Source organism: Pelobates fuscus, chromosome 2, assembly GCF_036172605.1.
Source record: "Pelobates fuscus isolate aPelFus1 chromosome 2, aPelFus1.pri, whole genome shotgun sequence".
NCBI classification, from domain to species: domain Eukaryota; kingdom Metazoa; phylum Chordata; class Amphibia; order Anura; family Pelobatidae; genus Pelobates; species Pelobates fuscus.
In genome coordinates, this window is record NC_086318.1 from 131,182,634 (window position 1) to 131,326,812 (window position 144,179).

Here is a 144,179-nt window from a genome sequence, read left to right on the forward strand (position 1 = left end):
GTCGAGAAAACACCTGACCTCTCCAAGATACCCTCCAAGTGTAGGCTGCTACTACCACTGAGACAATTGCAAACTAAGCAGACTAATCCTGAAGATTGCTGCAAACCCCGTAGTACTGGCCGCATCTGTCCAAATGACAGGGGAGTTATCTGAGATGGGCAGAATGAACATAGACTTGCAATTCCATGATGACAGAAATAATTGCCACATAGAAATAGCCGCTTTGCTTGGGAGTCCATGTCAATTACGTTATCTTCATCAGGTAAACCATACATCATGCAAATAGACTAGAGAAAAAGGACCTGCCTTGGAGAATTATTCTCGTGGCAAAATTCAATGTCCCTAAAGGGATTGCAATTGTTTACATGTATAAATATATCTATTTAAACAAGCTGATAAACATTCCAATATTCTGAAGACTTCCCCTTCAGGTAAGCTAGCTTCCAGGGTTTGAAAATCGAGTCCAATACCAAGAAAAGGTGATTCTAGTACCAGGCCTTCTGGTCTTGGCTTCAGAGATTGGTACACCCAGAGTGTGAAATAGGTTCACCATCCATGATAGACTAACTGGAGGGGAATTAGGATCCTTGATGGTCAAGAAATCATCCAGGAAATATATTACTCTTGGGCATCTGCAGTTGTCAAGCAGGAGCCAGCACAAAGTTCCTACGAAGATGACAAATAACATGGGGCTTTTAGCCCCGAAAGTAAGCTTCGCAGTGAAATAGTACTGGTCTACCCACCTAACCCTGTGCAGGTGCCAAAGAGAGGGATGGAAAGGTAAGAGCTTGAATGCATCAGCTATGTTGGTTTTACACAGCCATACACCCCTGTCAGCGTTGATGATGGCAGCTGTCACGAATGAAAAACCCTAACAGGCAGAGTTTAGGATAGCAAGGAACGGACAAAGGAAAATAAACGGATAACCGGGCTTTATATTTGCCAGACTTGAAGTTAGACAGAGTAAAGAGTAGTTGAAATACAAGCTGGGTAACAGAGAGACAGCAAAAACTAGCTAAAGTCGGGTGCACAGTAATAGTCAGATAGGCAAACAAGATGGGCAAGGGTTAAAGAAAAACTCAGAGTCAGGAAACAAAGCCAAGATCAATACCAGAATAGAATACAAAAACTCAAGGAATGCAATAAAGGGTACTGGGAACAGAAACCATAATAGGACACAGTATCGAGGGTCAGGTAAATTTAAATAATCCTAGGTTTCATTTGATTGGTCTACGTTATACCTGTGCTCCAAAAAGTGAGTGAATGGAGGGTGCTGCAATGACATGGGCCAATGGGAGCCGACTGCAAGGTTAGGCTCCCATTTCCCCTTTAATAACGTGCTTGTGACGCGAGCAGCGCACTTAATGCTGTATAGGCCACGTGCCCGATCAGAACATTCGGCGTGCACAGCTCGCCAGGTGTGTTTAAGCTGCACGTGGCTCGTCTGGAAGCAGGAGTGACCCTGGCCGGCACGAGGACCGGGTAAGTACCGCTACAGTTACTAATGTAACCCATTTTTTTGCGAGTCTCCTTATATAGAGTTGTATGTCATCTATGCAACTTTTACCCTGTACTGGGCACCGCCACTCTGCAGATACATCCTCATATAGTAATTCACACTTGATCTCTACCCATTTTGAATCAGTAAATTTTTGGGGTTTCCATGACTACCATCTGTTTGTTTCTTGGGGTTTTCCACTGCATGATGACATCACTCATGGTTATGAGACAACTGTTTGGCAGTTTTTATGAGTACCTAAGGAATTTAAATGCTGTGTTTGAACATAATTAAGGCTTCAGGGCTGAAACGTTGTATACGGGTTGTTGTTGTTTTTTTGTCCTTATGGGTTTATTAAACCTTCTCAATTTTGCACTACTCTGTGATGCCTGTGGACCTCTGTGTATAGGGTTAAAAACCTGCTCTCACTCTCCGGATTCCAGCATCAAGGAATGTGTTCCAGCACATCTCACAGATGTTCAATTGTCAAAAATAAAAAAACACAATTTTGCTACAGTATTTACAATTGATTGGCAGTAAAATGGCTATGAAAAAAGTGTCAAAATAGCCTTAGATATACAGTTTCTTTATATAAATATATACGTTTGTTTGGCAATTTTGTTAACTGTGATGGCTATGAAGCTTAGGAGACAGAAATACCACATTCTAATATTGTTCCATATTAAAATTGCATTTCACTCCTTGTATTTTGTGACCTGTAACTACCAAAAATAAACTAAAATTCTAGACAGATGAAAATTATTTTGAAAAACTTACTCTTTACTAATGATGCACACATTATTACTACCAAAACTGTAAAAATATGTGGTGGGGGGTTATTTGCATAATAAACGAGAATTTATATATGTATATGTCAAGTAAAATGTAGGCTTTTTTTTTTTTTGTCCATCTAAAAAATGATATATAATATGTGTTGGTGCAATAAATGAAATGGAAATTGTGTTTTAACACACAAATATCAAAAATTCCAAAATTGCTTGTGTCCTTAAATAATTACTTCAACCAAAATCAGGATTTCATAAACATTGGACGGACTCAAGGGAGGAAACGGTCGGCACCTCCCTTAGTAAAGGGGTTAAAGGATTACTATAGGGTCAGGAACACAAACATGTATTCCTGACCATAAAGTGTTAACACCACCACCTAGGCCCCTCATGCCTCCATAAATATAGTAAAAATCTTACTGTATTCAAGCCTGAAGCTGTAAATCTGCATGCTGTTAGACTCAGAAAAACAAGCAGTCTGCTGACATGTGGTAGCCTGATCCAATCACAGTGCTTCCCCATATAATTGGCTGAGACTGACAAAGATGCAGATCAGGAGCAGAGCCAGCATGATTCAAACACAGCCCTGGCCAATAAGCATCTCCTCATAGAGATGAATTGAATCAATTAATCTCTATGAGGAAAGTTCAGTGTCTGCATGCAGCGGGAGGAGATACTGAATCATAGGATGCTGTGCACAGTGCTGCCCTGTGCTCTGCTGACAGCAGATCTGAGTGGGTGGAGGCATATTATGCCTCCATCAACTCAGAAGTCCCTCTGGTTCACTGTGAATGACTGGAACTGGAGGTGTTCCTAGCTTTCAATGTAAACACTGTATTTTATCAGATAATAGAGTGTTTACATGAGAAAGGCTGCAGGGAGCGATAGTTCTCACCTGAACAAACTCATTAAGCAGAAGTTGTTCAGGTGACTATAGTGTCCCTTTAACCTCAGTATTTGCAGAGACGCAAAACGCTGCACATACTGACTCCAGGTATTATGATAGTTTCAAATCATTGAAGTGGACATGGTTCTTGGAGTTACCCTATAAGCCGAAAACGATTTAACCATGTTATGGTCTTAATAGCACTATGCAGAGTTGAGAAAGAGATACTCATAGAATAAAATTGTACAGATACAATTATTTTATTATATAAAACAGTAAGTACCACTCACACATTAAAAAGCACCAATAAAATTAAGTGCCAATTCAGCTTTTTTTTTTTTTTTTTTAACCCCTTAAGGACACATGACATGTGTGACATGTCATGATTCCCTTTTATTCCAGAAGTTTGGTCCTTAAGGGGTTAAACACACCATTCACCAGTCTTTTGGCTGATCAAATGGCAAAGCAGGTTAAGCTCACCGCTGTTTCTGGTGTCCTTATCAACATGTTTGTCACCTGCAGTGATCTCGTCAGGAGATGAATACCTAGAAAAGATTCTCCTTCTCAGTTTGACTTCTTACCTGGGGTGCAGTGACGGAACTAACATACAGAGGGCCTGGTACAGAACTTTTTTGCCGCCCCTATCGCAAGGGTGGCCAAGGGTAGATCCCCATCTGTCATACATCTCCCACAGTGCTGGGGATCTAACATTTTCCCATGCTTTCAAGTTTGTATTTCGCACTGAACAGGGTTTGTGTTTTTGAATGTAAGCATGTTTTTATATGGTGTGTGTGTGCTTGTGTATGACTGTAGGACTGTGTTGGTGTTTGAATGCAAGCATGCACTTATGTGTAGTCAGATACACATACAAACATACAGATAAACACTGACAAAATACAGATACATATATAATCTTGTAAGGGGACAAGCCATGCTTTGGGGTCCACAAGTGGTCCTGTAATGCTACATGGATGGGAACCGGACCGCATTGTGAAATCCAGTAATGGCACGAACCCCTGACAATATACAGCTTCTCCACATGCATGGCTGCACTGAGAGGAAATGATGTCCGATCTAGTACCCCCAGTGCTCAGAGGAGGACATGTGGGAAAACAGAAACTGCCTATTACAGCCCCTTGAGTACAGCCCACAGTCAGTGCTGTATCCTCACTGGATCCTCAATATCTGAGGAAAGGGATTTAGGGGTGATTATTTCTGATTACTTAAATAGAGCAGCAGGAAACGCTAGCAGAATGCTTGGTAGTATAGGGAGAGGTATTAGCAGTAGAAAGAGGGAAGTGCTCATGCCATTGTACAGAACTCTGATGAGACCTAACTTGGAGTATTGCACGCAGTACTGGAGACCGTATCTCCAGAAGGACATTGATACTTTAGAGAGAGTTCAGAGAAGGGTTACTAAACTGGTTCATGGATTGCAGGATAAAACTTACAAGGAAAGGTTAAAGGATCTTAACATGTATAGCTTGGAGGAAAGACGAGACAGGGGGGATATGATAGAAACATTTTTAAATACATAAAGGGAATCAACAAGAGGAGACTATATTTAAAAGAAGGGGAACTACCACAACAAGAGGACATATTCTTAAATTATAGGGGCAAAGGATTAAAAATAATTTCAGGAAGTATTACTTCACAGAGAGGGTAGTGGACGCATGGCATAGCCTTCCAGCTGAAGTGGTAGAAGTTAACACAGTGAGGGAGTTTAAGCAGGGACGTGTTAGCCGCGAGGCAAACAAGGCATTTGCCTTGGGCGGCATTTTCCAGAGGGCGGCAAAAAAAGCCGCCCCAAATGCCCAGGGCAAATGTCTTTTTAGCCTCGCAGCTAACTAAAAATCCGGGCGGGCGACGCTGGTGAGGGAGCACTTTCCCCTGAGCTCTTTGCTCAGCTCCCTCGCTCGCCGCACGCAGTGGTGTATCCTGGTTTTGTGCTGCCCTAGGCATGACAAAACTCATGTGTGTGTTAGTGAGTGTGTGTGTGTGTGTGTGTGTGTGTCTGTTAGTGAGTGAGTGTGTGTCTGTTAGTGAGTGAGTGTGTGTGTCTGTTAGTGTGTGTGTCTGTTAGTGTGTGTGTGTGTGTCTGTTAGTGTGTGTGTCAGTGAGTGAGTGAGTGTGTGTCTGTTAGTGAGTGAGTGTGTTTGTCTGTTAGTGAGTGTGTGTGTGTCAGGGAGTGTATCTGTTAGGGAGTGTGTTACTATGTGTGTGTCTGTTAGTGAGTGAGTGTGTGTCTGTTAGTGAGTGTGTGTGTGTGTGTGTGTGTGTGTGTATGTTAGTGAGTGTGTGTATGTCATGGAGTGTGTCTGTTAGGGAGTGTGTTACTATATGTGTGTCTGTTAACTAGTGTATGCATGTCTGTCAGTGAATGTGTGTGTATTTAGAAGGCTGGACAGGGGGGAAGGGTGGGGTGGCGCAGGGGGGGTGGGGGAGGTTGCTTGAGTTTTGTCATGCCTAGGGCAGCACAAAACCAGGATACACCACTGAGTTTAAGCATGCGTGGGATGGGCATAAGGCTATCCTAGACTTAAGATAAGGCCAGGGACTAAAGAAAGTATTTAGAAAATTGGGCAGACTAGATGGAGATGGGCCAAACGGTTCTTAACGTCACATTCTATGTTTCTATCTCAGGGAAACCACCCTCATGACAAAAGGTAGGCAAAGAGTAGGATGACTAAAACATCTTACATTTCAATATTGGTGTCTGCATGTGTTTCTGACAGTGGTTGTGTATTTTTGTCTGTCAGCGTCTGTGTCTGTTAGTATTTGTATGTGTAAGTCTGTTAGGAATTGTGTACGTAGTAGTGGGTGTGTGTTGCCTGTGCATGGCTGTGAGGCATGTGTGTGCATGTTTGTCAGTGTATCTGGCATTTAGAATGAATGAGTGTATATTTATCTGGCAGTTTGCATCTTGGTATGTATGTGTATCCCAATTAGTGTGTCTGGAATATATATATATATATATATATATATATTTGTGTGTGTGTGTGTGTGTGTGTGCGTGCCTGTGTGCGTGTGTATTTATGTGTGTAAGTATGTGTGCAAATATGTGTCATTTGTTGGGGGCTCAAGGACTATACGTGTTATGATGGCAGCCCTGCAGAATGAACCAAGAGTCGAGGAAGTGGGTGCGGAGTAATATGCTGGTACCCTCAGGCTGTGCTACATGCAGAGGGCAAACAGGAAGAAGTCCTCATCACTAGACATCAAGGACCCTACCCAATTAGTTTTATTATCGCTAGTTTAATTATGGTTGTCAGTGTAGGCCTCATATTCAAGTTCTGCCTATGGCCTCACAAAGTTTACAGCTGCCTTTGCAAACGACAGCTAGGAAGTCAACCCATTCTAAAACTGTTTAACTACTTGTAATGGGGAGGCACCAGGGTTCTGTAGTGGTTATGCTGCTTGGAGTGTTCCTTAAATAATAGAGCACGGTGTGGGGGTACATTCAAAAATGGACACAAAAGAACCAGCAGGCAAAGAAACAAAACAGTTTAAATAAATTGAAACAGAAAATAACAAGTAAAGTGCAAAACTGTCTGCAACACATCAATAAATCTCCTCCAGTGTCCAATGTGTCTACAAAATAAATATTCTTAAGGGAACACTGCAGTGAAAATGCAGTACCTTTCAACGGATGACTTTTTTTTGTCTATGATTTGTTGCTAATTTCATTTTTCCTTCTCATTCTGTTGTGGGGTATCACTTTTCGTTTAATGTGTGGATGGACATGTTAGGCTCTCTCAAGATTTTAATATATTTTGGTGTTTATTTGTTTTATTTTGCTTTGTTTTTTCTTGTTTTTTTTTGTCAATCTTTGTTTTATTGAGATGACAGCAATGTACAGTCATAGAATAAAACAGTACCAGGTTATAATAGCATGTTGAGCAAGAGCAATACACAGTGCAAGTCACATATAAACCTGGATGATGGATACCTCTCATTAGTAGATTTTAGTAGAATTCAGACTAGTACAAGAATACAGGCTGAAGCAGGAGGTATAAACGCATTTCACATACATTGATAACCGGTGAGAACCATACAGCCTAAGAGGTCCAATATGCCAATAGTGAGGAGATAAAGAGAAACAGAACCTTGTTAATGCAGCAAGAGAGTAATGCCACTGAGAAGAACATGAATAAAAACTGAAAATATAAAACGTAAAGCGTAGAACTTCAAGTGTGTAGATAGTGGTGCAGAGTGTGGCAAAAGTAACCTCGCCACTGGTTCTTGGAGGGGCCTGTTTGCCAGCCTCCTACCCTGTGACTATGGCCCCTGTGATACAACTTGGTTAAAACCACCGGTTGGGCCTTTTGGACTTCTGACATAATTTATTCAGTGACACTTCGAACTCCTGAAGCGGTTCGAAGTGGCACTTCGAAACTCCTGAACGGTCGAAGTTGTTCAAAGCGGCACTTCGCACACGTGGCGGCGGCCATCTTAAGCCGTGAGTACAATGAGCGGTGTTTGGTCGTCGAGTTCATGGAACTCAAATCGGACACTCAACTGCACAAACACCGCTAACTATTTACCTTCCGTGGATGTTCGGCTATTGGAGCGGGAGTCAAACGGCGTTCGGTATTTTGTGTGCACTTCGAATCCCCGAAGTAGACCGGCCGCACAGCCTAATTTTCCGGAACTGTTTTTAGCATGGAACCATGCGTGCGGTCGGTCAAAATGTAACTTCCAGGAAATTCCTGAACCCCTGATCTGATCTAGGTGATTTTTGGATATGTTGGTCACCTAGATCAGAGCTATCGGGGGATGTGTGGGGATATTATGTGTTTTGGGGTACTTTGGGGACTTTATAGAAATGTGTGTTTTTTTTCTGCCTGGAGATAATTGGGTTAATACAGTATCTGACTCAATTATCTCCCAGGCAGAGGGAAGGGATTGTATGCTATGTGTGGGAGTGTCGCGCATTGGAATACTGTTCTTATTGGTCTGTGAATATTGTCACTCAGTTCCCCACAAGTTCCATGTGGGCGTACCCATTGCATGGTGATTGTCATATAAGGTCAAGTGTAGCACCATTAAATATAGTTCCCCTTCACCCTCAACATAGAGTCTCATCTCATGTGTGGAGCGGACAGCTATATTCACTCTGGGGATTGCTATACTACTTATATTCCCCTGGGTTCTAATCACTAGCTCTTATAAGAGCTGTTCCTGCTACGCTCTCTGGAGTAGGAGAGGTTCACCTACTGGAAGCTGGATCCTGGTCTTGGGTCCAGGGTGGGTTCCTGTGGCAGAACGTGGGTTCTACGGTGCTTAAGGTTCTGGTGGAGTGCTTGGAGTCCTCAGTGAGCACTAAGAGCATCGAATGACAGTGGCACCCGGTCAGGATGCCAGGCGGTCCGTCACACAGTGATATAAACACTGCTCTGTATGAGCCTTGAGGCCTAATGAAGGAAGGGTACCGGGCCCTATAACAAGGGGTGTGCTCAACCTATGCCCACTGACCCATATATCCTGCCTAGTGATAGTATAAGAAACTGGCTCCCCTCCCATACCACCCCACCAGCCCCAGGCTCTAACACAGCCCAGCACTTGTTCGGTTCTGGCTATCCGGACAGGGTCTCAGGATCTCACATGTAGCTGGCTTTGTCCCTGAGTAGGTATTACGCAAGGGCGTAAGCTGTGCCAAGGGAGACTTCCCCATGTGGACTGATGCCCAAGTGAGTGAAGGCAGATCTTGGAGCGGCTACTTGGTACTTTCAAAATTCTCCTTCTATGCCACTTTCCTTGTAGCACTGCGGCGTTGCAGATCAGTGCAGGTCAGGGTTTGAAAGCTCATCTCTCAGTGGATTGTAGAGGTAGGTTTATTGATATGTGCCTCTGCACTAGTTGGTGACTTTAGCCCAGAACTGAGGTCATATATTTGCAAAGGCCCTTAATGTGTTCCACGTGGTGGGCCCAGAACTCGGATGCTGTGACAGAGGCCATCTTAACTTGATAACCCTTAGTATTCTGCCCTGTAGATTTCTTCACTGTAACCAGGCTGTTTTCAGGTGAGCACTCAGTGGGGGCCAGGATATCCCCCATTGGTCCAAGTGGGGTAAACGAGGCTGAAGGCAACTCACTGTGTGAGCACAGAAACGGTGCAGCGGCCGCCTCACCCAGCTACTAGGCCTTCAGTTTCAGGATGAATTTTGCCTGTAAGCACTCTGCATTAACAGTCCAGGACACCTTGACTGATTCGAAAGACCAATAAGCCTCAATTAATGTTGGATTGGCGTGCTGAGAGTCCAATTGAATAACCATATCGGGGCGATGAGCTCTTGTGAAGTGCGTCCAGCCACTATGAGGCTTCAGCCCCGCCCCCAATATATTTCGATTGTCACCTCAAAACTATTTTTTACAAATAAAATGAAAGGAAATCCAGTATATTTTTGAAAATTATGTTAAAAAGAAAAGAGAAAAACTCATCCTTACTTTTAGTATATGGCATATAAATGCACCTTGGGTCAGAGAGTGTTTTAAAACTGACAGTCTTAGTGGTCTTCCTGCTTCAAACTCTGCAGGTAAGATCATAGATAGAGACTGTTGGTTTTCAAATACTTTTTTTAGTTTTGAGGTGATAGCTGTCCTTTATTGTTAATAAAGCTTACATTTTAACATTCCAATATTATGATTAGAATCCTATAGGACATGGCTATTTAGGTTTTGTTGCCCTAATTTTCCTTTTAAAATGTCTCTGTCAGGGGGCGGAGCCTGACCGTCAATGGCGCCAGACGTGTGAAGACTGAGCTCCCTCGCCCCTGGGCTACCATCCGCTTTCATTCGCCTACACACCACTGACACTCGACGTTAAAATACCCCCTTACTCGCAGACATTCTCCCCACGACACCCGAGATGGGCGGCACAAAGAAAAAGAGGGACCAAACACCCTCGGTCGCCACGCTCTTCCAAACTCCCAGAGAACGCCAGCGGCCATCTTCCCCACGAGGCCACACGGACTCCGACTCCGATAGCGGGAGAGAAGACGGGCACACAAACCCCCACACCCCACTCACCAAAGGAGACCTCTGCCAAATGTTGCAAGAAGCAACAAATGAGATCAAAGCATACACAGCGGCGGAATTAGACACATTACCGGCCTGAAAACAGACATAGAGGCGCTGGCAGCCAGGACTCACAAAACAGAGACCGGTTTAGCAGAAATCACCTCCAGGTCTCGATTCCATGACCAGGAAATGTCCCACCTACACGACAAAATTCAACAGTTGGAGGACGGCGTGGAAGATTTGAATAACCGGTCCCGCCGGAATAACATACGGCTGCGCGGCCAACCAGAAGCTATAACGGCGGAGGCCCTACGCCCGACCATACAGGATCTCTTTGTGACCATGTTACCAGAGGCCTCAGAATTTGAGCTCACAATCGAACGCATTCACAGAGCACTGCGTCCCCCCGCCTTTAACCCCCAAGCCCCTAGAGATGTCATCCTCAAAATGTTGCACTTCAACATCAAAGAGCAACTCATGGGAAAAGCGAGGACAAGTCCCCCCCAAGTACAAGGACAAACGGTCCAATTCAACCAGGACCTAGCCCCCTCTACCCTACGAAAACGCAGGGAACTGAAACCGCTAACCGCAGCCCTCACCCAACAGGGCTGGAAGCACATGTGGGGGCACCCCTTCAGATTAACGTCAAAAAAAGGCAACCACACCTGCACGCTGTTTCGAGTCGCCGACATGATCGATTTCGCCAAAGACCTGGGACTCACCCTCCTCTCCGAAGAGGACACAGAAGACACCATCCCCGGGCACACTCACACGTGGGACTCTAACCCACTACCACTACGCCAACAGGGCAGGAAACGCCAAACATCAAACAACAGGGCTCAACTACAACAGACAACCTGAAGACCCAAAACCTCAGACACAGGTACCCTCTGCATCCACCTATTCCCCCGACAACTAGGCCCGAAACCCAAGATGCTCCCCCTGCCACAGAAAGACCCCCACTCCAGGTCAGAACCCCGGGTCCCCCACTACGAGACCTGAGTATAAACCCGAAACCACCAGGGGCAACCCAGGGCACCACGACAAGGGGCTCCGCAACAGCCCACAGACCCCCCACTATGTGTACCTCTCTGCTCCACTCTCTCGGCGGGTCTGCCCTCAGTGCTTCCACCCCATCTATAGCATGCTAGACTGACACAAAGCACCCGGCAGCGGCAGACAGCGGGAAAGGGCCACACAGAAAGAGCCTCTCTAAGAAACACACAGCAATGATACCATACCTACCCATCCTTAAGGGGCCAACCCACGGATTCCAATCTAGGAAGCAAGATCCATCGCACCCCCTTCTCGGAAGCCACAACCAAGACTACATAGAAGAACACAGGGAGGCCATGAAGATCCCAACCGGGCATGGACTTGGAACTGACCACTCAAAAAATATCGGACTGCTGACCCCGTCCCACCCCCCCGCAGCCTTCCCCAGGCAACCCAATTCGCACAAAGGCATCCCAATTGGCCCGGTCAGCGAGGAACAGGGATGTAAAGACATTAATCGCAAGTACCAGGCTCTGTTTTCCTCTTTGTTTTCTTTTATTACTGTGAGACCACAGGCTCGTATCTAAAATGGTCACAGCCGTTAAAGATCATCCTCTAAGCAAGGAACCTACCCACTGGTAGGACTGAGACAGATAAATAGTGGGGTCCGGGAGGGCGGGGGGGAGGAGACGGAAGACTAGGGACAGCCAAGACACCTTTATGACAGCAGCCAGACCGTCCCCACACCCCTTTAACCTGAGCCCAAATACGGCCCCGAACCACCTAGCAGGGGACACACCAGTTTCCAACAGATGGTCCACACCACCAAGGACAGTTAGGGGGAGACTTAGGGAGAAAATTGATAAACCTGGACCCACCCCACCCAGGCCCAAGGCAAACTGACGGACCTAAGCCAAATAAACCACCAGACAGGGCGCCAAAAGCTCACCACACGAATTACTGACAGGTTAGGCACCCCCACGCCCACCCCGACCACCAGCACCCCATGCCACAACTAGCCCAATGGACAACACCAGACCAGGGGAACAAGGTAGATACCTACTAAGTCATACGCAAGGCCTACTAAGGCAACTAAAGTTCAAGAATCCTGTATGTAGTTCAAATGTTTAATAAATGTTGAATTGTATGGTATGCTTCTCTACGAACTCTTCAAAGATAAACAACGCGGAGGCGACATAAGCCCTCGCCCCATGACGTCACACTGACATCCTTACAAGACCACGGACATACCTCTCCAACAACCCCTACACATACGAAAGGGGACAATACAGACATGTCCCTCCTCACAACACACACCAACACGTACTAGACGACCACACAACAAACACAACCATACCAACCTGACACTAAACCCAACCCAACCGGCTAAACGCCGCCCAACAGCAATATACCATCTAACACGAACGCAAAGCCCAGGGGGAGGGGCCCCGACTCACATGGAGGCCCAACTCCCCTTTGAACCAGCTACCACCATAACCCAATCGAATACACACTTTACAGTCATAACCTACCCCCCCATAACACCCGGACACACAGTTCCTCACACAACGAGTCCACCCCTACAACACCTGGCACACCACAATTAAGACCAGGTAATTCCGACAGACACTTGGTCTTCCTCACCCTCCCTAAAACCAAACACCCCCCTCCTCTCTTTTTTTTTTTTTTTTTCGCTTCTCTCCCTTCCCCTTCCCCACCGCCCCACGCAATGGCCACAGGGGCCACCCGCCCCGAACCACCACACTTAGGACCAAAGGGTCAACCCAAATCTAGCCTTCTGACATGCACGTCCATAAACTGCAAAGGCCTTAATAGCCCCACTAAACGCCACCAAGTTCTCTGCTGGGCCAACAGATCCAAGGCAGACATATTGTTCCTCCAGGAAACCCACTTTCCCCAATCCAAACCGCTCCCTCTCCTGAGCCGACACTACAGCAAATACTACACAGCAAGCACCCCGACGGGCAAGCAAGGCGGAGTCGCTATCATGATTCGCAAATCATGCCCCCTAGTGATCCAACAAACACACCAGGACCCACAGGGTCGTTACCTTACGATAGCGGGACACATAGGTCCGCAAAAATATGCCTTTACCTCCCTCTACGCACCAAATGGCCCAACCACTACATTTTGGAGTTCCATACAGGCCCACCTTAAACTATTCCCATCACATCACCTAATCATTGGCGGAGACTTCAACGCCACTCTCCACCCAACTGAAGATAGACATAGAGCAGGCCCGACAACCCGCGATCTACCCCCTACAACTAAAACGGACAAACTCCTACTCTCATTCGTTACCAACTACCGCTTAATAGACATTTGGAGGACCCAACACCCCACAACGAAGGACTATACATTTTTTTCACACCCCCACCGATCACACTCAAGAATAGACATGTTCCTGGTATCCCCTTCCCTCCTCCCACATACAAAAACCACCAACATCGGATCAATAACTTGGTCGGACCATGCCGACATCACTCTCACTATTGAACTACCACACATAACAAAACCATGGTCGTGGCGTTTGAACCCTACACTCCTCCATGACCCTGGTACCGTGGAGGCCGTCCAGATGGCACTCTCCGAATACTTTGAAATCAACACACCCTCAGCCACAACGGAGGGGGTCCTCTGGGCGGCACACAAAACGGTTATTCGAGGTACGCTCATCAACCTCGCCTCCATTCGGAAAAAACAACAACTACGTAGCCTAGAACAAACACTTACCCGATTACGAACACTAGAATACAAATTCAAACAAGACCCAACCACGGAAACACAAAAACAAATCACAACATGCCAAACCGAGCTGAAAAGCTTCATGGCAAAAGACGCAACCAAGGCCCTACAATGGACCAAGCAACTATTTTATGAAAAGTCTAATAAAGCTGACACCCTACTAGCACGCAGACTACGCCAACGCACCGCACATAACCAAATCCACCAAATCCTCACCCCCGACGGACAACTGCGAACACTCCCACAGCAAATAGCAGAAGTTTTCCATACGTACTTCACCAAGTTATACGATCATAACCCACAAGCACGCTTAGAACCACAAGCCCTCAGGGACCTGATAGATAGATACCTACACTCGACTACACTGCCATCTCTCTCACAAACAGCAGCTAACCAAATCGCATCCCCAATCACGGAGGAGGAAGTAGCGAAAGCGATCAAAGGTCATAAACCAAATAAATGCCCAGGCCCAGACGGCTACACAGGCTTATATTATAAAACATTCGCTAACACATTGACCCCCCACCTCTGCAATCTATACAACAAGATTATGCAGGGAGACCCGCTACCGCCAGAAATGTTACAAGCTAACATATGCCTACTCCCGAAACCACAGAAATCCCATCTCGAACCAGGCCACTTCCGCCCGATCTCCCTCTTGAACGTGGATATCAAACTATTCACCAAAATCCTCGCCAACCGTCTGAACCCACACCTACACAAGTTAATCCACCCAGACCAAGTTGGTTTTATACCCAACAGACAAGCATGCGATAACATTAGACGAACATATGACTTAATTTGGACGGTGACAGCACGACAGATTCCCACCCTAATTTTATCACTCGACGCCGAAAAGGCGTTCGACCGCTTGCTATGGCCATTCCTATTCGCCACGCTACATAAATTCGGTTTCCCACGCCCCTTCTTCAACGCCTTACAATCTATGTACGCAACCCCAACGGCCAATCTCCTCCTACCACTCACCCCTCCCCATTAGTTAAAATTCAAAACGGAACCAGACAGGGTTGTCCACTCTCCCCCATACTATTCGCCCTCTCCCTAGAACCTCTCCTACAAACGCTAAGACAAAACCCCCAAATAACTGGAATTTCGATCCGCACGGAAGAATTCAAAACAGCCGCATACGCTGACGACATCCTCTTAACAATCACCAATCCAACCGAATCCTTACCACCTTTACTGACTGCACTAGACGACTACGCAAGAGTATCGGGATATAAGCTCAACATAGACAAAACCGAAACCCTGCCAATTCACATAAAACCCCAGCATCTTCAACACTTAACAAACACCTACCCATTCGACCTTTCTAGCACAACCATAAAATACCTAGGCACCCGCCTACCCAAGGACCTATCCCTAACATACCACCTGAACTACACTCCGCTACTACAGACAGCCACTCAAGACCTAGGTTCCTGGGCAAACCTATCTATCTCCTGGCTGGGTAGACTAGCTTCCGTAAAAATGAACTTACTCCCCAGATTTCTATATCTCTTCCAGGCACTACCTATTCCACTCATCACCAAAGACTTCAAAACTCTGCAAACTAAAATAGATCGATTCATATGGGCCAATAAGAGGGCCAGGATTAAACGGGCAACGATGTACGTCCCGAATAGGGCTGGGGGACTCGGCCTCCCTCACTTCATGCACTACTACAATGCAACCCAAATAGCTCAGGTGCAACACCTACACGCCCCTTACGGTATAAAACACTGGGTAGACCTAGAGCACACGATCTTTGGAAGGGACTTCCCCTCACTACACATTTGGCTACCCAAACAAGCCAGGCCTCAAATCCGGAACACCTCCCCAGCGATCACGAACTCCATCAAAATCTGGGACAAAATCACGACCAAATGCTCGCTTATAACAAACCCCTCCCCGTTAACACCAATCCTACGAAACACGCAATTCGCCCCAGGCATGACACCCCAACACTTCTCCAGATATGAAGACAACAACCTCACCCGCTACTACAACTTCTACCAAGGCCGAACACTGCTTCAGTTCTCCGAGCTCCCACAAAACACGCCACTAAACACATTCGACCAATTCCGCTACCTACAAATCCGTAGCTTCCTGGAGACACCGATAAACAAAAAAGCAGGCACCACACAGCTGACTGCACTTGAGAAAACCTGTATGACAAACCCAATCCATAAAAGCCAAATTTCTACCCTGTACACGACCATAATTACAAACCAAAAAGAACACTCTCTAACATATGTGTCGGCTTGGGAGAGGGACCTCGGGCCCCCGGACTCACCTTCCGACTGGGGGGCAATATGGGAGGCCACTGCTACGGTATCCATCTGTGTAAATCACAAAGAACAGGCATATAAGACCCTCATGAGATGGTACCTCACCCCCCTCAGACTCAAACAAATGGGGATCATAAACTCGGACCACTGCTGGAAACAGTGTGGAGTCAAAGGCACCTACCTCCACGTATGGTGGGAGTGCCCCAAAATTACACCACTGTGGGACCTCATGGCCCAAATCACCTCCCGAGTCCTACACACCGCAATCACGCTAGACCCATGGACCTGGCTGCTATCCAGGCCACTACAGCACACCCCCCGATGCCAGAACAAGCTGATCGCCCGCATCGCTCTGGCGACGAGAAGGGCGATTGCGGAAGTATGGAACAAACCCGAGGTACCAACACCGCAAACGGTCCTACGCAAAATCGAAGAAGCCAGACACATGGACAAACTATCTGCCATAGTACACGACTCCATCACGAATTTCAACAAAATATGGGACCCTTGGCTATATGAATTCCCCACACCAAGATAAGACACTCCAGCACCCCAAGAAGGCCGTAGACAGCCCACCCCTCACCTACTTCGGGGCAACGACCCCCCCCCCCCGCAAAAAAAAAACCACCTTCCTCCCCCCCCTTTTTTTTTTTTTTCTCTTTCTCTTTCTTGTCACCCAGCCCATTCACTCCTCCCTCCTCCACCAAGCCTAAACCCCCTATAACCACTCCCAAAGAAAGAATACAACCAAAGATATAAACCCCTCCTACCCCAGGCGACCGACCACGATCACTAGCACTCAAACACCTTAACTCCAACACCAAACCACAAACCCCCGACGAAGACCACCAAGCGCTACAGCTCCTTCACCACCGACCCCTGAAAGGGGGAAAGGAACCTCCACCCTACACCCCCACACTCCGCTACCCTACACCAACAGCGCCCACAGACCACCACAAAGACTCACCAGAACATCACAAGGTAACAGACGCAGAAACTAGGCCAAATGAGACACAAGATAGAGGACTAGCACACTAAGGCCTCCTGTACCCAATCCCTTTGAGTTCTGTACCCTCCCCCCCCCCCCCTAGTCCTGGAGCAGCAAAATAGTATAATACAAGACGATAAAAGAAGTGAGACTGCCAGCTCCGACACCCACCCAACCCAGACTTACAAAGAAGCCTACCATGAGCACATCAGTATGTGTTTGCACATGTTATATGCAATATGTAACAGGAATGTTAACCCCCTGTTTTTTCTTCTGTACCCTTCCCCCTTTAAAAACAAAAATATTTCAAAAATAAAGAATTAAAAAAAAAAAAAATGTCTCTGTCAGCTACTGGATTCTTTGAATATTTTGCAAAGATGCCTTATAATGACTGCTCTGCTTGCATTGCTGTGGCCTGTGGGTGCAGAAGAAGGTAGTTTTTACTGGCCTGAACCTGTTCCTTGACGGCATCACCATCTTCTCCCTCAAAGTACTCTTCAGCTCCTGGCACTTCATCTACCAGAAGCCGACATCAGCACTCTACTCTCATGCGTGCATAAGAGCCTTTTTACCCTCAGTCGTCATTAAGGGAGGCTTGACAAAAGTTAGCTCTGCCTTTTGTCAAGTATTGTCACTTGTAAAAAAAAAACATAAGACATAAGTCCCTGCTTTTCAAAAAGATTTTATCATGAAGATATGCACCAATTTGTTTTTCGGGGGGTGGGAGGGCGGGGTACAGAGACACTTTAATAATCAGTGCGGCTGAAGAGAGCGAGGTCTATAAGTGTCAAGGAGAGACTTGTTTTTTGCCAATCCCCTTCAATATGGTTTGACAAAAACAATGAAAACACAGCTCTCATCTTCTACAATGACCTGCTAGAAAGCCCTCTGGGAAAGATGTTTACACTCAGAAGTGGTAGCTGACCCATCACACCATCTGCTATGACTATGTACACTTTAAAAAGACATTAGCTTCATGGAAGGCAAGTGTCTCTCATAGGGTTATTCACTAAACTGTACATTGTTGGAAATTCTCCATGGAACTGAAACATTTCAGGGCAGAATAGATTAACATTGTCAAGGTACCTGCTCCATCTCAACATCATTCTGCTCTGCATATTACAGTTGCAGATTACTCCACGTTGGCTGTGTATTTTACTCTCTAAAGCTTGTGTCAGTTTATGACATTAATGAAAGCAGTGTCAACCTGGCTTTGTTGGCCTTGTACATTCTGACATTGCATACGAAATGTCAGGCAATAGTACTTCATTAGTGGATATTTGATTACACTGGTTCCACGCCATAATATGGTTCCTGAGAGGGCTTTACTTGTGTTTATTGTCTTATCTGGTTTTGACTTTGGCTTGTTAAACTACTCCTAATTTCTGTAATCCTGACCTCAGGCCTTTCTATACGCCTGTGACCTTAGCTGGTTGTTGTTGATTCTCTGTCTGCTTTCAGACATTCTTCCTATCTTAGCTTTGCACTAAGGACCAGCATGGGCTTCTGCCCTCTGCTCTGATCTTGATTTGAGTGTTAGGGTAAAGCTAGCCTTGACAAGCTTTAAACATAACTGACCTGGATGTTTTCCAGTTCTGTTTTTTTTATTAAAATGTGCAATTCTCTAGTGAATTTCCAACAATTTACAGTCTGAATAATCCTGCAAGTATCTCTTGTTCAAAACATTTAATGGGACACTATAGTCACCAGAACAACTACAGCTGAATGTAGTTGTTCACGTGAGTATAGTCTGTCTTTGCAGGCTTTTTGCTGTAAACACTGGCTTATCAGAGAAAAGGCAGTATTTACATTACAGCCTAGGGACACCTCCAGTTGCCACTCCTCAGATTGCTACTAGAGGTGATTCCTGGGGCAGTGCTGCACACTGTGCAGCACTGTTATTCAGTGTATTCACCCTTTGCGTGGAGACACTGAACTTTCCTCATAGTGATGTATTGATTCAGTGCATCTCTATGAGGAGATGCTGATTAGTCAGGGTGGAAGAGCATTGTGATTGGCTGAGACCATCACTTCTAATGATGTCAGCCAAGGAGGCAGGTCAGGTGCAGAGCCAGCATCAGTAGACTGGAATAAAGTTAAAAAGAGCAGTTCTGGTGTACCTAATGTACCACACAGGGGAGAGGGAGATAGACTGGCACTAAGCTGCTCGGTAACTGGAACAAATAGGGATTAACTAAAAACCTATGAAAGAAATGGGTAAAAAACCACTTGAGTGGAATAAAGTTAAGATTGTACTATATTTAGGGGGGCAAAAGCGAGCCAGGGGGTCTAGATAGTTTTTTTTTAAACTACAGTGTCAGGAATACATCTTTGTGTTCCTGATCCTTTAGTATTCCTTTAAGTTGATTTTTACACAGTGTTTTAAAAGCACTAAAGCTTTAATCTCTGACCATTTTACCAAATATCTCCAATATAAATGTACGTATAAGGTAGTTCAGGTCCAAACTGCATTTAAATCTTTTGGTGCCTTTTATATATGCTAAAGAACAAAATAACAATTCACCATTGCACTAAAATCGGCCTAATTACACTCCTTATTAGCCTACATACTGTACCACAATAATGTGCTGAAACATAAAAAGTACACATATTAATGTTAAAACCCTTCCTTTCCTTGACAAAATAGCAAGTATAATTTAATCAGTGATATGTATATATTGCGACAATACATCTTGACAATTTGCAAGTTCATCATATAATTAAGCTGTGCTGTTTTATTTCATTAACATCTGAAATGTTCTGCTTTGTGGTTTGTGAATATGAGAAAGGAGACATTTGTCCTTAACCGCCTTTTTCTTGGTAACAAGAATTGAGAGACATGTCTAGATACACATAAATCAAAGTTAACTGTCATTAACATCAATACGTTTAACCAGAATAAAAAATAGAAGGGGTTGCATGGAATTGACTTGAGGTAGGCTGTGAGCCATGAAAGCCTTTTTAATGGTTCCAGATAATCATGAAACAATTGTAGATCCATGTGGAGGTGATCAGGAGAGAGAATTTTCTGTAGACCATCTTCTGTCCCAGTGATGCAAGAGTGTATCACATACGAAGGTATATATTTAATGCTCTAAAGAAAACACTGATACATTGAAAACTAAAATAAAGCATGCCTTCTCTTAATTCACTGGCCAAAGTCCCACAATATAGTTATCCTTATAGCTTTTGGAGCTGAATGTCTCTTGGTGGCTCCAAGAAGAGCATAAGGAATGAAGTGCAGAAGAACTCAATTATTTGGAAGAGGGAAAAAACAACTAATTAGCATTGTACATCAATTGATTTAATGCCCACAGAGCAAAAAAAAATAATCTGATAATGTCTTTTGGCAAACACAGTGATGAGCTGTTGAGCTTTTCAGTGGCATCACCTATTTTAAATCCTATTTCATACCTGTTGGACCACACAACATATTTGTGCAGTTCTTCAGAATTCCAATGTCCAAGTGTTGCAAGAGTCACATAGGTCACACTACCCGAACAGTATGTGGTCAACGAGACTGTCCTATCATTTCCAAAAGAAGATTCTTTGGAGCGACAGCTACTTCACACGTAGTCCATTGCACAGTGTGCTGCATAACGCAGCTAGAAGAAATATATGTTTAACAAGGCAAGTCAAGTAAAAAGGTTCACTAATAGCAATCACTGTGTTTTTACACGTGAAGAACATATTTTACTTATGATTGTGTGTTTTATGTCTCTTGCTGTGCAAATGTTATGATCTCAAAAGGCATCCTTGAAAGATATGTAGCAATGGAGAATCTACAACTCAAATACTGGGAATGCACAGTGGTAATGTATGAAAAGGCCAATAATCTGTGAAATGTTGAAAGGTTTAGAGGCAATGATTGAAAACTCAACCAAACAACAAAGTGTACACAAATAACTTGTCACAGGCAATTTCACTACATGTATCCCAAGTTCTCCATCTCGCTGCGGTAGCGCTGCTCAGAAACCTTGCTTTTGTGTAATTTTGTTTCCAGATGCTGCCGAAATTCAAGCTCCTCGCTGGCTCCTGCATTGCACATTGAACAGTAGAATTGCCCACTGGGTGTCACGCACATCGCCAGGTCTCTGGGAATTCTCTGACGAGAGCGAGGATTGAAATATGGACCTGTGGCAGCAATCAAGAAAAAATATTCACAAATCAGAAATGACAGGCAGATCATTTTAACCCTTGGCTCTAAAATTTGGAAACTAAACCACTAAACACTAAATCAGGGGTGCTCAAAAGGTAGATCCCCAGATGTACTAGAACTACAACTCCATGATGATTTGCATGCCTTTAGAGTGGCTTTATGGGAGTTGTAGTTTTAAAGCATCTGGCAATCTACCTTTTGGGTACCCCTTTACTAAATTCAGGGCTGGACTCGGAATGAAAAACAGCTCTGGAAAAAAATTCTATACCAGCCCCAAAATGCATCGCGCCAGCATAGTGTGTAGATCTGAAAGCGGGGAAAAAAAACTTAAAACTAAAACTATCACTCAAACGTGAAAGAAAGCACTCATAGGGCTTCAAAATAAACAAAAGAGCGTATTTGTTGTAAGCAGACGTGCATTTGCATATAATCAATGTTTCAGTCCAACTACCTTGACATAATAAGGTAAGTTTCGTAATTGGACTGAAATTATGAATGTATGCTATTGCACGGCAGTACAAAATGATGTTATCTTGCTCATTTTGACGTAACAAGGGTGTGCTCTTCACTTTGACTGACAACTGGATGATCTCAGTCAACGACAATTCAATTCCCATAGGAAAGCATTGGGAGGCTATTGCGCATGTGTGGCAAAATGCTGTGCTTCACCGCACCAATCAGCATCTCCTCATAGAGGAGTGAATGTCACTAGAGATGCTCCTAGGCAGCAATGTAAACCCTGCCTTTTCTCTGAAAAGGTAGCATTTACAGTGCTCAGCCTACAGGCACAGGCTATATACACCAGAACCCCTACATTAAACTGTAGTAGTTCTGGTGACTATAGTGTCCCTTTAATACGAAGTCTTTCTCTCGCCGGTCAACTCTAAATTAAAGGGAGAGCAGGAGACACAAGTAAAGATGCACTTTGCTTGTGTCTTTCTCCCCTAAGCCCCTTTTATGTGTCTCTTAGTCCCAGCCCCTTTGTCTCCTTCTCCCCTTCCCCAGCCCTTCTGTGAGTCTCTTTCCCAGGCCGCAGTACCTCTGTGTGTCTCTTTCCCCACAGCTGCTCTGTGTGTTTCATTCTCCCCTTCCCCAACCTTTCTGTGAGTTTCTTTCCCAGGCCCCAGCCCTCATGTGTGTCTCTTTCCCCTCAGTTCCTGTGTGTGTTTCATTCTTCCCTTCCCCAGTCCCTCTGTGTGTCTTTTGTACATCTTTCTCAGCCCCTCTGTCTCTTTCTCCCCAGACCCCTTCGTGTCTTTTTTCCCCACAGACTCTCTGTTTGTCTTTTTACTCCCTTGCCCCTCCATGCATCTCATTAGCACCCCATTTGTCCCATTAGCTCCCTCCCAGTCTTGTATGTGTCTCATTAGCCCTCCCATGTGCCTCAGTAGCCCCCCCATGTATCCCATTAGCCCCCCAGCCCTCAATGTGTCTTATTAGCCATCCCTCCCAGCCCTCCGTGTGTCCCTATACCTCCTCCCAGCCCTCCATGCATCCCATTAGCCCCCTCTCTTTTTTTTTTATAAATCCTTTTTATTGATTTTATAAACAATATAAATACACAGCAGAGAGTGGTTCTAACATAGAACTCCCAACTCTCAGATCACCCATACAGTGGTATGACAATTTAACAAGTCATACAGAAGTAAAAAAACACATACTCTAATGCCAGAGGGTTCTGCAATTTGCTAAATTAAGTCTGCATACCCATTCCAACATACTTCTAAAAGCCTACATAGACAATACAATACCAAATAAACATTACTGGTCAATCGATTCTTCAATATAATACATAGTCAAAAAGACCTAGTCTGTAGCACATAACAAAAATATACTTTTTAGTTCATGGTTTGATTAGCATTAATCTAGCCGTTAATATCGAAACAGTTAAATGGTCTGATCACCCTCTGGTAGACAGTAGACATGATTTCAAAGGATATTATATAATAAGAGAAATTGTATGGTCAAAGCGTCTGAATATAACTGAACCCTATACTAAAGTTCAGCTACCTCAGAGAAAGCCCTCTTAGCAAAAACACATTAAACCCCTTTAATATTATCAATAAGGTTTGAATACAGCTCCAAAATTCTGTGATTGGAATAAACATTCATAAGAGTCAAGCCTTTTTCCATCTCTAATTGTTGTAACATTTGAGCTTTAAGGTGTTCTTTAGATAGTATCTCTATGTTTTTCCAATATCTAGCAATTAAGGTCTTACTTGCCATAAAACAGTGTATAATCAGAATATCTATTTTCTTATTGTGGGCCTGCGAGCCCGAGAGCATACCCACAAGTCATGCTTCCTACACTGCTGAATGATGCCCATGCTATTGTAGATCGTGATATGTCTCTTGGGACCTGCGAGTCCTATTTTGCCTTGACTTTGCTGACACAAATAAAACAGATTTACAAAAAAAAAAAAAGAATATCTATTTTCTCATTAGTTTCCCTTCCTAGTAGATGTAATAGGGCAATTTCCTCCTTTTGTTCAAGATGTATACCTCCTATCGAGTTAATAAGATTGAATGATATATTCCAAAGGGGCTTAATTCTAGGACAAGTCCACCAGATATGTAACATAGAGCCATCTGGATGGAAACAACGCCAACAATTTGAAGGGTTTGCCTGAGATATGTGTCTTAGTAGCCCACCCTCCCAACCCTCCATGTGTCCCTATACCTCCTCCCAGCCCTCCATGCATCCCATAAGCCCCCTCCCAGCCCTGTATTTCTTTTTAGCCCTCTCATGTGTCTCAGCAGCATTCACACATGTGTCCCTTGAGCCCCCCCGTGTGTACAATTAGCACCCAGCCATCCATGTGTCCTGTTAGCCCTCTCTCCCAGCCCTCCATGTGTCCCACCAGCAACCCTCCCAGCCCTTCATGTGTCTCTATACCCCCCTCCCAGCCTTTCATGTGTCCCTATGCCTCCCTTCCAGCCCTCTATGGGTCCCTATACCTCCCTTCCAGCCCTCTATGGGTCCCTATACCCCCCTCCCAGCCCTCCATGAGTCCCTATACTCTCTCCAAGCACTTCATGTGTCCATATACCCCCTCCATGTGCAATTCTATGATACTTCTGAATGTCCGAATAGCTGAATTGCCGAAGTTCCGAAAGTGCCGAAGTGCAAAAGTTCCGAAGTGCGAAGATCCGAAGCACAGAATTGCCGAAGTACTAATATAACCAGTGGAAGAATGAAGAATGTTACAATGTATACCTGATTTAAAAAAAAGTATACAAACATAGCCAGGATTCAGCTGTAAGCATTTGCAACACTTACAACAAACAAGTAACAGATTCGTATAAAATTTAAGTTACTTAGTCAGTCAATGGATGGGAATGAGTAAGTAGATAACTCCCTAATTCCCATGGTATTAGGAAGTTATCTACTAAAAGGCTGAAAGGCCTAAATTGGTCTTTCAGCCAAATTTACTAATACTATTGTCCCCCTCCCTGGCCCCCCAATAGACAATACCTAGACAATAGGTCCCCCCCCCCCCTTATTTTACTTTAGGGCCTCCACCCCCGCTCAGGGGTGGAGGAAGGGGAAGGACAATAGGTCCCCCCCCCTTATTTTACTTTAGGGCCCCCACCCATTGCTCAGGGGTGGGGACCAGGGTGGGCAATAGCCCCCCCCCCCTTCAGGTTAAAAGCCCCCACTCATGCGGCACAGGTAGGGGCTCAGGAGGGAGGACACAGTGTTTTTTTGTTTTTTTACAGTGAGCAGCCACAGCCTGCTCACTGTTTAACAGACATGCGGTATAGCGAGTGGGGGCAGAATTGACTAATACTAAGTAATTTTTACTTAGTATTAGTAAATTTGTCTGAAAGACCAATTTAGGTCTTTTAGCCTTTTGGTAGATAGCTACCTAATACCGTGGGAATTAGGGAGTTATCTACTAAGCAGCTGCAAGAGAACATCCGAAGTGCCGAAGTCCCAAAATTCCGAAATGCAGAAGTTCCGAAGTTGCCGAAGTTCCGAAGTGTCGAAGTGCCGAGCCGAGCTGAAGTGCTGAAGTTCCAAATTGCTGAAGTCCCAATTTTGGAATGCCGAACCGAATATTTTTCCCATGCACATCCCTAGTCCCTATAGCCCCCCCACCTCTATTTGTCCCACTATAGCCTCCTCCCTAGCCCCCATGTGTCCAATTATAGACCCGCTCTCCCTGTAGGTCTGTAACTTGCTGTAGTGTGGCCAAGCAGGCAGACCGCGGTAGAGGAGTTTCTGTTCCCCTACCCGGTCTAACAGGAAGCCTTCATGTGCTCTCTGTGAGCACTTCCTCTCATACCGGGTAGGGGAACAGAAACTCCTCTACCCTTACTGTGTAATTGCACCATGCAACCCACAGGCCGGAGCGCACTAGGTGCCCCCCCCCCCCCCGCCCCCCCACTCCCCCCCTCCCCTCTCACGGCCCGATGGTAAAAAAATGTATTGCAAACTTTGAAGCAACAAGTGCTGATTTAGAAAAAATTGCCAACATAGCTATAGTCTCATCTTCACTATTGTAACATACATTTTGTAGTCAAGATTTTAAATCATGAAAGCTTGGAGTTCAGTGAATAATCCCCATAATCATAAAGCTTTAAGCTATAGGCAATTTGAGCTGTAATGATAACACTTTGTTCTTATCGACACCATGGTACACATCACTTCCAACACATGAAACACAGCACCCATTTTAAAGATTCCAGAACTTGAGTAATATTTTAAGACATCATCATTATCTAAATGTAGTAGCATAGTTAATAATGATTAGCTTTAAATATCATTTTCTTTAAAGTGGTTCTATCAATAGAAATGTGTTTTCCAAATCTACTGATATTTATCTGGTCAGCATGTATTTAGCTCCTTGTCGCTGTACAGCTGAATGCAGGAAAATTATCAGGTGTGCTAAAGCTATCTGCTGCTGACAATCCCATGCTATTAGCAGCCTTCTTTCTCAAGATTAAAATTGTAATTCAATTCAATGTTCTGCACACAAACAAAATAAAATGTTAGATTTTAAAGTAGTGATTACTGAAAAAATTACATCTTGTTGAAAATAATAAAATAACTGGTAATTATATTGTTTTATAGCTGAGTGAATTTTCAATTTTAGGTAAAAAATATCCCCCCAAAAAGCTACAAGTCCAGTATGTTTCATTTGAGCTATTTTAGCTCAAAATCTGACAATCATATTTAGTTCCAAACAATTCAGAAGCACTGCTTTTATACCTGCTTAAGATACACGGTGGTTAGTGCCAGATTACCCATAAGTAATCTTATCTCAATAAATATTGTTTCGAACAACTAAGCATATTCTAGTGACTATCATTAAAGGGATAACCTTAAAGAGTTTGGTAAGCAAGCCCAGCATTGCTGGATATTACTTGTTAAAGGTACTGCACTGAACAAAAAATAATGTATTATTCTTCAACCATATCAATCAGTGGTGTACCTCACAACAGCCATACATAACACACAAAACAATGCTGGAGTATTCAAATTAGAAGAAATTTACCAATATAAAGTGTGCAAAAATATCAGGTTACTCACAATCTATCTGGCAGACTGTTTGTACGATGTCACCTTGCTAAATAAAGTATATGGAATAAATAAATATATAAATGCATAACAGCATTAGTGATCCTCCAGGTACTTGACTACAAGATCAGGCTGAAAGAGAAGCAATGCCCACCATGGAGACTGCAACTGGAAGACAAGAAAAAGACAAAACGGAAGGAGGTTAGTAAGCTGGATCAACTTCACAGAGGTGAAAAGCTCACAGATAGATCCAGGCTGCTGCGGAAATAAGCACACATGAAGAGTTGGTCAGCCGCAGGACCTGACATGATCCACACCTACTGGATAAAGAAGTTAACAACGCTGCATGAAAGCCTAGCAGCACAAATGAACCAGCTACTAGCAACAGGCTCCCACCCTGACTGGCTAACACTGATCATGAAAGACCCTTACAAGGGAAAAACACTATCCAACTACCAATCATTAACATGGAAGCTCTTGTAAGGCATTGTAGCCTCCAAGCTTGATGGACATATGAATCAATATATGAGCAATACTCAGAAGGGGATAGGAAACAACACCTGAGGACCAAAACACAAACTACTGGTAGACCAAGCAGTCACAAGGGATTCTAAGACCAGACAGACCAATCTGTGCATGGCCTGGAATGACTACAAGAAAGCCTATGACACAATGCCACACACATGGATACTGGAATGCTTGGCTCTCTACAAGGTCAACAAGACAATAGGAGCCTTCATCAAGAACTCGATGGACTAATGGAAAACAACTCTAGAAGCCAATTCCAGGACAATAACACATGAAAATCAGATGTGGCATATGCCAAGGTGATGCACTATCTTCAATGCTGTTCTGCATAGGACTAAACCCCGTTAGTCAGATCATCAAGAGTGGATACAGATACAGGTTCAAGAGTGGAGCTACCATCAGCCACTTACTCTACATAGACCATATCAAGCTGTATGACAAGAATAGGTGGGACATTGACTCACTGATCCACCTAACTAGGATATACAGCAAAGACATCAGAATGTCATTCGGACTAGAGAAGTGTTGGCGAATGATAGCAAAAAGAGTAAAGATGATCAGAACAGAAGGAGTACCAGAAGGCCAAATAGAAGATGTAGAGAACAGCTACAAATACCTGGGAGTACCACAAACACATGGCAACAATGATGAAGAGGCAATGAGGATAGCAACATCCAAGTACCTCCAAAATGTCAAACAGGTCCTGAGGTTCCAACTCAATGGCAAGAACAAGATATAAACAATCGACACATATGCTCTGCCAGTCATCAGGTACCCAGCTGGTATAATAACTTGGCCAAGAGAAGACCTGGTCACCATGGATGCCAAGACCCAAATACTACTCACTATGAATGGAGGATTCCATCCGAAATCCAGCACCCAAAGAGTGTACACCAGCCAGAAGGAAGAAGGTTGGGGCCATCCTGGATGACACACAGAGCATCCACAAGTACATCACGAAGATGACTCCCAAAGATGAACTGCAAGGGAATGCTTGAGACAACAACAGATAGCGGATGCAGAAAAAAATGAGGTTCCATGGCAAGACAAACCTCTCCATGGGGTAAACCACCAGCAGACAAAATCCTACCAGTGATTTGAAAAGGTAGGACTGAAAGACAGCACTGAGGCACTAATCCTAGCAGCACAGGAACAGGCACTCAGCACCAGATCAATAAAAGCTGGAGTCTACCACGCTAGGCAAGACCCAAGGTGCACACTGTGCAAAGAGGCCTCTGAGACAGTCCAGCATCTAGTAGCCGGATGCAAGATGTTAGCAGGAACAGCATACATGGATAAACACAACTAAGTTGCTGGGACAGTGTACCAAAACATCTGCACAGAATATTGATTGGAGCTGCCTATGTCTAGATGGGAGGTACCACAAAGGGTAGTTGAGAATGACAGCGCTAAGATCCTGTGGGACTTCAAGATCCAGACAGACAAGCAAGTGATGGCTAACAAACCCGTGGTGGTAGACAAGGAACAGAAAACTGCAGTCATGGTGGATATGGCAAAACCAAGTTACTTTAAAGTCAGGAAGAAAGAACATGAAAAGGTGGAGGATTACCAAGGACTGAAAGAAGAGCTAGAAAGGATATGGAAAGTGAAGGCAGTAATAGTCCAAGTTGTGATAGGAGCACTCGGGCCTGTGACTCTCAAGTAGGGAGAGTAGCTTGAACAGATTCCATATAAGACATCTGAGATCTCTGTCCAGAAAAGTGCAGTTCTACACTGTGCAGATCCCTCAAACTCCCAGTCCTTGGAACATTTTTATTTAGTTTTAGTCATAGTCTTTTGACTAAAAGGTCATTAATTGTTGTTATAGTTGTCGTCATAATGACTTTTTTTTTTATTTAGTTATAGTGTTGTTTTCATCACTGAAAACATAGTTATGGTGAAAACTACGCCGAAAATGTATTGTCAATTAAATAAACACTGGCAAGCACATAATAAATAAGAACTATGCATTAACCCCTTAACAATGTTTCATGCCGTCTTCCACAGAGTTGGCTTTAACCCTGTTATGCCGGCATGAAACATCCTAACAATTTAGTGTGAGCATGGTTAAATCCATAAAGGAACACTGTAGCATTTCATATCTGTATTCCTAAATCTATAGTCCTGATGCCCCTAGTCTTGTCAGCTCCCCCATGAGTAAAAGTTAAATAAACTGAAAAAATAAATCAAACTGATAACTCACCTTGTCTTATGAACAGAGTCTCCCTCTCCCTACAGTGAATCAATGCATCTTTATGAGGAAGGTTCAGTGTCTCCATGCAGAGGGTGAAGACACTGAACGTCAGTGCTGCACGGTGTGCAGCACTTCCCATGGAAGCACCTCTAGGGGCCATCTGAGGAGTGGCAACTGGAGTGGTCCCTAGGTTATAATGTAAACACTGCTTTTTCCCTGAAAAGGCATTGTTTACATCAAAATGTCTACAGGGAATGATTATATTCACCAGAACAACTACATTAAGCTGTAGTTGTTCTGGTGACTATAGTGCCCCTTTAGCAAAGATTATATATATATTTTGACCTAATTTTCTTTTGCATGCTCAATTTTAGGCTTTGCAAAAAAAATGTTTTGCACCATTGTGCATCATTCACTGTCTCCTCTGTCCCACCTCACCATAATCCTTCTTTCATGATGGTTACTGAATCTGTGATGTCAACATTTCTATATCCTCTTACATGCACTTGTTTTAAACAGATATCCATCAATATAAGATTACTGGGAACATATATGTGTTTTAGCTGACCAGCCTAGATTAGATAAGGATTAAAATGTTCGATTTTTTACGGCACAGACACATGCTATATACTTTTCCTACATTACTTTTTCATATATATCGTTAAAGAATATAGTGCCACGGCCACAGCTAATATCAGCCAAAACTGCAGTTTCATCATGTATTCCAAACCCCTGCCATTATTGAACTACATAGCCCATAATCCTTTGTGGCAGTGGTTTATAAACCACATCCCTCTACCATCTGATTGGAGAGCTTTGCAATAAATACAGGATTTTTAAATGTGAATATTTAATATTTTTATGTTTTGAGCATTTGTATTATTTACACAACTTCGTTGTATGCATTATTCATCAGCCTGGTGTCCTATCAAGAAGAAAATTGTTCTAGTGTTTATTTAGCTTTCTGAAATTAAAAAAACACTAAAAACTAATTTACAGATTGATCAGAAGAGGAACTTATTTCACAATGTTTCAAAACTGTACATTCCTGAGACACAAAATAGTACTTTTCAGGAAAAATGCAGCGTACTATGTACCCAACTCTGCATTCTGTACTATTAGCTGATTAATTTGATAGTCTATTTGAATAAATGTGCACAATAAAATTAACATTTTTACTGAGATTATCAAGACACACAGGCACAATTCTAGCATCTGGTTTATCTTTGATACCATTATCACAACTGTGATTAAGAGAGTTACTGCACATTTGGCACACAGACATACATTAGGCAAATGTTTAATTAGAGGAGGCTCTGCCTAGCCTGTTCCAGTTCTGATAATTTGAAAAAAAATAACGCAAATTTGTTATTAACCCACAGAGTACCTGGGTGGCTTAAACACATATATAGGATAAATAAAATATATATATTTGTGTTCGGGGCCTCAAAAGCCATAGAGTTTGGGGAATAAGACATACGGGGCATGTGGTGTGTCGGAACTGATGATGCGGTAGGCCTGAAAAAAAGAGGGCCTACCTTATATAAAGATAGAAGAGAAGGGGAGTGGTGGGTGGGGCAAATCGCCTGACCTGAGACAGTAGTGAGGAGGGGATTGGCGCTCCTTAAGAAGAGAAACCAGGCCCCTCCCACAACTTCAGGCCCAGCCTTCCATTTGTGTTCAGGGCCTCAAAAGCTGTAGAGTTTGGGGAATAAGATATATAGGGAAGTTGGTTGTGGTGTGTCGGAATGATGATGCGGTAGGCCTGAAATAAAGAGGGCAAAAAAGAGATATAACAAAATTTATTCGGCTTATGAATACAACATGAATACATCACATTAACATATTCCAAAATGCTTGTCGTACCTCTTGTATTGGTTGAGGTATGTATCTAGTGTAGGCAGTGGATTTCCATCAAATGGGGTACATTGACGTTGTGGCAGGCTTATGCAATGTATGATCATATAATGTAACTCAATCCCCATTTTTTTGCCTAGATTAGGTGTTTTTAAAAAAACTTTTACAAACTAATAATCTGTCAACATTGAAGTTGCTGTTTAGTAGATAGGAGAGTGCGCTGGATCTTGTGTATTGTTTATTGTATAATATGGCCCCCAGCAGCACCCCATTTAAGCATGTTTAGGTGAGTGCAACCATCCCCCCATGTTTCCTATATATATTTGGGAGTCTAGCCAACTCCTTGGTTTTGCACCCCTCCCTGTTACAGGTGCCTCATCTCAGGTCCCTATTTAGCCTTGTACTGCAGAGAGCCTCAGATGGAATTTTTTCCCAAGTAAGTGGTTAATCTCTTAAGAGCAGACATTAGACTGTGAGAGTAGGACCTGCCAAAGATGGGGTACATTGACGTTGTGGCAGGCTTATGCAATGTATGATCATATAATGTAACTAAATCCCAATTTTTTTGCCTAGATTAGGTGTTTTTAAAAAAACTTTTACAAACTAATAATCTGTCAACATTGAAGTTGCTGTTTAGTAGATAGGAGAGTGCGCTGGATCTTGTGTATTGTTTATTGTATAATATGGCCCCCAGCAGCACCCCATTTAAGCATGTTTAGGTGAGTGCAACCATCCCCCCATGTTTCATATATATATATATATATATATATATATTTGTGTTCGGGGCCTCAAAAGCCATAGAGTTTGGGGAATAAGACATACGGGGAAAAACAACAGTCGGTTGTGGTGTGTCGGAACTGATGATGCGGTAGGCCTGAAAAAAAGAGGGCCTACCTTATATAAAGATAGAAGAGAAGGGGAGTGGTGGGTGGGGCAAATCGCCTGACCTGAGACAGTAGTGAGGAGGGGATTGGCGCTCCTTAAGAAGAGAAACCAGGCCCCTCCCACAACTTCAGGCCCAGCCTTCCATTTGTGTTCAGGGCCTCAAAAGCTGTAGAGTTTGGGGAATAAGATATATAGGGAAGTTGGTTGTGGTGTGTCGGAATGATGATGCGGTAGGCCTGAAATAAAGAGGGCAAAAAAGAGATATAACAAAATTTATTCGGCTTATGAATACAACATGAATACATCACATTAACATGTTCCAAAATGCTTGTCGTACCTCTTGTGTTGGTTGAGGTATGTATCTAGTGTAGGCAGTGGATTTCCATCAACCTAAGGTTTTGATGATGTGTACGGGAATATTTATTTTGGAAGCCGCGGTGGCGCCCTCCCGATACGGAATGAATGACCTGAGTAATTATCTGGGTAACACCTAACCACACTAGTAACATTATAACATAAAGCATTAACCTGCTAGTGGTGAGTATTTTCCCGTGTAAAGCCAGAAGTGGTTGGTTAGGGGTACTTTGATTGTAGGAAAGGTAATGGTCCAAAACTTTGATGGGCCACCATTGATTGCCTGAGACGGTAGTGAGGAGGGGACTGGCGCTCCTTAAGAAGAGAAACCAGGCCCCTCCAACAACTTCAGGCCCAACCTTCCACATATATATATATGGTGGTCAGGGAAAATAGGCTAAGTAAGCGTTAACCATAATATTTACTAAATTTGGTTGTGGTGTGCCGAAACCGATGTTCGGGCAGGCCTGTAAATAAAGAGGGCCCACCATGATAGAATTTGTGTATATTGGGAGTGGTGGGTGGAGTGATCAATCAACGTCAGCCTGGTATGGAGGTAAGTTTATGTTTAAATAGGCCGGATCATCCCCTCCCACAACTCCAGGCTCCGCCTTCTAATTTGTGGTCAGGGGGAAAAAAATTAGTAAGCGTTTAACATAATATTTACTAAATTTGGTTGTGGTGTGCCAAAACCGATGTTCGGGCAGGCCTGTAAATAAAGAGGGCAAAAAGGTATAAGCAATGCAACTTTAATATGTATTTCATTGTTAACAAGACCTGTGGAGATATGTGGCTTTTATCATTATTTGGCTAAGTCTTTGAACAATTGTCTGAGTATTTTTTTCCGGTTGGGGTATATACCGGTTGTACGCTGATGACTTTATCATTTGACCATGATCATCTTTCATCATCCTAGTGTTTTGATGATGTGCACTTGAATATTTTGACAAGATGTGGCTGTTGCTGCACCTATGCAAAATGAATGACTGGTGAAAGCTGATGGATCGAACCCTAGTTTTGAAAAGAGAGTTTGTATGTAGAACGTGAATTTGGATGTTGTTAGAGGGTTACCGTGTATGCTTAGTAGGGGGGCGTTTTTTTCTTGACCTCTTAGGTTCGGATATAGCTGGTCAAATAATTGTACTGGGCACCTCTTGTTGCCTGTGGGGTATGTGGGTATGTCGACAGGTGGCCCTGTTTGATTTGTTTTGTTTTGCTGAAGTATCAGGACATGGTGTTCCCTATTTTTGTTTAGGTCAGCCACTTTTAGCATTTTGTTGGTATCATTGGTCTTTTCTACTGTGAATTTGTTTGGTCGTAAGAACCCGTAGAAGGCCAGATAAGTAGCGATTTTTATGGTGTTGTTTGTTTCGATTTCAAATGGTAGCGTAGCGTATCCAATGTGTCAGATAATGCTCGGAATGCATGGGTTTGAAGAAATGAAGGTACTGTGACTAGGGTATGTATTTATGACATGGTATTGTATACCATAGTTTTATCGTATTGTGTGCTAGTTTTAGATTCAAGTGGCAAAAAGATGTAAATGCCACCATAGTATCTAATGACAACGGGTTTGTGATCTTGTATTCTGTAATGAACCTGTTGAAGATAGTTAAGGCTCGATTGTATGAGCATCTGGTGTTTGCTGAGAGTGCCGATTGTACCAGCATTCTCCCGTGCACCATGAGTATAGTTAGTCCAGGATGAGTTCCTGAAATAGCAGTGGTCTGTTCGAGGTTTTCCCGGCTGTGGGATGTATTTGGTAGAAAACCTGTAGGTTAGAATGAGAGAGGACATCAGCTGCTGTATTGTGGTAGCCCGGTATATGTTCGCAAATGAAGTGGAAGTGTTGTGCGGCTGCCAACCACATGAGTCTTCTGACTAGGCTCATGATGGTAAGGGTTAAGAACCTGCCCTTGTTGATTATGTTGCATGCTGCTGTGTTGTCGGTATAGCATTTTACTGCCTGTCCTTTCCAAAGGTGTCCACTTGGGCTGCTGCCACTATTGGGTAAATCTCGAAAAGGGCAGAAATGTTGTTGAATTATGGCAAAGTTACTGTCTCTATTGGCCATGCGTCTCTGTACCATTTGTCTCCGAAAGTGGCTGCGTAACCCGAGTGGGCTACTGCCTCTATCCGTATTACTGGGGAGTTCCCTGTAAAAGGTGGTATGAACATATTAATGCCATTCCAGTAAGCAAAAAATTGACGGATGTATTGAAAGTAGTTTGAAGGCGTTGGATATGTCAGTTTTCCCCAACCACGCTTCACCCCCCCCCCTGCCTCCAATGTTGCCTGTCTGGTATTGTCTACAGTGGCATACTGCAGGGAAAATTCCTCGGAAGGTATTAGTGAGTTTAGGCTTGGTATGACAACAGAATGAGTAGCCGAAAAGGTCTATGATTAAACGTTTTTTATTGTTGTATTTGCCGGTTGCGTTGGTTCACCAACATGAGAATGGTGGTATTTGGAATGGCCCTATCATGAAGCTTTTTTCTACCTCTGTGCTTAAGAGTGTGTCTACTGCTGTGTCGGTCTATTGTTGCTGACTGTAAGTTGTTACATTCAATAGTGCCTACCGGTAGTGCAATTAACCCTGTATGGAACCCTTCCGTGAAACCCGTGATTAGGAACTGAACGAGATCTTGTGATGGGTGAGCATTGAGGTAGAAAGCCAGTGTGCCGACCTGTACCTTCGTCAGTCATTTTTTGGGTAAGAGACGGTTAGGGCACATAGTCTTGACGTTGGCTTGAAAACAGATGGAGCAGATATGCAACAACCTGTAGGCACTGAAACTGCAACCCCCTGCGTTGAAGTTGTTGCATATCTGAGCCAGTATGCCTGTATGGTATTGTCTACCGTGGCATACTGCAGGGAAAATTCCTCGGAAGGTATTAATGAGTTTAGGCTTGGTATGACAACAGAATGAGAAGCCGAAAGGTTTATGATTAAACGTTTTTTATTCTTGTATTTGCCGGTTGCGTTGGTTCACCAACATGAGCATGGTGGTGTTTGGAATGGCCCTATCATGAAGCCTTTTTCCACCTCTGTGCTTAAGAGTCTGTCTACTGTTGTAGGGTCTATTGTTGCTGACTGTCGGTTGTTACATTCAATAGTGCCTACCGGTAGTGCAATTAACCCTGTATGGAACCCTTCTGTGAAACCCGTGATTAGGAACTGAACGAGATCTTGTGATGGGTGAGCATTGAGGTAGAAAGCCAGTGTGCTGACCTGTACCTTTGTCAGTCATTTTTTGGGTAAGAGACGGTTAGGGCACATAGCCTTGGCGTTGGCTTGAAAACAGATGGAGCAGATATGCAACAACCTGTAGGCACTGAAACTGAAACCCCCTGCATTGAAGTTGTTGCATATCTGAGCCTTACCTAAAAAGACTATCAGTCTTCCCAGTTTGCCTTTCAATCCTTTTTGTTTGTATGTGCTTGTGCTAGGGGTGGTGTAGCTAGTGGTGGGTAAACTAGGCTCGTTGGAGCACAAACTGGTAGCATGAGAGTTGGACGAGCAAATTGCACAAGCCGGTGGCACTCACCCAGCACAGTGGCGACAGAACAACTCAGTATCCATGTGGTTCCAGTCTATCCTAATACTAAACTATGCAAATGTTGTTGCAGCCTTGGCTGAAAAAGAATTGTGGTAATCGTAAAATGTGGTGCCACCGTACTTGTTCCCCAGGTCTACCAATGTGTGCATGTACAGGTCTAGTTCCTCTCTGCGCTGGGGGAAATTAAAGCAAATTATGTCTCTGTACAATGCAAATGCTATTACGAAGTCTGTTATGGATAGTTTTTTGTTTAGTCTGGGATCTTTGGCTTTGAGCACCACTGACAGGTCACTGTAATTGTATGTTTTATTTTTGACTTTGTCTTGGGATGCTATCAATAGGGACATAAGGTTTACGTTCTTTCCCTCCAATATGTCCTTCTTAATGTTTGGAGGTACCATGTGTGCACGTGTGATGATATGTGTAGCTGAACCCTGTGTGGTTGGTGTGGCGGTGACATTACCCTGTGTGACGGTTTGTTCGGTGGTTAGTGTGGAAGGAGTTACAGTAACTGGTGTTGACGAAGCCAACTTCTCTATCCTTTGGTTTAAATTATTTATGGATGACAGTATCGAAAACATTGTGGCCTGTATCCCAGTTAGGGTGTAGTTTATATTGGCTTGAGTACTGGTCCCTGGTTGTGGAGTATCAGAATTGGCCATCCTGAATCTATATAATTCTGCCTTTCTGGCAGTGGCATACCCCTTCGCCTTAGTTCTTAGGCTATCTTTGGGATGGTCCTTGACCTCAAGGAACAGGGACTTGAAGTGTCTTGGTTTTTGTCCACAGTACGGGCCACGGTTGGTGTGGGTGGTCTAGCTGGTGTACTGGGCAGTGAGAAGTCCTCTCCTTGGTCTGACAGATGAGACATACTAAAATTATACCTTTGTTGGTTATGTTAACTGGCGTCTGTTTTAATGCCGGGTGGCAAGATCTACGCGTGGACTGTGTTTTAAGAAGAGAAACCAGGCCCCTCCCACAACTTCAGGCCCAGCCTTCCATTTGTGTTCAGGGCCTCAAAAGCTGTAGAGTTTGGGGAATAAGATATATAGGGAAGTTGGTTGTGGTGTGTCGGAATGATGATGCGGTAGGCCTGAAATAAAGAGGGCAAAAAAGAGATATAACAAAATTTATTCGGCTTATGAATACAACATGAATACATCACATTAACATGTTCCAAAATGCTTGTCGTACCTCTTGTGTTGGTTGAGGTATGTATCTAGTGTAGGCAGTGGATTTCCATCAACCTAAGGTTTTGATGATGTGTACGGGAATATTTATTTTGGAAGCCGCGGTGGCGCCCTCCCGATACGGAATGAATGACCTGAGTAATTATCTGGGTAACACCTAACCACACTAGTAACATTATAACATAAAGCATTAACCTGCTAGTGGTGAGTATTTTCCCGTGTAAAGCCAGAAGTGGTTGGTTAGGGGTACTTTGATTGTAGGAAAGGTAATGGTCCAAAACTTTGATGGGCCACCATTGATTGCCTGAGACGGTAGTGAGGAGGGGACTGGCGCTCCTTAAGAAGAGAAACCAGGCCCCTCCAACAACTTCAGGCCCAACCTTCCACATATATATATATGGTGGTCAGGGAAAATAGGCTAAGTAAGCGTTAACCATAATATTTACTAAATTTGGTTGTGGTGTGCCGAAACCGATGTTCGGGCAGGCCTGTAAATAAAGAGGGCCCACCATGATAGAATTTGTGTATATTGGGAGTGGTGGGTGGAGTGATCAATCAACGTCAGCCTGGTATGGAGGTAAGTTTATGTTTAAATAGGCCGGATCATCCCCTCCCACAACTCCAGGCTCCGCCTTCTAATTTGTGGTCAGGGGGAAAAAAATTAGTAAGCGTTTAACATAATATTTACTAAATTTGGTTGTGGTGTGCCAAAACCGATGTTCGGGCAGGCCTGTAAATAAAGAGGGCAAAAAGGTATAAGCAATGCAACTTTAATATGTATTTCATTGTTAACAAGACCTGTGGAGATATGTGGCTTTTATCATTATTTGGCTAAGTCTTTGAACAATTGTCTGAGTATTTTTTTCCGGTTGGGGTATATACCGGTTGTACGCTGATGACTTTATCATTTGACCATGATCATCTTTCATCATCCTAGTGTTTTGATGATGTGCACTTGAATATTTTGACAAGATGTGGCTGTTGCTGCACCTATGCAAAATGAATGACTGGTGAAAGCTGATGGATCGAACCCTAGTTTTGAAAAGAGAGTTTGTATGTAGAACGTGAATTTGGATGTTGTTAGAGGGTTACCGTGTATGCTTAGTAGGGGGGCGTTTTTTTCTTGACCTCTTAGGTTCGGATATAGCTGGTCAAATAATTGTACTGGGCACCTCTTGTTGCCTGTGGGGTATGTGGGTATGTCGACAGGTGGCCCTGTTTGATTTGTTTTGTTTTGCTGAAGTATCAGGACATGGTGTTCCCTATTTTTGTTTAGGTCAGCCACTTTTAGCATTTTGTTGGTATCATTGGTCTTTTCTACTGTGAATTTGTTTGGTCGTAAGAACCCGTAGAAGGCCAGATAAGTAGCGATTTTTATGGTGTTGTTTGTTTCGATTTCAAATGGTAGCGTAGCGTATCCAATGTGTCAGATAATGCTCGGAATGCATGGGTTTGAAGAAATGAAGGTACTGTGACTAGGGTATGTATTTATGACATGGTATTGTATACCATAGTTTTATCGTATTGTGTGCTAGTTTTAGATTCAAGTGGCAAAAAGATGTAAATGCCACCATAGTATCTAATGACAACGGGTTTGTGATCTTGTATTCTGTAATGAACCTGTTGAAGATAGTTAAGGCTCGATTGTATGAGCATCTGGTGTTTGCTGAGAGTGCCGATTGTACCAGCATTCTCCCGTGCACCATGAGTATAGTTAGTCCAGGATGAGTTCCTGAAATAGCAGTGGTCTGTTCGAGGTTTTCCCGGCTGTGGGATGTATTTGGTAGAAAACCTGTAGGTTAGAATGAGAGAGGACATCAGCTGCTGTGTTGTGGTAGCCCGGTATATGTTCGCAAATGAAGTGGAAGTGTTGTGCGGCTGCCAACCACATGAGTCTTCTGACTAGGCTCATGATGGTAAGGGTTAAGAACCTGCCCTTGTTGATTATGTTGCATGCTGCTGTGTTGTCGGTATAGCATTTTACTGCCTGTCCTTTCCAAAGGTGTCCACTTGGGCTGCTGCCACTATTGGGTAAATCTCGAAAAGGGCAGAAATGTTGTTGAATTATGGCAAAGTTACTGTCTCTATTGGCCATGCGTCTCTGTACCATTTGTCTCCGAAAGTGGCTGCGTAACCCGAGTGGGCTACTGCCTCTATCCGTATTACTGGGGAGTTCCCTGTAAAAGGTGGTATGAACATATTAATGCCATTCCAGTAAGCAAAAAATTGACGGATGTATTGAAAGTAGTTTGAAGGCGTTGGATATGTCAGTTTTCCCCAACCACGCTTCACCCCCCCCCCTGCCTCCAATGTTGCCTGTCTGGTATTGTCTACAGTGGCATACTGCAGGGAAAATTCCTCGGAAGGTATTAGTGAGTTTAGGCTTGGTATGACAACAGAATGAGTAGCCGAAAAGGTCTATGATTAAACGTTTTTTATTGTTGTATTTGCCGGTTGCGTTGGTTCACCAACATGAGAATGGTGGTATTTGGAATGGCCCTATCATGAAGCTTTTTTCTACCTCTGTGCTTAAGAGTGTGTCTACTGCTGTGTCGGTCTATTGTTGCTGACTGTAAGTTGTTACATTCAATAGTGCCTACCGGTAGTGCAATTAACCCTGTATGGAACCCTTCCGTGAAACCCGTGATTAGGAACTGAACGAGATCTTGTGATGGGTGAGCATTGAGGTAGAAAGCCAGTGTGCCGACCTGTACCTTCGTCAGTCATTTTTTGGGTAAGAGACGGTTAGGGCACATAGTCTTGACGTTGGCTTGAAAACAGATGGAGCAGATATGCAACAACCTGTAGGCACTGAAACTGCAACCCCCTGCGTTGAAGTTGTTGCATATCTGAGCCAGTATGCCTGTATGGTATTGTCTACCGTGGCATACTGCAGGGAAAATTCCTCGGAAGGTATTAATGAGTTTAGGCTTGGTATGACAACAGAATGAGAAGCCGAAAGGTTTATGATTAAACGTTTTTTATTCTTGTATTTGCCGGTTGCGTTGGTTCACCAACATGAGCATGGTGGTGTTTGGAATGGCCCTATCATGAAGCCTTTTTCCACCTCTGTGCTTAAGAGTCTGTCTACTGTTGTAGGGTCTATTGTTGCTGACTGTCGGTTGTTACATTCAATAGTGCCTACCGGTAGTGCAATTAACCCTGTATGGAACCCTTCTGTGAAACCCGTGATTAGGAACTGAACGAGATCTTGTGATGGGTGAGCATTGAGGTAGAAAGCCAGTGTGCTGACCTGTACCTTTGTCAGTCATTTTTTGGGTAAGAGACGGTTAGGGCACATAGCCTTGGCGTTGGCTTGAAAACAGATGGAGCAGATATGCAACAACCTGTAGGCACTGAAACTGAAACCCCCTGCATTGAAGTTGTTGCATATCTGAGCCTTACCTAAAAAGACTATCAGTCTTCCCAGTTTGCCTTTCAATCCTTTTTGTTTGTATGTGCTTGTGCTAGGGGTGGTGTAGCTAGTGGTGGGTAAACTAGGCTCGTTGGAGCACAAACTGGTAGCATGAGAGTTGGACGAGCAAATTGCACAAGCCGGTGGCACTCACCCAGCACAGTGGCGACAGAACAACTCAGTATCCATGTGGTTCCAGTCTATCCTAATACTAAACTATGCAAATGTTGTTGCAGCCTTGGCTGAAAAAGAATTGTGGTAATCGTAAAATGTGGTGCCACCGTACTTGTTCCCCAGGTCTACCAATGTGTGCATGTACAGGTCTAGTTCCTCTCTGCGCTGGGGGAAATTAAAGCAAATTATGTCTCTGTACAATGCAAATGCTATTACGAAGTCTGTTATGGATAGTTTTTTGTTTAGTCTGGGATCTTTGGCTTTGAGCACCACTGACAGGTCACTGTAATTGTATGTTTTATTTTTGACTTTGTCTTGGGATGCTATCAATAGGGACATAAGGTTTACGTTCTTTCCCTCCAATATGTCCTTCTTAATGTTTGGAGGTACCATGTGTGCACGTGTGATGATATGTGTAGCTGAACCCTGTGTGGTTGGTGTGGCGGTGACATTACCCTGTGTGACGGTTTGTTCGGTGGTTAGTGTGGAAGGAGTTACAGTAACTGGTGTTGACGAAGCCAACTTCTCTATCCTTTGGTTTAAATTATTTATGGATGACAGTATCGAAAACATTGTGGCCTGTATCCCAGTTAGGGTGTAGTTTATATTGGCTTGAGTACTGGTCCCTGGTTGTGGAGTATCAGAATTGGCCATCCTGAATCTATATAATTCTGCCTTTCTGGCAGTGGCATACCCCTTCGCCTTAGTTCTTAGGCTATCTTTGGGATGGTCCTTGACCTCAAGGAACAGGGACTTGAAGTGTCTTGGTTTTTGTCCACAGTACGGGCCACGGTTGGTGTGGGTGGTCTAGCTGGTGTACTGGGCAGTGAGAAGTCCTCTCCTTGGTCTGACAGATGAGACATACTAAAATTATACCTTTGTTGGTTATGTTAACTGGCGTCTGTTTTAATGCCGGGTGGCAAGATCTACGCGTGGACTGTGTTTTAACTGCTTATTTATTGATTTACATCATGTTTATATTTATTATTTGAGCACACTTGGATGCAATATTTAGAGCATCGTGTTTTTACCATTTGTTTTTATTTTCAACCCACTACTTAGTTGATGTGCCCCACTTGCTTTTAGCCTAAGGCAGCACTTTTCCTGGCTATACCTTTTGAAAGTTTTTATGTATTATGTGAACACGTACTACTTATTTTAAGAGTCACTGTGTATTCTATTGAACACAATGACCACTAGTACATTTTTATCTGCTTCTCCTACAATACATCTCCTGGTACGTTTGGGATTTAACTAAATTCTGCCTTTTACTTAATTGTAACTTTTGTAGTGAAAAGGGTTGAATTTGTGTGTAGCTAGCAACTTTTGACAGTAGGTGGCCGTGTTGATGTGCAACATAGTATAGAGCTCGAACCGAAGTGAAGGTAGCTATACGAAGTTTCCTATGAGAATTACCATGTGTTAGGAATTGGTGTAAGTATTGTTTTTTACCGCCTTTGTGCCTGTTTCGTGCACTTTCGTATAAGTGGGTTTACACTTGTATTTGCTGTTCGTGCGAGCACGACCCCCGTTCGGTAGTTTGACACGTGTTCCCTTGTACTCACTATTGCCGTGTGCTGTCAGCTGACCCAGAAGATTGGGAAGGTGCCCCGGGAGTTTAGTGTTGCTGGGACCGACCGCGTTCGAGATGTTGAGGCTGGGGACAGTAGTCCAAGGGCAGGGGGCATGCTCAATTGCCAGACAATTTCTTAGAAAAACTACGTGGGGAGTTCTTGTGGCAAAACCGGAACCGGAAGTGATCAATCGATGTTGGCCCGTTATGGAGGTAAGTTTATGTTTATATAAGCCAGATCATCCTCTCCCACAACTACTTTTTATGTGATACTTCATATTAATTGAAATCATATATATATATATATATATATATATATATATTTATATATATATTCTATTGATACTTTAAGCACCAAAGCAACTTTAGCAGATAATGGCCCTGCAGTGTTACTGTTCAATTTTCTGCAATTTAGGTTAAATCATATGTAAACATGTACATATATTATATATCTGGTATAGCATTGGGACATCTGAGATCGCTGTCCAGAAGAGTGCAGTTCTAGGAACAGCTAAGATACTGCACAGAACTCTCAAACTCCCAGGACTCTGGTAGAGGACATGAGAATGAGGAATAAACATACCACCAAAGAGGGGTGCGAAAATCTATTTTTTTTATTTTTTATATAAATCTCTATACACACAAAAGGAGCCATGTGTCTTCTCTAGCCCTATAAATGTAACCGATATATGAGAGCATTCATGGGTCTTCAAATCTAGTGAGCATTTAATCCAGTAAACCGGCAGAGCATTTTTCAGTCTTCACATTATACAACAAAAGAGAAGACACTGGTAAATAAGAGTGCATAGGAGAATGATTACTGTGCAAATAATAATAGCATATAATATGCATGAACCAGTGAACAGATTAATAAATGAATGAAGTAAACACAACTAAAAATACCTTTTTTTTAAATGATAGCATTAAAAAATTAATAAGACAACAAAATAATTTTTAAAAAAAGACCGTCAAATTGTAGATTATGCTAGCTTTAGTGTACCTATAATCTTAATTTTATTAATGACAGGAGGCGAGTATTTGCTTAAGTCTCTCTTTACTAGAACTCCACAGCAGCACAGAAAAAACAACCAATCAGAAAAAAGTTAGGTACTATAAAACTCCCCTCCCCATGCATCATTTCCTCTTTCAAGCTGCGACAAAACAGAATAAAAGGCAGATAACATCATGGGGAAGAAACGAAGTCCTAGATACGATGAATATAACGATGTCCACCATCCGAGAGTAACCGTCAAGCTAGATAGTGTTGATGGACTGTAAACTGAAACGAGAGAAAAACAGAATCGAACAGGTTGGTTATCCAATGAAATGTACTCAGAATAAACATGTAGGTACCCAATGTAGCAACCAAAATTAACCTTAATATGTAGATATCCCAACCCTACTTATGAAAAGAAACACAGACATAAGGAACAAGCGACAGGTGTCAGAGACAACAAACAGAGTTGCATACGTACCTGATAATCTAAACTATAACATAAAACAAGGGAGGGACAAGAATGGGTGGGAAATACTCGCCTCCTGTCATTAATAAAATTAAGATTATAGGTACACTAAAGCTAGCATAATCTACAATTTTATAACATGACAGGAGGCTTCGTATTTGCTGTTTCAACGCTCAATTCACCAGTCCAACACTGATTGTGTCGCTGGTATCTATTCCAGGAAATATCAGCGTAATCCTAATTGGACATTCCAAGTACGATAACTGACAGTAGACGTATCAAACAAAATGCCAGCCGACGAAGGATCTCAATTACGGAAAAAAGTACCATCCGCTGGTAAATCCATTGTATGTGGTTGCGACTTGTTTCCTAGCAGTCGGTCCATGAGCTGGCAAGCTGACCTATCAGCCACATTCCCGTAGCTGTAATATCGAAGGTCAAGTTCGGACTTGGGGACGTGAGAAGAAACTGTCACCATGTCTCAACTCCTGATCCGTAAGGCGGTTCCTCCGATTGTGTCAGGGACATTTGGCGATGTGGCCTTGCAGGTAGATCTCCAATCTCAAGGAATGTGCCCAAGTCCACTACCAAAATCGCACTAGAAACCGAGGAGGATCTTTCGTTCCTTCCTGTCTTACCCGGTGCGATGTCTCATCCGAGGATAAATTCATAATGCAGGCAAGAGTGTGGCCAAACTAGCCGTATTCTAAGTGACTCCAAGATTCCAAATGGACTGTGTAAACCTCGGACGCAGCAGAGAAAGACTCCAAAGGACGTCCATTCAGGGTTCCGAACTGAACTTACGTGGAAGGACGGTGGTCGACTATTCTGGGAATAGTGAATCCTGGAAACCTTCAAAGGAAAGGGAAATGCCAACCGGAACGCAGATTTCCATCCAGCAATGCCCTCGTCAAAGAGTGAAAGATGTCTGTAGGAGTCGGGGCACACCAGGTACCTCCGTAAAGTCTCGTAGATCTCCTCGACGGTAGTTGAAAAAGGAGGTTAGCGCGAATCCAAAAAAGACGGCTCCCGTGAGGGATTAATAGAGTATAGATGAAGGGTCCTCCATCTCCGAACCATGTTCACCAGGTATGCGCTCCGAGGAGACGGGGCAGTCACGCCATCTTATCCCAAGATCGTAAAGACCAGGGAAGTCAAGACAACCGTGGATTCCTGATTTACCATGTGACCATACGTACTGTTCTACCTTCAGACCGGGTAAAAGGCCTTCCTTAATCTTGTTACCCGAGCAAGGCAGTGCCTGTTTGCTCCATGAAGGTATCCGTATCTCCTGACATCTTGACATGGGAGAAACTGTCTGCGCAGTTTGCACGTAATGGTCTGGATATCCAAAACATAAAGCAAACTCTGTATTATATGGTGCAGAATATGCCAAAAACCTGCACTCTCAAAATACCGGAGGACCATCCGTTAGCGTACCATCTCCAGGAGTGTGTGTAATACCTCTGTTATACCTCTAGTCTAAACATGTAATTTCTGCATGACCAGGCAGTCCTCTAGAACGAAGTCAGTAGCGTGGATGTCAGCTCTAATAGAATGCAGGAGGGACGCCCCTCTATGTAGTCATCAATGTCTTGCACAGGCACAAGCCTGTGTGATGAACAAATGGCCGGTACTGTAGAGCGTCGGGTGTATGAGAGAGCCGCGCTCTCTACTACTGTGATCGCATACCGCGAGAGCGTCCGGCTGCTAGCCTGAGCGGGCCGCACCCGTTAGTAACCAACAGCAGAGCCTACATCCGAGACCGGTTCTCTCTATGAGAATGGGTCCACCCAATTTGTCCTCTGTATCCAGCCCAGTATCTGGTTGAGGGCGAGTGAGGGCTGCGCCCTCTAATAACAAATCAGTATCCGGTTCCGTATGAGAGGGTTCACCCTCTGTTCCTGAAAATAAATATACTCGGATCAAGGTGATGGAGGGCCGCACCCTCCCGTGGTGCAAATTAGAGTCCCTAGAGAGTCAGGGTGACCAAAACTGTAGGGTGCACCAATTAAGTGTCAGCATAAGGCTGACGGCAATCTGGGAAGACAAGGAATGGAAAACTATCAACCGACTATCCGGATCCCGTGCGCGCGCGCGGGGTCCTGGTAGACCGTTGGTAGTCCGAGGAAAGCTGGAGACGTTCTCCGCAATCCATGAGTGCCCGGGAGGTCGGAGGAGGCCAGTCAGGCCTCACGACGACCCGAGCGAATAGGAAAAGGAAGTCATGAAAAAACAGAAAAGCAACAATAAACGTAGATAAGAGAAAATACACCCATCCTATCTCGGATAGAATGTAAACAGCAGGCCGGAAGGTAAGAAAAGTAAATCCCACTGGACAGGGCCAGGAGCTAACCTAACGCAGGAAAAAACTACCGACCCTATAAGGACTCTGGGAGGCAGATACAGAGTAGCTGGTAAAGACAAGGAAAAAAAACACCGCTTTCTCCTGTAGGAGTCTGAGTACCGGTCCCTGCCTGTGCGAAGTTCTCCTTGGAGATGTGCCGTCGCCGGTTTGGAGTAAACCGTGGATGTGTCCGGGGTCTTCATAAGAAACTTTGCCCTTCAGGCATGAGGTTTAGGGCCTTCACCCTTCCCACCATATTCAGATGGCCGTATACTGGTGTCCTCTTGAACACTATGGCAATGGCTTTTGCCTGGACACCTGCCTATCTCCATGTCACTGGTGCGCCCTGGGTTTCCTCAGTGATATTACCTCAGGCCTGCGGCCAAAAGGGGTTCGGTACCCATAGCGTAGGCCCGTCAGTAGGGCCTAGGCCCAGCAGGCCAAACGAATGGACACAGAAAGGTTAGCCAAGCAAATAGTCACAGACATAGCCGGCCATTCAAGTAGGCACCGACATAGCAGGCTATTCAGTGGGGCACAGACATAGCAGGCCGTTCTCATGGGCACAGGCATAGCAGGCCGTTCTCATGGGCACAGGCATAGCAGGCCATTCTCATGGACACAGGCATAGCAGGCCATTCTCATGGACACAGGCATAGCCGGCCATTCTCATGGACACAGGCATAGCCGGCCATTCTTATGGGCACGAACATAGCAGGCCATTCTTATGGGCACAGACATAGCAGGCCATTCTTATGGGCACAGACATAGCAGGCCAATCTTATGGGCACAGACATAGCAGGCCAATCTTATGGGCACAGACATAGCAGGCCAATCTTATGGGCACAGACATAGCAGGCCAATCTTATGGGCACAGACATAGCAGGCCAATCTTATGGGCACAGACATAGCAGGCCAATCTTATGGGCACAGACACAGCAGGCCGTTCTTATGGGCACAGGCATAGCGGGCCGTTCTTATGGGCACAGACAAAGCAGGCCGTTCTTATGGGCACAGACAAAGCAGGCCGCTCTTATGGGCACAGACAAAGCAGGCCAATCAATGGGGCACAGACATAGCAGGCCAATCAGTGGGGCACAGACATAGCAGGCCAATCAATGGGGCACAGACATAGCCGGCCAATCAATGGGTTGTGTATTACCATAATCTTATTATTAACATGAATTTATATAGCGCCTTCCAATTCCGTAGCGCTTTACAGTGGGTATTGAATGAGTAACGGGGACCTCTGAGTTCGGGTAGAGGTCCCTAAAAATTATAGATTCTCAGGGCATCTCGTGACCTAGGACCCTTAGACAATCAACCCTTTAGACAGCGTAATGCTGTGTGAGTAATTTGAACCGGGACTGGCAGTCCCTATGTGCCCAGCAGTCCAATAGTGGTATTCCAGCTGAATTGGATATAAGCGGAAGTATTCCAGTGACCATCATGTCCATAAATGTAAGGTACACTGAGCGCTACTGTCCATGAACTGTGGATAGGTATGCACATGCACACACGGATCTATTTGAATTATCTTAGCATATTATAGATTACCATCCTCATACCACGTGAAGGGTATTGTAATCACGGACACCCCAAGGAGTAGGGTTAAACAATAGCCAACACAATGACTCTCCCCAAGAACCTGATAAAATGTATGTTATCAGCGTAGACTCGTCTTCCATATCAGTTTGAGTCAGAGCCAGGTCTGTATCTTATATATACACGCCATGGGCAGAGAACTCATACCAGAGTAGTCCCCTCTGCGACCTCATAGCTGGGCCAGAAAAAATATACACTGAGAAGGACATGAATCCAAGAGCTAACTGGCAATGTACACACCCTGTACCGAGCCTGTATACTGCGTTCGTATACACCTGTTACTCGCAGAAATCTGCGATATACCCTGACAGAACGCACGGTAGTCAGCGATACGCACTGTCCGCAAAATTATCAGCGATCTGAGATACACACTGTCAGCAAAACTCACATGTCAGTAGTAAAACTCACAGCAGTCTGTGATACACGCTGTCAGGAAAACTAAAACTCGAAGTACACTGTCAGACCAACTAAATCTGAGATCTACACTGTCAGAAAGCGCACAGCGATCTGTGGTATATACTGTCAGTAAAACCTGCAGTAATCTGTGATACACACACCAATCTGTGGTATATACTGTCAGCATGATACACACTATCAGTAAGAGTCACAGTAATCCAAAGAACCTATCTAGTGAGGCAAAGGATAGGGGCAGAAAAACAATAGCTGAATAGTGCAAAAAATACTTCTAAAACCTATAATATATAGACACATAACCAGCTAGAACCATGGTACTTGGACATGGCCAGAACCAGATGCCATAAAAGTATAAAAATGTGCTTACCCCTTATCTAAGTGGCGAAATGGCTCTGCATGCTGAGAGCCAGAATCCCAGCGTGGAAAAAAAACCATGCGGTCCACCTACCGTGGGTGGAGTAGGGGCCGCGAACGAGTGTTGGTCGTGTGCACGTGTCTCCTGAAGGAGCCGGCCGCTGTGAGGCGGCCATGTGCGTGAGCAGGTCCGGCCGCCGGGTACTCGCGACCGATCGCGAGCAACCCCGCGCGGTGACAGGCTCACACCGGAGCTCGGGGAGTCAGAGGAGACAGCCAAACGGCTAGTCTCCTGACACCCTGAGCTAAAGCGCCCGCTGCCCGCGGAGGGCATAGGAAAGAGGGGGGGGGGGGACAAAAAAGGGGGGGAGCGACCCTGGCAGCATCCCCAGAAACCCCCAGAAAAACCCCCACCGAAGGAAATCAGCCCCAAAGAAAACAGGGCCAATCAAACCAAAACAATAAGTTATAAAGCATATTAAATAGAAACGAAACACCACATGATAACTAGGTAAAATGCATAAGCCATAAAACTGATAACTACATATAATGAAAATAATATATAAAATAAATATACAGCCTATAAACCAAATAAGAGCAAATAATATATGTGTACATAATATGACAACAAAAGAAGGAATATAATATATAAAATAAACAAATAAAGTAACTATAAGCAGAAATATAAATCCTAATAAATCACAATAAATCCCAAAGCCACCCACTATAAGCAGGAGGCAGTGGTACTCTGACCTGTACTGATGCAGAGCAGCAAAGAAAGAGGAAATGATGCATGGGGAGGGGAGTTTTATAGTACCTAACTTTTTTCTGATTGGTTGTTTTTTCTGTGCTGCTGTGGAGTTCTAGTAAAGAGAGACTTAAGCAAATACGAAGCCTCCTGTCATGTTATAAAATTGAAACTAATGATCAGGGAGAAATCATTGAAGTAGATTTATTTTCTTAAAACAAGTGAAGCCATAGGGACCAAAATTCTACCTGTAGCAAGTGTTCAATGTGCCTAGTCCCTCAAGAACGTGATCAACAGTACTGAATCCTAAAATCGGAAGCTGGTATATTCCAAAAAGTGATGGGCAACTGGAATTTCAGATTTGCCTTCCAAAAAAACTATTCATATTGAGGATTAATGTCCCCAAATATATTGCCTCAATGTATTGTCATTTAACCAAGCATGAATTCTGTCACTTGGATGTGTGATCTTATTTACTACATGAGTTGTGGTACATGTAAGACGATATTAATCCAGAACAATTTTCCCAGTTCGAGGAGGTTTGTAAGTATGCCCAGGGGTATTGTGGCTGTACACTCCTCAGTTTTCAGCATGTTATACTGTACATAGTTTGTATACAAAATACTGCTTTCACTATGTAACACAGTTCTGTCTCTTTAACCCCTTAAGGACGCATGATGGAAATTTTCTGTCATGCTGGTCCTACCCTTAAGGACGCATGACGGAATATTTCCGTCATGCAGTGTTTTTCCAGCAGGGTCTATTACCTTGCTGGTAACTATGAGCCCCAGGTATCATTTGATTCCTGGGGCTCCCCTCTCTCACCTGGGGCCAGAATTAGTGTCCCCAGACTGACTGATGCTCTGTTTGCAGAGCTCAAAGTGAGCGCTGCAAACAAGCATTTAAATGGGGATTTAAATCCCCACTATTACAATTTGGTGTGATCAGGGTTAAATCCCTGCTAACACAAGGGAGTTCCAGGTATCAATGGAAACCTGGGGCTCCCCTCTATCAGCTGGGGACATTTTTAGTGACCCCAGCCTTTTTGATGAGTTAAATGCAGTGCTGGAAGTCAGCGCGGCATGTATCTGCTTAAATAGGCATTTAAATGCCTATATCTAGATTGTGGTGTAAGCAGGGTTAAATCCCTGCTCACACCAGGAAACCCAGGTATCATTAGAAACCTGGGTCTCCCCTCTGTCAGTTGGGGTCATTTTTAATGTCCACAGACTGACAGCTGAGCTGCATGCAGAGCTCAAAGTGAGATCGGCATGCAGCTGTTTAAATGAGGATTTAATCCCCATAGAGCACAATGCAGTGTGAGCAGGGTTAAATCCCTGCTCACACTAGGAAACCCAGGTATCATTAGAAACCTGGGTGTCCCCTCTGTCAGCTGGGGCCATTTTTAGTGGCCCCAGGTTTTTAGATGAGCTGCATGCAGAGCTCAAAGTGAGGTCGGCAAGCAGCTATTTTAATGGGGATTTAAATCCCCATAGACAGCAATGTAGTGTGAGCAGGGTTAAATCCCTGCTCACACTAGGAAACCCAGGTATCATTAGAAACCTGGGGGTCCCCTCTGTCAGTTGGGGCCATTTTTAGTGGCCCCAGGTTTTTTGATGAGCTGCATGCAGAGCTCAAAGTGAGATCGGCATGCAGCTGTTTAAATGGGGATTTAAATCCCCATAGAGCACAATGCAGTGTGAGCATGGTTAAATCCCTGCTCACACTAGGAAACCCAGGTATCATTAGAAACCTGGGTGTCCCCTCTGTCAGCTGGGGCCATTTTTAGTGGCCCCAGGTTTTTTGATGAGCTGCATGCAGAGCTCAAAGTGAGGTCGGCAAGCAGCTCTTTTAATGGGGATTTAAATCCCCATAGACAGCAATGTAGTGTGAGCAGGGTTAAATCCCTGCTCACACTAGGAAACCCAGGTATCATTAGAAACCTGGGGGTCCACTCTGTCAGTTGGGGCCATTTTTAGTGGCCCCAGGTTTTTTGATGAGCTGCATGCAGAGCTCAAAGTGAGATCGGCATGCAGCTGTTTAAATGGGGATTTAAATCCCCATAGAGCACAATGCAGTGTGAGCAGGGTTAAATCCCTGCTCACACTAGGAAACCCAGGTATCATTAGAAACCTGGGTGTCCCCTCTGTCAGCTGGGGCCATTTTTAGTGGCCCCAGGTTTTTTGATGAGCTGCATGCAGAGCTCAAAGTGAGGTCGGCAAGCAGCTCTTTAAATGGGGATTTAAATCCCCATAGACAGCAATGTAGTGTGAGCAGGGTTAAATCCCTGCTCACACTAGGAAACCCAGGTATCATTAGAAACCTGGGGGTCCCCTCTGTCAGTTTGGGCCATTTTTAGTGGCCCCAGACTTTTTGATGAGCTGCATGCAGTGCTGAAAGTTAGCACTGCATGTAGCCATTTAAATCCACAAAGAACACTGCAGCTGAGCGATCAAGCTCAGCTACAGTCATTCTCTCAAGTGATCTGGTGCTTGGGAGACCCCCAGGGTCTGAACAAACCCTGGAGGATCGCCCTCTATGCCCAAATGCCATTCTGATCAGTGCTGGGCATTTTTAGTTGCCCAGCACAGATCGCATTGCATTGGGAATAATGTCTTCAATGTAAGAGATGGGAGACTGCAATACTGAAAATAGCCAGTAGATGGCAGCAACATACCACTGTGTTTTAGTTTAAAATCCCTTTACTAATATCAGCACTGATATTAGTAGAGGGAAACCTTTGGGATTAAGATTAAATTAAGGATTACAATTAAGGATTATTATTCGGTTTAGCATAAGTACTAGATTTATTATCAGGTTTATTACTGGGTTTATTATTAAGTTTATGTTTGAGATTAGGTTTATAATTAATTGTAGTATTGGTATTATGTTTCAGATTAGGATTCAGATTATGGTTCAGATTAGGATTAGGGTCAGCACGGGCATCCCTTGCTGAATATAGCAAGGGAATTCCTCGGCTGACACCAGCAGGGGGAATCATTTTAACACTATTGCTAAAGGTAGGATTGAGATTTGGATTAGGGTTATAATTAGGGTTACACATGGGATTACGTTATGGGTTAGGATTGTGGTAATGGTTTATTATTAGATTGAGGGTTAGATTTAGGATTAGGATTTGGTTTAGAATTAGGGCTTGGTTTGGGATTAGAGATTTAGATTAATATTAAGATCGCTACTTTCCAAAGATATGGGGTATGCATATGGGGTATGCATATGGGGTATATTTGTACTGAGAAGATGTTGCTTAGTACAGCTAAGATAATTTTATGACAGTGGGAAACGGGATATTTAAAAAATAATCATCAGAAATACTATGTGTATGTAAAAATGTTAAAATAAAAATGAATACCACAAACTTTGAAACAAAATGGTAACAAAATGTCACTTCAATAAAGCTTATAATATTTTATATGAGGGTCCCCATGTTGTCCACTTTTGTAAATGGTATGCATTGGTGGCGTTATTTAAATATATGAGCGACTAAAATGCCCCAAAATGAAACAATGACCATTCGTCAATTTGTCATTTAAAAAAAACTGTAATGGGCCGGGTATGATTTTAGCCCTGTATTTTTTCACAAAAACCTGGCTAAGGTGTACAAAGGGGGTAATTTTGTACTCAGGAAATATAGCTGAGAATAATTTTGTGATTTAATTTTACAGTAACATATATCAAGTTTCCAAAATTAACTACTAAAATACAACATGTGTGTATAAAAATGCAAAAATAAAACAATATGATAACATTTGAAAGTAATTGGTGCTAACATAACTGTATAATAAAGCTCAAAATATACCATATGACATAGCCCGTGGTGTCTACTTTCACAAATGGTATGCATTTATGGAGTAATTTTAACTGTCAAACTGCTACAATGCCCTAAAATGTGATATAGACACACCAAATCCATTTATCAAAATTCTAATTGTAAAAACTGTAATGGTCAGGACTCGTTTAAGGCACTGTAGCTTCACAGGATAGTGTCAAAGACATACATTGGTGGTATTGTTTTATTCAGAAGAGTTTGCTGAGCATAATTATGGGGTTTTGATCACAGTGGCACATACCAGACTTGAAAAATGACCCCCAAAAATTTAATGTGTATGTAAAAAATGCAAAAAAAATATTTGACCACAAAGTTTGACATAAACTGGTGAAAAAATGGCATCACGCTAAGGCACAATATATACCATATGAGATACACTGTAGTGTCTACTTTCACCAATGGTAGGTCATTGAGGGATAAATTCAACAGTTAAACTGCTACAATGCCCCAAAATGAGACTTGCTCCATCAAATTCATCTATCAAAATTATCACTGTGAAAACTGAAATGGTCAGGTCTCTTTTATGGCACTATAACTTCACAGGATAGTGGCAAGGACATAGATTGGGGGTATCATTTTACTCTGTTGATATGGCTGAAAACAATATGGGGTTTTCTACAGCAGTAGTATATATCAACTTAATGAAATACACATTAAAAATCCTTGTTTTATGTGTGTATGTTAGAAATCTGAAAAAAACACAATTTTACTACACGATTTAGCAGAGATTGGCAGCGAAATGGCTACGTAAAAAGTGTCAGAATACCCTTTGGTAAATAGCCTGTGATGTGTGCTTTATATAAATATATACTTTTGTGCAGCAATTTTGCTTTCTGTGATGGCTATTAAGCTTACAAGACAAACATGCCAAATTCTAAAATTGCTCCACATTAAAAAAAGTTTTTACTCCTTGTATTTTGTGACCTGTAACTTTCAAAATAAGCTGAAATCCTAGACATATTATGTACTCTGAAAATCAGAACAACTAATTGAATATTTTTAAAATTACTTTCCTTAAGCTACACTTATTATACACACGTTATTATTGCCTAAACTGTGAAAAAAAAATTTTTTTTATTTATTTCATTTTTTTTTCATTTTTTGGGTTTTTTTTAATAATAAATAAGAATTTATATATGTATATGTCACATCAGATTAAAGCCCTTTTTGTCCTTTAAAAAACGATATATGACATGTGTTGGTGTAATAAATAAGAAAAATGCAAACATAGGTTGAACACAAACAGCAAAAAATGCAAAAAATGCTTGTGTCCTTAAGGTTAAGTCCAGTTTTTGAAGCTGCGTCCTTAAGGGGTTAAGCATGACATGAATAGTTTTGCTCTATTTTGAAAACATAAACAGTCTACTTTTTGATTCCTAACAACTTTTTCGGTGGAAGAGACTCTGGCCAGGCTGGCAATTTCTATATGCAATGGAGGGGTGCGGGTTAACAAGTCAAAATATTTTGAGTACAAATTGCTAAATGTTGAGACACATTCTACTGGTTTCCATTGGTGACTGCTCCTCACTTAGCTCTTTGCCACAGGATAGCATCTCTTTTTGTCTTAATACATCTCCCAAGGGGTGTCTTTTTGGCACTTGTTTACATTTTGTTCACACACATTCTGGTCACTTAGAAACCAATACACACAGCTGGGCAGTCCATTGCTGTTTGCATAACACTATGAAACACGAGAAGCTCATTTCTTCCCATTAAGTCTTACATCCCAATAATCATGCACTTGTGTACATGTGTGAATGTGTACTCTGTGTACATTATTCTGCCAGTGTAATGGTTTTTAGACATGCGAGTGCTCTCTTAGTTTTGTATATCAAAATAATAGAAATATGTATATGTATATTCTCTCTGGTACCTGTACTATTCTGTGGAGTGCAAGAATTTCTTCTATTCTGCATCATTTTATGGTCATTTCCCTCTTTCCGTGCTCTCCTTTTGCATTCTGCAGAATCCCTGTATGTGACAGAATCAAAGTATAAGATACTGCTGTTTTAATAAAAAATAAAAAAACAGAACCCTCATCTTCCCATGATAGTCAGATCTGGGATTACATTTCAACCACCCTGCTCCCACCAAAACAACAAACAGGGTTGAAAAAGTAGTTCCAGTGAGAGCGAGTTCTGTAGATGAAATATATCAATGAGGGAAATTCAGAGAAGAATCACTAAATCATTAAAACGACATAAAACACACAAGTTCTAAAGGACCCACCCTTTTCAACATTCGTGTGCGGAGTTACATCTTTCGAAGGTATAACACATGAAACCTTTATATGGATAGGCTGAGGTTCTAGAAGACCACGCTGGGTTCCAGTACAGTAAGCTAACAACAGGAAGATGGATCCCCTGTGAGTTTGTACCAAAACCAGACTAATTAAAACTAGTAAATATCACCTGATCTGGTTAATTTTGATTTCTGCTTCAATTTAAAAAATGCTAGGTTTTGATGTAGAAAAATCTGAATTTCACCTAAACCATATAAATGTGTGGTTTAATTTTTTCTTATGTAAATAGTACATTTAAAATATGAATGTTGCAGTATTATTGATACCGGAGAAACTGACGGAAGCCAAGCACAGAGAGATGGACACAGGTTTCTTCAGGAAGGAAGAGATTCTTTATTCGATTCACCGATCGGGACTCAGAGGGACTAATGTCACCAAAAAACAGCAAAGTCTGAGTCCTGATCATACAGTGTAGGTCCCTTATATAGGCATGTAGCTCCTCCCATAATCAGTTCAACCTACACATACTCTTATCTAATCAACAGAATAGAGACTAAAATCCTGTTTGACCACATGGCTTGCCCAGCACAATGGAGATGGGGAAATACTACTTATGCTCATTACACTACTGATTGTATCTTAGCTACGTGTAACTGACTTAACTGGTACATCAACATATGCAAGTGCACATACCACGTGGCAATCTTGTCCTAATAAATTTATTTTTACTGAGATTCCACCACATTATGATGTTGATAATGATTTTATTGTATATTGGGATCCTTAAAATAATCACCATTGCACTAACAGACAGTCAACTCAATGTCAGCCTTTGAGATGTGGTAGGACAGTTGGCTACAAATTTGCAAGAATTACATGATTTTTATATCAAGTCAACAAATTACTTGAATTTATGCTTTCAAGTATTTAGGTTGTTCTAGAGGCAAAGTTAGATCCAACTCAGTACTATACAGTACAACTGTGCCCTAATAAGGTGGAGATGCGCTTAAATGCTAACTAAAGTTTACAATTGCTGCATAATGTTCATTTTGTTAGGTATACTAATCAGGTGAAATGTCTTATAAGCATTAAATAATAAATATTCATGAAGAGATTAAGACTAATCCCTATTTTAAATACGATAAAGTAGAATTTACAACAGATATGATGCCAGAGGAAGTTAGGAGTCATTCTGTAATTCATAGTTAAAGGGAAACTATAATCACCAAAACAACGTTAGCTTCCTGAAGCAGTTTTCGTGTGTAGATCATGCCTCTGCAGCCTCACTGCCATTTAAAGTTAAATAAGTTTTGTTTCTGTTCATGCATCCCCACACATGCCATGTCTGGGATTCACACAGCCTGCATGACAAAAAAATCCTCTGTTAATCAATAAGGTCAGCCACAGGCAAACAGACATAAAGTCATTATGAATATTAAAAAAGATATGTCGACTGTACCTAATAATTATTTCTAAACATTTTATTGAACTAAAATAATTTTTATTATTGCTACATTTGATATTTCAATATGCAGATCATGTTTTTACATCTAGTATTGTATAATACTATCCTTATTATCCCAGGAGAGAAACGGGATCGTCAGTAATGGGAGAAAGCAGAATTTAAGGACAGTAGCCACAAAGTAGATATTCTCCAGTAGACAAAAAAAAAAATGGAACATGTACATCCAGACCCAGCTCTAGGATTAAAATCCCTAATTTTAAAATCCTAACCTCAATTTTAAAAATATAACAAACGCATACTTATGTGTGTACTCATGGTATCATGGTTTATTGTGATGTGTTCAGAACCCTCAAAGGCATTATTTTTGAAAAATAGACACTTCACTGTTATATTGACAGCAATAGCGCTCCTATGTATATTATTTTTAAAATGTAACAGATGTTTATTTCAGATCAAGGTGACAACAATGATTTGAGGCTAGAGTAATACAAGCACAAGCAAGGAGCCTGAATGTGAAGCGTGGTAAAACTGAAAGGATTTCAATATTGGAAATATGTTCATAATATGTTAAGCAAGCATTCATTTTCATGTAAATGTATAGCCACAGGCACAAATGCATGTTAGAAACAACACAACATGGTGATCTCACATTGATAGTGCATGGTTTTGATACCAAATACAATATGCCTACTGCAAACAGATTTTTTTTACAAAATGTAAAAGCCTAAGAGTTAGAGCATAATAACTTGTACAAATAATACAGCTTGTGCATACATGTTTAGTAGTATTATATAACACTTTCAAAGAACAATATAGGGTTATAGTTTCAAGTTATATTTCAACCCCGCCCCCCTAGTAAACTGAGAGCTCGAAGGGTGAGTTCTACTTACATTTAAGCCTACGCTGCCCTGTCTCTGTAGGGAAGCTCCGCCTCCTTAGTTGAGATAATCAAGATTGGCATTGTTTTCACTAACAGCGTTAAAACTAGTGGGACATGGCACCGACGCCTCTTCATTGAGATTAATAGGTCTAGGTGCCTATAGAGTCTCTTTAAAGGGACACTATAGTCACCAGTGCAACTACATGTATTCCTGACCCTATAGTGTTAACACCACCATCTAGCCCCCCTGGGCCCCTCATGCCTCCAGAAATATAGTAAAAATCTTACTGTATTCAAGCCAGAAGCTGTAAATCTGCATGCTGTTAGACTCAGGAAAAACAAGCAGTCTGCTGACATGTGATAGCCTGATCCAATCACAGTGCTTCCCCATAGGATTGGCTGAGACTGACAAGGAGGCAGATCAGGGGCAAAGCCAGCATGATTCAAACACAGCCCTGGCCAATCAGCATCTCCTCATAGAGATGAATTGAATCAATGAATCTCTATGAGGAAAGTTCAGTGTCTGCATGCAGAGGGAGGAGATACTGAATCACAGGATGCTGTGCACAGTGCTGCCCTGTGCTCTGCTGACAGCAGATCTGAGTGGGTGGAGGCATATTATGCCTCCATCAACTCAGAAGTCCCTCTGGTTCACTCTGAGTAACTGCAACTGGAGGTGTTCCTAGCTTTCAATGTAAACACTGTATTTTCTCAGAAAATAGAGTGTTTACATGAGAAAGGCTGCAGGGAGCTATAGTTCTCACCTGAACAACCTCATTAAGCTGAAGTTGTTCAGGTGACTATAGTGTCCCTTTAATGATTTTGCCTGGAACTTATTACTAACACTATAGTGTCCCTCTGTTTCTCCCTTGCATTCCCCCTAATCCCTCCTCCCTCACCCCTCCAGTTGCAGTTAAAGGGTTTAATAGTCTTTTAAATACTTACCTCTTTCTGGGGCCAAGATCCCTCATCATTGGTTATTTTTCCCCCACATGAGTCCAGCATGTGTGGTGCGCATTAGGCAGTCCCCATAGGAAAGTTTTGAATCGATGGTTTCCTATAGGGGATTTTAAGATCGTGGATGTCCTCACGCAAAGCGTGAGGATGTCCAGATTTGTTTGACTGCCACTAGAGGCAGTCTTAACCCTAATATATAAACATTTCTCTAAAACTGTATTTTTTATATTGCAGGGTTAAGGGGACTGGGACAGTACACCCAGTACCCCTCAAGGAGATGAAGTGGCCTGCGTGCATACAGTGTCCCATTAAATATTAAAACTGGTTGCTACATTGTCTGTGTCCTGTGTTCTATAAACATTTTCTAAGCCCAGACTCAATCAATACTTACATTACGGAGGTGTTTGAAGACTCTGATAATCGTAGCCTTTTTGCGTGGTTCTTTCCTTGATAGTGAGCTTGGGCTACCACAGGAGAGCTAAATGAGGCATCACACAGTTTGCAATAGTCATTCTCAGTGGCAAGAATCACCCGCCCACCTGTTTTGGGAGATGTAACCTGTAACCAAAAATAAATTAATAAAAAAATAACTGCTGGTAAAATACCATAAGTAACTCATCCTGTCCCTAGACTCATATATTATCCTCTCTTTGTATTTTTTTCTAAATTTCAGATATTGTGATTTTGATAAATTGTATGTTATTATCCCCTGAGACATAATTTAATGGTCTCTATCTATGTGTCTACATTTAGACATAAAAATGTTGACTAAAATTTGGCTGAAAAATAAACCAGGACTAACACATGCGTACCTCTGAAAGTAGGCTTTAACAAATAACTGACCATAAGAACATTCAGACAATTATATAAACACAGAATTATACTCAGCTGGTATAATAAAGTAATTATGGTAATGTTACTTATACGTTTATATTATTTATTCATTGTGTTTTGCAGTTTTAATGATATAACAATTAAGCACAATAGCTATGAATATAAAACACAATAACTATTTATAATGGAATAAATCTCTGGGATATTCAAAGACGATAACTTGATCATTGAGCAAGCTGCAGACCATAGATTCACATTTAATGTAATAAAGAGAAAGACTGAAAAAAAAAATATGAGCAAAGTAATTTACTAAAGTGAAAAGCCAAAGTGAATTTCAAATCTAAGGTCTAAAATACTGTGTATCTCTTGGTCCCCATATCCCCTATGCGTGTCTCATTCTTCCCCCAGCACTTCTGTGTGCCTTTGTCCCTCCACAGACCCTATGTGTGTCTTTGTACCCCCACCCTATGTGACCCTATGTGTGTTTTTGTACCCCCACTCTACTATGTGTCTCTTTGTTCCCCCCAGCCCTACTGTGTGTCTCTTTGTCCACACAGCCCATCTTTATGTCTTTGTTCCCTCAGCCCCACTGTGTATTTCTTTGCTCCCCCCAGCCTCTCTGTGTTTCTCTTCGTCCCCCACCACTGTGTGTCTCTTTATCAGTACCACAGCCCCACTGAGTGATTTTTTTTTTCTCTCCCAGGCCCACTTTCTGTATTTGTCCCCTTAGCTCCACTGTGTGTCTCTTTGTCATCCCTAGCCCCTATATGTGCCTTCTTGTCCCCCAAGCCCTCTGTGTGTCTCTTTTTCCCCTCAGCCCTCTTTGTGCATCTTTGTCCCCACCTGTCCCTTTGTGGTCTTCTCCTTGTCCCTTTGTGGTCTTCCCCTATCCCTTTCTGGTCTCCCCACGCCCTTTTGGAGACTTTCACCACCCTTCCCTTTATGGTCTTTTATCCCCTCGTCACTTCATGGTCTCTTCCTCCCATGACCCTTTTTGTTCTCTAACCCCCACCAACTATACCTTTATGGTCCCACCTCCCCCTTGTATTGTTGTGGTTTCTCTCTCACACCCACTTTGCACATGCCAGCTCACCACACTCATGTATCAAGGTCTTGCCATGGACCGCAGTGGAGGAACCCTCAGTTTCCTCTACCCAGTCTGACAGGAAATGGTTTGGAGCTCACTACGTGCCCTTCTTATTAGACCGGGAAGGAGATACAGAAGCTCCTCTACCGTGGTTCGCGGCTCGGCAATGCTACATGCTGTGACCGGTAGGAGAGTATTGTGCGCTCCCTTCCTGCCAGTCACCTGGAGTCTGCACCCCCCGGGTCGGGGTGCCCGGTACAGCTGCCTAGTTCATCTAGCGGTCATGCCAGCCCTGGGTCAGAATATCTGCACTGAGAGCAATAATAGCTCTCAGCAATAAGAGCAATTACTGTATTGCTATTTTAACCTGATATTGGAAATGTACTTTGAATTCTCCCTAGTGAATAACCCTGTAAATCTATATATCATTATCAGAACATCTTATATTATTGTTGTTTTATGTATAGGTTGTTGCATTAAAGTTAAATTCTGTAAACTCTGTAACTTGCTTTGTAACTTTGCATCCCAGGAAATATACTGCCCTAGAATTAGCTAAGCTTTGAGATAAAAATGTAGAAGGTTTATTGTTTTTGAATCTGTGTAATAACATAATTTGTATCTGAATAAACTGAATGTCTATTTTTTAAATGTAATTACTATGGCACTATTTTACCCTAACATATAGACACAATGGGCAGCCAGGGCCGGCGCTACCATAAGGCAGCCAAGGCGGCTGCCTTAGGGCGCACCGGTTCTGGGGGCACAATGTCAGGCTGTCCGGCAGGAGGGAAGAGCACTGTGCTCCCCTCCAGCAGGTTACTAGTTGTAGCATGGCCGAGCGTAGCCCAGAGCGTTCTGCCCACGGAGCCCAGCCTCTGCCTGCCCACCTCCTACAGGCTGAGTGGAGGGGGCGGGGATATGAATGACATAATATCCCTGCTCCCTGGGTACCACACAGCACGGCTGGTGCCCAGTGATGAGGCTGGGCTGCAAGACAGGACTCCACAGAGCCGGACAGCATGCACCCCCGGGACCAGATTGAACTGATGTAAGTATGTAATTGTGAATGTCTTTGTATGTAGGTATGTCTCTGTATGCATGTATGTATGTCTCTGTATGTATGTATGTCTCTGCATGAATGTATGTCTCTGCATGAATGTATGTAGGTATGTATGTATGTGTGTCGTTGTATGCATGTATGTATGTCTCTGTATCTATGTATGTCTCTGTATGCATGTATGCCTCTGCATGCATGTATGTCAATGTTTGTATGTATTTATCTGTAGGCCTGATGTTTCTGTATGCCTGCATGTCTCTGTATGTGTGTATGCCTCTGTGTGACTGTGTCTGTATGTCTCTGCCTGTGTGTCTGTATGTCTCTGTCTGTATGTCTCTTGTCTGTATGTCTCTGTATGAGTATGTCTGTGTTTATATGACAGTGTATCTGTATGACTTTGATGGTGTGCCTTTTATGACTGTGTGCCTGAAAACGATGCCTGTGTGCCAGTGGCTTGGAAGGAAAGACTCACAAAGGGATCTGGAGAGAAGGGACATACAAAATGGACTGAGGTGAAAAAGAGCCACACAGAGGGACTGTGGTGGAGAAGGAGACAAAGAAAGGGCCTGGGGTAAGAAGGAAACACAGAAAGGGGCTGGAGGGAAGAGACACACAAAGGGGCTGCGGGGAAGTAAGATAAAAATGGGGTTGTAAGACACACTAAAGAGGGAATAAAATACACAAGAGCACAAAAGGGGTAAGAAATTCAAAGGGGGAGGGGGAGGCTTACAAATAGACACACATGTAAGGATGCATTATTTTTTGGGAAGGAGGGGGGCGGCAAAATGCATCTTCGCCTGTGTAGCTAAAAATCTTGCACCGGCCCTGTGGGCAGCCCAACCAAGTGTGTGAAGTGCCAGTGAAGTTTTGCTCCTGCATTAGAACATTGGCATTTTGAAGATGTGTCCATTTCAGGGCTAAAATAATTTCAAGGTGCGATGTCCCTGACAATCATTCAAGGGTGTTTCCCCACCCAAGTCAGACTCGGTGCTGTAATGTCTGACGTCAGTATTGAGTGTGGCACTTGTTACGCATGCTCTTATTACCAGGAATGAACATCTGTATAAGTAGAATTTTACAAGAAACAAAAGAGGAGTCACGTGACAAGGGAGGGGAAGCAGGAAGCTGCAAGGAGAGAGTCTCATTCCTGGAAACAAAGTAATACCCTTTTTTATTTGATTGAATAGGGTCTAGAACACTATACAGGGATATTGCCCAAAGTGAGAATTACAAGTGAATGTAAAGTGAATTTAAAATCTACGGTCAAAGTAGCAGAAATAGAAGCAGAGCTGACAGAGATGTTTTTCCACTTCTGCTACTTTGGCCTTAAATTTTAAATTCTCTTGGAATTCTCACTTTAGTGTATAATCCTTAGGAATACATTGTTTGTATTCTTAATGCAATAGTGTTCCTTTAAATATTTTATTGTATTTATGATAATAAGCAATTGTATTTAATGTTAAAGTAGTACTTTATATTTTTAACACAATGTACGCATAGTAGGTCACTATCAGTCTTTCATGAGGATGACATGGTGGCTTATGCCACAATACAATCAGATCTGCTATAATCACTTATGCTTCATTATATATTAAATACGAATATTTCACAAATTCAACACATCAAGACAAAAAAAATCTCAATACACTTCATTGTAAAATACTTGAATTAATTAAAAATCAATAATTGACTTACTTCACACAATTAATTGGAACTTACATTTGGAGATGTAGCGGAAGCCTGGCCTGATGTCGTTTCTAGATTATGACTTAATCTAGATGAGGCTGGACAACTACTAGATGCACAATAATTCCGTAACTTCTTGCTGTGGTTTTTGCCCTAAAAAATTAGGTTAATCTTTAAAGATTAGACATTAAAAAAAAAAATAAGTAAAAAACAAAAAAAAAACATCAAAAAGCAAATTAAATTGTCAACACTGGTTTCCAGTTAAAAGTTAATAAATATGATTAAAATCACACACGCACGCACCCACCCACACACACCCAGGCTCTTGCACTCAACCCCTACAAACAAAGTAATTGAAGTAAATACATAAATATATGCATTCTTCTTTTATAATGGGACTTTTCAGTCTATATGTTATATTAAAATGTTCATTGACTTATTCTTCACAGTGTTAATCTGTAATTTTATGACAAGACACGGAGGCTCATATTGCATAACCCTTTCTTTACTGTCCACCAATAGCAGCAAAGAATACAAACATAATGGAAAAAATGAAGAACATACATTAACATAGGCCCCTCCCAGCTCAGGTCCCGGTATATTAGGCAGCACTTCCCTTCCATATCCCTCTTTCTTTGCTGCTCCGATCAAAGATAAGTACATGTCACTTTGTCTTTATAGCTATTTCTTTCAATACCGATTTAAATTTATTCTCAGTATTATTAGTTGTTTACTCTGTTTAACCTTTAGCTATTGTTACTATATTCTTATTATTGTTATTAATTTTATTAGTATTTTATTAATATTTTATTAATATTGTATTTTCATTATTCTATCCTGATTTATCTTATTGCTTATTGCTTCTTGCTTTAATTGTTTTCCTCTCTCATACTTGGTAGTTGCTATTGTGCCCAGGGTCCAGACCCCCCTTTATTTTCTCTTACTCTCCGTTTTATTTTCTTCATTGCTTTTTCCCGCATCGGCGCCATTTTGCGCACGTTTTGTCTCAAGCTGTCTTTTTCATAATGCACACACACAGCTAACCCTTCGGCAGTTAGGGCCATTCGGCTGTTTGCCGCGTTCGCCTGTTTCTTGCGAACGGCCCGTTCGTCAGTTTTGTATTTTGTCCTATACTCACCTTGTATTCATTTAATTCTCCTCTTTTAACCGAACATTCAGTTTTTTCTCTTTATTCACCTTACTTCATTTTTGCCGCGAATCTCGCGAGATTCTCGGCGGCCATTTTCTAAACTTCCTGTCTTCTTCCCTATTCCCTGTCAGAGTGTGCACTGGTCTGGGCCCTGGTGAGATCATTTTTTTTTTCTTTGCTTGTTAATACTTTGGGTGACTAACCCAAATCTGTTCCTTGTCAGTTTTCCTGAGATTTAGTATTGATTCACTAACTATACTCACTCTATCTAAAATGCCTAAACCCAGACTAAATTCTGGTTCACCTCCCTCTGGGGAGTCTGATGCCCCACTCAGCATGGGAGAAGCCCCTGTCACCTCAGGTAATTCACCTGCTCGCTCCGACAGAACTACCCACTCAGATGGGACTCAGTTCTTAGCGCTACAGCGCTCAGTGACAGACGCCATTATGGCAGCAATGGGATCCATGTCCTCTACTCTCTCCCACACCATTTCCCAGGCCCTCCTGCCACGTCCTTTGGACGAGCGCTACTCGGGCTACACGACGCCTCAGCCGCGTCCTCCTGTGGACCCACCGGGAGATTTACCTAGGAAAGCTACCCACAAATCTAGATGTCCCTCTGCCTCCAGAAACACCATGACTGGCGTACCTTCGGTCGCCCCTGAAAGCGTGTCACAACCACGCAAGAGAGCCTTTCCGCGCCAGGCAGAACGGGCGCGGCTATGGAAATGTGCCAGAGCACAGGTAGAGAGCGACTCCGACTCAGAAATCGGGTCAAGTGAGGAGGCTAGGATTGAGTCGGACAGCGACTCTGAAGCGGATGCCGCTCATACAGGTTTTGACCTCCTTCCCTCTGCCCAGGCAGAGACGTCCGGGGGCGAACCAGGGACTAGGCACTCCGCGGCCGCGGAGTCCACCCCGTGTGGATCCGTCAGGTGTTCCACTCTTCGACCCGGATGATTTACACCATCCGAGATCGGCAGAGTGGCTCCCGGCCGACAATGTTGCCACATATTTGCAGAAGTGGGTGCGACACCCACTTAGTAAAGCGGCACGCAACAAATTGAGGGCAGAGTGTCCAAGGCCTATTGTGCCTAACAAAGTTTGCGACACTCCAGAGGTAGACCCCAAGATGACCCAATTCCTTACCAAGCTAGGCTGGAATCCCCGTAAAGGGCTCAAATCCGCCTTAAAATCCTGCCAGGATAAGCACCTGGACATATTTGGCCCATTGGCTAAACTATTTGATTTGGCGGAAGACGCCAGAGCGGAAAACCGCATGGTTGACCCTGAAGACCTACGTGGTTGGGTCCAGAGAGCAATCTGTATTGCAGGGAATGTTAACACCTCATTATCAATTGAGAGACGTAAGGCTATCTTATTTAAGATAGAGCCCAAATTGGCTAACCTCGCCCTAACAGAAGCCGGTAGGGACGCCCAAGGCCTCCTCTTTGGCGATTCCTTTATAAAAGACCTGGGTCGATTTGTTGGGGCATTTACTGCCCTGGATAAGGCTCAATCCTCTATGAGGCGAGTTTTCCAGGGACGGGTCTCTACCAGGGCCGGCAGATCCAGGAGCCATCTGTCCGGCCGGAGCTATTTCCAATCCCGTGGCACGGGACGAGGCTCCTTTCACTAACGCTCCCAATACCAGGAGGCTAACACCCGCCCCTCCTTCTTCCCATCTCGAGGACGCCCGTGGCCCATTCGAGGGTTTCACATAGAACTGATAGACTACTTCGTACACATTCCCCCTCCTCGACCGATCTGCTTTTCACTCCAGGATCGCAGACGGATCGACATGGAGCTTTCCACCCTTCTTACCAAAGGGGCTATAGAAAAAGCACCTCCCGAACCCACAGGGGTCGTAAGCAATATTTTCTTGGTGGAAAAGAAAGGCGGACAGTTGAGGCCCGTCATTAATCTGCGCCCCCTCAATGCCATAGTCCGATACCGCCATTTCAAAATGGAAGGTATTCACCTACTAACGGGACCTTCTCCTTCACGGAGACTGGCTGGCAAAGCTAGACCTCAGGGATAAATAGCTGATGGTGCCGATTGCCTCGGACTCCCGAGACCTCCTACGCTTCCAATGGCAACACGAGACTTGGCGGTTTACATGCCTACCCTTCGGCCTCTCATCAGCACCGTGGTGCTTCACAAAGCTACTACGCCCTGTGATGGCATGGCTACGCAGCCGGGGAGTTCGTCTAATCGTATACTTAGGCGACATACTCCTTATGGCTCAAGATCGCTCCACTCTCCTTACCCACCTACGGCTGGCCATAAATCTCCTTTCCCGCTTGGGCTACGTTATCAATTGGGAAAAGTCATGCCTAACCCCCGCCACGCGGATGGAATTCCTAGGATTCCTCGTGGACTCAGGGGAGGCGACTCTGAGCCTGCCAAGGTCCAAAATACTCGCCATACGCAAGGAGTTACGCAGAGCACTGGTACGGCCCCAACTCACCCTGCGACAGCTGGCACGGCTCATTGGTCTACTGGCCTCATCTATACAGGCAGTGTTCCCGGGCCCACTACACTACTGGGCACTGCAACGACTGAAGATCGCACACCTGAGAGCCGGTGCATCCTACGCAGACCAGGTGTCACTGGACACCGAAACAAAAGACGAACTGCGTTGGTGGATTCTCAACCTGTCCGCATGGAACGGCAAGGCGATCTTCGGCCCGCAACCGGAATTCACAATCGACTCCGATGCAAGCCTCCATGGATGGGGGGCCCATTGCGACGGGATTTCTACAGGAGGCCGTTGGTCGGCAGCCGAATCACGCTACACATCAACGCACTGGAACTTCTGTCAGGCTCCTTCACCATCCGCAGCTTCGCGAGGGACAGAGCCCCAAACTTACATCCGTCTGCGCAAGGACAACGTCTCAGCAGTGAGATATGTCGACCACCAGGGGGGTTCACAGTCAGCAGTGTTGGCCACCCTGGCGAAGGACTTTTGGGAATTCTGCCTGGAACGGAACCTGATGGTCCACGCGGAGTATCTACCTGGTCTTCACAACGTCCAAGCGGACTGGGGGTCATGTTATCTTTCAGACTCCAGCGACTGGAAGTTGGACACGGAGGCGTTCTCCAGTTTATCGTCTCTCTGGAGTCCCTTTTCTATCGACCTCTTCGCTTCCCGTCTCAACACCCAGCTATCTCGATTCTTTAGCTGGAGACCAGACCCGATGGCGGAGGCAGTAGACGCCTTCTTGCAAGACTGGAGCGGGGACCTCCTATATGCCTTTCCACCGTTTTCCATGATTCCACGCTCCCTCCTCCAGACCCGCAGACACCGGGCAGAATTAGTCATGGTGACCCCATTCTGGGAAACCCAGCCTTGGTTCCCCCAAATTCTCGAGACGACAATGGACTACCCACGGCTCCTACCGTCACGCCACAATCTACTGCTAGACCCGATGGGACGGTGTCACCCGCTCCGGTTGGACGGCTCCCTCCCACTCCTGGCATGGCGGATCTCCGGGGAAATCCAAGGAGTTTCGGACACGACTAGACGCCTGTTGGCGGAAGCATGTGTGGCGAAACCGAACTCGCCACGTGTCCTTGGAGGGGGCTGCTTGCCCGCCTCTTGCCTTTGGACTATGGACCAGACTTTATGGGAATGTGATACCCCAGATAGCCATACCATGGAGCCTATCTATATAATGAAAGACTATGGGAAAGACTTTAGCTCCATGGCAATTGTACTGTGTGAGTAGGATCTGCGCGCTATTCGGTAGTTTTGTGCGTGCAGATCCCAGCTATCTGGGGATAGGTGAAATGTCTGTGTGTTATGTGTAAATGTGACTTTATGTATTTTAAAGTGTTTTATGTTGTTTTGCAACCATGTGGTTAATGGAGTCTGCCTTTAGTCCTGGGTAATTGGATTACTTCTCCAATTAACTCCAGGGCAGAAGGGAGGAAACCAGGGTGCATTGTGGGGATGTTTTTCTGCCAGCCAGAAAGGAACAAAAGATACTTTTAGTAACTTTTTAACCCCTGGTCGGATTCATGCCATTTTTTAATATGTTGTTCCCCTGAATGGATTGATTGTGGATATGTATTTTTATGTGAATGTGATGTATGGTTTTAAAGTTATGAAAGTTGTGTAAAAGTATATGTTACACTGTATGCATAATGGGATTATGTGTCACACTAAGGGGAGGGGATGTGTGGGAGGTAACATCTATGTCATTGGTTCTTTTATGCCTCCCCCTGGGTGTGGCCTGTATGTGTGAGTTGGAAATAAAAGCCAGGCTGGATGAGCCAGTCCAGAGTTCCTGTTTTACCCTCAACTTGAGTCCTGTGTCTTATTGGGGGAACCTGCTACAAGGGATTGCTATGCTAGGCATATTCCCTTGCTATAATCACTGAGCTCTTGTAAGAGCTTGTTCCTGCTTCGTTCTGAAGGGAGATAGCTGCAGCCTGCGGTGCTTATGGTGTCTGGTGGAGTGCTTGGAGTCCTCTGGAAGCACTAGGAGCATCTTTCAACGGAGGTACCCAGTCGGGGTGCCAGTGGATCCGTTACATTGGTGGCAAGCGGTGGGATGGCGTCCTAGTGCGAGGAGAAGCAGCTCAGAGACACCGGTAACGTGTGGAGTTGTGCAGCGTCCCTATCTTCAGCAACATAATGGAACCAGCAGTGGCTACAGCAAGCATGGCGTATAGCTACTCCGTACTAGAGTTTGGCACGATGGTAGGGTTGCGCCTGAAGTTTTACGGACCCAATCCAGAGGAGAAATACGTGCGGTTCGTGTGGGACATGGTGACCCGGAACCTACAACACAGGGCGTTGAGGGAAGGCCAGTGGGCACGTTGGGAGAAACTCCAGCCACAGGTAGAGTGGGACGAGGAAGAAACCGAAGTGGCCGGGGGAGATGGGACCGAGGTCTCTCTACCGGCCCTACAGGGATGCTGGGCACCCGGCCCAGATCCCCAGCGGCAGTATGTTTTACAGGGAGGGGAGACAGTCGGTCTCACTCCTCAGCGGCAGAATGGGTTATTGGAGGAAGAGACAACCGGTCTCCCTCCCCAACAGCAACCAGAGGTACCCGAGGTAGAGGACCTCATAGACTGGTCCTGGGAGGACCCCCTGCAGGCAGGTGGAGATGGGACCGAGATCTCTCCACCGGCCCTACAGGGATGCTGGGCAACCGGCCCAGATGCCCAACTAGAGCTGGAGTTACAGAAAGTGGAGAGCATCGACCTCCCCCCCCAGCAGCAGGACAATGTATTGGGAGGAGAGACAGTCAGTCTCCCTCCACAAAGGCGGAAAGTATGTATGGGAGAGGAGCTTGCTACCACCTCTCCCCAGCAGCGGATCATTGATGTGCAGGGAATAGGGAGCCCAGTCTCCTTCCCCCAGCAGCAGGGCACTGTATTGGGAGGAGAGACAGTCGGTCTCCCTCCACAAAGGCGGAAAGTATGTATGGGAGAGGAGATTGTTACCACCTCTCCCCAGCGGCGGATCATTAATGTACAGGTAATAGAGAGCTCAGTCTCCATTCCCCAGCGGCAGAGTGTTCTAATGGGAGAGGAGCTGGTTACCACCTCTCCCCAGCGGCAGCTTAATGTACCAGGGGGAGACTGTAAGCCCCACACCTGTGCAGATGGGACAGTGGTCTCTGCACTTCCAGCACAGGGGGTAGGGACGGTCGGTCCTGCCCCCCCACGACAGGGCTGTTTAGCCAAAGGGGAGACAGTCTGTCTCCAGCAGCAGAGCTGTGTACCCAGAGGGGAGACGGTCGGTCTCCCCCTCCCACAACCAGGCTCCAATCAGGCTACTTCAGTGGTAGCGCTGGCACCAGGGCAGAGTACCGCTGGTCTCTGCCCACTCAGCAACCCACCAAGGCAGACTACCAGTCCCCCACACAGCCGTGGTGAGGCACCTGGACCTGGACAAAGTTCTCCTCTACCCAGGTGTAGTAACCAGTTATTGTGGGTGGGAGGTACTGCTGTTTGTGCTTCATGGGTGGGTTGCTGGACTAACCAGGGCACGGACCGGCAGGAGGTCAGATACCCTGTTAGTCTGGGGGGTAAAGGGGAGAAGTGTGGCGAAACCGAACTCGCCACGTGTCCTTGGAGGGGGCTGCTTGCCCGCCTCTTGCCTTTGGACTATGGACCAGACTTTATGGGAATGTGATACCCCAGATAGCCATACCATGGAGCCTATCTATATAATGAAAGACTATGGGAAAGACTTTAGCTCCATGGCAATTGTACTGTGTGAGTAGGATCTGCGCGCTATTCGGTAGTTTTGTGCGTGCAGATCCCAGCTATCTGGGGATAGGTGAAATGTCTGTGTGTTATGTGTAAATGTGACTTTATGTATTTTAAAGTGTTTTATGTTGTTTTGCAACCATGTGGTTAATGGAGTCTGCCTTTAGTCCTGGGTAATTGGATTACTTCTCCAATTAACTCCAGGGCAGAAGGGAGGAAACCAGGGTGCATTGTGGGGATGTTTTTCTGCCAGCCAGAAAGGAACAAAAGATACTTTTAGTAACTTTTTAACCCCTGGTCGGATTCATGCCATTTTTTAATATGTTGTTCCCCTGAATGGATTGATTGTGGATATGTATTTTTATGTGAATGTGATGTATGGTTTTAAAGTTATGAAAGTTGTGTAAAAGTATATGTTACACTGTATGCATAATGGGATTATGTGTCACACTAAGGGGAGGGGATGTGTGGGAGGTAACATCTATGTCATTGGTTCTTTTATGCCTCCCCCTGGGTGTGGCCTGTATGTGTGAGTTGGAAATAAAAGCCAGGCTGGATGAGCCAGTCCAGAGTTCCTGTTTTACCCTCAACTTGAGTCCTGTGTCTTATTGGGGGAACCTGCTACAAGGGATTGCTATGCTAGGCATATTCCCTTGCTATAATCACTGAGCTCTTGTAAGAGCTTGTTCCTGCTTCGTTCTGAAGGGAGATAGCTGCAGCCTGCGGTGCTTATGGTGTCTGGTGGAGTGCTTGGAGTCCTCTGGAAGCACTAGGAGCATCTTTCAACGGAGGTACCCAGTCGGGGTGCCAGTGGATCCGTTACATTGGTGGCAAGCGGTGGGATGGCGTCCTAGTGCGAGGAGAAGCAGCTCAGAGACACCGGTAACGTGTGGAGTTGTGCAGCGTCCCTATCTTCAGCAACATAATGGAACCAGCAGTGGCTACAGCAAGCATGGCGTATAGCTACTCCGTACTAGAGTTTGGCACGATGGTAGGGTTGCGCCTGAAGTTTTACGGACCCAATCCAGAGGAGAAATACGTGCGGTTCGTGTGGGACATGGTGACCCGGAACCTACAACACAGGGCGTTGAGGGAAGGCCAGTGGGCACGTTGGGAGAAACTCCAGCCACAGGTAGAGTGGGACGAGGAAGAAACCGAAGTGGCCGGGGGAGATGGGACCGAGGTCTCTCTACCGGCCCTACAGGGATGCTGGGCACCCGGCCCAGATCCCCAGCGGCAGTATGTTTTACAGGGAGGGGAGACAGTCGGTCTCACTCCTCAGCGGCAGAATGGGTTATTGGAGGAAGAGACAACCGGTCTCCCTCCCCAACAGCAACCAGAGGTACCCGAGGTAGAGGACCTCATAGACTGGTCCTGGGAGGACCCCCTGCAGGCAGGTGGAGATGGGACCGAGATCTCTCCACCGGCCCTACAGGGATGCTGGGCAACCGGCCCAGATGCCCAACTAGAGCTGGAGTTACAGAAAGTGGAGAGCATCGACCTCCCCCCCCAGCAGCAGGACAATGTATTGGGAGGAGAGACAGTCAGTCTCCCTCCACAAAGGCGGAAAGTATGTATGGGAGAGGAGCTTGCTACCACCTCTCCCCAGCAGCGGATCATTGATGTGCAGGGAATAGGGAGCCCAGTCTCCTTCCCCCAGCAGCAGGGCACTGTATTGGGAGGAGAGACAGTCGGTCTCCCTCCACAAAGGCGGAAAGTATGTATGGGAGAGGAGATTGTTACCACCTCTCCCCAGCGGCGGATCATTAATGTACAGGTAATAGAGAGCTCAGTCTCCATTCCCCAGCGGCAGAGTGTTCTAATGGGAGAGGAGCTGGTTACCACCTCTCCCCAGCGGCAGCTTAATGTACCAGGGGGAGACTGTAAGCCCCACACCTGTGCAGATGGGACAGTGGTCTCTGCACTTCCAGCACAGGGGGTAGGGACGGTCGGTCCTGCCCCCCCACGACAGGGCTGTTTAGCCAAAGGGGAGACAGTCTGTCTCCAGCAGCAGAGCTGTGTACCCAGAGGGGAGACGGTCGGTCTCCCCCTCCCACAACCAGGCTCCAATCAGGCTACTTCAGTGGTAGCGCTGGCACCAGGGCAGAGTACCGCTGGTCTCTGCCCACTCAGCAACCCACCAAGGCAGACTACCAGTCCCCCACACAGCCGTGGTGAGGCACCTGGACCTGGACAAAGTTCTCCTCTACCCAGGTGTAGTAACCAGTTATTGTGGGTGGGAGGTACTGCTGTTTGTGCTTCATGGGTGGGTTGCTGGACTAACCAGGGCACGGACCGGCAGGAGGTCAGATACCCTGTTAGTCTGGGGGGTAAAGGGGAGAAGTGTGGCGAAACCGAACTCGCCACGTGTCCTTGGAGGGGGCTGCTTGCCCGCCTCTTGCCTTTGGACTATGGACCAGACTTTATGGGAATGTGATACCCCAGATAGCCATACCATGGAGCCTATCTATATAATGAAAGACTATGGGAAAGACTTTAGCTCCATGGCAATTGTACTGTGTGAGTAGGATCTGCGCGCTATTCGGTAGTTTTGTGCGTGCAGATCCCAGCTATCTGGGGATAGGTGAAATGTCTGTGTGTTATGTGTAAATGTGACTTTATGTATTTTAAAGTGTTTTATGTTGTTTTGCAACCATGTGGTTAATGGAGTCTGCCTTTAGTCCTGGGTAATTGGATTACTTCTCCAATTAACTCCAGGGCAGAAGGGAGGAAACCAGGGTGCATTGTGGGGATGTTTTTCTGCCAGCCAGAAAGGAACAAAAGATACTTTTAGTAACTTTTTAACCCCTGGTCGGATTCATGCCATTTTTTAATATGTTGTTCCCCTGAATGGATTGATTGTGGATATGTATTTTTATGTGAATGTGATGTATGGTTTTAAAGTTATGAAAGTTGTGTAAAAGTATATGTTACACTGTATGCATAATGGGATTATGTGTCACACTAAGGGGAGGGGATGTGTGGGAGGTAACATCTATGTCATTGGTTCTTTTATGCCTCCCCCTGGGTGTGGCCTGTATGTGTGAGTTGGAAATAAAAGCCAGGCTGGATGAGCCAGTCCAGAGTTCCTGTTTTACCCTCAACTTGAGTCCTGTGTCTTATTGGGGGAACCTGCTACAAGGGATTGCTATGCTAGGCATATTCCCTTGCTATAATCACTGAGCTCTTGTAAGAGCTTGTTCCTGCTTCGTTCTGAAGGGAGATAGCTGCAGCCTGCGGTGCTTATGGTGTCTGGTGGAGTGCTTGGAGTCCTCTGGAAGCACTAGGAGCATCTTTCAACGGAGGTACCCAGTCGGGGTGCCAGTGGATCCGTTACAGCATGGGCCCCAGGAACTAGACGAGCTTATGGGTCAGCTTGGCGAGCTTGGACTAGCTGGTGCATGGCTAGGGACGCGGATCCCGTTTCGGCCCCTGTAACCATGGTCCTGCAATTTTTGACGTCCCTCTTCGAGGCGGGGAAGGCTTACAGGACTATCAACCTTTACAGGTCAGCCATCTCTGCAATTCATCAAGGTTTCGATGGATGCCCGGCGGGTCAACATCACTTAGTGTGCCGGCTCCTCCGGGGCTCGCAATTCTCCCGACCACCCAGGCCTCGCTACTCCACGTCATGGGATGTGTCCGTTGTACTATCCTTTATCTCTTCATGGCCCGCTAACTCAGCGCTCTCCCTGAAGCAACTTTCTGCCAAATTGGTTTGCCTGCTCTGCCTCGTATCTTGCAAGAGGGTCTCGGACGTTAGAGCCCTGGACTTCGATGCCAAGTCATACACCCCGGACGGGGTCACGTTCAACATCAGTCGCCGGACAAAAACCTCTATCAAGTCGGTGTCCTATCCAGTTTTTCCTGCCTCTCCAGCATTATGTCCAGTGGCTTGCCTTCGCGAATACGAAGATCGTACCAAACTTCATCGTTCACATGTATCCCCACAGCTATTCCTGTCCTTTCGGCCACCCTTCCGACCGGTCTCTAGCACCACCGCTGGGTGCAATGGTTATTGGATCAGGCGGGCATCGATACCGCGATCTTCGGCGCCCATTCGGTCCGGGGGGCCTCAGCATCCTCGATGATGACCGCAGGGGCTCGGCTGGAAGATATTATGAGGACGGCCGACTGGTCCAGGGAATCTACTTTCCATGAATTTTACTTTCGCCCGGCCCCACATACCTTTACGGCAGTAGTTAATCAGCTTTAAACTTGCAATATGAGCCTCCGTGTCTTGTCATAAAATTGCATGATTTTGCTATTACATGACGAAAAGTCATGATTTTATTAAAGACACGGAGGCGAGTTTATTATTCAGGTTTATTATTCAGGTTATGATAGGTTTACTAATCACCCTAGGATGTGGGTTTGTATTCATTTGGAATTTTTTCTCCTCAGTTGGTACCTGACAATAGTTGCAATTATCGATCTTAACCTCTCGGCTCCTGTTTTCTTTATGTTTTCACAGCCTGATCCAATAAGATGGCATGTTGTTATCCAACTTGAAAGGACTCTTCCCGCTGAAAATCTCTGGTCCTACAGCTCATCTGGTCCTGCTTCCCTGTTGTGAGATTCCCTAATGTGGACTATTGGACTCTGTTCTTGTTCTTGTTCGGACATTGTTACAAGGTCGCATCTTCAGAAAGAGGGATATGGAAGGGAAGTGCTGCCTAATATACCGGGACCTGAGCGGGGAGGGGCCTATGTTAATGTATGTTCTTCCTTTTTTCATTATGTTTGTATTCTTTGCTGCTATTGGTGGACAGTAAAAAAAGGGTTATGCAATACTCGCCTCCGTGTCTTTAATAAAATCATGACTTTTCGTCATGTAATAGCAAAATCATGCAATTAATAATGTTTATCTGTCATGGGTGCATTGACTTATGCTCTAATGGAAGAATAAAAATCATCTATTCAATGTGCTAGAGTCTGTAAATGTCTAAAGTTTAAGATAATTCTATTTAAAAACATGCTTGCCACCTGTCAATCAATTCAAAGCAGAGTCAGCACAGACTCCTGGCTTTTGACAGATTGCTCCTAAACACTCTGATGAAAAAGAAGAAAAAAAACACCCACCCAAACACTTTTTGGAATGTAATCAATACATTGAGCTGTAGCAGTTAGGTTTCTTACAGGGTCCCTTTAATATACAAAGGTAATTTTAAAGGGGATTTTTTTAATACTGTTTACTTACTCATATATTTCAGCAAATGTGCTTTTTTGAGATTTGAAAAATAAAATCAAATGTAGAATGTTTGCCACTCAATAGAATTTGAGGAAGAGGAAAGATAAAAACACTGTCTCTGTTGTCCTCGTCATTTGTATTATGTGCCATGGTTGTGCCTGGACTGAACTGAATTGTTATCATTAAACCTTTAGTTTATATTTTAAAAGAAAACAGAACATCATGTGCAAAAAAAAGTACTGATAAAGTCATAGTTGATTTTTAGTGTCTTATTCAATTGTGTAATGTCCTAGAGCACACTTTCCCATCCATGGCTACCGGATCCAGTGCCGGCTCTAGACTTTGTGAGGCCTTAGGCGAAACTCAAACATGAGGCAGCCACTAACACCCAAAGTAAATGAAAAATAGAGGTTGTATTCTGTGTATAAGGTAGTTATACATAGAATTGAAGGACCAGCTTGCAGCGCTGGATAAAGTAAGGCTTGTAATGTCGCGGCTCCCTGTGTTGCTGCGTTGGGAGCTCTCTGACTGTAGTTATGGCATAAATTATTTTGCAATAAACAAATTTAGTTAGCAATTATGCTATTCGTTTATACCTGAATGCAGGGTATGGTTACATAGCCTTGCAGTAATACATACGTGCTGGTGTGTGTATTTCTGAACGTCTCTGGCATTGTCGACCCGTGTATGTGCCTGAAAGTGTGTGTCTGACAGAGAGTATCCTGGTGTGTGAATGTATGTCTCTGTGAGCATGTGTCTGGGACAGTATGTGTGTGGGGTAGCTGCTTGCTGTGTGATGTGTTCATGGGGGCTGCCTGTAAGCTTTGTGCATGTGTGTGTGTATGATGAATGTCTTCAGTTTGTGACTGTGACAAGGTGAGTAAAGGGGTAACTGTGGCAGGCTGAGTGTGACAGGATGAGGGGGGTAAACGAGACAGGGTTGCGGGGGTAGGTGTAACAGAATGAGGGAGGGTGAGAATGATAGGGAAGTAATTGTCACATGGTTGGAGGAGGGAGAGTGACAGGGCAAGTAAGTGTGACAGGATTGGAGGAAGTCAACGTGACAGGGTGAGTGTGGCATAGTTGGGGAGTGTATCAAAGGGTTGGGTGCATGTGCCATTTTTAGAGGAGGCAGTGTGTCAGAATGAGGGTAGTTGACCTTGACAAGATTAAGGAGGTTAATGTGGCAGGATAAGAGGCATTCATGTGAAAGGCTGAATGTGGCAGGGTTGGGGAGGAGAGTGTGACAGAGTTTGGGGTGAGTGTGGCACAGTTGGAGGACAAGATTTGAGGGGTTTATGTGGTAGGGTGAGTGTGGCACGGTGAAAGAGGTGAGTTGGACAGATTGATAGAGGATAAGTGTGACAGGCTTGTGGGGTGAGTGTGACAATGCAAGAGAACATGAGTCTGACAGGATTGGGGGCTTGATGTGATAGGGTGTTGCGGTCGCCGGCCCGCCGCGTCACACGGCTGTGCCCGACCGGCACAGCCTCGCCGACAACACGAGCTTACCTGCTCGTCGGCGAGCCGGCAACCGCTCCCCCAGGTCTTCCGGGCATCGCGCCCAAATCCAAGATGGCGCTGACCGCATGGTCGCGTCCATCTCTAGCTCCGCCCCCGAAAATTATACTAACGTGTGCGTGACGTCACAACGTCAACGCACACGCATGTTTTGGGGTCAGAGGTCGCCCTCTGACCAATCAGAGCATAGAGAGGGATATTTAAATCCCTAAATCACCCCAGTACCTTGCCCTGTCGTGGTTTCCGTTTCCTGGTTTCCTGAGAGTGCTCTATATTCGTGTATCCGATTTCCTGGTATCCTGATCTTGGCTTTTCCCTGGTTATTCTGAATTCTGGTTTCCCTGACTTGGCTTGTGTTTACGGTATTGTGTATTTTCTGGCTTCCTTGACCTCGGCTTTCCCTTTGACCATCTCTAGCGTATTAGTCCGGCCATTCTAAGGTCCGGTTTACGCTCTGTGTGTGTGTGTGTGTGTGTCTGGACTTAGCAGTCTGTATGTGTGTGTGTGTGTATGGACTCAGCAGTCTGTGTGTGTGTGTGTGTGTGTGTGTGTCTGGACTCAACAGCCTGTATGTGTGTATGGACTCAGCAGTCTGTGTGTGTGTGTGTCTGGACTCAGCAGTCTGTGTGTATGGACTCAGCAGTCTGTCTGTCTGTCTGTCTGTGTGTGTATGGACTCAGCAGTCTGTGTGTGTGTGTGTGTGTGTGTTTGGACTCATCAGTCTGTATGTGTGTGTGTATGGACTCAGAAGTCTGTGTGTGTGTGTGTGTGTGTGTGTCTGGACTTAGCAGTCTGTATGTGTGTGTGTGTATGGACTCAGCAGTCTGTGTGTGTGTGTGTCTGGACTCAGCAGTCTGTGTGTGTGTCTGGACTCAGCAGTTCTATGTGTGTGTGTATGGACTCAGCAGTCTGTGTGTGTGTGTATGGACTCAGCAGTCTGTGTGTGTGTGTGTGTGTGTGTGTGTGTGCGTGTTTATGGACTCAGCAGTATGTGTGTGTGTGTGTGTGTGTGTGTGTGTATGGACTCAGCAGTCTGTGTGTGTGTGTGTGTGTGTGCATGGACTCAGCAGTCTGTGTGTGTGTGTGTGTGTGTGTGTGTGTGTGTGTGTTTATGGACTCAGCAGTCTGTGTGTGTGTGTGTGTGTGTGTGTGTGTGTGTGTATGGACTCAGCAGTCTGTATGTGTATGGACTCAGCAGTCTGTATGTGTATGGACTCAGCAGTCTGTATGTGTATGGACTCAGCAGTGTGTGTGTGTATGGATTCAGCAGTCTGCGTGTGTATATGGACTCAGCAGTCTGTGTGTGTATGGACTTAGCAGTCTGTATGTCTGTGTGTGTGTGTGTGTATGGATTCAGCAGTCTGCGTGTGTGTATGGACTCAGCAGTCTGTGTGTGTGTATGGACTCAGCAGTCTGTGTGTGTCTGTGTGTGTATGGACTCAGCAGTCTGTATGTCTGTGTGTGTGTGTATGGACTCAGCAGTCTGTGTGTACGTGTATAAAACAGCCTGTGTGCATTCAGCAACACTTGTGTGCATTCAGTAGTCTGTGTGTATTCAGTGTACTGTGTGTATGTACTCAGCAGTCTATCAATAATTCAAATTCTATTCCTGTGAGTTGTTGTGTAGGAAGGGCCCCAGTGCACTGCTTTGCCCGGGGGCCCTTAACGCTGTTAAGATGGTACTGCTTGTGTGTGTCAGTGAGCTTCTATTTAGTGAGCATGTGTGTGTCAGTGAGCTTGTCTTTAGTGAGCTTGTGTGTGTCCTTGAACTTCTTTGTAGTAAGCCTTGTGTTTATACAAGTGAGTTTGTCTGTAGTAGGCTTGTGTGTGAGTCAGAGAGTTTTTCTGTCAGTAAGCCTATTTGCGCATGTCAGTGAGCTTGTGTGCTTACTGTACAATATATACATATTGACTTGTAGAAATGGCATACATTTTTTCCCAGGGCTGCTTTGGATTCTCAGTTTGGCTCTGCCAGCGAGTGCGCTTTACAGCTGAATCATCTGTGTGAGCTGCCGAACACTTTAGCCCTGTTACACACGTCTGGGAGCTGCTGTTGACAGGTACTAGTAGTCTAGAGATTGGGACATGGGGTATATGCTCAGCTATCTGTATAATACTATAGTGCTGTTCTCTGTATAATACAGATCTGTGTGTGTATAATTTCCCGGGATAGTCAGTGTTCCTGTATAGTGCTGCTCTCTGTCTTGGGATATTATACACAAACAGACCTGTATTATACAGAGAGCAGCACTATACAGGGAGCACTGACTGTCCTGGGATATTATACACACAGCCATGTATTATACAGAGAGCAGCACTATACAGGGAGCACTGACTGTCCCAATTTATTATACAAACAACCCTGTATTATACAGAGAGCAGCACTATACAGGGAGCACTGACTGTCCCAATTTCTTATACACACAACCCTGTATTATACAGAGAGCACTGACTGTCCAGGGATATTATACACAGACAGTAATTGATAGCTGTGCTGGTGGAAATCCCTGGTGGAAAATAATGAATCCTCCACCAGGGATTCTAAAAAAAAAAAAAAAACATGTTGTCGGGGGCAGGGCTTAACATGCGACAGGGGCGGGGTCAAACTGCGGCGAGGGCGGGGTTGAATGTGCCCCCCTACTTTTGTCCCTGGCCCACCCTGTGCCCCCCCTAAAAATGAATCCTAGAGACGCCACTGCCTACATTTACACACATACTACATACAAAAACATGCTTACATTCAAATATACATTGTGTATATGTGTATATTTTTATACACACAAAATACACACATTGCATCCACTACACATGCACTGCAGTCAAATACATCCCTGTATTAAAAAAACTAAAATTATATACAAACAACCCTATTATATACAAACACCCCTCCATTCAAACTTCAACACTACACACAAAAGCACGCCTGTGTTAAAAATCAATCACAACATACAAACACCACTGCATTCAGACGCAAACACTACACCACTACATTCTAATAGCAACAGTACCTACAAATACACCAATACATCAACACATACTTCATACAAAAACATGCTTACAAACACTCAAACATTGCTCACAAATACAAATGGCAAATGGCAGATCCCTAGCTGGAATAGCATTGTTGGAGTTCTCCAACAGATGGGGATCTACCACTGGGATACTTAACGTGAGATGCCTGGATGAAAGAGAGGGACATAGCACTTCTGATTCTGAGTGTTTGACCTTGAGTCTATGAGTAACTAGTTATATGCCCCTAAAACTGATTGCCATGATGTGCCAAGTGTATGCCTCTAAACTGCCATGACATGACAAAAGTGTGCCTCTAAAACTACCATGAGATCCCAGAATTATGCCTCTAAAACTGCCAACGTTTATGCATCTAAAACTGATTGCCATGATGTACAAATTTAAAAGTTAAAATTATCATTTTCAAAAGTGGGTCTCGGCCCATAAAAGTTTGGGAAGCCCTGTCCTAGAGAATTGATAGTTCTATTCTGAATGATACTTCTATTCTAAATGGTGTAATATATCCAATATATTATGCGCAGAGGGTCATTTGAATGAAAACTTAAAGGATCACTATAGTGTCAGGAAAACATAATCGTTTTCCTGACACTATATAATCCTTAGGTGTCCCCCACCCTCAGGGCCCCCCTCCCGCTGGGCTGAAGGGGTTAAAACCCCTTCAGCCACTTACCTTTATCCAGCGCAAGGCTCCCTCGGTGCTGGTGACCTCTCCTCCCCCTCCGTGCTTTAAAAACGCCCATAGGAAAGCATTTCTCAATGCTCTCCTATGGGCGTTCTGCGTGCTCAATGCGATTTTCGCATTTTGCATCGCAGAAGCGCCTACAGCGGCTGTCAGGAAGACAGCCACTAGAGGCTGGATTAACCCTGCAATGTAAACATAGTAGTTTCTCTGAAACTGCTATGTTTACAGCTGCAGGGTTAAAACCTGGGGAACTGGCACCCAGACCACTTCATAGAGCTGAAGTAGTCTGGGTGACTATAGTGGTCCTTTAACCCCTTAAGGACACATGACATGTGTGTCACGTCATGATCCCCTTTTATTCCAGAAGTTTGGTCCTTAAGGGGTTAAAACTGCCTATATTTCACTAAAATAAAAAAGTATAGCAGCAAACACTGAGGAGAAGGGACAGAATCTATTTGCTATGATATCATATTAATATATGAGTGAAAAATACATACTTTTGAAACGTTCTACAATGACACATCAGTCATTGAATACTAAATTCCTTACCTCATCTGTTCAACAGAAAACAAGTTAATCAAACATGTACAGCTTTTCTTCATAAGGCATATCTGCTTTAGCATTTAAGCTGAGAACTTTTATAGTGAAATTATCAATTGAATAAGCTGGACCACTGTCACCTCACGCCCCCCAAAATTTGTATTTCATAAAAATAAAGTATTTATAAAATACTCACACTGACAGGCTGTGTTGGAATTTCACACCAAAAAATTACAATGCGGTCAAAAGATATCATAAGATAAACTTCATACTCTTGACAAAACTCGACAAAAAATGCAAAGACCCCAGAGGGCGACAGAGCAGCGTGATGAACATTAGTATGTGTTTAATCATTCATCTAAGTGTAGTTCTGGATTTTTACTTCAGGTTATCTTGCTAGAATGTGAAAATGTTGTCCAATATTAACTTTGTAATTGGGTTTCCTCAATGATTCATTTGTACCATGGAATCATTTGATTCAAGGTACCTAAGGTGGCCTTATGGTTCATTTTGTTCTGCCTAGCACCAAAGGCCCAGCTCCTCAGCCCAAGTTTCACTTCCAAATTATTTTCAGACAACTGTCCAACCCATATTTATTTATTTCTAAAATATTTTACCAGGAAAGATACATTGAGATTTCTCTCGTTTACAAGTATGTCCTGGGTCCAAAACACATTGCATTGATACATTATGGTACAATAAAATACAAAAACAATATTAATATACAATATATACAAAATTTAACATAGAACAGGTAGGAAATATATAATCACCCATGACAGGTGCATTCTGTTTTGAGGTATGTAGAGAGGGATCTCTTAAAGGACTTTAGGCTTGGGGCTCCCTTGATTACAACAACCACCCCCCTACTTCAGCCCCAGTCATTTACCCTGCCACGTTAGCATGTGGAGCTGTTTTTCCTAACGCGCTAGGATTTCTAGTGAATTCTTTTTTTGACTCTTCTATAATCTCTACTGTATCACTTTAAACACTCTTTTTTTTCGGAGAGCTCATTCAAATCCTTGCATACAGTTAGTGTTTAACTTGAAAAAAAAAAAAAACATTGTCTGATCAATTACTCTATTTTTACAGTCTTTTTTTCCATTGTGCAGTGATTTACAAATAAGCATAAAGTGACATGTCAATAAAAGCAAATAGGTAATGCGAAGTTGTGAGCACAGAACACGGGATTGCAACATCTAGTCAAAATACAAAGCTTATTTGGTGCCATTTACTCCTTTTATTGAGTCATTTTATTAGTTCTTGCCTAATGATATGTTTGTCTTTGTCTTACTATGGAATAAATAAAGAATTTAAAAAAACTAAATCTGTTCAACGCTGATCTGAGCTATCACTGTCCTGTTTAATTCCGATATTATGTCAAGACATGGAGGCTCATATTGCTTAACCCTTTCTTTACTGTCCACCAATAGCAGCAAAGAATACAAACAGTAAGAAAAAATGGTAACCATAGTGATAAGCCACTCCCATACCAAGTCCCAGTATAATAGTCAGCACCTCCCCACATATTTCCTCTTTCTTTGCTGCTCCACACAAAGATAAGTATATTACAAATTTACTCTTACCTATATTTGATTAGCTATTGATTATTATTTATTATTTATTGTTCTTATTTTTGAATACATTATTATTGCTTTATTATTCTTATAGTAAAAACCGATTTTTCTCCTGTTTATTACTTATATTGTTGTCTAATATTATGTCTATGTTTGTTACCTTTGAGCCCAGGGTTCCAGACCTTCCTTGGGGAACTATTCTTTGTACCCATCTCCCTTGAACTTTCCTTTGTTGCTCTTATCTCTTTTCCTTTTATTCTCTCCTTATCTCTGCCTTTTGGCTCTCTCCCCCCTTCTCCCTGTTTGTGTGGCGCCCTTTTGCGCCTGTTTCACCACCTCTGTTTGGCTGATTTTGTGTAAGAATCAAGCCCGTTCGGCTAAATTCATCATGAATCTATGCCGTTCTTTAGTTTGACCGGCATATAGCACCGTTCATCTGTTTGCTACGTTTGACTATTTTGCGGCAAATGGGTTTTTCGTTTGTCTGTTTCCTTTATTCTTACCATTCGTTTGTTTTTTCCCACAAATTCGTCATTTTTTACCGAACGTTCGGTTCGTGAATTGGACACATTCACTTGATTTTTTGCCGCGAAAGACTGGCGGCAGCCATTTTCTGACATCCTGTCCTTCTGGCTCTGTGCTCTACCTAGTGTCTCTTCTTGTCTGCCGGTCTGGGCCCTGGTGAGCTCCCCTATCTCTACCTTCTCTGGTGAATATCTAGTCTGGGGTGATTAACTCCTACTAGCCTGTACTGTTTTATTTTGTTTAGACTATTTATTCAGTAAACCTTATGTTTTGTTGGGGAATCTCACAACATACTATGCCCAAATCTCTGTGCCTGCCCCCTTTCCCCTAGGGAGATGGACATGCCCCAGGGCTTGGTGAACCCCTCTTCCAGTTCTAATTCCCCTTCATCTGCAGTGGACCCTATGTCTCTGCCTGATGAGGCTCAGTCCCAGGCGCTACAGCACTCAGTCACTGACACCATTATGGTAGCTATGGGCTCTATGTCCTCTGCCCTCTCCCAGACCATCTCCCAGGCTTCACTTGCGCGCCCACTGGCTGCAGAAAGTTCAGCCACACCGACGCGGATAATTTGTCCTGTCTCAGACCTTTCAGGTGACGCACCTAAAAAGGCTACCACCAAAGCCAAAGCCAAACCCCTCTGCCTCTAGAACCCATATGACAGGTGTAACCGTGACCACCCATGATATCATGCCCATGTCACGCAAAGGAGCCTTTCCGTGCCAGGCAGAACGGGCGTGGCAGTAGAAATGTGCTAGAGCACAACATGAGAGCGACTCTGACTCAGAAATCGGGTTTAGTGAGGATGCTGGCGCTGAGTCCGTGAGTGACTCTGACAATGAAATGGGCGAGCAGAGCACTGATCCTTTTATTCCTGCTCAGTCGGGGGTGACTGTGAGTGGCTCTTGGAGTGACTCCCCCACTACTGCGGGCTCCACCCTTATGGGTCCATCTGGGGAACCCATGTTTGACCTGTATGCTCTCCATCATCCGAGGTTGACTGAATGGCTGCCGGTGGATCATGTGGCCTGTTACCTCAAAAATTGGGTACGGCGCCCCTCAGTAAGGCGGCAAGGGTGGAATGCCCACGGCTTTTGGTGCCTAACAAAGTATGTGAGACCCCGATAGTCGACCCCAAAATTACCCAATTCCTCTCCAAATTGGGATGGAATCCTTGCAAGGGTCTGGATTCTGCACTTAAATTGTGCCAAGACAAACATCTGGACATATTTGGTCCCTTGGCTAAATTATTTGACCTGGCTGAAGTTGCCAGAGCCGAGAACAAGCAGGTTGACTCGAAGGAACTCCGTGGCTGGGTACAGAGGGCTATCTGAATAGTGGGAAGTGTTAACACCTTCCTGTCCATAGAACGACGTCATGCCATTCTCTTTAAAACAGAGCCGAAGTTGGCCAACCTCACCCTTACCGAGGCGGGCAAGGATGCCCAGGGCCTGTTGTTTAGGGACTCCTTTATAAAGTACCTGGGTCGCTTTGTGGGAGCTTTGACAGCCCTGGACAAAGCCCAATTCTCCATTAAGAGGGTATTTCAAGGGCGGGTCTCTACCAGGGCCAGCAGATTCAGGGGTCGTCTGTCCAGTCGTTCCAACTACCACTCCTGTGAATCGAAAAGAACGCCCAATTATCAATCTCAGTCCCCTCAACGCCTTGGTGCCTACCACCATTTCAAGATGGAGGGCATCCACCTCCTGCGAGACTTACTCCATCGCGACAACTGGATGGTGAAATTAGATCTGAAGGACGCATACTTGACGGTCCCAGTGGCCAAGACGTCCAGGGACTTATTACGCTTCCTCTGGAAAGGCAACCCCTGGTGCTTTACATGCCTTCCCTTTGGACTCTCGTCGGCTCCTTGGTGCTTCACAAAAAAGATGCGCCCAGCCATGGTTTGGCAGTCGAGGAGTTTGGCTGATTGTCTATTTGGACGACATCCTGATCATGGCACAGGCTCGTTCGGTTCTCCTGAGGAAAATGCATTGGACAATGGACCTGCTTTCTCGTCTGGGTTTCCTCCTCAACTGGGAGAAATCCTGCCTGTCTCTTTTGCAACGCATGGAGTTCCTCGGCTTCATCATAGACTCCGAAGTGGAGTTACTCAGCCTTCCTCCGTCCAAGATTCTGACCATCTGCAAGGAATTGCACTGCGCTCTAGCGCGCCACCAGCTACCGCTACACCATCTGCATGGATCATTGGACCACTGGCATCTTCAATCCAGGAGGTGTTTCCAGCCCCTCTCCATTACCGTGCCCTCCAACGCCTGAAGATTGCACACCTCCGCAACGGGGCATCCTATGCTGGACACGGAGACTCGAGACAAGTTGACCTGGTGGATCCACAACCTCTCAGCTTGGAATGGCAAGGCCATCTTCGGTTCCCAACCGGAGTTCACAGTGGATTCAGATGCAAGTCACCACGGTGGGGTGCCCACTGCAACGGTGTGACTACCAGGGGACGTTGGTTGGACGACGAATCCCGACTCCACATCAATGCTCTGGAACTTCTGGTTGGCTCCTTCGCAATCCGGAGCCTTGCGAACGCGCATACATCTGGCTGTGCATGGACAACATCTCAGCGGTCCGTTATGTCAATCACATGGGCGGCACGCAGTCGGCGATTCTGGCACGTCTGGCGAAGGACTTTTGGGCTTATTGCTTGGCCAGGGATCTGGTTGTCCAGGCGGAATACCTCGCGGGACTCCACAACATTCATGCGGACTGGAGTTCACGATATCTGTCGGACAGCAGCGATTGGAGATTGGACGAAGGGGCGTTCTCCGCTATCTCGTCTCTCTGAGGTCCTTTTGTCATCGACCTCTTCGCTTCCCGGCTTAATAACCAATTACCATGGTTCTACTGGCTCGCTCCCTTATGCCTTCCCTCCATTTGCCATGATCCCCCGGATCTTGCTCCAAGTTCGCTGCCAAATGTCCGACCTGATTCTGCTGACCCCGTTCTGGGGGACTCAATCATGGTTCCCACAGCTCATGGAACTAGCAGTGGATGTGCCCAGACTGCTGCCATTCTATCCGGACCTCCTTCTGGACCCATCGGTCCGACGACACCCTCTCCTGCTCAACGGGTCGTTGCGGGTGCCTGGGACGTCCAAGGAGTTTCGGACGCAACTCAACGCCTCCTGATGGACGCATGGGCTCCCAGGACTAGATGATCATATGGGACCACTTGGAGAGCTTGGGCTAGCTGGTGTCTGGCTTGGAACATGGATCCTGTTTCGGCACCTGTAACTGCGATCCTCCAAGTCCTCACTTCGTTATTCGAGGCTGGTCGGGCATATAGCACGATTAACTTGTACAGCTCAGCCATTTCCTTGGCTCATCATGGCTTTGACGGCTGTCCCGCAGGCCAACACCCTTTAGTGTGCCGCTTGCTTCGGGGGTCGCGACTGTTGCGCTCTCCTAGGCCTCGATACTCCTGAGTTTTGTCGCTCTTTCCTTCCCGGCCTCCTAACTCAGACCTCTCCTTATGACAGTTGCCTCCCTTTTTTGCCTAATTTCCTGCAAATGGGTTTCGGATGTTCGTGCCCTGGACTACGACGCTAGGTCTTTCACTCCGGACAGGGTGACATTTAACTTCTCCAGACGCACTAAGACAGCTATTTGGTCAGTTTCGTATCAAAGTTATCCCAGCGTTGTGTCCAATGACCTTTTTGCAGGAATATGAACTTCGGACGAGTGCACATCGTTTGGTTTCGTCCCCTCAGCTTTTTCTCTCGGTTCGTCAACCTTTTTCCCCTGTTTCCAGTACTACCTTGGCTCGCTGGGTGAAATGGGTGATGTCGCTGGCTGCTGTGGATACGTCCATCTTTCGCGCCCATTCCTCCCGGGGGGCATCCATGTCTATGGTGGTTTCAGGGGCGCATCTTGAAGACCTGATGAGGATGGCGGACTGGTCCCGCGAATCCACTTTTCGCGAATATTACTTTAGACCAACCCCTCGCGCTTTTTCTTCTGTTATTGATCAGCTTTAAACTTGTAATATGAGCCTCCATGTCTTGACATAAAATTACATGATTTTGCTATTTCATGACGATAAGTCATGAATTTATGAAAAACACGGAGGTGAGTACTGTCCCACCCTTCTACGTTTATTTCACTTGATTATCCCTCCCTCTTGATTTTCTCTCTCATGTAGGTTTCCAGGGGGTGGTAGGTATTTGTGATGCGCTCTGTGTTTATTTTACCATTTATGCTCATGTGCCCTGACTATGTCATATGTTTTTGAATATAGAAAATAATCCAGGCACTCCAGTGAATTCCAAAATATAGGCAATCTTTATTGGAACAAGGAATCAAACAGCAACGTTTCGACACCTTAGGGCCTTTGTCAAGCTTGACTTGACTTTTCGTCATGAAATAGCAAAATCATGTACTTCTCACTGAAGTTGTACATACTGTATGTGAAAATAAAAATATTTTTACATTCTGGTGGAATATTTAGGAATCTGCATAAGATTCCTTACAAACATCCACAAACAGATTAAGTGACCATTTTTATTTATCTATATGCTTGCATGCCTCTATGCAAACATTTCACTCTGTATGACAACATATTTTTTCATACCATATTATCTAATTTTATTGTGCTTTCTTTATGTATCTTCAAACCGAAAATTATCTTTGAATTTGCTGTTTTATCCAATATTTCTGTGTCAGCTATGCATCCCATATTTTAAATAAATAATTGGTCTAAATCTTTCAAAACAGATAATGTTCTGTATTGTGATTTTACTGTATTTCCCTAACTCTTTATGAAGGAAGTAAACAAACAAAAATGTAATGAAGGGGTTAAAGAGCACGTTTGAAACAGAAACCTCTTACATTTTTTAAAGGTTTTATCTTAGTTGATCTTTTAAATTACTTTGCATTAGCTTCAGGCAATCCAGATTTTCAATAAGGTAAAAGTGAACCACATACCAATATTTTAACATAACTATTTTATTTTTTTAAATCAAACATTAAAAACAATAACATCTGCTGAGTAAGTAAAATAAGCATGTATCATTCATATCTATCTAAATTTCCATCTAAATATATATTCTTCTTTGTCTAAATATATATACTGTATATAAAGTACATACCAAAAGAGCATACGCCTGCTCAGTATCCCTTGCAGTAGTGAGAGCACTGTTAAAGTGAGATTTCTATGGGAAATGCAAGTCTTATGAGTTGACTGGTGTGTGTATTTGTGTGTCTAGCAATGTATTAAGTGTGTTAAGGGTGCTGCTGGGGCCAATTATATATTAAGGGTGCTGCTGGGGCCAATTAAAGGACCACTCTAGGCACCCAGACCACTTCAGCTTAATGAAGTGGTCTGGGTGCCAGGTCCAGCTAGGGTTAACCCATTTTTTTTATAAACATAGCAGTTTCAGAGAAACTTTATAAATGGGTTAAGCCTTCCCCCAAAGCCTCTAGCGGCTGTCTCATTGACAGCCGCTAGAGGCGCTTGCGTGATTCTCACTGTGAATTCAGCCGACGGGGCGGAACGGAGGCAGAGAGCTCCCCGCCCACTGCCCAGAGTTTTACCCCTTTTCCCCTTTCCAGAGCCGGGCGGGAGGGGGACCATGAGGGTGGGGGCACCCTCAGGGCACTATAGTGCCAGGAAAACAAGTATGTTTTCCTGGCACTATAGTGGTCCTTTAATACAACATATCCAGTGCCCTAACTTATTCACTAAACAGCAATTTCAAGTCTCACAGAATGTCATAGTTTAATATAAAAACACCTCACATAGGTGTTTATTTTGGGGGGGTTTAGTTGACGTTGTGGCTTGTGCAATGTGTTGTCATATACTGTAACTAAACCCCCATTACTTTTTGCCTATGTGAGGTGTTTTTAAATAAAATTATTACATTCTGTGAAATTGAAATTGCTGTTTAGTGAAAAAGCGAGTGCACTGGATATTGTATGTCATCTATCTATCTATCTATTTATCTATCTCTGTTTATCTCTGTCTATCTATAGATCTATCTATTTAAAGTAATCAGCAGTGCTCCGGAATACTGATAGGTATGCAGATAACAGTGGATTAATTTTATAAAAAATCCAGTATACTAAATACTCACAGGATTTCAGTAGTAGCCTTAGCTTTCCATCTCATATTCCAATAATGCACTTAGGTCATACATTAAAGGCTCCTGTCACTTAGAAATGACTAACAACATGTTCATGGATAGCACATAGGTACTGAAGTAACTCTTAATTCTGGGTTCAGTCTCAACTCCTTAAAAATATCTGATGCCACACTATTCTGTCTTAATAGGTTTTTATTTTTACTAGAGTATTTGACTTGCACATCCAAAACAATGTAGTCACAGTAAAAATAAAATGTATTCTTTTGTAAACCTTGCAGAAGGCCTAAACACCAATTTGTTACATCTAAGTCTGGTTTTAGTTTGTGACCATTAGATCATCCGCTGTAAGCTACCAGTCAGAGGATACACTCCCAAAGTTAGTCTAGAGCCCACAGACAGTGACTTTCCTAAAATATTTATTCTATGCTAAAAACATTTGCGTGTCTGCTCAGTATCATTTTAGCAATGGTGTACAGCTCTAAAAAGCTAATTAAAACACTCATACTTTCTTTTACCTGATAATGAGCTTGTGCTTGCTGTGCGGAATTCAGAGTGACGTTACAAAGCTTACAGGACAAAGGCTTACAAAGATCTTCCAGAGATGGTTCTTGGTCAAGAACTTTAACAAGGTCTTCTTCTTGCACAACCTCCAATGGTGGCAGTTGAAATACATGATTTGGCCTCCGTTGTGGCTGAGCTGGCACAGGGAAAATGATTTGTGTTTTGCCCAATCCAATGGATGTAGCAAAAGGAGGCTGTTCTGGATGAGGCGAAGGGCTACCATGTTGCAACACTATCATTTGTCCAGGTTTCTGGAAAGTTGCAACTGAGAGAAAAATATGTCTAAAGTTCCAAATGGTTATGAAGTTCTTCTAAGATCCAACACTGAAGATTGTCTGAAAAAGTAAACACAATCATACAAAGGTAAGTCAGTTCTGATTTAAGAGTATGGTAAAACCTAACAATGCCATGTTAGTGTAAACCACACTAAATTGACTGGGGATACAGTGAATGGCCATTGCCTTTCAGATTAATTAATAAATATATTTCAGAGTTAAACAAAATTAATGAAATTGAAAAACCTACTTCTGATATCAATACACAACAATGTATATTGACTTGTTTTTTTTTACCCTGGATAGAATATTTCACAAGATTTACTATTCTTCAGAAAAAAAATGTCAATCTCATCTATAAACCAGAATTATTTTTAATCTCATTATATTACCTATTACAAATGTTCAATGATATAATCATATAAGTGACAGATTGCTAAAAGATACGGATGTGTACAAACATAATATCGTTCTTAATATGTCATTTAAAGTACCATTGGTGAAAAATTCTGCTTTTGAGAGAAGCAGTGGTTTAAATTCACCTCTGTACGTCTTAGAACCTCTGAGTTCGTTCTAAATCTTCACAACCACCAAACAAACTTTAATCCCTATCTGTTACAAATAGAAGCTACCTCTTCAATAGACCAAGCTATCCTCGAAAATTTACTTTCCGAAGAGAAAACTGTAGTGTAGGGAGGGCCTATTAAAATGTAGACACTTTCTGCAAAGATATTCCATGCTACTATCTCTCTGTGCTAGAGGTGCCAGCAGTGTAGGTGGACATTTTCTCACATATAAAATGTAGAGACTCCCTAAGAATAGAATGTCATTAGGTGAAAGAGGGTGGTCAGGGAACAAGTGGTAGGAAATCAACGGTTTGAGAAGGGTCCAAGTAAAAAGAGATAAAACCATATAGACACTGTCCACTACTCAGAGTATATCTACAGGCAGGCAATCAGCTGTCAATCTATGACAATCTATGAAAGGAATACATAGATTTTTCAATTATGAAAACAATGAAGAAGACAAAGGTCTCCTAGAACAGTCGGACTACACCACCAAGAGCTGTGGGCATTAGACACCCTTATTGCATAGTTAAACATGCAAAGGGCCTTCTGGCTATGTGCATTGGCAGAAGCCACTGAAAACATCTCTTCATGGGGCCATGTGCTACACATTTAAAGTTACACTATAGTCACCAAAACAACTTTAGCTTAATTAAGCAGTTTTGGTGTACAGATCATATCCCTGTAGTCTCAATGCTCAGTTCTCTCCCATTTAGGAGTTAAATCACTTTGTTTATTCAGTCCTAGTCACACCTCCCTGCATGTGACTTGCACAACCTTCCTAAACACTTCCTGTAAAGTGAGATCTAATGTTTACACTTTCTTCAGTGCAAATTCTGTTTAATTTAGAATTTCTTATCTCCTGCTCTGTTGATAGCTTGCTAGACCTGTATGTGATTACAATTCAATTTATAGAGCAGGAGATTAAAACTTCTAAAGTTAACATCTGATTAAAATTAAACCACTTTTTTCATGCAGGCAGTGTGAATTACAGCCAAGGAAGGTGTGGCTAGAGCTGCAAGGACAGAAACAATAGTGATTTAACTTTTAAAGCTTCGTAGAAAGCACTTGGGTTTACATCACACTAATGAAAAATGTGTCACTTTATGATAAATTGTAAGTAAAATCTTCACACACAGGTTTACGTAAAAATAAGAATTACATAAAGAAAAGAGACAATTAGCTACATTTGTTATGCTTGGTTGCACTACCACTACTGAGAGTATTTCAAAATTAATATGTGGTCTATATATTACAACAGTTTGTGACAGGACACTTCTTTAAAGGACCACTCTAGGCACCCAGACCACTTCAGCTTAATGAAGTGGTCTGGGTGCCAGGTCCAGCTAGAGTTAACCCATTTTTTTTTTTATAAACATAGCAGTTTCAGAGAAACTGCTATATTAGTAAATGGGTTAATCCAGCCCTCAAAGCTCTAGTCGCTGTCTCATTGACAGCCGCTAGAGGCGCTTGCGTGATTCTCACTGTGAAAATACCAGTGAGAGCACGCAAGCGTCCATAGGAAAGCATTGATAATGCTTTCCTATGAGACCGGCTGAATGCGCGCGCAGCTCTTGCCGCGCGTGCGCATTCAGCTGAATGGGAGGAGAGGAGGAGGATCGGAGGAGAAGAGCTCCCCGCACGGCGCTGGAGAAAGGTAAGTTTTAACCCCTTTCCTCTCCCCAGAGCCCGGCCGGAGGGGGTCCCTGAGGGTGGGGGCACCCTCAGGGCACTATAGTGCCAGGAAAACGAGTATGTTTTCCTGGCACTATAGTGGTCCTTTAAGACCTGCAGCAAAATCCATGAATGCAAGGATCAAAAGATTCTAAAAGAGAGCAGGACTTTAAATGAGAAACATCACAGGCACAAACACACTTCTTAACATAACCACTCAAAAGTGGATTTTAAAGTATTTGTCCAGTAATATACAGTAATAAACTGTACCAGGATATATTTTATCATTTAACCTATATAGAAAATGTTAAATTAAAATAATGACCTTTCTGATAATGATCCTTGACAAACTAATTAGATAACTATGTTATTTTATTCCTTTTTGCTCATATTATAACATGCCTCCCAACAATAACTTATTTACTTATTTATTTGGGTCCACCATAGGGACTGCCTCTCCTAAATAGGTACGCTTGAAAGGTTTTATAAGCTAGGTGCTCAGTCTTGAAGCAAAATTAACAGATGTATTCACTGAACAATAAACTGTAGTGAATTGAAAACCAAATGCAAAATGTAAGCAAAAAAGAGATGATTTAGAAAAATCTCCATCTCATTTACAGTCATAGCTTGGATATTTCTTCATTCAATAAACTGCAAATGAAAAAACTCCAAAGTGAGAAAGTTTGGGATTTCGAAGTGGATTTTAAATCTGGGACCAAAAAAGATGACTTGAAAAAAAATATTCAAGCAATGCCTTCTGCCATGGGATTCTGTTATAAAATATATACGCTAATACATCTTTTTAGTGCATCTCCTAATCCTTGCTCTGTGGTCCTTGTTCTATGGAGGGAGTTATTTTTGGTCAGAAACACAGCTTATATTGACAATAAACAATAAAAAAAATAATAGAAATGTGTTGATGACACATGGAACTTGCACAGCAATTGCTGTGCTATGTCATTCATCGAATTCATTAAATTCATTCATTGGATGCATTGAATCCAGTGCTTCTCTATGACACGCAGTAGCTGTGCATGATATAAACTATGCAGAACTTCAAATGTGAAGTGTAAGAGAAAGTAAGCCACACTAGTGGCCGTCTGCTTGATAACAGCAGAGGCATAATTTTGGCAAAATGTAGCCCTTACATTTTTTCAGAAAAATGCAACCTTTCACACTATCAAACAAAGGGGGGGGGGGGGGACATCTACTGTATGCCACTACATAAATATATAGTGTTTATTGTGCTTAGAGTGCTTAGAATGGCCCTTTAATTTTATCTCTAGTAATAGAATCTATCCCTGTGTTTTCAGTTTAACTATACATGTACTGTCAATGTACTCACAATAGGGGTCTGTAATAAACAGAGAGCATCAACTTGTGTTATAGGTATTTTACAATGTTCTCCTTTAAGGTGTCTAGTGAAGAATGATGGACCAGTCATGTTGACTAAGCTACTTGTATATAAGGTTTATATATATACATATATATATATACATATATATATATATACATATATATATATATATATATATATATATATATATATTATAGTGGAATGTCTACTTGATGTGTGGAGGCCAGGAGGAGAAGTTGAAGGGAGATATATTCAGGGGTCAAGTCCTGGGGAAAAAAGTGTGGGAACTCCCCCCCACCAAAAAAAAACCCACTCGTATGCATATATAAACGCGTGCACACACATACACTCACAGACACACACAGGCACTCAGACACTCACAGACGCACACACATACTCAGACACTCACACAGTGGTGTATTTTAATTTTGTGCTGCCCTAGGCATGACTATACCTGAGAACCCCCTAATCTAAATTTACCACCCCTTCCTGTCAAGGGCGCACCGCTTCCTGATTAAGAACCCACCCCTTCCTCTTTAGACTCCAACTTTTCCTGCTCCTTTTAAAGAAATACTATAGAGCCAGGAAAACAAAGCTGTTTTCCTGGCACTATAATTCCCTGTAGTGCCCCCCCTCCCTCATGTCCTCCCCTCCCCCACTCGACACTGATGGGGTTAAAATCCTATGGGTATTTAGCAGATGCTGGATGTCCTCATGCACAGGGTGAGGACGTCCAGCATCAGTTAGGCGACTTTTGGTCACCTAACCACCCGAAAGTCCCTCTAGTGGCTGTCTGATAGACAGCCACTAGAGGTGGAGTTACCCCTCAAGGTAATTATTGCAGTTTCTGAGAAACCGCAATAATTACACTTGCAGATTTAAGGGGACTGGGACACTGCACCCAGACCACTTCAATGAGCTGAAGTTGTCTGGGTGCCTATAGTGTCCCTCTAAGCACACTCTCTGACAGACACCCACACTGGCAGATACACACTGACAGTAACACACACACTCAGTGACAAACACACAGACGTCACTGATTTGACACACACACACATTCACTGACACACACTCATTCATTGACAGAGAGACCCACACAAACACACTGACAGACACACACTAATAGTCACACACACACACACTAAATGACAAACAGACTCTCACTGATTTGACAGACACAAACATACACTAACAGAAGCACATACACGCAAACATGTGCATACACTAACAGAAGCACATACACTTATACGCACACACACGTGCATCACTAACAGAAGCACATACACGCAAACATGCATACACTAACAGAAGCACATACACTCATACACACACACGTACATACGCTAACAGACGTAAATACACTCATACACACACTGACACAAACACACACATACACCAACAGACATGAACTAACATACACACACATACATAGACTAACAGACATACACACACACACTAACAGACATACACACGCACATACATACACAAACAGACACACATACATACACAAACATACATACATACATACACATACACTAACAGACATACATACACATACACTAACAGACATACACACACATACACTAACAGACATACATACATATACACTAACAGACATACACACACATACACTAACAGACATACATACACATACACTAACAGACATACATACACATACACTAACAGACATACACATATACAAATTATTCAAATTAACATTGCCCACCCATCCAGCCTCCCTACCTTTTAGGAAAGCTGGCATGGATGGGTCCCTGGGGTCCAGTGGGGCTGCAGTGAGGGGGGCTGCTCTCTCCCTGTCATGGGGGGCCACCTGATTGCCTGCCTGCCCCCCCCCCCCCTCACCCCACGGCGGGCTGCTCTCTCCCTGTCACACGCGGCGAGGGAGCTGTGTCCTCTCTGCTTCCTCTCGCCGCGTGGGTTGTCTGCTGATACAGGGAGCCGGAATATGACGTCATATTCCGGCTTCCTGCATCAGAAAACGGCGCGCGGCGAGAGGGAGCAGAGAGGACACAGCTCCCTCGCCGCGTGTGACAGGGAGAGAGCAGCCCGCTGGGGGGGGCTCCATTGTCAGTACCTGGAGCTCCTGCTGCCAAGAGCCATGCCAGTGAAGCAGCAAAAGCTGTGAGAATTGACAAAACGTGATCATGGAAGTTCTGCTTTTTGACAATTTATTAACTTTGGGCTTGGCTTGTGTTATAATATGCTTTGAATGCACAAGATTTTCAATCAAATTCCACCGCAGTCTATATATATATATATATATATATATATATATATATATATACACCCAAAAGTACAAGATAGCACTCCAGGGACTTCCAAGTCGAATGAATAAAACTTAGCTTTTATTAGCTCAAAATAAAAATCAACGTTTCAGTCTGTATCACAGACTTTCATCAGGATCCTGATGAAAGTCTGTGATACAGACTGAAATGTTGATTTTTATTTTGAGCTAATAAAAGCTAAGTTTTATTCATTCGACTTGGAAGTCCCTGGAGTGCTATCTTGTACTTTTGGCTGTATCTGCTTGCTGATGAGCCCCGGGCAAGTACATCAGGGAAGGTGGAGTGCATTACTATTTTTGTTATATACAGGGAGTGCAGAATTATTAGGCAAATGAGTATTTTGACCACATCATCCTCTTTATGCATGTTGTCTTACTCCAAGCTGTATAGGCTCGAAAGCCTACTACCAATTAAGCATATTAGGTGATGTGCATCTCTGTAATGAGAAGGGGTGTGGTCTAATGACATCAATACCCTATATCAGGTGTGCATAATTATTAGGCAACTTCCTTTCCTTTGGCAAAATGGGTCAAAAGAAGGACTTGACAGGCTCAGAAAAGTAAAAAATAGTGAGATATCTTGCAGAGGGATGCAGCACTCTTAAAATTGCAAAGCTTCTGAAGCGTGATCATCGAACAATCAAGCGTTTCATTCAAAATAGTCAACAGGGTCGCAAGAAGCGTGTGGAGAAACCAAGGCGCAAAATAACTGCCCATGAACTGAGAAAAGTCAAGCGTGCAGCTGCCAAGATGCCACTTGCCACCAGTTTGGCCATATTTCAGAACTGCAACATCACTGGAGTGCCCAAAAGCACAAGGTGTGCAATACTCAGAGACATGGCCAAGGTAAGAAAGGCTGAAAGACGACCACCACTGAACAAGACACACAAGCTGAAACGTCAAGACTGGGCCAAGAAATATCTCAAGACTGATTTTTCTATGGTTTTATGGACTGATGAAATGAGAGTGAGTCTTGATAGGCCAGATGGATGGATTGGTAAAGGGCAGAGAGCTCCAGTCCGACTCAAACGCCAGCAAGGTGGAGGTGGAGTACTGGTTTGGGCTGGTATCATCAAAGATGAGCTTGTGGGGCCTTTTCGGGTTGAGGATGGAGTCAAGCTCAACTCCCAGTCCTACTGCCAGTTTCTGGAAGACACCTTCTTCAAGCAGTGGTACAGGAAGAAGTCTGCATCCTTCAAGAAAAACATGATTTCCATGCAGGACAATGCTCCATCACACGCGTCCAAGTACTCCACAGCGTGGCTGGCAAGAAAGGGTATAAAAGAAGAAAATCTAATGACATGGCCTCCTTGTTCACCTGATCTGAACCCCATTGAGAACCTGTGGTCCATCATCAAATGTGGGATTTACAAGGAGGGAAAACAGTACACCTCTCTGAACAGTGTCTGGGAGGCTGTGGTTGCTGCTGCACGCAATGTTGATGGTGAACAGATCAAAACACTGACAGAATCCATGGATGGCAGGCTTTTGAGTGTCCTTGCAAAGAAAGGTGGCTATATTGGTCACTGATTTGTTTTTGTTATGTTTTTGAATGTCAGAAATGTATATTTGTGAATGTTGAGATGTTATATTGGTTTCACTGGTAAAAATAAATAATTGAAATGGGTATATATTTGTTTTTTGTTAAGTTGCCTAATAATTATGCACAGTAATAGTCACCTGCACACACAGATATCCCCCTAAAATAGCTATAACTAAAAACAAACTAAAAACTACTTCCAAAAATATTCAGCTTAGATATTAATGAGTTTTTTGGGTTCATTGAGAACATGGTTGTTGTTCAATAATAAAATTAATCCTTAAAAATACAACTTGCCTAATAATTCTGCACTCCCTGTATATATATATATTAAACAAAAATAGTGGGATCTCGGTTTACGAATTTAATGCGTTCTCCGGGACATTTCTTATTGCAAACCTTTGTAAACCGAAATGTGGTTTCCCATAGGAATACATTGAAAACCAAGTAATCTGTTCTGGAGGTCAGAAAAAAAGTCAAAATGAGCTGGCATGGAAACCAACCTACAATGCAGAACACATAATAAAAGGCATGCAAACGACGAAGCTCAGCTCCCTACCTTTCCACAGCTTGAGAAATAGAGCAAAAAGTCCCAAAACAACTGAAAACTATTTCCAGAATGGCTCCAAAACTCGATGCAAAAGCCGCTCCAACACCTCCACACTCGATGCCACGTGCTACCCACAGGCACCAGCATGTAGGGGGCGGTGCTATAAACCTCCCAGGTGCAATGCATCCTGGGGAAACTTGCTTTGTATTGCGGAAAAAAATTGTAAACAGAGGCATTATTTTCAATGGATTTTCATTTGTTAACCGAAAATTATGTTAACCGAGGCGTTTGTAAACTGAGGTCCCACTGTATATACAGAAATACATAAGGACCACAAGGACTGCTAACTGTGTTATGACTTTATAATCTCACAGGAAACAGGGTGATAGGGACAGAACAACAGAGTAATGCACAAAAGAAAGAAAGATTTATGTATACCTCACAACTGTCTTGGATTTGACAGGACTACCCCACAGTTCCTGTTTTGTCACACCGGGTATGTTACCTGGTGTCACGCATGAAGTGACCTGGGGTTATGTCTCCAGTGAGCATAGCAAGAGCACACTAATTGACTACACAGAAGCTGGACCTTAGAGTGTTTCAGGAGCACTGTGCACATGGGCAGCCCTGAAGAGGGCCAGTCAGAGCAGTTATCAGTTAGTCTGGCATGCGCACATGCCATCCACACACATTTTAGGAAGACCTGTCTCTTCACTAGACAACCCCACCACTTGTCATCACCATATAGTTGGTCTGTGTCCACTAGAAAAACAGAGAAGCTCAGGTGGAAGCCAGGGCCGGCGCCACCTGTAAGGCGACCTAGGCAGCCGCCTAGGGCGCAACTTACAAGGGGGCGCCGGATCCCTGTCCCCGGTGCGCCTCCTCATGCTGCGCCGCCTGAGCGCTTTAGCAAGCCCCAGGCGGCGCAGCACTGCTGTGTGAGGGCGGCCGGGTTTGAGTGACCGGCAGGAGGGAAGCGCAGAGCGCTCCCTCCTGCCCGTCTCCATGTAGCGTGGCCGGGCAGCGCGGAACGGGGACAGGAACCTTTGTTTCCTGTACCCGGCCGCCGGCGGAATGACAGGAAGTGCTCACTCAGTGAGCATTTCCTGTCATTCCGCCGGCGGCCGGGTACAGGAAACAATGGTTCCTGTCCCGCGTTCCGCGCCGCCCGGCCACGCTACATGGGCAGGAGGGGAGGGTAAGGACCACTAAGTCCTTAAGTTAAGGACTACTAAGGGGGGGGTGTTAAGGACCACTAAGGGAGGGAGGGAGGGTTTAAGGACCACTAAGGGTGGGGGGGAGGGTATAAGGACCACTAAGGGAGGGGGGGTGTATAAGGACCACTAAGGGAGGGGGGGGGTATAAGGACCACTAAGGGAGGGGGGGGTATAAGGACCACTAAGGGAGGGGGGAGGGTATAAGGACCACTAAGGGGGGGGGGGTATAAGGACCACTAAGGGGGGGGGGGTATAAGGACCACTAAGGGAGGGGGGGAGGGTATAAGGACCACTAAGGGAGGGGGGGAGGGTATAAGGACCACTAAGGGAGGGGGGTATAAGGACCACTAAGGGAGGGGGGGTATAAGGACCACTAAGGGAGGGGGGGGTATAAGGACCACTAAGGGAGGGGGGGTATAAGGACCACTAGGGGAGGGAGTATAAGGACCACTGGGGGAGGGTATAAGGACCACTAAGGGAGGGAGGGGGTATAAGGACCACTAAGGGAGGGGGGAGGGTATAAGGACCACTAAGGGAGGGGGGGAGGGTATAAGGACCACTAAGGGAGGGGGGGAGGGTATAAGGACCACTAAGGGAGGGGGGGTATAAGGACCACTAAGGGGGGGGGTATAAGGACCACTAAGGGAGGGGGGGGTATAAGGACCACTAAGGGAGGGGGGTATAAGGACCACTAAGGGAGGGGGGGGTATAAGGACCACTAGGGGAGGGGGGTATAAGGACCACTAGGGGAGGGGGGGTATAAGGACCACTAGGGGGGTATAAGGACCACTAGGGGAGGGGGGTATAAGGACCACTAGGGGAGGGATGGGGGGGGTATAAGGACCACTAGGGGAGGGATGGTTGGGATAAGGACCACTATGGGAGGGGGGGGGGATAAGGAGCACTATGTGAGGAGGGGGATAAGGAGCACTATGGGAGGGGGGGGATAAGGAGCACTATGGGAGGGGGGGATAAGGAGCACTATAGGAGGGAGGGGGGATAAGGACCCTATCCTACCCCACAAACCCTCTCTTTTACACTACACACATACACAATGCATCCCCCCCACACACACAGAAACAAACAATGCATTCCTACTCACACACAGACACACCCGAAACACACAATTCATCCCTTACGTTCTCTTACATAATTAATGCACCCCTTACAGACACACACTGCATTCAATTACATACACAGAAACAAACCTTGCACCCCTTACACACACACACACACACACACACACCCAGAAACATACAATGCATTCCTTACAAGCAAAAACACACTACATCCCCTATAAACACACTACATCCCTTACACAAATTGCACACATAAAACATCCCCAACTCACGGATGGGCCATGTAGGTGGATTTATGGGTGGACATTGTAGGCGTATGCCCCCTGGGGGCCCAGACCTTGAGCTGTGTAAGGGGCCCTAAAAAATGGAGCTGCTTCCTGTTCGTTAATTGTTGTGAGCACTGTTAAAAACAGTCTCTAGAGAGCCTCTTCTACACCAGACCTGTGGAGCCAGACTGAGCCCATCATCAGCCTCTTGTCCTCATCTGGTGGTAAGTAGGCAATCCAATATATTATTAGTGGCACTAATCTCTAATTTACCTCACATTAAATGGATACTATAGTCACCAGAAGCACTACAGCATAATGTAGTGGTTCTGGTGTCTATAGCCTGTGCCTGTAGGCTTTCTAATGTAAACACACTGTCTTTTCAGATAAGACACTTTGTGAAGACTGGCGTTGGCCCATATGGCAGAGCATATGGGCGGGGCATTGTGATGTCACATGGTGGGCTGGACATATGGGGGGGCGGCAAAATTTTTTTGCCTAGGGCGGCAAAAATCCTTGCACCGGCCCTGGTGGAAGCCTAATGATGGAGTTGTTAGTTTTCATAATTATCAGATTATTAGAAAGGTAAGTGGTAAGGTTCTTTAAATGTGTAAGTATATGTTTAAAGTGAGGTATTAATTAAATAGATGTAGTACCTAAGAAGGGAACCACTCAATAGCCCATCCTATTCTCACACACCATAAGCGGAGTCTTCCCTCCCATTGATAATAAAAATGAAGATAACCCCCCACAACCACCACCACCCTCCTCCCTTTGTTCAACCAAGTTCTAACCCCATGCCTTACAGGTGTATGCATGTTATGTTAGTCATACTACAACTGTGTACCTATTGTAAACTATACAATGCTTTTTGTTTACTGTAATGTATCCACTAAGTAATTATACATGCCACCCCACTTCCCCTTTTCTTTTCTGTACCCCCTAATCGTTATGAAAAACAAAAATTGCCAAATTGAAAAAAATGGAGATAAAGATCCATCCTGGTTGGTAAGTGGTCCTGTTTAACCATGCATGCATTACCTTCTGAATCCTCACCACCACAAATGGTTGAGGAACAGGCAGGCAACTATATAGCTGACTCCCTGTAGAGAACAGATGATAAGGTGTTTTTTTTTTTTGTATTCTTTTTACGTTTTTCTTTTAAAGGTACATTGCAAGCACCATAACCATTATATTGAGTGCTCTGGCACCCCTCATTGTAAGTAGTCAAACTGGAACTGGAGTCCAACAGGCAGGGCCGGTGCAAGTATTTTTGGGTACATAGGCGAAGATTAATTTTTCCGCCCCCCCCCTCTAAAATTAACATCTTCACCTATGTGCCTCCTAACCAGCCCCTCCCTCTTCCCCATCCCTTAGTGTTCCTCTCCCCTCCCCCCTCTTTTCCCTGTCCCTTGGTTTTTCTCTCCCCTCCCCTCTCTGTCTCTTGGTGCACCCCCCACCCTCTTAGCGGTCACACTCCCCTTCCTGGTGTGCCTCCTACCTGTCTGCGTTGCAGAGCAGACCCTCTACAGGAGCTTCAGTTTTCTGTGCCTGGCTGGACTGACAGGAAGTGCTCTCTCAGTGAGCACCTCCTCTCAGTCTGGCCGGGTACAGGAAACAGAAGCTCCTGTACTGCGCTCCGCTCCGCCACGCTACACTCAGTGGTGTATACACACTAACAGCCACACACACTCAATGACAAACACACAGACATCACTGACAGACACAGACTCACTGATCTGACACACACTCATTCATTGACAGACACACACTCAATCACAAACATACTCTCACTGATTTGACAGACACTCACAAACACACACTCATACACTGACAGACACACACATTCATACAATCATTCACAGACACACACAGACACATACACACACTCACACATACACAGACACACACACTCACAGACAAGCATACACAGACACACACACACAGAAACACTCACAGACAAACACATACACAGACACACACTCACAGACACACACATACACACACAGACACATACACACACTCACACAGACACACACACACTCACAGACAAACACATACAGACACACACTCACAGACAAACACATACACACACAAATACAAACACATACACACACACTGACAAACAAATACACACACACACTGACAGACACATACACACACACTCACAGACACACACTCACAGACACACACTCACAGACAAACACATACACAGACACACACACTCACAGACAAACACACACTCACACATACACTTTCAGACACACACTCACAGACAAACACATACACAGACACACACTCAGACAAACAAACACTCACACATACACTTTCAGACACACACACTTTCAGACACACACACTCACAGACACACACACTCACAGACACACTCACACATACACTTTCAGACACACACTTTCAGACACACACACTCACAGACACACACACTCACACATACACTTTCAGACACACACACTTTCAGACACACACACTCACAGACACACACACACTCACACATACACTTTCAAACACACAAATTAATAATAATATCCACCCAGCCACCCTACCTGGAGAGCTGGTGTGGATGTGTCCCTGGGGTCCAGTGGGGCTTCAGTGCGGCGGGCGGCAGTGTTCTAATGAGAGGCGGCGAGAGAGCTCTAACCTGTCTGCTCTGCTCCCTCGCGGGCTGTCTACTGATGCCGGGAGCCGGATTATGACGTCATATTCCGGCTCCCGCAGCATCAGCACACGGCGCGCGAGGGAGCAGAGCAGACAGGTTAGAGCTCCCTCGCCGCCTCTCATTAGAACACTGCCGCCCGCCGGGGGTCCAGAAGGTGACTTGGCAAGAGGGAGCGCTTCCCTCCTGCCGGTCACCGAAATCTTGCGCCCCCAGAGCCAATGCGCCCTAAGGCGGCTGCCTGTGCCGCCTTATGGACGCGCCGGCCCTGCCAACAGGTGCCACTCTCTGCCTCTGCTACATGCTACTGAGAATCTCTGTCTGAGTTAAGCCTAGCTGTAGTGGAAGCAAGAAGAGGCCCTGGCAGACCCAAGATTAGAAGTCAAACCATCTATACACCAAAACCACTTCATTAAACTAAAGATGTTTTGGCGTTAACAGTGTCTATAAATTATGTAGTTAAGGAATTATACACAAAAGAGGGATCTCCCACCTGCCTCCATCGTCACCATGTATGCAGTTTGGAATGTTTAAGTTTTCTTTGTATTCTTTTCAAACCCATTGAAATATGCAATCTCTCCGAATTTAGACATTTTTCAGCACAAACATCATCCAGTAATGTAATTATTGCTGAAAGAGTTAATCCCCCTTTCACTATATATTGTAATCTTATAGCACCTGTTTATAATGCTGGACTTCAGTTATTTTCTTTACTGCACAGTCTCTTTGTACATTGGTATAGAATAGCATAAGCCTTACTTATGTTTGTGCAATAATAATTATATCTTTGTCTTTAATCTATACGATTACATCACTGGGTATTGTATTACTTTGATTTTTTTTTTTTATTCACAATTTATGTTCCACATATAGTTTATGAAGAAATACATTAAGCCTGGATGTGTTATGTTTGTCTGCCTTAACCGGCAAATTGGCCACTTGACGTATTTTCCCAATAATTTGATTATCAGCAGTTTTTTTTTTCTCTACACACAACAGTAGGTTTTAAGGTTAATAGCACACTGATCAGAGGTACACAAGTTACGGGGTTTATTACCTGTTTATTAAACAAATCATGTGATCGTGGATGAATAGTGGTATTCAAGGACTACAACAACCTCTATTTTGGATACAACAATTGAAAATATAACTGGTATTTGACAAATTAATTAATATTTAAATGATAATTCCAAAAAATAAATTCAACACTAGTGATATATATCTACAAGCAAGATAATATTGATAGAAAGGCTGATTGTGCCATAAAGTAATTTTTCATTTAAACACAATTTATTTTGCCTTATGGCTAGTGGAATTACGTAATTAAACAGCAAATAATACAGTTTGCAACATCCCCATTCCATATCTATATACATATATACAATCTGATATTGCAGAAAACTGATATCCACTACATGTGAGTAAAGGAACACTGACTTCAAGCAGAGGTTCTCCTCCTTAATATCATTACTGGCATTCAGCTTGCATTCAATATTATCCGTGGCGTAATATCATGAATAATTATTCTTCCATAGAAGACTATGCTAAAACTTGAATCTTCAGATGGCATAATATGTTTCGCAGAACAAAGTCCTCAGATTATTTTAACACTTCAGATCTTTTTTTTTCACATAGATTTCTAATATCATACAAAAACAGTTTCAGCATCTCATACCCATCCTCTACAGTATATTACTCCACTCTATGTCTTATGTCAGTTAGTTCAGGTAAAGAACAAATCAATTGCACATTATGTGCCAACAAAAATGAATTTGGATGCATTCTCCAACTCAGCACTTTGGCCTACCATTTGTTATTCCCTAGTGAATTCTCCCAAATTTCCAGTTTAGTGAATAAACTCCAAATGTGTATAAGGAGAGCCAACATGAACATGTACTTCTGATTGTAGCTTTGAGATCATATTCACCAAGGCTTTGCAATACAGTAACAAATGCATACCTGCAAATAATACACACATAGAGAATGTTTAAAAACGGCATCCTTTCTTACAAATGCCACTATGCATATGTAGTCATGCTGCATGCAAGGCAATGTAAAAAAAAAAGAAAAGAATATATATATATATATATATATATATATATATATATATATATATGTGTAAAAAAAAACCAGATAAAACTCAGTTTTTTACATCTACATAACTGGACTAATACGGCTACAATTTCTACTTATATATATATATATATATATATATATATATATGAAAATAATAACATTATTTTCATATGTTTATGTCATGAAGGTAGATAGATAGATAGATAGATAGATAGATAGATAGATAGATAGATAGATAGATAGATAGATAGATATCTGCCTGTATAGTAATGCTGAGTATGACCCATTGTGGCTGGATGTGACAGATGTGCCGGGTGAGTATGACTAATGATGGCTGGGGCAGCCTGCTGATGGCTATGGGAAGGATGCAGGTTACTCACACAGTGCTCCAGGGCTGCACTGAACACCAGCCTGTATACACTATGATGTCTCACAGAGCTCTCCTCTCTGATGAAGGGCACCAGGCCGGATCTGATGACATCCTTCAAGGCAGACACAATAAGGCCCAGGGAGAGCCGGCTACTTTCCTATCTCCCCGCAGCTGTAATGATGAGAACAGCAGCCGCAGAGTCCCCTTCCTCCTCCCTGGCTGGAGCAGGAGCTTCCGGCGCCTCCCGCCCTCCCATTGGCTGGTTGCCACATTCGGCCCTTGCCAAGCCAGCCAGGCTGAGCTGAGGTGCGGGTTACAGGGGCAGACACACGGTGACAGACAGGGACTGACTGCCACTGTCTGACAGCTGGAGAGAGTGCTGAGACTGATTGCTGGGAGGTAGCTGGCATTCCTGTATAAACCCACATTAACATCAACCGTGCAACTAAACACAAAAAGAGATTCACGGGGGCTGAAGAAGAAGGGGGAATCGTATAGAACGTAGAACACAAAGTATCACATTTATCTTAGTTCAGAATCTCTGAAATAATACTACTATATCTTCTCTACAGGCTAACCGTGCTGCTCAAAATACATTGTTTGAAATTAGACATATTTATTTATAGTGAGGGAATTAATTACTGTAATAAGAGGCGCATCCGCAAAATAAAATAATTACTTATTTGCAATATATACTATTATTATGATAATGTGTACATGGTTTACCTAACTAAACAACTAAGATCATGTGAAATTATTGTTGGTTTTTAAATGTAAATACTATAAAATTATTTATATACTGTTGGATGTTCATTGTATTTAATAGTTGTATTTTAATGCAAAATGTGCAGTGTGTTAATGCTTATTATCTTTGGGGGTTTTTTTTATATTTTTTTTTTTTAGTGATTTGTGTAGTTGTATACATGTCAAAAATAATAAAAAATAATAATTTTGTATATTTATCCAAAAGTACACGTGTTGTTTTATAGAGTTCTGTACATGTATGCATGTGTTTGTTAATATGGGAAGAGCCAATGTGTACTTCTGATTGTAGCATTGAGACCATATTAACAAATTTGTTACAATACGATTACACACCTGCAGAAAATACACAAATATTGAATGTTTTTAAAAATATTTTTTTATTACAAATACCTACACAATGCATCTGTATAATTTATTGTGGGTACACAATGGTGAAGTGTGCATTATAGGAGAATAATTACACTGAGGACAATCTGGAGAGTTTAATTATGTTTATAGTTTTATTTACACCTCTATAAGTCCCAAAAGGCTTTATTGAACTGAATATGTGTGTACATGTTTCTGTATAGGGGCCATGAACGTTAACTGCATACTATTCTGCATCCCTATGATCATCAGAACAAATATATATAAATGAATAACAAAGCAAAACACAGGGGTAGGCAACCTTTTAGCAGCACTGTGCCGAAATAGGATTGTGATGTCCCGTAGCGTGCCGGTCTTTTTTTTTTTTTTTTTAAATTGAGGTGTGTATGTTGCTGTATTCTGCTTATGTTAGTTATACTGTAGTTGCTTTGTATCATTGCATTTGTGCTTATATGAGCGATTATATTGTATATGTTCATGAGTAGTTTGTGGTATCGTATATGATATCTAGGAATGTTGGCTGTGTATGGGGGCTGCTTGTGGAATTGTGTGTGTGGATGGTCACATTGTGTGTTTGATAGTGTGTGTGTATGTGTGGGGGCTGTTTGGGTTATTGCATGTGAGAGGCTGCATGTGGTGTTATGTGCATGTATGTGGATTGTCAGTGGTGTTGAGTTTGTGCGGATTGTGTGTATATTTGTATGTGCGCTGTTTGTATTATTTGTATAAGGGGAGGGTTATTATGCATCTCTGAGTATATCTAGCAGTGTGAGTGGTTTCCCTGGGTTCCAATGGGGACCAGGCTTGCCAGGTACAAGTCAAGGACAGGAGCTGCAGGTGCTCTTCTCCAGTGTGGATTCCCATTCACAAGTGCTGGAATGAAGTGATCTGAGATCACGTCCTCTACGTGCCGCAATGCATAAATTGAGGATTGCCCATCACCACCTTTTCATATAAGCAGATTTCTGAAGATTCCCTGGGACTCTTGATAGGCCGGAGCCTGTTTGGCTCTAGCAGCCTTGAGTGCCGTGCAAAGACACCTTGAGTGCCGTGCAAAGACACCTTGAGTGCCGTGCACGGCACTAGTGCCGTAGGTTGCCTACCCCTGCAAAACATTTTACCTGCACCTTATCCCAAATTTTCGATGACCTCTTCCAAAACAGTAGGTTTTAGTAGCACTACAATGGCTATTAAACTGTGAGCTCACTTACCCCCATCACAGCAAAACACTCCCTATGTCTATTTAAATAGCAATACAACAGTTCTTGGTCCATATAGTAGTGTCAAGCGATTTGTTAAAGAAGGCAACTACTGGGCCTAACCCAACAATATGGAAGCTAAATCTACACAAAAAAAGGAATACTCCCTCTACCAGATACTCCTAAAATATAGAAAAATTACTTAAAGGTTAAAATCACTTTTATTACATCATCTTGGAATAAGTCTACATCAAAAGAAATAGTATGAAGTAGAAAAGCTTCAGGCACTCACAACGTTAATTTTTTTAGGCAGGTTTATTGGAACTCAAATGCTACAGAGCAACGTTTCAATCTTAACATCGTTTGTCTTTGTCAGGCTACATCAATAGAAATAAACAGTGAGGTGGGTAAAAAAAGTGAAATCATACACAAATCCTTTTACATATATAAGGGGTACAGCATCTTGAAACTATCCTAAATAAAGGACCACTATAGTCACCCAGACCACTTCAGCTCAATGAAGTAGTCTGGGTTCCAGGTCCCTCTAGTTTTATTCCTGCAGCTGAAAACATAGAAGTTTCAGAGAAACTGCTATGTTTACACTGCAGGGTTAATCCGGCTCTAGTGGCTGTCTCCCTGACAGCCACTAGAGGACGCTTCCACGATTTACAAGTATATCACACTTATTTGACTCCTCGCGGAGTCCAGTGTCAAAAAAGATCCCCATAGGAAAGCATTAAGTAATGCTTTACTATGGGTGGGTTTGAATTTGCACGCGCATCTGGCCACGCATTCGCATTCGGCTCCACTCGGAAGCTGACGTCGATGGAGGAGGAGAGGTCACCAGTGCCGAGGGAGCCCCCTGGATTAGGGTAAGCAAATAAATGGTTAATTATTAATATTATTGTGTTATTATTTATATAGCGCCGACAAATTCCGTAGCGCTTTACAGTGGGTGGACGAACAGACATGTAGTTGTAACCAGACAAGCTGGACACACAGGAACAGAGGGGTTGAGGGCTCTGCTCAATGAGTTTACATACTAGAGGGAGTGGGGTAAAGTGACACAAAAGGTAAGGATAGTATTAGACCAATGACAGTGGCAAGAGAGGAATCAGTTGGGGGCTATTTAATTGATACGCTTTAAATTAAAATTAACCATTTATTTGCCGCAGAACAGGGCCCTAGTCACCTAAATGGTGACTAGGGCTCTATAGCTTTAGGAATACAAATATGTATTCCTAAAGCTATAGAGCCCTAGTCACCGTTTACATATTTGTATTCCTAACGCTGTAGTGTTCCTTTAACCCCTTAAGGACCAAACTTCTGGAATAAAAGGGAATCATGACATGTCACACATGTCATGTGTTCTTAAGGGGTTAAACTATGTATAAATCATTCAGTCAAGACAGAGTGAATATGGTTAGCAGGGTATGAGGTGCACACCTAAGAAATAGAGGATCTTGATTGTGATGGTAGCTTAATGAATTACTATATTGTCAGGAATGCAAATGTGTATACAAACTAACTATTTAGGTTCCCAGCCCTACTTAGATTGCAGTAAAAATGTGACTTTACTTACCTTTTCTCCCATGCCATGCTAGTCTTGCCATGCCTGGCCCCACCAGGTTCCACGTCCATGGCTCAGATCATCAATCTCAATGATCTCAGCCAATCCAATGCTTTAAGAGGATTTTGCGCATGCGTAGCACAACATCATAATGTGCCAATTAGCATCTCCTAATAGAGATGCATTTAAGCAATGCATCTCTATGGGGAGCTTTCAGTGTCTCTATGCAGAGCGTGGAGACGCTGTACCTAGGTGCTGCATACTGTGCACTGAACTACAAAACACCTCTATGCTGTCTAAATGCCCCTAGATGTGTTACTAGGCAGCAATGTAAAATGGCAGTTTTTATATTGAAAAGCCTGCAGGGACAGGCTATGACACCAGGACCACTACATTAATCTGTCTTGGTTTTGGTGACTACAGCATTCCCTTAAAACTAAGCAGAAAGTAACAATATAATAGCCCACTGTATCGAATGTATCTGCTTGTTAGACATTTTTTTAGAAAAACAACTGTCACATAAAGAAGCTATGATACCCACCTGAATTTCAAAGAGTAATGTATCAAAATGTATCAACTAGCTGTATAAGACATCTAAGATAATGGCAGTTGACCCACTACTCAAGGAGAGCATTCTCTGGCAAGTGCCCTTACATACAGTAAATCATCAGCATTGAAATCTGGTAAAGAGTAGCAAGTCAGGTAAGATAACTCCAACTGGGTGTATTGACTAAATGGCACTTACATAGTACATAGTTACATAGCTGAAAAGAGACATGCATTCATCAAGTTCAGCCTTTATCATGTTTGTTTTTTGCTGTTGAGCCAAAAGAAGATAAAAAAAATGGAAAATGTGTGGAGGGAGTTTCAAGAGATAGACCTCAGGCAAAGTAACTAGTAGTGTTAGATAATAGTGAAAGAGGTATAAGCACTAATGCTAAATTACCTAGATTTTTAAATAACTCAAAATATCAGGTAGTCTTCTTATAAACAGGGCCGGCGCTACCATAAGGCGGCGCACTGGCCCTGGGGGTGCAATGTTAGGCTGACCAGCCGGTTACTTCGGTTACCTACCTTCAGCGCAGCCCAGCGGAGCTTAGCCTCTTCCCGCCCGCCCAGCATCCTACCGCACGTGGAGCCCAGCCTCCTACCCTAGTGTCTGCCGCAGGCTGTGTGGAGGAGGCAGGTTAATAATTACATCATATCCCTGCTCCCTGTGTACCACACAGCGCGCCTGGCGCCCAGTGATTGGGCTGGGCTGCAGGACGGGACTCCACAGAGCCTGTACAGTAGGTATGTAATTGTGACTGTGTATGTATGTATGTCTCTGTGTGCCTGTATGTATGTATGTCTCTGTATGTCTCTGTGTGCATGTATGTCTATGTATGTCTGCATGTCTCTATATGCATGGTTGTCTCTGTATGCTGGTATGTATGTCTCTGTATGCATGTATATCTCTGTATGCCAGTATGCATGTATGTCTCTGTATGTATGTATCTATCTATCCGTATGCCTGTTCAAGTTCAGCCTTTATCATGTTTGTTTTTTGCTGTTGAGCCAAAAGAAGATAAAAAAAATGGAAAATGTGTGGAGGGAGTTTCAAGAGATAGACCTCAGGCAAAGTAACTAGTAGTGTTAGATAATAGTGAAAGAGGTATAAGCACTAATGCTAAATTACCTAGATTTTTAAATAACTCAAAATATCAGGTAGTCTTCTTATAAACAGGGCCGGCGCTACCATAAGGCGGCGCACTGGCCCTGGGGGTGCAATGTTAGGCTGACCAGCCGGTTACTTCGGTTACCTACCTTCAGCGCAGCCCAGCGGAGCTTAGCCTCTTCCCGCCCGCCCAGCATCCTACCGCACGTGGAGCCCAGCCTCCTACCCTAGTGTCTGCCGCAGGCTGTGTGGAGGAGGCAGGTTAATAATTACATCATATCCCTGCTCCCTGTGTACCACACAGCGCGCCTGGCGCCCAGTGATTGGGCTGGGCTGCAGGACGGGACTCCACAGAGCCTGTACAGTAGGTATGTAATTGTGACTGTGTATGTATGTATGTCTCTGTGTGCCTGTATGTATGTATGTCTCTGTATGTCTCTGTGTGCATGTATGTCTATGTATGTCTGCATGTCTCTATATGCATGGTTGTCTCTGTATGCTGGTATGTATGTCTCTGTATGCATGTATATCTCTGTATGCCAGTATGCATGTATGTCTCTGTATGTATGTATCTATCTATCCGTATGCCTGTATGTATGTATGTCTCTGTACGCATGTATGTCTCTGTATGCCTGTATGTCTCTGTATGCCTGTATGTCTCTGTATGTATGTTTCTGTATGCATGCGTACACACGATCCATGGGGCCCCGGTGCAAAACTGGTGAAGAAAGAGACAAAGAAAGGGGCTGAGGAAAAGAAAGAGACACAGAAAGGGGCTGGGGTAAGAATGAAACACAGAAAGGGGCTGGGGGAAAGTATGAGACATCCAAAGGGGCTGGGGGGATGTAAGAGACATATACAGGGAGTTGTAAGACACATTAAAAGGGGAATAAAATACACTAAAGCACAAAAGGGGTAATACATTCAAAAGAGGAGATATAAAACACTAAAGACGGTAAGAAATTCAAAAGGGAGGGGGTTACAAAACACACAGGTGAAGATACACTTTTTTTGCGGGGGAAGGAGGGTAGCAAAATGCATCTTCACCTGTGTAGCTAAAAATCCTTGCACCGGCCCTGCTTATAACATCCCTACCTCCTAGGTTTCTCCTGGAATTAACTGGGAGTTTGAAGAAGTGGCACACTCAGCAGCTTCTTCTTAGAGAGGGAAGCTAATTAACTTGAAATGGCCAGAGTTATTTTATTGGGCAAGAATCTTTCTTCAGAGCTTTTTAACTCTAGATGGGCCATACATTTGGACACTGAGGTTAAAGATTTTGCTTAACTGGTGTTTAATACTCTTTGGAAATGGAGCATGAATACACATTATTTAGGAAAGATAGAAAAAAACAGGGTAGTGGGGTATGTTTGTATGTCAACCATGAGTTAAAGCTAAATCTCAAGCGCGTGGACCATGGACTACTTTGTTCACTTTATAGAGTGCTGAACACCACTCCTCTTCTTCTATATGGATATTCAAATCTTTTTCCCATCTTACTATTGTCATCAGAATGCTTTTGGCCTTTCCTAAATCAATCATTTTAACACATTTAGAAAACTGATTCTTCAAAGTATATGTAAAAAAATATATATAATAATTTCATCTGGTTATATAGATCTCCCTTAGAAAGAATGGTATTATTAGATAAAAAAAAAAATGTACTCTCAGGAAATTGAAGATCTTTCTATTCGGCAACCGAAATTCGCTGTATTTGCTGTAAACACTGTCTTTTCAGAGAAAATTCAGTGTTTACATTACAGCCTAGTGATACCTTCACTGGCCACTCCTCAGATGGCTGTTAGAGATCCTTCCTGGGTCATGACTGCCTAAAATGCAGAGTGTCTCCTCCCTCTGCATGCAGACATTGAACTTTCCACATACAGATTCATTGATTCAATTCATCTCTATGAGGAGATGCAGATTGGCCAGGGCTGTGTTTGAATCATGCTGGCTCTGCCCCTGATCTGCCTCCTTGTCAGTCTCAGCCAATCCTATGGAGAAGCACTGTGATTGGATCAGGCTACCACTTCTGATGATGTCAGCAGACAGCTTGTTTTTCTTTCTGAGGCAAAAAGCATGGAGAGTTACAGCTTCAGCCTTGAATACAGTAAGATTTTGCTATATTTATGGAGGCATGAGGGGCCCAGGTGGGCTAGATGGTGGTTTTAACACTATTGGGGTCAGAAATACATGTTTGTGTTCCTGACCCTATAGTGATCCTTTAGTATTATTTTCCCTCCAATTATTTCAAGATATAGTAGAAATTACTCTCTCAATAATATCTATTTTTTGAAAATTAAACAATTTATCATTGATTTTTAATGTCTTCTTAATTTTAATCCACATTGGTATAAGCTGATTTAATATATAGTATAAAGAGTAGTTCCCTTGCTTAGCGCTCCAGATCAAGATAGAGAGGTCTTCTATGTTAGAAATCTCTGTTTCTATTGTAAACCATCTTTTGCTTCTTATTTGTTCTTTATTTAAAAGGGCTATATGGAAAACTATCCCAGCTTAATAATAAGCTTCAATATAAGGAAAACCCATCCCACCTTTCTTAATTCCATTAGACAGTAATGACTGTTTAATCCTGTGTTTTTTCCCTCTCCAGATAAAATTGGCAAAAGATCTTTTACTCATAGCAAGCCCGGGTATGGGGATGATCAGGGGTATCATTCGAAACATGTAAATCCATTTAGGAAGTACATAGGACTTTAAAATATTAACCTGCCACCACCACGAGACTTCTGCTCTGCCCCATTCTTTCAGATTCACTACATATTTTAACCCCCAAGTATGTGAAGACTTTAGGATGGAGAAAATTGTATTTCTGTTGGATTATACTTATTTCAGATGTTTCTATATTTTTGTATAGAGCAATAGATTTTGACTTGTTCAACTTATAATTAGAGAATACTCATCCAAGATTTCAAAAGCTTTAGGTAGGTTAGCCGTAGGATTAGAGGTATCCAACAGTATATCATCCGCATATAACGAAATTTGTACGTCTCCCGAGGCAATTTTAACTCCCTCAACCTGTTTCATATCCCTTATTTTAGAAGCTAAGGCTTCGACTCTTAAGATATATATGATAGGAGACATGGGACAACCCTGTCTCGTCCCATTTTTTAGTTCGAACCAAGGAGCACATGTCAGGACCTATAGTTCTTGCTAATGGGTCATGATATAATGTCAAAGGCCTTTTCGGCATCTAGCGACAGGATCAGGAGGGGCCTCTTTCCCTGTTCCGCCAAGTCAATAGAATCAATCAGCCTTCTTACGTTGTTACGAGCCATTCTTCCTGGTACAAAACCAATTTGATCAGAGTGTATAAGATCGGTTGAAACCATTTTAGTTCTAGCTGCAATAATAGAGGCATATAATTTGACATCAACATTAATAAGTGAGATGGGACGATAACTTTTCAGAAGGCTTTTCTCCTAACTTTAAGATAGGTAATATATTGTCTTTTAGCATTTCTTGGGGGAAACATCCCTCCTTAACCGCATTATTAAAGGTCTTAGTTAAACTATCTGATATCTTCTGTCCGTACTCCCTCCTCTGATGCTGGCCTTCAAGACTTCTCGAGGGCTGCACCGTTCCTGTGGAACTCACTTCCCTCCTCCGTTAGATGCTCACCCAGTCTCCACTCCTTCAAAAAAATCATTAAAAACCCACTTCTTCATAAAAGCGTATCAATAAAACTGTTAATAGCTCCTGACTGATTCCTCTCTTGCAACTGTCCTTAGTCTAATACTATCCTTACCTTTTGTGTCACTTTACCCCACTCCCTCTAGCATGTAAGCTCATTGAGCAGGGCCCTCAACCCCTCTGTTCCTGTGTGTCCAACTTGTCTGGTTACAACTACATGTCTGTTCGTCCACCCATTTGTGTATTTTGGATTTGTGCTGCCCTAGGCACCACTAAATTCAGGCACCCCCAAAATCTAAATTTGACCCCCCCACTATTTTGACTGACAGACACATGCCCTCATTGATACATCTTATAATCTTATTGATTTTTTTGATTGGGTAACTAAAATTATAGATCAGGGTGGTGCAGTAGACATTGCTTACCTAGATTTCAGTAAGGCTTTTGACACTGTTGCACATAGAAGGCTTATCAATAAACTACAATCTTTGAGTTTGGATTCCAATATTGTTGAATGGGTAAGGCAGTGGCTGAGCAACAGGCAACAGAGGGTTGTAGTCAATGGAGTATATTCGAAGCTTGGGCTTGTCACCAGTGGGGTACCTCAGGGATCTGTACTTGGACCCATTCTCTTTAATATTTTTATTAGTGATATTGCAGAAGGTCTTAATGGTAAGGTGTGTCTTTTTGCGGATGATACTAAGATATGTAACAGGGTTGATGTTCCAGGAGGGATAAGCCAAATGGAAAATGTTTTAGGTAAACTAGAAAAATGGTCAGAGTTGTGGCAACTGACATTTAATGTGGATAAGTGCAAGATAATGCATCTTGGACGTAAAAACCCAAGGGCAGAGTACAGAATATTTGATGGAGTCCTAACCTCAACATCTGAGGAAAGGGATTTAGGGGTGATTATTTCTGATGACTTAAAGGGACTCTATAGTCACCATATAAAAGCAAGAAAGACAGGTCCCCCAGCCTTCCTTCTTGCTTTTATATGAACTTTCATTCATTAAAAAAAAAAAAATCGGTGTTTTTATATTAAAAACTTACCTCCGTTCCAGCGCCGAGCTCCCCGCTAGGCCGCGCCCTCTTTTTCGTCAAAATGACGAAATCGCGGGGCCCAATGGGACGGCTTCGCGCTGGACCAATCGCGTTCTTCATAGAGCGGCATTGAATGCCGCCCTATGAAGAACCTGAGCGCTTTACCGCGCATGTGCGGGGAATGCGCGTTCGCGAGCTGAGCTGTCTGACTGACAGCTCAGCTCGCTTTCTAAAATTATCAATAATAATTTAGGGCCCCCACCCGCCCTGTGCGGCGGGTGGGGGCCCTAAAATTATCAATGAGGGGGGGGGACCTACTGTCCCCCCCCCCGGCCCCCACCCCTGTGCGGCGGGTGGGGGCCCTAAAATTATCAATGAGGGGGGGACCTACTGTCCCCCCCGGCCCCCACCCCTGTGCGGCGGGTGGGGGCCCTAAAATTATCAATGAGGGGGGGGACCTACTGTCCCCCCCCCGGCCCCCACCCCTGTGCGGCGGGTGGGGGCCCTAGAATTATCAATGAGGGGGGGACCTACTGTCCCCCCCCGGCCCCCACCCCTGTGCGGCGGGTGGGGGCCCTAAAATTATCAATGAGGGGGGGACCTACTGTCCCCCCCCGGCCCCCACCCCTGAGCGGCGGGTGGGGGCCCTACAATTATCAATGAGGGGGGGGACCTACTGCCCCCCCCCGGCCCCCACCCCTGAGCGGCGGGTGGGGGCCCTAAAATGATCAGTAAGGGGGGGGGACCTACTGTCCCCCCCCCGGCCCCCACCCCTGTGCGGCGGGTGGGGGCCCTAAAATGATCAGTAAGGGGGGGGACCTACTGTCCCCCCCCCCGGCCCCCACCCCTGAGCGGCGGGTGGGGGCCCTAAAATGATCAATAAGGGGGGGGACCTACTGTCCCCCCCCCGGCCCCCACCCCTGAGCGGCGGGTGGGGGCCCTAAAATTATCAATAAGGGGGGGGGACCTACTGTCCCCCCCCCGGCCCCCACCCCTGAGCGGCGGGTGGGGGCCCTAAAATTATCAATAAGGGGGGGGGACCTACTGTCCCCCACCCCCGGCCCCCACCCCTGAGCGGCGGGTGGGGGCCCTAAAATTATCAATAAGGGGGGGGGACCTATTGTCCCCCCCCGGCCCCCACCCCTGAGCGGTGGGTGGGGGCCCTAAATACAAAGGGGGGGGGGACCCTAGTTAACCCTCCCCCCCCCAAAAAAAAATATCTCCCTACCTACCCCCCTCACCCTAAAAATAATGAGGGGGGACCATTAACTAAAAACCTGTAAAAAAATGAGATAAAATCAACTTACCATTCGATGTTTTCTTTCTTCTAAAATCTTCTTTCTTCAGCCCCCAAAAAGGCCAAATAAAAATCCATAATAACCGACGCAATTAAAAAAAAAAAAAAAAAAAACGAGCGCAAAAAAAAATAATCCATCTTCACCCAAGGAGGGCTCCGCGCAGACTGAGCTCCGCAGGGCGGGGGAAGGCTTATAAAGCCTTGCCCCGCCCTGCAATTAGGCTAAGAACACTCTGATTGGTGGGTTTAAGCCAATCAGAGTGCTCTTTGTCATTTTACAAGCGTGGGAAAGTTCTTTGGAATTTTCCCACGCTTGTAAAATGACACAGAGCACTGTGATTGGATGGATTTCAAGCCATCCAATCACAGTGCTCTGTGTCATTTTACAAGCGTGGGAAAGTTCTTTGGAATTTTCCCACGCTTGTAAAATGACAAAGAGCACTGTGATTGGATGGATTTCTAGCCATCCAATCACCGTGCTCTGTGTCATTTTACAAGCGTGGGAAAGTTCTTTGGAATTTTCCCACGCTTGTAAAATGACAAAGAGCACTGTGATTGGATGGATTTCAAGCCATCCAATCACAGTGCTCTTTGTCATTTTACAAGCGTGGGAAAGTTCTTTGGAATTTTCCCACGCTTGTAAAATGACACAGAGCAATGTGATTGGATGGCTTGAAATCCATCCAATCACAGTGCTCTGTGTCATTTTACAAGCGTGGGAAAATTCCAAAGAACTTTCCCACGCTTGTAAAATGACAAAGAGCACTGTGATTGGATGGATTTCAAGCCATCCAATCACATTGCTCTGTGTCATTTTACAAGCGTGGGAAAATTCCAAAGAACTTTCCCACGCTTGTAAAATGACAAAGAGCACTCTGATTGGCTTAAACCCACCAATCAGAGTGTTCTTAGCCTAATTGCAGGGCGGGGCAAGGCTTTATAAGCCTTCCCCCGCCCTGCGGAGCTCAGTCTGCGCGGAGCCCTCCATGGGTGAAGATGGATTATTTTTTTTGCGCTCGGGTTTTTTTTTTTTTTTTTTTTATTGCGTCGGTTATTATGGATTTTTATTTGGCCTTTTTTGGGGCTGAAGAAAGAAGATTTTAGAAGAAAGAAAACATCGAATGGTAAGTTGTTTTTATCTTATTTTTTTTTTCTTTACAGGTTTTTAGTTAAAGGGTCCCCCCTCATTATTTTTAGGGTGAGGGGGTAGGTAGGGAGATAAGTTTTTTTTTTTGGGGGGGGGGGGGAGAGGGTTAACTAGGGTCCCCACCCCCTTTGTATTTAGGGCCCCCACCCACCGCTCAGGGGTGGGGGCCGGGGGGGGACAATAGGTCCCCCCCTATTGATAATTTTAGGGCCCCCACCCACCGCTCAGGGGTGGGGGCCGGGGGGGGGCAGTAGGTCCCCCCCCTTATTGTGAATTTTAGGGCCCCCACCCGCCGCACAGGGGTGGGGGCCGGAGGGGGACAGTAGGTCCCCCCCCTATTGTGAATTTTAGGGCCCCCACCCACCGCTCAGGGGTGGGGGCCGGGGGGGGGGCAGTAGGTCCCCCCCCTTATTGTGAATTTTAGGGCCCCCACCCACCGCTCAGGGGTGGGGGCCGGGGGGGGGGCAGTAGGCCCCCCCCCCTTATTGTGAATTTTAGGGCCCCCACCCGCCGCACAGGGGTGGGGGCCGGGGGGGAGGGCAGTATGTCCCCCCCTTATTTTTTATTTTAAGGCCCCCACCCACCGCACAGGGGTGGGGGCCGGGGGGGGACAATAGGTCCCCCCTTATTGATAATTTTAGTGCCCCCACCCGCCGCACAGGGGTGGGGGCCGGGGGGGCAGTATGTGCCACCCTTATTTTTAGGGCCCCCACTCACCACTCAGGGGTGGGGGCCGGGGGGGGGGGGGGGAGGAGAGTAGGTCCGTCCCCCCCCTCCCTTCAACCACTATTGTGGCCAGACAGCATCCCTGTGGGTTCGGGCTTCAGCTGTCAGCTGAAGCCACGCCCACAGCAGTGCTGACAGGCTGTCAGCACACAAAGCGCGTTCACAGTGCTTTGTGTGCTGATAGCCCGTCTGATGCATTCACCCAGAATGCATCGGACGAGAGGCCTTTTTAGGGCCTCTGAACTCGGAAGTCCCTCTGGTGGCCGTCTGATTGACTGCAACAAGAGGTGTTCCAAGCTTCCAATGTAAACACTGCATTTTCTCAGAAAATACAGTGCTTACAAGAAAAAGGCTCCGGGTAGCTGTAGCACTCACCTAAACAACCTCATTAAGCTGAAGTTGTTCAGGTGACTATAGTGTCCCTTTAAAGGTAGGCAGACAATGTAATAGAGCAGCAGGAAATGCTAGCAGAATGCTTGGTTGTATAGGGAGAGGTATTAGCAGTAGAAAGAGGGAAGTGCTCATGCCATTGTACAGAACACTGGTGAGACCTCACTTGGAGTACTGTACACAGTACTGGAGACCCTATCTTCAGAAGGATATTGATACCTTAGAGAGAGTTCAAAGAAGGGCTACTAAACTGGTTCATGGATTGCAGGATAAAACTTACCAGGAAAGGTTAAAGGATCTTAACATGTATAGCTTGGAGGAAAGACGAGATAGGGGGGATATGATAGAAACATTTAAATACATAAAGGGAATCAACACAGTAAAGGAGGAGACTATATTTAAAAGAAGAATAACTACCACAACCAGAGGACATAGTCTAAAATTAGAGGGACAAAGGTTTAAAAATAATATCAGGAAGTATTACTTTACTGAGAGGGTAGTGGATGCATGGAATAGCCTTCCAGCTGAAGTGGTAGAGGTTAACACAGTAAAGGAGTTTAAGCATGCGTGGGATATGCATAAGGCTATCCTAACTATAATTTAAGGCCAGGGACTAATGAAAGTATTTAGAAAACTGGGCAGACTAGATGGGCCGAATGGTTCTTATCTGCCGTCACATTCTATGTTTCTATGTTTCTATGTTTCTATGTTTCTATGTTTCTACATGCACTGATATACACTCACTGAAAAATACACAGTCATTGGCACACACATACAGTCATAAGCACACACTGTTTAACTAACACAAACTTTCATTAACAGACACACACTGACACACCCACTCACTGACAAGCACACACTCTCAGATACACATAAAATGACATACACACACTGACACACACTCACAGGCACATCCATTCTCACTGAAAGACACACACTTTCACTCACTCACAGACACACACTGACAGCTACACTCACAGTACACAAGACGAGCAAAACACAAGGCAAGCAAGGCATTTGTCTGGGAGCTTGGGGTGGCATTTTTTGGTGCCCCCCCGAAAGTGCCGCACTAGGCAAATACCTTGTTTGCCTTGTGGTAAATACATCCCTGCGTCCACCAACTGTAAAGCGCTTCAGAATTGGTTGGCCCTATATAATTAATAACATAACATAATAATTGGATATTTTATATAGTTGGATAAACAACTCTGATAGACTTAGTACTGCTTTCTTTTTTTAATTTTAATTAATTTTACACAATGTCCTCTAATCACCGCTTTGTATGTACACCAAATCGTTACCTCTTTAAACTCTGTGGTTTGATTCTCATTGAAGAAGCATGTTGACATGTTTTCTAAGAACTCTCTATTCTCCTTATTTGCTAAAATAGTTTCATCCAACCTCCTTGCTGAATTAGGATGCCTCTTTTTATTGTATTTTATTTCCATAACAACACTATTATGATCTGACCAAATCATGGGTCTGGTTTGAATTCTCTTGACTCTTTCTAATAAGTTTTGGTTTCTCAAAACTAAATCAATTCTTGATTGTGAGTCATGAGGCCATGAATGAAAAGAATAATCTCTAATCATAATATCAAATAATGCATTCTCTTTCAACAGTTTATTAAATGTTTTTGAGTTTTTAATACTTCTTTTATCTACATTTTTATTTTTAGTACTAGATTTATCAAGTTCCACATCTACTATACCAGGGGTAGGCAACCTACGGCACTAGTGCCGTGCACGGCACTCAAGGTGTCTTTGCACGGCACTCAAGGTGTCTTTGCACGGCACTCAAGGCTGCTAGAGCCAAACAGGCTCCGGCCTATCAAGAGTCCCAGGGAATCTTCAGAAATCTGCTTATATGAAAAGGTGGTGATGGGCAATCCTCAATTTATGCATTGCGGCACGTAGAGGACGTGATCTCAGATCACTTCATTCCAGCACTTGTGAATGGGAATCCACACTGGAGAAGAGCAGCCTGCAGCTCCTGTCCTTGACTTGTACCTGGCAAGCCTGGTCCCCATTGGAACCCAGGGAAACCACTCACACTGCTAGATATACTCAGAGATGCATAATAACCCTCCCCTTATACAAATAATACAAACAGCGCACATACAAATATACACACAATCCGCACAAACTCAACACCACTGACAATCCACATACATGCACATAACACCACATGCAGCCTCTCACATGCAATAACCCAAACAGCCCCCACACATACACACACACTATCAAACACACAATGTGACCATCCACACACACAATTCCACAAGCAGCCCCCATACACAGCCAACATTCCTAGATATCATATACGATACCACAAACTACTCATGAACATATACAATATAATCGCTCATATAAGCACAAATGCAATGATACAAAGCAACTACAGTATAACTAACATAAGCAGAATACAGCAACATACACACCTCAATTTAAAAAAAAAAAAAAAAAGACCGGCACGCTACGGGACATCACAATCCTATTTCGGCACAGTGCTGCTAAAAGGTTGCCTACCCCTGTACTATACAGTTAATATCACCTGCTCTTATTTGTGTGCCTATTGTAACTTTTTCAGGTCTCAAGAGAATAGATCTTAAGGGATTTGTATTGGAGAGATAAATATTAATCAGGGTAAACAATTCACCATTGATAGTGCATACTAAAATATTAAATCTTCCTTCAGGATCTCGATCAATTTGTATATTTTCTGTTTGTAAATAATCATTATGTGAGAGAATGCCATACATAAGTAAAGAGTAAACAGTAAAGAGTTAAGTGTTTAAATATATATCACTATGGAAGATATTTATATAAATTAGAGCCCACCTTTTATGCGGAATATTAAGACCCTGAATCTTTCAGTAACTAATCTAATCATAGCAATATCTCATCCCAAATAAATCCAAAGACCTCCCCCGACCGACTCGTTTACTCACCCTAATGCTGAAGAACATACAAATACCTAGACAATTACATTGTACTACAAAAAAAAACATACACATACATTACCCACTACTCTCATTCTGGAAGTATTGACTAAAGGTTTCCACTCTACCGTCCTCTTGTGTGTAGTATTATACACACACTAAGTTCTACTGAGAAATTAAGGCGGATAAGTTTAGTCCAACGAACCTTTTATCTTATATTATTAGCTATGTTTTCCCTACGCTTTCTCTTTAAGTTTAGCTATCTCTACTCTTCCATTCTTTATATTTAGTGATGTACCGAACTGTTCGCCGGCGAATTGTTCCTGGCGAAAATAGCGTGTTCGCGTTCGCCGCCGAGGGCGAACACATGGGCGGTTCGATCCGCCCCCTATTCGTCATCATTGAGCAAACTATGACCCTGTGCCTCACGGTCAGCAGACACATTCCAGCAAATTAGCAGCAGACCCTCCCTTCCACACCCTCCCACCTCCCTCCCAGCATCCATTTTAGATTCATTCTGAAGCTGCATGCTTAGTGAGAGGAGGGAAAGTGTAGCTGCTGTTCATTAGATAGGGAAATTGATAGCTAGGCTAGGGTATTCAGTGTCCACTACAGTCCTGAAGGACTCATCTGATCTCTGCTGTAAGAACAGCACCCCAAAAAGCCCTTTTTAGGGCTAGAACATCAGTCTGCTTTTTTTTTTCTGTGTAATGTAATTGCAGTTGCCTGCCTGCCAGCTTCTGTGTCAGGCTCAGTGGATACTGTGACCATTTGCCCAGTGCCACCACTCATATCTGGTGTCACAATAGCTTAAGCTTGACATTTAAAAATATTTATTTTTTCACTGTAATAGATTGAAGAGCAGTTAGTTGTCTGCCAGCTTCTGTGTCAGGCTCAGTGGATACTGTGCCCATTTGCCCAGTGCCACCACTCATATCTGGTGTCACAATAGCTTAAGCTTGACATTTAAAAATAAAAACTTTTTTTCACTGTAATAGATTGAAGAGCATTTAGTTGTCTGCCAGCTTCTGTGTCAGGCTCAGTGGATACTGTGCCCATTTGCCCAGTGCCACCACTCATATCTGGTGTCACAATAGCTTAAGCTTGACATTTAAAAAACAAAAAACTTTTTTCACTGTAATAGATTGAAGAGCAGTTAGTTGTCTGCCAGCTTCTGTGTCAGGCTCAGTGGATACTGTGCCTATTTGCCCAGTGCCACCACTCATATCTGGTGTGACTATAGCGTGCCTTTAAAAACAAAAAAAGTGGCGCGTGGGCGCGTGTGTGAGCGTCAACGGAGGAGGAGGGGCGATGTGTTGAGGGGTGACCGGCGGGAGCTTTCTTGGCGGCTGGTGGGAACGCTCGAGAGGACGAGAGGACGATATCTGCAGCAACCGTAATATCGCAACGACCGGGGTCTCTGTTTAGTGCTCGACACATGCGCGACAGCGTTCAACATTTTTTTTTTTTTTCTCCTGGAAGACGGAATGCTGCTGCCTGAGCTGGTGTCTGGGAGCCCCTGGTTTGGAGATGTACTCAGGTCTTGAGGAGGAGTAGGGAGCCGCAAAACTGCAGCAACAAGATAAGTGACTGTGTTTTTCTTTATGCTTGCAAAATTTGAAGTGAGAGGGCAGAAGAGTGGTGGGTCGTGAGGAGGGCAGATAGTACAACACGGAGAACTATTATAAAGAAGAAAGGAGATTCGGGAGGAGAGTAAAAATAAGGAGGAAGGAATAAAGCCAAAAAAAAAAAAAATACTAAAGAGTGAAGAAAAAAGGGGAAAAAAAAATAGAAAGAAAGAAAGAATGAAAGGAAAAATAGAAAAAATATATAAAAATAAAATAAAGTAATAACACAAAATGACAACTAGAAAACCACAGGAGGAGAAAAGAAAGAGAGAAAAAAAAGATCTTGTTATTGAGAAAAGATTATCAGGTTATTTTTCTCCTTCTCAAAATAAATCTCAATTGCCTTCTGAAAATCAGGATCATTCCCCTCCCCCCATCCCCAACCACAATCCCTCTCATGCTGCACAAGTGGGTAAACCCCTCACTGAAGAGACCTTAATTAATTACCTGGATAAATTTCAGGAGAGCATTAAAGAAGACATCCAAAAAGGCTCATCTGATTTAAAACAAGAACTGAGAACCATGAAAGTCCAATTGGAATCTATAGAGGATAAGTTGACGCAAACTGTTATAAAATATGCACATATGGAGTCAATAACAACAGATCTGCAATTAAGAGTAGAACAACTAGAGGATAAATTAAATGACCTGGAAGATCGTTCCAGGAGAACCAACATAAGAATTCGTAACATCCCTGAACAAGTCACTGACTCTATATTGAAAAAATTTCTAATGGAATATTTCGAGTCTGTATTATCCCAAGATGATTTAAAAGATTCTGAATTGGATAGATTCCATAGGCTACCCAGACCCAGAAATGTAGCAGAAACATTACCAAGAGATGTAATTGTTAAATTTCAATCTTTCCATATTAAAAACCAAATAATGAGTTCATTAAGAAATAATCCGGTCTTGGAAGAGAGATTTAAGAATTTGAAGATTTTTCCAGATCTATCTTTTTACACAAGAATATGGCGGAAAAGCTTCATTCAAGAATTAATTGTGTTAAGAGCTAAAGAAGTGAAATACATATGAGGTTTCCCCAAATGTTTAAGGATCTTCTGGAAAGGAAAAAATGAAAAATTTACAACTTCGGTCGAGTTGAGAAAATGGATGGAAGAAACATTAACACCAGGACCAACATAACAATTATTAAATGCAGAAGCCCTGAAGCTCTCCGGATGAAAGAGGACAATTATAATTTTTATTTATGTATTTATGACTAGGAAGATTCTCTCTTTTTTTTTTTTTTTTTTTATATAAACACTGATGTAATAGAAACCCAACAGTATTGATGATTGGTAATATGCACAAGTAGTAGGGGAAGAACTATTACTATTACTATAAAAGGATTGACTGTGTTACACTGTGGGGAAAACTATACAGTTTTTGGGTGGATTGGCTATGCGTTTCAGTAGACTTAAATTCATACGAATATAGTGGGGGTATACATAAATTTGAGGAATATATATGCAAATAAATCACGTTTTTTTTTTTGTTTTTTTTTTTTAAGGGAAAAGGGAGAAAAAGAAAAAAGAGGGGAAAGGGAGGAAAAGTAGTCATCCGAGATGGTAGAGTGTTCCCAAATTAAGGAATAGGATAGGATTTTTGGTCATCCCGATACTATATCGCCCCACCAAGTGTCAACTTTTCGTTGACACAAATACCGAGATATGGTAACTAAAGATATCATATCACGTGGACATAGATGGCCCTTTGGGGGCAGGTTGAAAGACAACCCTCTAGGAGCTAGGCTGTGTTGGGTCAGACTGGGTGTATTGCCCATAAGGCTATTTTTGGTCTATGATAAATGGACTATTTGTATTCTATGTAAATGCATTGCAACTCTCTTGGGGACAGTGGTATTTAGGGTCTATGATTTAAAATGGTTAAGATGATTTCGGTTAATGTCCAGGGTCTAAATACTGCAAATAAAAAATCTTTAATATATAACTACATGCTAAGAAATAAAGTAGAAGTGGGTTTCTTTCAAGAAACCCACTGGTCAGATACGGATAATCATGGTTGGGGGGGTGGAAAATTCCCTACTGTGATACATTCCTCATTAAGTGGGAAAAAGCAAAGAGGTGTAGCAATAGTCTTTTCTCACACACTAAAAGTAGACATATTACATCAAATTATAGATAAGAACGGTAGATATGTAATAGTTTGCTGTAAACTGAATGAGATACCATATACATTGACGAACATATATCTTCCTAATGATTTTCCCGCCCCAACCCTAAAAAAAGTTCTGGGTTTAATGGAACCTATTAAAATAGGCATGTGTTTGGTAGCTGGGGATTTCAATAGTGTATTGGACCCGATACTAGATAAAAAGACAACAGTAACTTTATTACATCAAAAAAGAACAGATAAGTTAGCGAAATCTATTAAGAGAAACATGATTAACTTTGACTATTTCGATCTATGGAGAACGATTAATCCTGACTCATTGGAATATACTTATTTTTCGCATGTGCATCTGTCCCACTCCCGAATCGACATGGTTTGGGGTAACATAACAGCATTATCAAATATCAAATACTGTAAGAAAAGTTGAGGACGAAATGCGGAATAGGTAATAAAATATTGGGAAATTTTAACTTCAATATTATTCATCTAAGGATGAAGGATATAAATATAAGTGCATGGACAACGAAGGGTATTAACTTTATAAATCAAATAATATTGGGAGATAAAATCAAACCATTCGAAACCCTGGTACATGAATATTCGCTACCCAGGCAGGAGTGGGATAATTACCTAAGAATCAGAGGTTTTATCCAACAATTTTTGTTATATCGACCCATAGAGGGAATAGAAAATTTGACAGCTCTATTAAAAAATGATAATGTACCGCAAATAGTGTCGAAGGCAAGAAGCGCTCTCCTACAAATTGAGGCACCTAGTAGGAATGTTAATATGCAGAAATGGAGTAGCGAAATGAATGTACAGATTTTCAAGGTTGAATGGGATCAAGTAATATTTCAAACAGGCAAAATAATCCACTGTCTGAATCTTCTTGAGGTATTATTTAAATTAATGAATCGATGGTATTTAGTTCCCACCAGAATGTCCAAAATGAATACCTCTAACTCTTCATTGTGTTGGAGATGTAACGAAAAAGAGGGGTCTTTTGGTCATATATGGTGGGAATGTAGTAAAGTTAAAAATTTGTGGTACATGACCTTTGAATCTTTGGAGTATATTACAGAGACAAATATTCCTAGAGGTCAGCATAACGGCCTATTCCATTTAAACCTACAATTACTTCACTTTAAAGAAAGATTTATATATGTCCACTTTGTTGCTGCAACAAAAATAATAATCGCAAGAAATTGGAAGAGTAGTGCGATTTTTACACAGGACCAATTATATTCACAAGTCCAATACCAATTAACTATGGAGGCCTTGGGGTACCAGTCTACAAAAATCAGAGAAGTCAGTAAATTCTGGAAGGAAAAAATAGAGAGATTGATTAGACAAATTCCTGGATAAAACAATTAGGATAACATCATTTTTCTTTTGCTTTTTTGAACATAGACTAAGATACAGCGGCCCACGTATGTTCCCCAAGAAGGGTTTTGCAATGCATATTAGTGTTATGTGTATGTTAAGTCCATCACAGTAATGAAAGCACATGAAATAAGATAGTTAAGAAGTGCCTCCACTGGGAGAGAGAGGAATAAAGAGTGAAGTAAAGAGGGAGGAGAAGAGAGCATTGAAAGTGAGAGAAAGGAAAGAGAGACGAAAAAAAGAATACGAGAAATTCACATTCATAGAAATAACTCCACTTTAACTCTAAGAATTGATTCACGATGTAATGACACTTCTGAGCACAAGATAGGCGGATTAATTTTGAATTAGGGATAAGGCAGTAATATCCTCTCAAAGGAGAGAGAAATTGTTAATTATGCACTTTATATATATATATTCCTGTTGATGGTAATGCATTGTGTAGTGTGTACTGTCTTTTTGTATGTTTTTGTATGTCTGACATTTTTGGTCTATGATAAATGGACTATTTGTATTCTATGTAAATGCATTGCAACTCTCTTGGGGACAGTGGTATTTAGGGTCTATGATTTAAAATGGTTAAGATGATTTCGGTTAATGTCCAGGGTCTAAATACTGCAAATAAAAAATCTTTAATATATAACTACATGCTAAGAAATAAAGTAGAAGTGGGTTTCTTTCAAGAAACCCACTGGTCAGATACGGATAATCATGGTTGGGGGGGTGGAAAATTCCCTACTGTGATACATTCCTCATTAAGTGGGAAAAAGCAAAGAGGTGTAGCAATAGTCTTTTCTCACACACTAAAAGTAGACATATTACATCAAATTATAGATAAGAACGGTAGATATGTAATAGTTTGCTGTAAACTGAATGAGATACCATATACATTGACGAACATATATCTTCCTAATGATTTTCCCGCCCCAACCCTAAAAAAAGTTCTGGGTTTAATGGAACCTATTAAAATAGGCATGTGTTTGGTAGCTGGGGATTTCAATAGTGTATTGGACCCGATACTAGATAAAAAGACAACAGTAACTTTATTACATCAAAAAAGAACAGATAAGTTAGCGAAATCTATTAAGAGAAACATGATTAACTTTGACTATTTCGATCTATGGAGAACGATTAATCCTGACTCATTGGAATATACTTATTTTTCGCATGTGCATCTGTCCCACTCCCGAATCGACATGGTTTGGGGTAACATAACAGCATTATCAAATATCAAATACTGTAAGATATTGGATAATACCTGGTCAGACCACAGTATTAATATGTGGGAGACGAAAAATCAATGGACCAGGATTAATCGTGAAACCTGGCGCATGAATGATAATTTGTTAAAATCTAAGATCCATATTGATATATTAGAAAAACAAATTGAAACTTTTTTTCTTGAAAATGATCCAAATGACACTTCATATACAAACAATTGGTGTGCATTTAAATCTACCATTAGAGGCAATATAATAAGTATACAAACAAGGTATAAGGCACAAAATAATAATTTTTTTCTGGAACTTCAAGAGGAATTAAAAAAGGCTTCGAATGAGAATAAGCAGTCTCCTTCTAAATTAAATGCAGATGCCCTGAAAAAAATCCCAAATAAAATTAATAACGTCTTTATAGAAAAAAACTCTAAGGTTATGAAGAAACTGAAAGCGAATTACTATTATAAAGGAAACCGAGCAAACAGGATTATGACTAAAAAATTAAGAGATAAAATCAGCTCCAATAAAATAGTAAAGATAGTGGATGAGGAAGGAGTTTATCTAGATCCAAAAAAAATAGGTGAGAGATTTAATAAATATTATGAGGCCCTGTATAACTTAATTCCTTCGAAAATGAATGATGAGGATTTTTTGAGTAACAGCAATATACCTAAACTTAAGGAGGAGCAAAGAAATAAGTTAAATGTTCCTATTACAGTCCAGGAAGTGGAGGCAGCAATAAACAAGTTAAAACCAGTTAAGATGCCAGGCCCAGACGGTTTTGTAAATATATTTTATAAATCCTTTAAAAACCATATAGTTTGTCATTTAACCAATATGTTTATTGAAATAGTCTCAGTAGGTAAATTTCCTCCTGAGATGTTAAGAGCAAATATCCTTCCAATCTTAAAAGAAAATAAGGATCCCTTAAAGGTGGAAAATTACAGACCTATTTCTTTAATCAACACGGACGTTAAGATTTTTTCATCAGTTTTGGCCAATAGACTAAAGGGACTCATGGATAAGATAATAAAAAATGATCAAATTGGCTTTATACAGGGGAGAGATCCAGTTGACAATTCTAGAAGACTACTCGATTTGATAGATGCAGCTCAAAGGAATAAAACTTCTCTGTTTATTTTGGCAGTAGACGCGGAGAAAGCTTTCGACAGGGTCGGTTGGGTCTTCTTAAGGAAAACTATGGAAAAGTTCGGCATACAGGGGTGGATGCTTAAAGCAATTCTGGCACTATATGAAGGTCCAGAAGCAAGAACAGTGGCTCCAAATATATGCGCTGACTGGTTCACACTAAAAAATGGAACGAGACAGGGTTGCCCCCTATCGCCCATTTTATATATTATGACAATGGAGATACTAGCTATTAATATAAGAAATAATCTTCAAATAAAAGGCTTTAGCTATAGAGAGAAATAATTCAAATTAAATCTATATGCAGATGATCTGATTGTGACCTTAACCGACCCTGTCGAATCGCTTGGTGCCTTGATGGAAGAGGTAGATAAATATGGTTTGATTTCAAATTATAAAATAAATGTAAATAAATCCACCTATATAGCTATAAATATCTCTAGAGAATGTTGCCAATATATAAGAGACAAATATAAATTTAACTGTAACAAAAACATAATATCTTATCTGGGAATAATGATTACTGATGACTTAAAAGATACAATGCAAATACATTTTTTAAAAACATATAGATCAACCCACGAGTCATTAAAAATATGGGGACAAACTGAACTGTCCTGGTGGGGTAGAATTAATTTGGTCAATTCATATTTACTTCCCAAATGGTCCTACTTATTCCGCATGATCCCCTTGAGAATGCCACAACCATGGCTATATATGATACAACGAGATATAAATAATTTTATCTGGAAAGGAAAAAGGCCGAGGATGAATAAACAACTTTTGATGCAGAAAATTAGGAAAGGAGGGATAAATTTTCCGAATATTAATACAATCTATGTAGCTAATATGATGTTTCATATTTATAAAACGCAACTCTTAAGTTCTGAGGAACTGGGTTGGTACCAATTAGAAAAGGAGATGACAGAAACAGATAATTTGTACCAATTAATCTGGTTAACCAAACAAGATGAAAGAATTAAGAAGGTGTGTTCCTCAAATAGTTGTTTGCAATCAATTCTGATGGAATGGGAAAAGTTGAGGACGAAATGCGGAATAGGTAATAAAATATTGGGAAATTTTAACTTCAATATTATTCATCTAAGGATGAAGGATATAAATATAAGTGCATGGACAACGAAGGGTATTAACTTTATAAATCAAATAATATTGGGAGATAAAATCAAACCATTCGAAACCCTGGTACATGAATATTCGCTACCCAGGCAGGAGTGGGATAATTACCTAAGAATCAGAGGTTTTATCCAACAATTTTTGTTATATCGACCCATAGAGGGAATAGAAAATTTGACAGCTCTATTAAAAAATGATAATGTACCACAAATAGTGTCGAAGGCAAGAAGCGCTCTCCTACAAATTGAGGCACCTAGTAGGAATGTTAATATGCAGAAATGGAGTAGCGAAATGAATGTACAGATTTTCAAGGTTGAATGGGATCAAGTAATATTTCAAACAGGCAAAATAATCCACTGTCTGAATCTTCTTGAGGTATTATTTAAATTAATGAATCGATGGTATTTAGTTCCCACCAGAATGTCCAAAATGAATACCTCTAACTCTTCATTGTGTTGGAGATGTAACGAAAAAGAGGGGTCTTTTGGTCATATATGGTGGGAATGTAGTAAAGTTAAAAATTTGTGGTACATGACCTTTGAATCTTTGGAGTATATTACAGAGACAAATATTCCTAGAGGTCAGCATAACGGCCTATTCCATTTAAACCTACAATTACTTCACTTTAAAGAAAGATTTATATATGTCCACTTTGTTGCTGCAACAAAAATAATAATCGCAAGAAATTGGAAGAGTAGTGCGATTTTTACACAGGACCAATTATATTCACAAGTCCAATACCAATTAACTATGGAGGCCTTGGGGTACCAGTCTACAAAAATCAGAGAAGTCAGTAAATTCTGGAAGGAAAAAATAGAGAGATTGATTAGACAAATTCCTGGATAAAACAATTAGGATAACATCATTTTTCTTTTGCTTTTTTGAACATAGACTAAGATACAGCGGCCCACGTATGTTCCCCAAGAAGGGTTTTGCAATGCATATTAGTGTTATGTGTATGTTAAGTCCATCACAGTAATGAAAGCACATGAAATAAGATAGTTAAGAAGTGCCTCCACTGGGAGAGAGAGGAATAAAGAGTGAAGTAAAGAGGGAGGAGAAGAGAGCATTGAAAGTGAGAGAAAGGAAAGAGAGACGAAAAAAAGAATACGAGAAATTCACATTCATAGAAATAACTCCACTTTAACTCTAAGAATTGATTCACGATGTAATGACACTTCTGAGCACAAGATAGGCGGATTAATTTTGAATTAGGGATAAGGCAGTAATATCCTCTCAAAGGAGAGAGAAATTGTTAATTATGCACTTTATATATATATATTCCTGTTGATGGTAATGCATTGTGTAGTGTGTACTGTCTTTTTGTATGTTTTTGTATGTCTGACAACTAAAATCAAATAAATTATAAGAAAAAAAAAAAGTGTTTCACTGTAAGCTAATAGCAGTTAGTTGTCTGCAAGCGTCTGGGTGTCAGGCCTTCAGCGTGTGCTCTGCCAACCTCAGCAAGTGTAATTTGCCACTCATATCTGGTGTCTCTATAGCATGCATTTAAAACCAAAAAACTTTTTTCACTGTAATAGATTGGAGAGCAGTTAGAAGTCTGCCAGCTTCTGTGTCAGGCTCAGTGGATACTGTGCCCATTTGCCCAGTGCCACCACTCATATCTGGTGTGACTATAGCGTGCCTTTAAAAACAAAAAAAGTGTTTCACTGTAAGCTAATAGCAGTTAGTTGTCTGCAAGTATCTAGGTGTCAGGCCTTCAGCGTGTGCTCTGCCAACCTCAGCAAGTGTAATTTGCCACTCATATCTGGTGTCTCTGTAAGGTGCTTTTACAAAGAAAAAAAGTTTTCCAGTGTAAGCTAATAGCAGTCAGTGTCCTTAAAGCGGGTGTTTCAGGCCTTCCTTTAGCGTGTGCCCTGCAGAACCCTGCCAGTGGACTTTGACAGTTGACACTCATATCTGGTGTCTCTGTAGCGTGCTTTTAGAAAGAAAAAAAGTTTTCCAGTGTAAGCTAATAGCAGTCAGTGTCCTTAAAGCGGGTGTTTCAGGCCTTCAACGTGTGCCCTGCAGAACCCTGCCAGCGTACTTTGACAGTTGCCACTCATATCTGGTGTCTCTGTAGCGTGCTTTTACAAAGAATAAAAGTTTTCCAGTGTAAGCTAATAGCAGTTAGTTGTCTTCAAGCGGGTGTGTCAGGCCTACAGCATGTACTCTGCAGACCTCTGCCACTGCACAGTGCCACTCATATCTGGTCTATGTCTCAGGCAGGCAGCATTACACACATGGACGTACGGTGTGATGATGATGATGTTGTACCCGCTGCTGCTTCCATTGCTGAGTTGTCAGATACAAGTGAAGCGGTTGATGATGACGATGTGTCCATGGATGTCACGTGGGTGCCCACTAGAAGAGAAGAAGAACAGGGGGAAAGTTCAGATGGGGAGACAGAGAGGAGACGAGTTGGAAGCAGGGGGAGGTCGTTGCAAGGAGCTAGTGGCATAGTCAGACAGCATGCATCGGCACCCGGGGTCAGCCCGACAGCACGCCAATCAACGCATGCTGTGTCCACCACCAGAATGCCGTCATTGCAGCGCTCAGCAGTGTGGCATTTTTTTGGTGTGTCTGCCTGTGACAACAGCGATGCCATTTGCAACCTGTGCCAAAAGAAACTGAGTCGTGGGAAGTCCAACACCCACCTAGGTACAACTGCTTTGCGTAGGCACATGATCGCACATCACAAACGCCTATGGGATCAACACATGAGTACAAGCAGCACACAAACTCAAAGCCGCCATCCTCCTCATGGTCCAGCATCTTCAGCCATGTCAACCACTGCTGTCCTCCTTGCCCCCTCTCAACCATCCGCCACTCCGTCTCTCGCCTTGAGCAGTTCCCGCTCATCTGCCCACAGTCAGGTGTCTGTCAAGGACATGTTTGAGCGTAAGAAGCCAATGTCACAAAGTCACCCCCTTGCCCCTTGTCTGACAGTTGGCTTGTCCGAACTATTAGCCCGCCAGCATTTTTCGTTGATATGCATTTCTATTTCTTCTTAGATAACAAAAAAATTCTGAGACGACGTTGGCAGGGCTATTCACTTGTGTGATCTATCATGAATTGTCATTTGAATGTTAATTTGAACTGTGGGGCACAAGAACTTGAATCTGACAATTTTTATTTTATCAGAGAGCTTGTTCAGGATACAGAAAGGAAAAAAAGCGATCTTATTCACATCTTATACATTCAAGAGCAAACTGGTTATTCATTCTTGTGGGAGTTTTTCCGCTGCCCTTGTGCCTTCGGTCTAGTACCATGTCAGGGTTGTCTTTCTCTCCTAAACCTGGGTTTGGTCCGGGGTATGGGAAGGGGGAAACCTGGGGACAGGCTACGGTAGGGGAAGAAGAACGGGGGAAATAGACGTCGGAAGCCCCTCATCTCCCTTTGTCTCCTTCTTAGTTAGCACGCTGTGTGCGGTCACCGGGTCTATTCCCTTATCTAACTACTTAACTATGTACAATGTGGGTGTTTGTTCCGTTATGCCCTGTAGATTGTTTAACCTCAGCTTGGTATACCTCAATGTTGGCTGTTGTACCATGGTGTTTGGAGTCGTTGTCTCTCTGCGTCAGAGCAGTTAGGTCTTAGGAGTGGTACTATTCATCCTTCGTGTATATATATATATATATATATATATATATATATATAGATATATATATGTGATATATGTTATTGTTCTAACACGACCCCCTCCTCCTCCTTCCTCAGATACGCCTCCCATATGTTCCTGGCTTCCACTATGTGGTGTGGGGGGTGTAGCCGCTGGCAGGTTTTTGTTTCATATGCTAGGTTTAGGGAGATCTGTTGGAGAAGGCTAGATCTCTCCGGTGGCTGTTGTTGTTTCCACCCTCTGGCTATTAATAAGTTGGCAGCAATCAAAATATGATATGTTAGGTCGGCATGTGCTTTTGGGAATGGGTCAATCGAGATGAAGAGTAGGGCATTTTCTGGTCTCAGGTTGGTTCTCGTGACCAGTGCCCCTTGTATCACCCCCTCAACTGCCTTCCAGTATCCTCTGATGGCCGAGCAGGCCCACCAGATGTGGAGCATTGTGCCCTACTCTATTAAACATCTCCAGCAAAGTCTTGAGGTGTTGGGATATTTGGTCGCTAGTCTAGTCGGTACCAAGTACCACCTATATTGTATCTTGCGCATTAGCTCTAGGTGGGATGCGCATCTGGATCTACCTTTATGGGCTATGAAGGCTTGGTTCCATTGTTCTTCTGAGAAGACTGAACTCAAATCCTTATGCCATGCCTCTCTGAATTTATCTAGCTGCGGTGGTGGCTGTTGGGTAGGATTATTTAGAATTGCATACATGAGTGAAAGCGGTTTCTTGGGCATTGTTCTAGATTTGCATGCTTTCTCTATACAAAGCGTGTGGGTCGGGGTTGTCAGGATAGTGGAGTTTGTCAGTGCTCCCTTTAGTTGTAGGTAGGAGAATATCACTCTTTGTGGCAAATCGTAACTCTGTTGCAGGTCGGGGAATTGTCTCAGCTGTCCTTGATTATAGAGGTGTCTAACCAACGTGCATCGTCGCTCGGTCCATAGTCGATGGTCAAATGTGGGATTCGTCATGTGTATGCAGTATAGTGGTGTGGCCAGCGCCCATTTATCTGTATAACCTAATTGTGGTTTAATCGTATCCCAGGTTTTCAGCAGGATTGCGGTAGTGGCCGGTGTGTCTGGTAGTTTAGGGCGATGTCTATGTGGGACCCAGAATAAGTACCTAAGGCCCTTGGGGCAAGCCCACGTTGATTCCATCTCCACCCATTGTGGTGTGTTGTGGGCTGTGTGTGCCTGCAGGGCGGTGGTCATCAGCGCTGCCCTATAGTAGGTTCTCACCTCTGGTAGTCCTAGCCCTCCCTGCTCTAGGGGTTTGGTGAGTATGCTAGTGGCTACCCTGATTTTTTTGTGTGCCCACACGAAGCTAGTGAGAGTCCTTTGTAGACGTCGCAAGTACGCATTGGGTAATGGGATCTTGAGCGTTCTAATGAGGTATTGGAATTTCGGCAGCAGCAGTTTGCACGTTTTTTTTTAAGAATTTGCCAGGAATCTATTTTTGAAGTTGTTCCCCTCCTCTTGACACGATCAATCACCTGACAGTCTCCGTAAGCAGGGTTGACCTGTTAGTCCTGTTTTCCATTCAAGTTGTGCATGATGTCCCGGACAGGTTTCCAAGGACAAATGTTGGAGCCTGTTGAACGAGGTGACCTTGCTCGGCTCCCAGGTGTGCGTGGGCCTGGTGGTGGGTTGCGGTTGTGGTTTTAGCAGACAGTCCTGCAGCAGACCTAAATCTCGTAAGAGTGTGGCTGCGTCTTGTAGGTCATGGATTTGGTGGGTGATCTCGCCTCGTGTCACCTGTAGCAAGCGTGGCAAACGCCAGCGGTATACTATATTGCGCTGTTGGAGGAGTCAGGTAAGGGGTTTGAGTGACCTCCGCCACACCATTGTGCTGCCGGATAGGTTATTATAGAATTTTAAGGCCATGTTCTCAAAGCGGTAGTTTGCCTTACCCCTGATTGCCTTCAAGGTTGCTGCCTTGTCTGCTCCATGCCTGAATTGAATAATCAAGTCGCTTGATGCTGTTGCAGGGGCTTTAGGTGGCTTAGGGATACGAAAAAGCCCTTCCAAGGGTGTTGCCTTTGCCTGCTTGGGTGGCAGCAAGTCCCCCATCATTTTCCTTACTAAGTGCGGCAGCTCCTCCTCAGGGACCGCGTCGGGTATCCCCCAGGCACTGCCATCTTTTTCTATCTCACGGTTCCTAAAATCGCTGCCATATACACGTCCACTGATAGGAGATGCAACAGGTATTAAACTGATAAGAATATTACTACTTAACACACCTTATAATAACGCAGAGAGAGGCAACGCAGAGAGAGGAGTCTGAAGAAGAGGAGTCAGAGGAGGAAGGTGGCTTTGAGGAGGTGGAAGACCAAACACAGCAGGCGTCCCAGGGGGCTTGTTGTCATCTTTCGGGGACCCTTGGTGTTGTATGTGGCTGGGTGGAGGAAGAGACCTTCAATTACATCAGTGAGGACAAGGAACGGGACATGGCTAGCTTGGAATCCAACCTTGTGCAAATGGACTGTTTGCGGTTGTTTGCGGTGCGACTAAACGGGGAGTTTGGTCTGTCACTGTGAAGCGGGCGTAACCCTTACACTACCTGATCGATACAACATCATACAGTAGGTCCCCCCCCTCATTATTTTTATGGCCCCCACCCACCGCTCTCGGGTGGGGCGGGGGGGAGGACAGTAGGTCCCCCCATTGTGATTTATGCCCCCCACCAACCGCGCAGGGGTGGGGGCCGGGGGGAGGACAGTAGGTCCCCCACCTTATCCTTATTTACTGAATATTCCCCTGTATAACAATGATTGGCATTTAGTGAATATTCCCCATTCTGCTCTGTGTCAGTGTGTATCAAGGTCTCTGAGGACAGGTGTCAATCCATATCTATGAATACCAATCAAAGAGTACCTCTTTTACAGAGGAGTGTGTACAACAAAGTATTTTTAAATAAATACAGTGGTTTGTAAGCAGCTCGATACACTTATGTGGAAGTATCCTCTATTCCACAGGACAGAATTGAAGTTATGATGTGGTGTAAGTGACAAAAAACGTATACCAGCAAGTGGAGCGCTTTGACATGTATAGCTTACCAAATGGTTTCTCATTCAATCATAGAATATACGGTACATGTAGAAAACATAAAAAGATACAATATAGTGCAGACGGTTTGGAATAATAATAAGGTTATAATAAAAACTGTAGTGGTGGTTTTTAAATGAATGGAACACTCACATTTAAAGGAGCCTGTATACAAGAACACTGGCTCCGTATTTCAGCCTGTGTGCTTATTTGGGGGTAGCACCGCCGTCTCCTTCGATATAGGATGTTTCTCAAAGACAAAAACGGAGAAAGCAGACCAATGTGTAGGAGGTGTTTGTAAAACACAATTATTTTCAAGATAAATGGTGTGCTCACCTGATCCTGAGCCTGTGGGTCCCGGCTCTAGGTATATACGTGTTGTGCCAATTTGAATGGGGATGGCACTACCCCTGGGAAGATATTCTTGAGGTTTTCAAAATAAGGAAGGACTTAAAGGATCTTAAATAAAAGATGATACATTTATTATGAAATAAATAAAAACAATGGTAATAAAAAAGTCCTTAATAAAAAGTCCTTTAAAAATAAGCCAATACGCGTTTCACTCCTTGGTGTGGAGCTTCCTCAGTCAGCTGTGGTACTTTGTCCTCTAGATCTTCCTTTTAAATGGTTTTGGGGGTCCTCCCCTTTGATGATTGCAGTCCTTTTTATCCAATAATGCACTTAGTTACATATCCCTTATGTAGTGTTGCCTGTATGTATCTCTTTAATTGGATGTGAACATTTGCGCCTTTTTTTCTTTCACATTTCATTGGTGGACTGTGGTGGTTGGCGGAAGTGATCCACTCATAGCCGGGCGGTTGGCGGAAGTGGCGTCATGGACCCACGTGATTGCCACTCCGCCGCCGCCCGGAAGTTCACCCTCCCCTCTGAATCGGCGCGCAGACGGGAGGGAGCAATGTGCGCTCATCACGGCATGCCCCGCCTTTGAGGCGTGTCGGAACGGAACCAAGCTCCTCCCCCCAATCCGCAACGAGCGATACTCAGCGCACGTCTGAGAGGGGAGGAAGTGAACTAAGCAGAGGGAGGCCGGCCTCACTTTATTCTGTGTGAAAATGAATAACAGAATTATAAAGAAATGCAGCAATTCATAAATGGGAAATATACACATATACACATGTGGTACCCATAATGTGGAAATCAGTGTGGTGCTAAAGTGCAATAATGAATATGTAATATTAAAGTGCTATTAAGTGATGACCATTGAAGTGCTATTAAATAATACATATTTTCTAGTGATCCTCTTGAATAATAAATATTTTAAAGTGATGCTGGTTTTGAATGATATTCATAGAAAAAATGCATCAATCCAATTACATTTAAAAATTACACTTGATTTGAACCTGAATTATAAAAGCGAAATATATGAATATAGTAAAATAAAATTAAATAAAATGGTAGAGTTCGAAATCTATGTTCAGACCCTGGGGTTTTAAAGTCCCAAGGTTGAACATCCACCTCATCTCGCTCTGTCCTAATAGTTTCAAAAAATCCCCTCCTCGCCAGTTGCCTTTTATCCTCTGTATCCCCATAAATTTGAGAAGTGTGGGGTCACTATTGTGTGTCGTGGAGAAGTGGTGAGATACACTGTGTCCCTCAAATTTTTTCTTGATGTTCCTGGTGTGTTCTTCTATCCTAATGTGCAGTTTGCGTTTAGTTCGGCCCACATACTTAAGACCGCATGGGCATTCTAACAGATATATTACATTATTAGAGTGGCAAGTTATAAGATTTTTAACTTGAAATTCTTCTTTATTATTAAAATTCTTAAATTTGGTGATATGTCTTTTCTTATTATTTGTGTTTCTACATGCTAGACATGTGCCGCATCCGTAGAAGCCTTTTTCTTTATCCAAGAAGGTGATGGGTTTTGTTTTTTTAACATGATTTTTTACCAGGAGTCTGTTTAAAATGGCCGCTCCCCTAAATACTACTTTAGGTTTAGGTGGTAGGATTTGTGCTAGGGTGTCGTCCTGTAATAGGATAGGCCAGTGTTTGGTTAAAAAAATTTTTACGTTTTATTGTTATGACTGTAGTTGCATATTATGGGTAAATTCATTTGTTCCGTGCTTTCTTTTTTTGTTCTTTTCTTTTAATAAAGTGCTCTGTGGGATTTTGGAGATCTGTGCCAATGTTTGCTTTAATTTATTTTCTTCATAACCCTTCTCTAGCAGGTCTACAATTAATTTATTCGCTTGTTCGTTAAAAATCATTTCATCTGTGCAATTTCTTCTGATGCGTATGAATTGTGACTTAGGGATACCTTGAAGCCAAGGAGAAAAATGGCAACTAGAAGTGTGGATAAAGCTGTTGACATCCACATCTTTAAAATGGGTTTTAGTTTTGATTTGTTCATTTTCTATAAAAATGTCTAAATCTAAAAATGTCACGTTTGGCTAAAATTAGTTGATAAGATGATACCCTACTCATTATTGTTGAGCTGATTTAAAAAGGTGAGTAGAGTGGGTCAGTTCCTTTCCAGATAAAAAACAGGTCATCGATGTACCGGCGATAGGTCACCAGGCCCTCCACCCAGCCATCATTCCGCCATAAATGTTGGCGTTCCCAATCTGCCATAAAAAGATTGGCGTAGCTGGGTGTGAACCTGGTGCCCATCGCTGTGCCCCGTGCCTGTAAATAAAAAGTGTCGTCGTACCAGAGGTAATTGCTAGTTAATCCATATCTGCCAAGTGACCCTATGTAGGCGGAACAGTCCCTATTCTGCTCTGTGTCAGTGTGTATCATGGTCTCTGAGGACGGGGAACAGTCTCTATTCTGCTCTGTGTCAGTGTGTATCAGGGGCTTTGAGGACAGGTGTCAATCCATATCTGCCAAGTGACCCTATGTAGGGGGAACAGTCTCTATTCTGCTCTTTGTCAGTGTGTATCAGAGGCTTTGAGGACGGGGAACAGTCTCTATTCTGCTCTGTGTCAGTGTGTATCATGGTCTCTGAGGACGCGGAACAGTCTCTATTCTACTCTGTGTCAGTGTGTATCAGGGGCTTTGAGGACAGGTGTCAATCCATATCTGCCAAGTGACCCTATGTAGGGGGAACAGTCTCTATTCTGCTCTTTGTCAGTGTGTATCAGGGGCTTTGAGGACGGGGAACAGTCTCTATTCTGCTCTTTGTCGGTGTGTATCAGGGGCTTTGAGGACGGGGAACAGTCTCTATTCTGCTCTGTGTCAGTGTGTATCATGGTCTCTGAGGACGGGGAACAGTCTCTATTCTGCTCTGTGTCAGTGTGTATCAGGGGCTTTGAGGACCGGTGTCAATCCATACCTGCCAAGTGACCCTATGTAGGGGGAACAGTCTCTATTCCGCTCTTTGTCAGTGTGTATCAGGGGCTTTGAGCACAGGTGTCAATACATACCTGCTAAGTGACCCTATGTAGGGGGAACAGTCTCTATTCCGCTCTTTGTCAGTGTGTATCAGGGGCTTTGAGGACGGGGAACAGTCTCTATTCTGCTCTGTGTCAGTGTGTATCATGGTCTCTGAGGACGGGGAACAGTCTCTATTCTACTCTGTGTGAGGAGGAGGAACGGGAAATGAGTAGCTCGGCATCCAACCTTGTGCAAATGTGGTCTTTCATGCTGTCGTGCCTGTTGAGGGACCCTCATATAAAAAGGCTGTAGGAGAACGACCTGTGCTGGGTGTCCACGCTACTAGACCCCCGGTCTCTATTCTGCTCTGTGTCAGTGTGTATCATGGTCTCTGAGGACTGGGAACAGTCTCTATTCTGCTCTGTGTCGTTGTGTATCAGGGGCTTTGAGCACAGGTGTCAATACATACCTGCCAAGTGACCCTATGTAGGGGGAACAGTCTCTATTCTGCTCTTTGTCAGTGTGTATCATGGTCTCTGAGGACAGGGAACAGTCTCTATTCTACTCTGTGTGAGGAGGAGGAATGGGAAATGAGTAGCTCGGCATCCAACCTTGTGCAAATGTGGTCTTTCATGCTGTCGTGCCTGTTGAGGGACCCTCGTATAAAAAGGCTGAAGGAGAACGACCTGTGCTGGGTGTCCACGCTACTAGACCCCCGGTCTCTATTCTGCTCTGTGTCAGTGTGTATCAGGGGCTTTGAGGACGGGGAACAGTCTCTATTCTGCTCTGTGTCAGTGTGTATCATGGTCTCTGAGGACGGGGAACAGTCTCTATTCTGCTCTGTGTCAGTGTGTATCAGGGGCTTTGAGGACCGGTGTCAATCCATACCTGCCAAGTTACCCTATGTAGGGGGAACAGTCTCTATTCCGTTCTTTGTCAGTGTGTATCAGGGGCTTTGAGGACGGGGAACAGTCTCTATTCTGCTCTGTGTCAGTGTGTATCATGGTCTCTGAGGACGGGGAACAGTTTCTATTCTACTCTGTGTGAGGAGGAGAAACGGGAAATGAGTAGCTCAGCATCCAACCTTGTGCAATGTGGTCTTTCATGCTGTCGTGCCTGTTGAGGGACCCTTGTATAAAAAGGCTGAAGGAGAACGACCTGTGATGGGTGTCCACGCTACTACACCCCCGGTCTCTATTCTGCTCTGTGTCAGTGTGTATCATGGTCTCTGAGGACGGGGAACAGTCTCTATTCTGCTCTGTGTCAGTGTGTATCAGGGGCTTTGAGCACAGGTGTCAATACATACCTGCATAGTGACACTATATAGGGGGAACAGTCTCTATTCTGCTCTTTGTCAGTGTGTATCATGGTCTCTGAGGACAGGGAACAGTCTCTATTCTACTCTGTGTGATGAGGAGGAATGGGAAATGAGTAGCTCGGCATCCAACCTTGTGCAAATGTGGTCTTTCATGCTGTTGTGCCTGTTGAGGGACCCTCGTATAAAAAGGCTGAAGGAGAACGACCTGTGCTGGGTGTCCACGCTACTAGACCCTCGGTCTCTATTCTGCTCTTTGTCAGTGTGTATCATGGTCTCTGAGGACGGGGAACAGTCTCTATTCTGCTCTGTGTCAGTGTGTATCAGGGGCTTTGAGCACAGGTGTCAATACATACCTGCCAAGTGACCCTATGTAGGGTGAACAGTCTCTATTCTGCTCTTTGTCAGTGTGTATCATGGTCTCTGAGGACGGGGAACAGTCTCTATTCTGCTCTGTGTCAGTGTGTATCAGGGGCTTTGAGGACAGGTGTCAATACATACCTGCCAAGTGACCCTATGTAGGGGGAACAGTCTCTATTCTGCTCTTTGTCAGTGTGTATCATGGTCTCTGAGGACGGAGAACAGTCTCTATTCTGCTCTGTGTCAGTGTGTATCAGGGGCTTTGAGGACGGGGAACAGTCTCTATTCTGCTCTGTGTCAGTGCGTATCAGGGGCTTTGAGGACGGGGAACAGTCTCTATTCTGCTCTGTGTCAGTGTGTATCAGGGGCTTTGAGGACAGGTGTCAATCCATATCTTCCAAGTGACCCTA

At 43.5% G+C, this 144,179-nt stretch overlaps 1 protein-coding gene across 3 annotated transcripts; it reads right to left on the minus strand.

Moving 5' to 3' along the window:
* Nucleotides 1–19,963: 19,963 nt before the first annotated feature.
* ZMAT3 (zinc finger matrin-type 3) lies at nt 19,964–107,062 on the minus strand. 3 transcript variants are annotated; one of them, XM_063441051.1, is made up of 7 exons: nt 106,703–107,061; nt 106,054–106,205; nt 90,698–91,078; nt 63,663–63,782; nt 59,357–59,523; nt 55,295–55,392; nt 19,964–21,364 (listed from the first exon to the last, which is right to left on the minus strand). In XM_063441051.1, the coding sequence occupies exons 3-7, from the start codon at nt 90,980–90,982 to the stop codon at nt 21,156–21,158; spliced, it is 879 nt and encodes a 292-aa protein (XP_063297121.1). In that variant the 5' UTR covers nt 90,983–91,078; nt 106,054–106,205; nt 106,703–107,061; the 3' UTR covers nt 19,964–21,155. The 3 variants fall into 3 exon arrangements, with proteins under 3 accessions (XP_063297121.1, XP_063297120.1, XP_063297122.1); XM_063441050.1 differs by lacking the exon at nt 106,054–106,205; XM_063441052.1 differs by lacking the exons at nt 19,964–21,364; nt 106,054–106,205 and adding an exon at nt 43,309–43,431 and having other exon boundaries at nt 106,703–107,062.
* Nucleotides 107,063–144,179: the final 37,117 nt, after the last annotated feature.

What these genes read in the sequence shown, in the direction of transcription:
- ZMAT3 (XM_063441050.1), bottom strand. Translation starts at nt 90,982, where the DNA reads ATGATAGTGTTGCAACATGGTAGCCCTTCGCCTCATCCAGAACAGCCT. An exon ending in TCTTCAAACACCTCCGTAAT is followed by an intron (nt 55,393 to 59,356) that starts GTAAGTATTGAT and finishes TGTCACATACAG; the next exon opens with GGATTCTGCAGAATGCAAAA. An exon ending in CACTCCACAGAATAGTACAG is followed by an intron (nt 21,365 to 55,294) that starts GTACCAGAGAGA and finishes TTGCTGCCACAG; the next exon opens with GTCCATATTTCAATCCTCGC.